Raw genomic sequence first — 134,397 nt, forward strand, 5'->3', positions numbered from 1 at the left:
GCTCTATAGCTAGCTCTATATCGCAACGTGGGGAAAGGTCCAAGCTCCAGCCTCAGGCTAAGGCCAAGGTTCCAGCTCCCATTTTGCGACTCCGCTTCTTAACCAAACTCTTCTCCTTATCAACCTCTCCCCAGACAATTTTCAGTCCAGTTCCAGTAATCAAGATCCGTTCGGCTCATAAACAGTGAGCCCGCTCCGGGACAAACTGTATTCAGCTGCGCGCTGGCCGTCATGGCACTTTCTGCTAATGCAAAAGATGCCCTTAATCTGGATTCGAGCAGCAAGAATGCCTCTGCCAAAAGCAATCCCGGGCGTAACACAAGCAAGCAACAAGTAAGACATCGTGCATCTGTCGCCTGTGCGTCATGTCGCGACAGAAGAATACGATGCGTGGTTCCCAAGAATCAGACCGAATGTACCGCTTGCGCAAAGTCAGGCTCGGAGTGCATCATTAAAAATGACGATGAGCGTAGACGGTATGACCTCATGTCTTTCAGCCCTATCGTGAGCCACGGCTAATGAATTTTCTCAGTCCTATATCTAAAGCATACATGTCCTCTTTATCAGACAGAATCTCAATGCTTGAAGGCTTGCTTTTGGAAAAGGGTGTGGTACCCCCTCCGGCGACTCATCCTCCCAAAACAAGGCATGATCAAGACGCCGTAGCCACTACGGCGGGCAATACTGACCCATCTCCGCAATCTGACTCAAAGTCCCCAGGGAGTGAGGACCACTCTCCACCGGACTATCAGAACGACGATTTCACGACACGTGAGAGTGAACTTGCGATGACAAATTCTCGTGATAACCAGCAAGCGTACTCTCGCTCGAACGAAGATTCGCCATTTCGGATTCTGGATCCCAAGCAAGAGGATATAATCCACCGACTTTTATCGACCAAGGGCAACCTCTCATTCGACCAAATCTCTGGAAGGCTGCGATTCTTTGGCCCCACAGCGAACAGCCATGTTTATGCTGAGTCAACAAGTCTATCATATGCCCGTGAACCGCCGGAACAAATCCGAAGAGCAGAGAGGATGATTCAATCTCTGAGCCCGGAGACACATGACTATCTCGTGGAGGGTTTCTTTCACTACTATAATTCTGTCATTCAAATCATTGATCGAGATGCTTTCGAAGCTGACCGAATCTCGAAGTCGTCAAAGTTTTACTCTCATTTTCTTCATATCACAGTCTTGGCCATGGGCTATCGTGTGGCCGATATGGACCGAGATGATATGCGCAGGATTACACTGAGCCCAAGAGAAAGTTCCCTTCATAGGGAAGCCAAGCACATGCTTGACATCGAGCTCGAGCGTCCTGGTGGTATCCCTAGTGTTCAGGCGTTATTGTTGCTTGGAGATCTTGAATGTGGTGTCGGTAGAGATAATACCGGCTGGATGTACTCTGGTGAGACTCGATCGATGTCTACATTTTTGAAATTTCTTCCAGCTAATTGTGTCTAGGAATGGCAAATCGCCTTGCTTTTGATATTGGCCTCCACTTAGATTGCACCAGCAGCATGTCCGAACAAGACACAAAAATTCGAAACATGGTCATGCAGGCATGTGTGATCTATGACAGATATTGGGGGTTGTTTCTGGGCAGGCCATTGGCAATCAAAAGCCAAGATGTTGACCTTTTGTCAAATCGGTTTTCCCAGCTTGCTTCTTTCGGACTCGATGCTCCCAAAATGGATTTGACAACTGAAATTTACGAGCAGCTCATTGAGTTGATGGAATTGGCCGGACGAATCGTTGAAATACGTGATCTGAGCAACTCCAGTAAAGTGACGGAACAGACCGGGGCATTTGCGACTAATGAAGCCGAGGAAAACAGATATCTACAGGTCATTAATCTCGACAGGCAACTTCAAAATTGGTATAGGCGATTGCCTGACCGCATGGCATGGAAGCCAAGTAATGTCAAGACAGCTCCTTACAGTTTCTTCCTCTTACATCAGCAATATCATGTCACTATGATTTTACTGCATCGACCATGGGCCAAATATGGCTCAATTTCTGGCGACAGTTCGAGCACGGGATCGCATCCAAGTCCCGAAAGCGACAGAAAGGCAAATTCAGAAAGCCCCAGGCACCATTTCACTGCTGAGGGCTCGTCCATGTCTACCGATGACCGTCAACGTGTGGTCCACGGGAGCCGCACATCGCTGGCCCGCAGTATATGTACTCAGCAGGCGATTCGTGTAGCCCGAATATTCTGGCAGCATCGTCAAAGATTCGACGGACGAAAGATTTTTATTACGGGAATGCAGCATGCTGGTACTGCATCAATAGCATTGATTGCTGCACTTGCCTACCAGCGCAACGAGCCAAATCGCCAGACATATATCGGCTATCTTGAAATTCTATCTGACGCTGTTGGCGACATGAGCGCTACATACCATCCAGCCAGCAGGATGGATGATTTGCTCAAGGCTGTTCTTGAGCAGATTCGTAGCAGCATGACTGACGTTTCACGGTCGCGCAGCGGCAGCGCAGGGCAGCAGGCCGTTAGTATTGGTGCCAGTAGTGCGAGGAGCGGCGTCTCTTATGATGGCAATACATCCGTTCCTGTTGTTCCTGTCAGGCGAGAAGCCGATACTGACTTCAATCAACCCCTCAAGAAAAGGCGTCCTTCTGTTCACCGACAAACCTCTGACTATGCCTCATCAAAACCGTCATATATCGGTATAACATCACAACCGGGACCACCTCTATCTCTGACGTATGGCCAACAAAGCCAATCACCGCTTGATCCCAACTTTCTTCCCATAAGTTTGCACAGCCAGCCGGAACAACTTGGCCTGACGATGGTGGGAGCTAACGCGGTCAATATGCATCCTGAACTTGCTACAGACCACATGGTCGACACACTCAATGCTACGAACCTCGGTAACCCATTACATGACAATTGGGGCCTGCCTAACATGCAGCCCTCTTTTCCGCAAGGTCAATTTCATGGTGCCATAGACTGGTCTGCCGGAACTGCTGGTCTCAGTGCCAGTTCGGTACTGAATCAGAGTGCCGCCATGTCGACTGGAATCATGTCAGGAGTGGCTGCTTTCAGCTCAGCGAAGGAGCCCCCAAAATTCGGGGGTGGTGAGGGTAGTATGCATGAGTCTTCATCCAGTAAGCTCCCTCATATCGGTACCAACTGGACAAGTACCAACGTCGGGCCCGTAGGTTCAGGCAGGATGCAGGAATATGGTCCAAATCTGGGCAAGGCAACACGTCTGAATGACGGGAACAACGATGAGCAGAGAAACTACTCTCTTGACTTTTTTAATTTTGGTTAGTTGCTATTGCTAAGTTACCGTCTCTTCTGCAAGGTGTTCAAGGACGCTCATGTCTGGTTTGGTCTGTCGTGTTATTTTGGATTTGCAAGTCGATTTTGATATTTTCATCTTTGTGGGATATGAACAAGTCTGTATCTACATGAAATTGTACATTAAAGCTAGGTGTCATGAGAACACTTTTGCATACGTCTAATGAAAACGGCTGGTCTGGGCTTTTACCAAATCAACGAATCATTTCAGCAATTCCTTCACTTGCTTCATTTATTCTGGCAGCCAAAGCACGATATCGAGATGTAAGGCAGACAATCTCATAAGGCTTCATAGGTAAAGGTAGCCACAGTACGTGCTGCTTTGGAATCGAAGAAGTCAAATCAAATCATCATCAGTGAGTTAAACATAACCAATCGTGACTTGGACGAAATAGTTGCTCAGAGTCTACACTGATATGTGTGCACGATTCAGATAATTCAAATCCGACTACCAGACTAGGAGCGTCTAGTTACTGGTAAATCCCCCGTCACAGATCATACTGGCACCTTGCATGTAACTATTCATGGGAGAAGCCAACAAGATTATAGCATCTGCTACCTCCTCCATAGTGGCAAGGCGCTTCAAAGGAGTTCTTGACAAGTCCACTGCGAGTGGTGAGTCTGGATCACGACTCATAATACTCGTAAGTAGAGGTGTCTCGACATAGCCGGGGCAGATGGCATTTATACGGATGCCTAAAGGCCCGTAAGAGTTTGCGTCAGCCTTGGTCAAGCCAATGATGCCTAATGGTCTATCAGTGCTTGAACGGACTGTGGCCAGCAGAGTTATTTACAACGTACCATGCTTGGCAGTTGTATACGCAGTATGGTCTTGGTTGTTTGGTGCCACAACAGCAAACATGCTTCCCACGTTGATGATCCTTCCACGGCCAACCCGAGGTCCCAGATCTCTACGAGAGGATTTAGCTCTTCACTCATTTCGATCCATCATACCTTGGTAGACGTACTCTTGATTTACCATGACACCCAGTTCTTCTTTCTGACATCGATACACACCCTGCAAATTCACATCGAGAATTCCGAGCCATTCATCGTCATCCAACTCATGCGTCTTTCGTCCACTCCCACTAATCCCGGCATTGTTCACAGCAATGTCAAGACGACCAAACTCGCCGATTGTCTTGGCAATGCCTTCCTTGACCTGCATGGAGTTACGGACATTGAGATGCACCGGTAGAACATGGACATGGGGAAACTGTTTCTTCAAAGATCTGGCGGATATATCTAGGGCGTCTTGATTGATGTCGGCCAATGCTAGCTGTGTGACTCCATGCTGGGCAAAGGCGATGGCCGTCTGTCGTCCAATACCTGATGACGATCATATCAACAATGGAGACTCTAACAAGACACTAAACGAGTAGTTTCGAGTCCGTCTCGGCCACAGCGCATAGTAAAATGCGGGGCAACAGTATGTAATGAACAAATAGCGGGACGTACCGGAGGCTGCGCCTGTGATGAAGGCGGACCCACGAAGCAAGATGGTCATTCTGACAGAGTTGATGAGGTGTTGAATACAAGTGTTGTGACTTGCAGAAGGCAGTGCCACCAAGGTATAGAGAGAAAGTGAAAGCAAGATGGCCTTATCGCACCACTTGACTTGATCTTTTAGCGCTGCTGCCACGATATCTCGGAAAAGGTGTCGGCCCATGGCACTTGTGATAACACTGTTCGTGGACCGGGGTATCCACAAAGACTCAACTGGGGTCGGTTGTTAGATTGAAGCTATCGAGCCAGGATGTGTCGCACCAAGGTTCCACTCACCACGACATGCTACGAGCCTCATGAACATTACATAACTAGGGGCCATGTAGTATCTCACAGCAGACATGTTTTTAGCAAGAGATACAAAGTCGGGAGACTAATACATGATGAATGTGGCGTAAGGGTGCCGGGGACGCCAACCCGTGCAGTCACTTCTTATGACTATCAGTACAACTGACACAATATGGGCAGCTACCGTCGTATCGCGTCGCCATGATCTTATGTATGTGTATTGTGATGATCTCTCTCGGTCTTCGTTTTGACATCAAGTAGTATTACATGGTACGAGAAAACGACGTGATGGTGGTCGTCGCATAAAGTCTGCAGAGTGTCAGCTGGGTCTACGCAGCTACACACGAGTCACGACATACCAGGGGGATGAAGGCGGTGGCCAATTGATCGTGAGAAGGACGAGGACACTAATCCAACCGCGAGGAGTTGCTAAAGCTGCGACATTAAATCCTGGCCTGGTTAAAAGATGAAATGCTATTTGGGGCAATATACAGGTTGAGATCGGAACCAATGCCAACGATAGAATGAGATCAAAAACATGGGAAAGGCGATCGAGACGTAAGTGAATTTCACGCATCGTGAGCCACGCGAAGTATCACCATAGGCACCAGTCACCATGAGCTTTTATAAAAAGAGTACATGTGAAGATAAGATCATGTAATTCATGAATGGGCTTTCGTGAACGACGTATCATCTAACCGGGGTATGCTAATGATAATGTACAAAGGAAAGACCCGCGCAGTAAAGGCTGGTCGCAGACAGATGAAATATGTTCTTAGGGCTTATTCTCGCCATTGAATCGGGCGATACCACTTCGGATACCCTTGTCGACTGACTTGGCCATCTTTTCGAGGGGAAGACGGTCCTCCACACGTTGGACCATTCTGGACACAGGAGGCTCGATGCGCTGGACGCCCTTCTCCATGGGAGGAATGAAGTAGCTGACGTTCCTCTCCCATCGTGGAGCCCACTTATTGGTCTGGTTGGATAAGCGCTCCTCAGCTCCAGGCATGACAAGATAGAGAGGTGTCAAAACGCCAACACCGGCTGCACCCATGCAGAAGATTTCTGAGGGCTTGGCAGCGGGGAGTTTGGGGACGCGGACAGGCATGTTGTGTATTTGTGGTGGAAGGAGTTTAGATGTCTAGCACTGAGTGTCAGGTAGAGCCTTTTGGTACTTCGGAGAGGTTTACTGACTGCTGGTTGATCCAATCGACGTGTTCGACGAGATTTTATTGTTTCGTAAGACGAGTGTGAAAGAGGTGTTGGATTTGTTGGGGGATGTGGGTGGAGGCGGTATCAATAAAGGTGAAGGGAATGGGTGTCTGTAGAATTGATTCGATTGGGATGAAAAAGACAGGAAATAGAAACAAGCAGGAAACGGCTACTGAGTGTATTATATACGTGCAACCATGACTGAATGACTGCTTGTACAAGATCGAGCGGGGTAAGAGCGCTTGGATGATCAACCTGCACGGTAGGGAGACTGCGACATCCAGACGAGTAGACATCACGGTGAAGGTCTGAGAACTGACGGGGTGATACTTGTCGCTGTAAGCATAAATCGCTATAAGTGGCGGTACATAGTAAGACAAATACTGTGCTGACCGACAAGGTTACACTTGAATGCGGATGGCTTGCAATCTCCCCCCAACCTCAAACTCTCCTGCAGGCCGATACAGATGATGATTCGTCACTGCTTAGGTCCATGCCCTCCATTACGTCGAGCCTCGACCCTCGTGACTCGGTAGCTCGCTGCTCACAGTTGGTCAAGGTGGTCCTGAAAACAGTCAAGTACCTCTCGCGAGGCGCATGGCAGGGCAGCTTAGGCAGAGAGATACGTGCGACAAGGGGGAAACTTCCATGTGAAGGTTGCCACGCCATTGAACGCCTCAGAGGTCATTGTCGTTAGACGCGGGGAAGAGCAGGGGGCGATCTAGGAGATTGAGGTCGGGGTGCCAGAGGGCCGCTTCGAGTCGAGATTCAGCCGTTCCAAGCGAGATGGTGGCTTGTTGTTCTGGTTGTCTTGGGTAGCAAAGATGTGCAGTGTCATCCTGGATTGAGAGAAATGGCAGCGAAAGCAATCCTCAAATTTGATCTGGAAGTTTCGGTTTCGATGAGTCTTCAAACATGATCAAATACAGTTCCTCGCTGTGAGGATTGCGCTTCTTGACCCAGCGTAATGATCACGTAGTAGTAGAATACCAGGAAATGTGACTACGTGATTTTGCAGGGAGGCAAATCAAATTCAAATCAAATCAAAGAAGCGGGAGCCGACACTGGGCGAGTGAAACTCCAGAACCCCGCCAGTAAACGCAAGCAGGAAGTGGCATGTTTTCTACGCAGTCAAATCAACAAATGTGACCCTGCTTCGTTTCGTGTGTTGCGTAAAATGCAAGTGTCAGCCCAGCCTTCAGAAAGAATTGATCGAGAGGGACAAGAATCTCATGTTCAATGCATCACAGCCGTGAGGCATATGTAATAGGCAGCTTTGTTTACCTCAATTTCAATCGTCTCAACAGCACCTGGGGTACCTCATGCACGAAAAACAACACTGTGCGGCACAGTTACTGAAAAAAGAGGGCAGATGCAGGACCCAGACAGGGAAACGGTCTGTTTGGCCGCCCGCTCCTTTCGCTGGTCTATGCAGGATGACTTGTCGGTGACATTCCTCGCAAGTATTTCTGTCATGGATTTCAAACTCTCTGTCCCCCCTACAACTTACAGCGATTCATTGCACTCACAAGTCGCGTGCCGTCCTTTAATCACTGGCGCTAGCATGCAGAGGGTCCTTGAGCACCCTGAAGCGTCTCCACTAAGTCCGCTAAAGCCCCGCTTCCCCAGATTCGCGGCACTCAGGAACGGTGCCCCAGCTCTCACCCCCGCTGCGAGAGACCCACTGCAGGACTTCCCTAAAATCAGTCCACATTGCTCGCGCAACCATTTGCCAGCTGAGGTTTGTATGACCCAGAGGGCTCAACTGCCAGTTGTTTGCCAGTAGATCATGGCAAGCCCGCGGACAACGAACAAAAGGGTCAAAAAGATAGGTTAAAAGGGAATCTTGTCAAGATTAGGATTCGAACCCAAGAATCTTTCGATACTGCAGTATTGCCCAGTTAACTGGGTAAGATAAAGTCTTGAATGCAGCGCCTTAGACCACTCGGCCATCTTGACTTATTTTAATACTCAAGTCATAGCAAATACTGTATATCATTAGTATCTATCTACATTACCTAGGAGAAAAAAATATATCACTTGTCAAGATTGGGATTCGAACCCAAGAATCTTTCGATACTGCAGTAGTTCCCAGTTGACTAGGTAAGATAAAGTCTTGAATGCAGCGCCTTAGACCACTCGGCCATCTTGACTTTCTCTATTGAGTAATTATCAAGACGTCTTTGGATATGTGATTATACTCCAAGCTCTTTTCGAAAAAAAATATTGGATCATTCCTAGCCACATTTAACTCTTCACCTTATCAAAGCCAATTATTTTTTACCATTGTCCATTCAATGACTGCACACTTTTCCTGTAACTGTAAGTCACAGGGGCTCTGTGCCTCGTTTGTGAGTGGTGCAATAACAAATCAAGTCCGCGTCAATGCCATTGACCATCATAGCTAGTTTCTCTCTCAGGAGAAGGCCAGTCAGCTTTTCTGGGGGATTTTAACAATGGCGCAAAATAATTTTCTGATGACGAGACTACTCCATGTTCTCTTTGGCGGATAACCCTGTTTATCAGCAGCTTCTTAGAGCCTAACTGTGCTTGGCAACAGATATTGAGTTATTGATGAACTAAGCACTGATATAACCTTTTTTATGTGAAGAGAACGACAGAGTTAAACCCGCAATGCGCGACTGTCTCAATCATCCAACGCTAGCAAGTGAAAATCAGCTACTAAAAAATCATCAACATGCAACGGTGCGCAAAATTGTCTCCGAGGCTCGACGCTGGCTCCGCTGTGTACTTCAGATATTGGCCGATGAAGGTCAGACACTTTCACCAAGTAATCGAGGAGCTTCGACTACACGGGTAGGGGAACAATGAACCAGATTGGAATTCTTTGGGGCTGCTGGCACCCTGATGAGAAGTGTGCTGGCCTCAATGGCTGAATTAGATACGGGTGTCTGGGATGCCTCTATCAGGTCTCTAGCGAATCTCTTCAGCTTTAGTCAACTCTTCAACTGGCCATAGCTGACTCCCAAGCACAAGCAAAGCTCAAGGGTATGAATATCTGAAACTATGGTCACTGGATTCACTGGCATAACTCTAGGAGCTGTTTGATAGTTGGCTGTAGCAATTCAACGTTTGTTGTGGTTAGTCTTGGACAGTATGTCCAAGCTTTGGCCTGTCAACCATCTCGGCGGCAAACTCTGCCTAAGTTGTATGTTTCTGAGACTCCTGAAGATTGAATTGCCAAGATTTATAGCGTTTTGAACGAAGCACGTATTCCTCGTTTGGCACAAATTCCAAACAGCATCTATAACGCCAATATAATTCCATGCCTTCATCCTAGTGGTTCTACGAGAAATCCAATCTTATCGAGTCAAGACCAGGTCTTTGATACCTTTGGGTTGCCACATAGGTCTACATGAACACTGCATTTTGTCTACTTTCTTGAGTCATGACATTTCATATACTTTACACCAGGCTTTGTATGTCAAATCACACATTCAAGCAGGGACAACTTTGAAGCAATCAGAATGCCTCGAAAGTCTAAAGGTGTAAAACAGGGAATTTCTGTCTTACCAAAGTTGAATACCTCGGAGATTGTGAATCGCAAGAGTGTAGCTTGGGGAGCCTGGCCATCCGCAACGGAAGAGGATGCACTCCCTTTACTCGCTATATATCTCAGGAGACAAAATAGCTGTGCTAGGTCAGCTCCTCTGGTGCAGTGCCCTCTCAGAACAGAGCATATAGGTGGTGTATCGAGTCTCTTGAAGTCTTCTGTTGAGGATGCAGGCTATACTCTGAAGTTGTGTCTCTTCTCGCGGGAAGATGGGGGTGAAACCTCCCCAGAAGCGTCTTAGAACTACTCGAGAACCGGGGAAGAACGACACCCGTTGGCTCCTGGAGAGCTTTATTGATTTTCACACCTGCCTGATGAAGGTGATTTCTGGACGGGTAATAAGGTGTTTTCAACAAGGGGAACAGAGGATGTTGCTCGCTTCATCGACTAAGTTGAGATGACCATCATTCAGCTCAGCTGGTTCTGTGGCCTTGCTGACCAACTCATCTAGCTCTCCCAAATTGTCTGAAAACTGCCAACACCCATACACTCGATGGTGGGTTGACTTACTAGTATTGAGAAGAAGAACCCCACGCAAGTGTTTATATTGGCTTTCTCCCACGCGGTACGACAATCCGGCATATCAACGCACCTTTGTCGGCGACGGCGAGAGCCGCTGACTATAAAAAAAACGTGCTATCATAACTCTTGGTTTCAAACAAGCAGGATTCTGAATGTTTGCTGAGAATGGTGCTGCCGTTGTTCGGGGGGGTGCTAGGATGGCATCGAATTGCTTGCAGAAGAGGGCCAAGCAGAAAGCTGGCCAGCAAATTTCAAAGACATGTTTCTTGACACACAAAAGTAATCTTCACAGTTTATGATTAGATCGTGACTATAGCAAATATTGCCAAACTGTGGACCGTCATAGGCCGTCCGCCCCAAGTTTAGTTTAAAGATTTGGAAACAAGTCGACAATTGCTTCCTCGCAACGAGGTGTCTGTGAATACATGATTTCGGCTTGTGATACAGGCTTGATGATGGTTGAAAAGGCGGTGTCGCGTCGACCACGGGAAGTAGACTTGTTATCAGACCAAGGCTCTCCGCACTTCAAGGGGATCGTGTCACATTCCTCTCCCTCTCCCAGCTCCTTCACCGCCGACGCAAGTTAACCAGTCATAGCGGCATCAGCGTCGCTTCCTGCATCCGCACCGCGCACCCACAGTACGTTGTTACACCTGGACTTCGTGGTTAGCATCGCGTTCTGGAGAACGTAGAATGGGTAAGAAAAATCATACCTGATCAACACTTGGCCTAGTGATCCAGTAGGCTTGTCCTCGATGTACTCTTCGGTGCCGGAGAGTTGAATGTTCATGTAGCTGTCGATGGATACCAGCGTTCCCTTGTACTCTACCTCACCCCATTTTAGACGAACAAGGACTGGGTTTCCGACAAGCTTCTCGAGCATGGGGCGAGGGTTTAGGTGGACGAAACTCATCTTGAATGGTTGCGATGAGTTTGAGGGCCGGATTTGAGGTTGATGAGTGAGCTTTCTGGTGGCTGCAAAAGGACAGGCGCGTCAAGCGTAATGGGTTTAGCACTACGTGCCTGAGGAGGAATTTGCTAGACTGTGTCGGCTTTTCTTCGGCTAACTACCCCCGGTACGATCGAATTCGCCCCATTTTGAACAGGTTACCTACTCCGTACAAGTACAACATCAGTGGTAGATGGATGAACTGTTGAATTCTTCAAAGCTTGTATTCTGCCACAAGCCATTCAGAACATCCGATTGTCACCGACCTCAAGCTTCTGCGGCTGACAGTATCCGTCCATTTATGTTACTTGATGAGCGATAAAACATCACTTGAGTAGGTCAAACTTGGCAGCAGTAAAGGAAACATGCTTGGTGAAGCCTTGGGATGCTACTATACTGCTACTGTTCTTAATATTGATGTTGCATAGGTATTGCCTTGCCCTGGAGACAAGGTAACTCAAGGCTTCAGTTCTAGAAGTTTCGGCGATGTCAAAACCAGGCAGGTTCAATGCCGAGCGTGGTGTTCAGGTGGTCGCATCAAGCTCCTGCTGGCAGCGATCGAGCCAAGTAGCCTTGACTTTGGGCTGTAGTAGATATCGGCGATTCGTCGTTGGGAGATGGGGCTGAAAAAGTATCGAGTACTTACACTCTCTTGATGCACGTGGGGTCGTTGACCCCACTGACCCAAGCCTCAAGGAGCTAGGCGTACCGGGAGAGACATTCACCGACCCCGATTGTCATACAACAACCGAACGACCCAACCTGGAGGCCCTTGACTGGACTGTTCGCCGTTTTCAATGTTTTCCTTACAACTATACAAATTTCCTTTCTCATCGCCAGCGGATGTCTGTTGACGCTTGCAGTGACGGCTAACACAGCTGAAGACTACTCGTGATTGATCATTGAAGACTCCATCCTCTGCCATTTACTGTTGACCCTGCTGCAGCAACCGCCATAAAGCTCTGCAGGAACTACGTCACCACTGTAAAACTCCTCTTGACAATTCACAATCATGGCCGAGTTCGCCAATTTCGATGGAACACCCAGTAGCTTGGGCAGCGAGACGAGCAAGCGAAAAGCTGCCATCCTCGACAGGCATCTCCCAGATGGCTACTCCGCCGAGCCCGACGTTGCCTTTGGTCCAGCCAACCCTTGCGCTTCGGGGTCTGCCAGCAATGACAACAACGACACTTCAGGAGATCCCGTCGAATCTTCTCTCCTTTTGCAAGGAGGCGACATGCATCGCGATATGTTCAAGATCAAGGCTCGAGCCAACTCCCTTCGCCGCGCTGCCACCTTCTCCCATCATACACCTCCTCCCCTTGCTGCCGAAGACGAATTGAGCCACTCCGAACAGCGGGAACCCGGCGGCTTTCGACGATATCACCTTCAACGACGTGCCCGGCAGAGACGCATGAGTGGCTATACGATTGTCGCCAAGAACTTTGTCGATTTCCTTGACCTATACGGAAGCTTTGCCGGCGAAGATCTCGAAGATGCCGACAGCGAAGACGAGTCTGCCATTGATGATCGAGAAGACGGCGATGTGGAACAGCCACCTGAGCTTCGACCCCTCCTTGGTAGAAGACGAAGCTCTAAGCGAATGCGCAAGACGGGCGATGCTACAACTACAAAGACTTTTTTCACCCTCATCAAGGCTTTCATCGGAACTGGAATCATGTTCCTGCCCAAGGCGTTCCGCAATGGTGGCATCCTATTCTCGTCAATCACCCTCATTGTATTGTCCCTTGTCAACTGCGGATGTTTCCGTCTTCTTCTTGACTGCCGACAGATTTACGGAGGCGGTTATGGAGAACTGGGCGAAGCCATTGTTGGGCCTCGATTCAGAAGTCTGGTTCTCGCTTCGATTGCTATCTCTCAGCTTGGATTCGTATGTGCTGGCCTCATCTTCACAGCTGAGAACCTCTATGCTTTTCTAGACGCTGTGACCGCCAACCACCGCGAGTTCATGTTCAGTGTACCCAGTCTGATTGCTTTGCAGTTGGTCGCCCTTGTCCCTCTTGCGCTGATCCGAAAAATCTCAAAACTTGGACCCGCTGCCCTTCTCGCTGATGTCTTTATCTTGATTGGAATCGTGTACATATGGTACTACGATATTGCGGCACTCTCTCAGCGTGGCATGGACTCGACTGTGAAGCTGTTCAACCCAAGAGATTTCACTTTGACCATTGGCTCGGGTATCTTCACTTTTGAAGGCATTGGACTTATCCTGCCCATCCAGTCCAGCATGAAGAGACCCGAGCACTTCCCTAATCTCCTTTACTTGGTCATGTTTATCATCACGATCATCTTCACCTCTGTGGGAGCACTCTGCTATGCTACCTTTGGCGAGGATACTAAGATTCAAGTCATTTCCAACTTTCCTCAGGATTCTCCGCTTGTCAACGCAGTCCAGTTCCTGTATTCAATTGCCGTTCTCGCCGGAGATCCTGTCCAGCTTTTCCCCGCTGCCCGTATTATCGAAACCTCGGTTTTTGGTGAGCGTGCAACTGGCAAGAAGAGTGCTGCAATCAAGTGGAAGAAGAATGCTCTCAGAACCCTTCTTGTTGGCGTATGCATCGGGGTCAGTATAGTTGGTGCCAGTGACTTGGATAAGTTTGTGGCATTGATTGGCAGCTTTGCCTGTGTTCCCTTGGTCTACATCTACCCAGCTTACTTGCACTACAAGGGAGCTGCTCAGACAACCAGGGCCAAGGTCGTTGACGTTGTTGTCATGGTTGTTGGCTTCATTGCCATGGTCTACACCACGTTGGTCACTGTTTACCAGTGGATCGACAGTGCTTAGAAGGCAACAATGCCATCTGCGGTGGAAACGAAACAAGGCATAAGACTGGTGCAAGGTAACTTCAAAAGGCTATGGGTTTGGAGGTCATACGTGTGGTTAGAGCCTATCTCATTCATATGTTGCTTCCTTGATCATTTTGTTAACGGCTGACGAAGGCCTCATTGGAGGTCGTCACAGAGGACACGGGGACTGAGGCGACTCAAAAAAAGGCATACTGCCATGCTTGGAGGTTTGGAAAAAGGCGTTCATGCGTCCTCTTGATTTTGCGATTTAACTCAGATTGTTGGCAGCTCTCATGATAATTCACATGCCAGTCGCTCCTTTGCTTCGTTGACGATCCATATATATGTACTGCTTTAAAAGCTTACTCTGCCCGGGCCTCGAATTTCATCCGCTCCTGGTAATATGAATTGCATCAAATCGCAGATTGGTCCTTATTACCTAGTCAGCTATCAGGGTGTGCATTGGTAGGTAGAATATTGGCTCTGTCAGAACAGGCGGTCGTCCATGAATGGGAACCTGATGCAAGAATTAGGGAAGGCCAATCTCAGTAGCAAATTGGACTTCTTCGGGAATACATCCAGGGGTGGATCAACTGGCTTTAGAGAGCTCTAGATACTGCGCTTGGGAGTCATATTCAGTATTGCAAGATTCTGTGGCTCACGTGTACGACAAATCTAGGCCAAGTAACATTTATGCATGACCGCTACTTTAAACTTAAGATGCCATAAGCTTGTAAACTTTCTGTCTGACTTATAAGCTTGGTATACGTGGCCGAAGTCGATGTACAAATGCGTATAGTTAGTTGCATTATAAAGATTCCGGATTACCATATTAGGCAATCATCAAGGTACTTAGTTATGGCGTCTGGCGTCCCGAGCATTATCCACAAGGTCTTATACGCAATGCACGACATTCCTTTCGGTAATTATAAGAGCAAGTCTTGATTGATAGAACCATCACGCGGGGGCATTCTATCCCACTTGCTGATATGCCCCTTCAAATTCCAACTTTGTGGCACGTAAATTTTGTTCCTCGCAAGAACCATTTACACTCCGACAACTAATATTATCTACCCTAGTTGATTCCAGTATATTTAATAAATACCAATTGAGCGTGTGGGGGATCGGAATCTCGATGAGATTTGTACCTCTTTGTCGGCATAATAATGATTTGTTGGTTGTGTATATATCCACATCGTAGAGTATAGATGACGGAACAGCTAAATTATTCGTCACAAAGCAAGGAACCTTGTGTAGATCTATTTAGAGTAAGGCAAATCGTAGTAGTGATGGCTGCCTCGGTGCAATCCAAACCGAGAGAATGTGGCCAAGAGGGCCTCTTTCTATGGGATGCCTCTTTCAACGACACCTCGTGACGCGGTGTCGCACCGGTGTCCATATAGAGGTCGGCCGTGAACAGCACATACCCAGGCAACTTGGAGGGTATAGTGCCTGAGATTGACTCTCATTCATTCAATAGTCAAGGCTGATGCATCATGCATCAACAGTCCGTATCATGATTCTCAAGGGAATGCCAGCAAAAGATCTTCGCAGTCTTAGCAAACGAATGCACCACCTTCACCACAGTCAACATTCCACGAAGTGCCGGAGTAAGAGCTACTGCAGGAGAACTAATTAGGTTCAAAAGCTGAGATGCAGCTGGAGAGTTGTTGATAGAGAAGCTCAAAAGCTGGGGGCGGGGTGCAGATCTGGAGGTGACTCCGCCCGACTCCCCATGCAACGCAGCCGTCACCCAAAATGCTGTGACTTGTATCCTCAGCAATGGTCTCTCTTTTGGCTTCTTCTGTCTGGAGCCATAGGACAACCAATTCTCTGAGGGAGGCATTCATGTTAGAGTACATGCTGATCACAATTGCACCTAAACCTTCACATACAACTGGAGACCAAGTGTAAGCCACGGAGTGTAGAGGTCAAATGGCTGACGGCGAACCTTGCTTAGCCAGGCAGGACCTGATTTAACCATGAAAGGAAACCCGGGCATCTCCATGATGATCAATAACGTCCTAGTGCCTCCGGGGATAGCAAAGCTTGGCCTGTCGTCGACTTCATTCTGCAAAACGGAGGCACATTCTCTTCACACACACCCCCGACAATGTCATTGCTGATGGTGTTCACTGGGGCATAAAGACTCCTCGTGACTTATTCTTCGTAGCGCAGTAGAGGTGACGAAGAACAGCCACTGACACCCCTAGAAATATCCGTACTGAGCATGCCCTTATTTCTATCGCATGTAATATTAGACTGCCATTGACTTTCGTATAAAAGCATCCCGAAACCCCATTTAACTCAGTCTATCCTAGAACATCTGTAAGCATCTGTGGTATTGCCAGCCTCATAAGCTTCCACAATGAACAAGTTCTCTCCCGTTCTTCGAACTCTGGCTCGCCAGCCTCTTCACGGACAAGCTTTTTCTCGCCAAACAACGAGATATGTCCAAGTAGCTATTCGTGCCTTTCACCGCACTCCTTCTCAACATTACACGGTGCAGAGTCAACCTCACTTACTACCAGAGTTCAGCCTCAAAGACAAAGTCATTGTCGTGTCGGGAGGCGCAAGAGGTTTAGGTCTTGTTCAGATTGAAGCTCTTCTCGAAGCCGGAGCCACTGGTGAGAGGCCTTGAGAGTCTCTCAATTGCTAAATTCTAAACATGATAGTCCACGCCGTTGACAGACTGCCCTCGCCAGTTGTGGACCCAAAGTCCAACTTCTCACAAGTCTCAGACCGAGGGCGTGAACTTGGTCACTCGCTTCATTACCATCAAGTCGATGTAAGAGATGCCCCAAGCCTCAATCGCATATTCGAGGATATCGCCAATGGCGCAGGTCGTCTGGATGGACTCATCGCTGCTGCGGGTATCAACCACGAAACACCAGCAATCGACTACTCGATGGAAGAAACCGAACGAATGATGAGCATCAACTTCACTGGGGCTTTCATGACTGCCCAAGCAGCTGCTCGTCAGATGATTCGCCTTAAACAGCCTGGTAGTATTGTCATGATTGCCAGTATGAGCGCAACCATCGCCAACAAGGGCATGCTCGCGCCGTAAGCACGATTTCCGATTCTGATATCAACTGCTAAACCTTGACTAGCGTTTATAACCCTTCCAAAGCTGCAGTCGTACAGCTTGCCCGTAATCTTGCAATGGAATGGGGAGAACACGGTATCCGTGTCAACACCCTCTCTCCTGGCTACATTCTGACCCAGATGCTTCAAAACCTCTTCCACGATTATCCTGATCGTCGCGAGAGTTGGCCCAAAGAGAACATGCTCGGCCGTCTAAGCACTCCGGAAGAGTATCGCGGCGCTGCTGTCTTTCTTTTGAGTGACGCGAGTAGCTTCATGACGGGTGCTGACCTTCGCATGGATGGTGGACATGCTGCGTGGTAGAGCCATGTTATATAAGGTAGGTTCTGGGTTAAAGCAAAACAGTCGCAGCAACCTGGGCCATGGGAATATGTTCTGGGTATCGTTTATTGCCACGCAAATATCATATTGTACAATCATAATACACTTGCAACATCCTTCCTTGCGGATATCGTGATGAATTTCCATCTATTCCCTCGTACCTTGCCCTCAGTTCGGACTTGTCACATACGAAAAGGTCTTCTCCTGTCCAAGTTTGCCCAGCAGTCCCGGTTGTATCCTTAATCTTGACTCAATGTCCTTCTCGGGTATGCCTCGATCTCGAAATTTCATAGCATCCACTAACGTCCTCATATCGAGGAATCGTCGGCCCTTGCGTCCCATATTTGCAAAATCTTCTTCCGCTTCGTCTTGTAGTCGATCTCGAGCTGAGAGCGCTACGAGGGTTGGGTTGCTTCGACTTGGCACAAAACTAGGTCCTGGAGGGGCTGAAGGTCCGAGAGGGTTCGCGGCTGTAGACGAAGGTGAATATGTAGGGTTCGAGTCAGCGATTCCCATCTGGTGTAGACGGCGTGAGAAGTCGCCGGTTGGGAAGTCGGGGTCCAGAGCGTCAGCGCGAACAGCTACAGATATGAGTTAGATGCTGCAGTAGGTAGAAATAGTAAGTTCCTAACTCACCGTCGTCTTTGGTGCTGTTTCCCAAGGTTTTTGACTTTGGTTTTGGTGGATCTGCCTTTTGTTGACGTGCTACTGCTTGCGGGACAGCAGCTCCAGGAGCTCGGACAGGATACTTTCGCGCTGCGCCTTTGGCGACTTTCGAAGACGAAGAACCCATTTTGTCTAACAGTGATACATAGACGCAAAAATGGGGACGAGAAGAGCTGATAATACACGAAGGCGGCGTGTTGGCGTGGAAGTATAGAGCAGAAGTGGCGTCCAAACCAACGCTTAGAGTGGGCATCACTTTTCGATGATGTTATCGAGGTCGGTGCGCAATTCTTCCGTAATCATCAATCATAGCCACTTGATTCGGCAACTACCACTTATTCATTGACAATTAGCATTATTATTACCTAGTCATGATAGAAACATATTCCTGCTTCCAATTCGAAGAATAGCTACTTAAAATCATGACCAGGGAGAGTTTTATCAAAACAATCGAGTAAGTCCAACTCCCAAGATCAACTAACAACAAAGGTCCGGCCATGCATCAACATATAAACCAAGACCCTCCCGGTCAAAACAATCCAAGCACAGTTCTTTACTCCTACTCCATATGAGCTTCCTCTTGTGAATACAGGGACTGAAGGGACTCGATCAGAACCCAAGCTTGAATGTCGCTATTCCCAGGGATGTGCACGAACATTCTCTCAGGGCACTTCACTCCATCCATGCACCCTGGTAAAGATATCGTGTTGTTCACCACCAAAAGGGATCTTTGCTAGTAGTCTTGAGTCCAGGATGGATTGGATTGGTCTCCTGCTGAGCTTGCTTCGGATACCCTCCAATTTCTTGATCATCAGAAGATCCAGGTAAGAATTGGGGCTCGTTGAATGTCCATTCAGGGGCTATGACCTTGCCCCTCTCATCTGCCATCCAAATCAGGGCTCCATTGGAGAGCGCAACTGGCTTGCCTGTCATTCTGGACCCATCTTGAGCCTTTATAGACGCATTTGTCATGAGATGACGCCAGTATCTTTCGCCATTTGGAGCGGTGCAGGCACGTGCAAACTTGACAAGATTCCCGGTTGCCTTATGGACATCACACAAGCAGTGGCCAATCTGGTATGGGCCCGAAACTCCGTTGAAGGCCAGATGGCGAGCCGTTGCCATCTGATAGAGGAAGTATTTCTCTCCATCTAACATCTCTGAAGGTGATAGCGGCTTGGGGCAGGTAGAAATCAAAGCTGAGTCAAAGTCGGGAATAGGTCTGCTGAGATTGGGTGCGCGAGCAACTTCATAGTAAGGGGCCGGGTCGCTTGGGCTACTGGGCGTCGGGGTGGCTCCTCTAGCAACGAGATCGATTGGGTTCTTCTCCTGAAGGTTCTTAGATCGCTTGAGTTGTATGGCAGGCTGCTTGAGCAGGCGGGGCGTCTTGGAGACTCCCGAGCCAGCTCGCGGTCCAAGAGGGTTTCTCTTTGTTTGTTTCAAGGCTCTATACTGAGAGGTTTTGTTGTTTTGGCGAGTCTCTGTGGGATTCTGCTCCACCACTGCTTCGCTATGTTGATTTCTCCAAGGGGTATCTTTGAAGACGTCATAAACCTGTTCCAGATTGAACATCGGGACATGAGGTCCGCTAGTAGGTCGGATAGGATTCGCAAGTGTTGTGAGATCGTATTTCGGACCGTCCTCACCTCGCTGAAGAGCGGCGGGTGAGCTCCCTCGCGCCATATGCGTCTTGGTATGACGGGGAGCCACAGTGATGCAGTCTTGGATAGTGCCTTGTGAGGACGGGCTGTATACTCCTACTATCGGTACATGTTAGCGTTGAACTCCTGTTCGAGGCAGCGCCGTAGCCGTGTAGGTAAACGAACCCTAAGAAGCATCATTGTCTCCGATGTTGGCCAAATTCTGAGTTGCATCGATCAGGTTTCCGCTCGCCTTCTAGAGGTATGGTAAGTGTCTCTCTTCGCAAAAGCCATTGCCACTGCACAATGCATACAATATTCGATCCAGTTGATATAATATCATGAGTGGATTGGGCATCGTGTGATTTAGATGCGAGGCGGTTTGCCATGTCTTTCGAGGTGTTGCTAGGAGGCGATTGTAGGCCGTTGCGCACCACCTGAGGCTCTCCAGATGCGGAGACAGAATTCATTTTAAGTTCGTCTACCTTGCGTGAGGCTTCTTTAGGGATATGGTGGCTGGTAGGTAATAGGTGAAGAAAATTAAGGTTGCTGTTGATGTTATTGACACGATACCCGTAACCCGAACAAGAGGATGAAAGGTGAACAAGCGAACAGGAGCATGGGGAGAGGCGACAAGATCAATGTGTCCGCAGTGGGGGAGTATTGATGTTTACCAACCTTGTTCTGCTATTCCGTTATTAGACGATGTGCGGAGTGACAAATGCCACTGGCAGAGATTCTGAGCTCGCAGTGGCAGCTGTATTAGCTGCCACTGCGAGGCATGCATGCAAGGCACGCAGTGGCCTCTATCTATGCCTAGCAACCCCACGACCTAACTTGACCTAAAATTTGCCTTTGTCTTTGTTTTGGCGCGGCTTGTTCTTTCGGGTGGTGGTGTGATGTAGAAGCTCAGATTGATTGAGATGAGGGTGTGGGATAGATTCACCAAAGCCATGGCCATAACAAGAAGTTCTGCTCCTGTAGGTAGTACTTTCCTAAGTACAATAATATTCGTTAAGAGATCGAAGACACTTTCTGCGTTAGAGTAGCACTTATTTTATCAGTGATAATAGCAGTCTGGCCCTTTTAATTCATGAACTTGCAAAGCTATTAGAATCATCTAATGCTCTTGGTGTTTCTGGGTCGTTGGTCAGGCTTTGCTCCATGTCTCCCAATCGCATCCGACTGAACAGTACCGACTTTTATCTGTTATTTTCTAGAAGTAGAGAATTTATGAGTAATTGCGCGGCTTCCGGATAGAAGAGCTCATAATCCTTGAGGTACTTGGTCCGAAATAGAAAAGAGCATGACCAGCTACTCAAGTCCCTTCGCGATAAAGCAAATCCACATCGAGTCTCTCTCGCCACTCCATTTTCATCAAGAAAAGACTACGGAAGTTTCTCAGTTATCGCATTACCAACATTCACGAGCAACGTCCCCATAGGATGGTACAAGCGAGTGTTTTAGGCAATGTGAACATAGAGAAACGAGGAAGTAACTCTCAATTTATTCTATGAACACTGTTCCAAGACACATATGAACACCTGAGGCGCAAATAAAGCTATCCAAACCTTCTCAATTCTAAAAGCTCCTGTGGCTCAGCTCGTCATGGGTATCTTTGTGCTTCTGAAACTTCAACCTAGGATTCGATACATGGTGTGCCCAATCACTGGAGTATAGACGACACAAAACTCATTTATGTTACCATTATTAGATTGGGCACCCAGCTAAAGCTTTCTTCGATATCAAAACAAAGTGAGACTTCACGCTGCCAATTGTGGCCATCGCCAGTCGGATTTTCCGTTTCCGGATACTCCGCTTCGTCAACATCTGCTCGCTCTGAATCCTTTACATCTCCCTGTATTGGTCACTGAGGTCTGAACCTGCCTTGTGCGACTCTGAGCAGTAAATATTTGATCAAAAGCAATGGATATCTCCCCCGATGAAGCTTCAAGAGCGGCTGACGCTGCGAACATCATCTCGGAATTTGTTGCTCACGAGCAAGTCTGCACTCTGTCAGATCTGCAACGGGCCCTCTTCGGCTTTTCGGCGACCAAGAAGAAGCTGAATGTCAATACAAGTCCAAGCTCTGTGGCGGTAGTTGTCTTGTGCGGCTCTGCAATTTTATCCATTGTAGATACTGTCGTATCATCAGTGACGAGATTGGTAGAGACAACGGGTAGGTTTTAATGGCGGGGACAGAGAAGATGAACATTGTCGATCAAGCAAACGACTAATTCTGCCCTATCAGGTGAACCGATTGTTTTGGTCATCACCGGTGGCATCGGGCATTCAACCCAACTGCTATATGATGCTATAGCTCGACATCCCAAGTACAATAGCATTACTGGCCAAGTTCAGAGACAACCAGAGGCTCGGGTCCTCCAGACCATTGTCGAGCAATTCTTCCACCTCGAGGTTGAAAAGGACTGCCTCACAACCGTCAGCAAGCACCCAACACAAAAACTGACTATTTTGATTGAGGATGCCTCAACAAATTGTGCACTAAATGCTGTGTACACAAGAGAGGTGTTAGACCAGCATGGATACACATCACCATGTTCTATTGTCGTCGCTCAAGACCCAACCATGTGTCGGCGTACGGTTGCTGCGTTCGAGCAAGTCTACTCTGATAAGATGGATGATACTCCTGTGTTTGCCGGCTGGCCAACCTTCGTGCCCAGGGTGGCGGCTCATAACTCTAGAGCTCAGAACCAAGCGGGCGGCCTCACTTCTTACTTGCGGTATGACATTGCTGAGTTTGACAAGAACCAAAATGATGGTCTTTGGAGTATGGAACGACTGATGTCTCTACTTGTTGGCGAAATTCCACGAATGAGAGACAATGAGAATGGATACGGGCCACGAGGCAAAGGCTCCATCGTCCATGTTGATATTCCTCAAGACGTCGAGGATGCATGGATTATACTCGGAGACACACTTGGCCAGAAGATGCGGTAGCGAAGAGCAGGCATAGGTCGAGTGAGGTTGATCAAATACATATATACCAGGAAAATGCCTTGGCTGGTTTCGCATGCCCAGGCTTGAACCAAGACCGTTATGTCATGCTATAATGTGCCTTAAGATGCCTGTTTCAACCGAAACAACTCTCAACGTCAATTTCAAACGAGAAAGAATACTATTCGAATTTCATCATTGCCTTGCTTCTGTTCCTCGAAGGGGAGGGTTTGTCTTTACACCACTTAGTAGTACATATTTGGAGCCTCGAAGATAGATATGGTGACGGGTATATACATAGAGCATCACTAACACGATTCACAACGACAGGGCCGCAAAGGTGGTATATACGAGAGGTTTTCAATATCATCAATCGGTTTAATGTATTTGTTACTCTGTCTACAGTACAGCACAGGAGCAACATTACACAGACATTCATAGTTAAGAGCGACTAAGGCATCAGGTTTCTTCGAGACGCTGATTGTAATTCGTCTCCTAGTCTACAAAGTGTAGTGATATGATATCTTCGTCAGTGAGATCACCGTAGTTGTTGTGAGAGAGGCCGGCCAGATGTCAGTAAGGGTGAGAGGCATTCTGAGGCACGCTGGCTCGACATCTACAGTCTTTCGAGTGCGCTGATTAGTAATTGCCTTTATAGCTCAGTGGTAGAGCGTTGCACTTGTAATGCAAAGGTCCATAGTTCAATCCTGTGTGGAGGCAATCCTTTTGATCCTTTTGCCAGAATTATAAACTCCCCCTGCATGCGGCGTCTTGTAATCCAATTCTGAACTTCCTTTACCAAGACGCCTTTATAGCTCAGTGGTAGAGCGTTGCACTTGTAATGCAAAGGTCCATAGTTCAATCCTGTGTGGAGGCAATCTTTTTGCCTCCTTCGTCTTTTCGATGCCTTGTATCTTGATTTACATGTTATTGAACATTAGTTTGCTAAATGAGATTTCAGTCTTGAAACAAGTAGCACGGTAAGAGACTTATATATAGGTAGTAAGAGCTGCCAAGACATAGCTTAGCGGCATTAGAGATAAAGGCAACGGCCATTCTGCTCATCTCAGTTGAGACAGATGTCATGGCACTGCAAGACCGGATTCAAGGTTTGGGAGTATTAACGTGGGTATCATTAAGGGTTTAGTTGAGGGTGCGCAAGCAAGTACCTCGAATGAAGATAAAGACTATGATAACTTGATCGACTCCAGGCCGATCATGTCCTCCTTTTCTTGTTTGGAGGACCGCCTTTTGTCTTCTTTCCTTTACTCTGCTTAGCTGCAGATGCAGGTGCCTCTTCCTCTCGTTCTTCATCCTCTGCTTCAGAGCCACCGATAGATATCACATCATCGTCGGCGCTATCACCATCACTATCTTCACCGTCCACAGTAGCACCAAACGAAGGCTTTCTTGATCGTGCTTCCTCAGTATCACTACCGAAACCTTCAAACTCTGATTCTTGGTCGGAACCATCAGGGCTCTCCTGCTCGGCCTTCTCCGCGGCTTCAGCCTCTCGTTGAAGCTGGGCTTCGGCAGAAGCATCTTCATCTTCAACAGTCTCTTCCTGCTTTCGCTTTCGAGGCATCTCTCCAAGTCTACCTTCACGGTTTCCAACTTTGCTGTCCGCTTCACCCTCAGTTTTGGGCGCAGGTGTGAACCATGGAATCTTGCCTCGCATGAAATCGTTGAGAATCATCTTCGCTACACCATCCAAGTCAGGCTCACCTCCACGGAGAAGTCGTCCAGCCTTGCGGGCCAGAAGCTCAAGAAACTCTGTAGAGTTTGTCCATCCCTTGAGCTCGTATGTCTTCTCCATGTGGTGCTGCTTGACCCGGTTCAGCAGAGGCTGGATATACTGTTCAGGGTGCTCAACCTTCTCCACACGCACGACACCTCGAAGGACCAAGTCGGTGGGTGAATCAGTGCTTGACGGAGGAACAATTCCAGGACAGTCTATTAGGTAAATCCGCTTCATCAGGCTGACATATTGCCAGACCTTAGTCTCTCCTGGGATAGGAGCGACAGTGCAGACCTTCTTCGAGAGGAGAGTGTTGATGATGGAAGACTTTCCAGTGTTGGGTCCACCAATCAGTCCAACAGAGATTTGTTTTCGATCAGAATGGAGGGAGGAGAATTGTCGAAGTAACTGAATGAGAGAACCCTTTCCGAAAGAGTTCGTAATGCTAGCGTGGAAAGCAAGAGTAGGGTACTCTTTAGAGAGACTTCGAACCCATCCAGCCTACATCGAATTAGTATTCGAACAAAGTTATAACGATAAAGGACATGATTAAAGGCGGCAAGATGTTTGTGTCATCACTAAGAAGTATGCAATCGATGCCCCGTAAATGGTTAATGGCATAGGCAGACTTCAACTCAATCGGACACTTGGCCTGACTCATGATGGTAACCAAAACGGCACACATCAGCCGAACAACAAGACGTTGACGACAGTCGAGACTGGCGGTTATTCTCCCAATGTTATAACAGACAGGTCCCATGGTACATAAAGGGACAAATCCTGACAAAGAACATTGGGGTATTGAGAGAGGGAGATGAAAATATGGAGAAGGAAAGACTTACTGCTACACTGGTAGGGACCAGGTCACACTTGTTCAGAACAAAGATCAAGTGCTTGTGAGGGGCTTCTTCCTTGAGATACTTCTCAACGCTGAGACATCTTGTTCCAACAGGGTCTCGAGCATCGAGAACGTGGATGACAACATCTGAAGAATCGATGACCTTGTAAAGCTCGTTCCAGATTCGTTTGCTCTGACCCTTGTCGAAAACAGGCTCAATCGACATAGTAAGAGGTTTATCAGTGTCTCCGAGAGTCTCCGGATCACCAGATGTTCCGCTGAGAAGCTTCTGTTGTTCCAGCCTCTCACGATAGGTATCCATGCTCTTCTCGGTGTCACCAGCAAGGTCATCCAGGCTGCTAACACCGAGCTTAACTCGCTTGCGTTGCGCCTTGGGACCGAACACCTCAGCGAAGGGAGAGGTCTCGACGGTCATCTTGGCCTTGTGCTGCTTGATACCGTTCTCGGTGTCCTTCCCATCTCTGATAAGGCTCATGGGCAGCTTGTTTGACTTGAGAAGAACTTGGTAGGGGTCGCGGGCCTTCTCATCCATAGCCTCACGAAAGGCATTGAGGGTATCTTGGGAGACAACTCGGGTGTTGGTAAACCACTTGCGGTTCGGCTCGATGCGGGCATTAGGAACGTCGCGCGACTGAAAGGAGGCAGCTTTGACAATCTTTCCCTCAGCGTTTCTCTGCGCCTTGCCCTCCTTGTACATGTTAAGGTGCTTGACCTTCTTCGCATCGCGATAGAAGTTCTCTCCCTTAGTTCTAACATTGTTGAGACCATCACCACCTTTACCCTGGCGCTCACGCCGGGTGGCCTCCTTCTTTCCAGTACCCATGGCGAAAAAATTGGCGGAAGTTGGTCGAGGATACTGGCGACGAAGAAAGACAAAGAGAGAGGAAGAGGATGAACAATCCAGAAATTTATTCCTCCAGAACTTTTTTTTTCTTAGTAGGATAAGAGCCCCACTAACTTCCTGCGGTGGTTGGTGGCGGGGCGTAAAATGCCAGGGGTCTCACACGCGGAACCAAATAATCCGCAAATTTGATCCGACGTCGATTTTCTCAGGCTGGCATTGATCCTGCAGAAGCCGATTTGACGACGGGGGTACGGCGTCAATTACGATCTAACTCGAGTTTCTCAGTACTCAACCTGGCCGAGGCTCTTCTTGGAATGTCTTTTAGCCTCACAGCTTCATGCCCGAGGGCGACTGCTCGTCAGTTCCTCGTGGCCTCAAGAGCCTTTTCCACTTCGGCTCATGCTCTCGAACAAGTTCCTCCCGAGTCTCCCTCATATATCCGCTTGCCTACACCACCCCAGTCCGAAGAGAAGAAGCTCCCCCGGGTCAGAGGCCACCTCCCCGTACCTCGAGAGATCTTCCCTCGTATGGAGGGTGACCGCAAGATTCGAGCCGATTATATCAAGCAAACCGTTCCTAAGCCGGCCCACAAACAAAAACCCAAGAACGAGACGCAAGAATGGAAGCAAACAATGGCCAACTCCCGTCGGCAGAACCTGGAAACTGGTTTGAAGGAACTTTGGGTACGAAGGAACCGTCGTGACGCTGCTCAGAACGAGCGCGTGAGCCACAAGTTTCTTGAGAACCACCGGGCTGTTAACGCCCCAGAGCGAGAGGACGATCGCCTTACCCGTAGCACAGTGCTGAAGGCAGTTTTGGACACCAAGACATACCCTGACCCTGGACGCTTCGCTCGTGCCACAGAAAGCCGCGTCAAAGTCAAGGCTATTGAGGAAGCTAAGCGCGAGGCTCGCCGCGATGCGTTGATGGAGCTCTACATCAATGCCTCCAACTTCATTGTCAACGAGAATGAGCTCAAGGAAGAGATCGAGACCATATTTGCGGAAGACTTCTTCCACAAGCAAGGCTTCGACATCGGCCGATATGGCTCAGCCCAGAACACATGGGACGTTTGGGGCAAGCCAACATCGATTGGCAACATGTTGGAAACCACAACAGGAGTATCAACCAAGATTATGGACTTTTACGAAACCGAGTACGACCGCTCCGTCAAGCGACAGAAGAGAATTGCCGAGGAGTTCACTGGTGGAAAGATGGAATAGATCATGCCTTTTGGCTTGTAAAAATAACCTGTACTCATGTATTACTGTAACTATGACAAATATCACGTCTTCGAGCGGCGTACCGCGGACTCATGTGTGCGTCCAAAATGTCCTTCAAAATGCGATTCTACATATATTGTGAGACTTAATACAATAACCCATAAAAGAACGAGAACGAGCCCCCATCCAACCAAACGCCCAGTATGACTCGCGTATGCCTGACACATCCTATGTATATTATCACCGCAAGCAATGACACTTGCATCGTTCCTTTAACTCTGAGGCCTCATACAATGGCCAATCCCTCTATGCTGATTTATCGTCTTTCGACGAGCAAGAAATGCATAGCAGCATAAGACAATATGATAAAGACGGCAGCAAAAATACCCAAATTCCTGATGTCAGGCCACATGGCATTATTGTTGAATCCAAAGGAGCTAAGGATGGCTGCACCAGGCACAGTGATGTCCAGTCCGTACTTGCTGTCCACGAGGGTAAGCTGAAGAACCTCATTGACAATAAGCGACTCGAAGCCGTAGTGGAAGATCGACAGGGTCTGGAGCCAAAGAGCACCCTTAGGAGTGGCATCGTGATTCAGGAGGAAGCCAGCGAAAAGAAGACTAAAAAGCATGACCAAGCTGCCGATCAAGTTCGCGACTCCGCCATCCTTGCAAACAATTCCAATAAAGAGACAGACGGCCGCAGCAGCCATGTTGAAGAGTACCAGCACCAATATAAAGTTGAAGAAGTGCGTTGAGTCTGCCACCAAGCCGGTCATAGGATAGATTATGGAACCCATGAGGATGGGAGGAACGATTCGAAGAGGGATTATGTCGAACAGCACCTTGGCCGCAAAATAAGTGGCTGGTGCATAGTAACCGTTGGCACGTTCGCGAACAAAAAGAAGTCGTTCGGTGGCGAATACGTTCAGACTTGTGAGTGTGCTGAAACCGAACAAAGCGAGCAGGAAGAAGAAGAGACCAAGTCGGTTCTGGAAGCCAGGGATGTCGTCCGTAAGACCATAGAAGAGATATCCTGAAAAGACAGCGAGCACGATGGCGATAGCGAAATGGGTAAGCATCAACATCGGGTTTCGATACAAGTTCTTCCAAGTCCTTTGAGACAGAATGATGAACTGACGTAAGTAGCCAACTCGGGCATAGCCCTTTCCAACAGCACTGACATGAACATTGGGTCCCTCAACGGTGTAACCATTTGCGTTGGAGCCATTGGCATCTTGTGCGATTTGGATGGCACGCTGGATCTCATCATGTGTTGATGAAGCGATTTCCGAGTGGATAAATGCACGTGTCATAATGTCGAGGTCCGTGCCAGTGGCTGCTGCTGGAGGCAAGTCATGAGGGTCGTCAAGGATGGTTGCGGGGGTAGAGTCGACAGGGTTTTGATGAAGGCGATAGGCCCCATTGTCCTCACCTCCAGCATCTGAGGAGGCTGCCGTGTCAACCGTCTTTCTGCGTGTGAAGAGCTCGCGATCCTGGCGGATCTTGACCGAGTCTCTACGCCGATTCTGAGGTCGGCTCGAGCTGGCGTCATCGTCTCCCGAAGTAGTGCCTGATATGCTTGCCACAGATTTGATAGCACGGGTGCTGCTTGGCCCAACACTGTTATTGTCAAGGCCCACAGTACCGTTATCAATGGATTGAGTACTGCCAGCATGCATGGTAAGGTCAACAAGATAATCAGCAATATTGAAACCAGGGGGGCATTCGTAGCCGATTTCGTCGAAATAGCTTTGACATTGGTTGAAAGGGCCCGAGTAAACGGTACGTCCTTGTGCTAGCAGCACGAGTCTGTCAAAGAGGGCCACAATGTTGGATCGAGGTTGATGAATTGTGAAAATGACGGTTCGTTTGTATGTTTTCGCCAGAGTGACGAGACACTCAACCACATTGTACGCATTGTACGCATCAAGACCACTGGTCGGTTCATCGAGGAACAGAATCGAAGGGCTGGTGACCAGTTCGCAAGCAATTCCTACACGTCGCTTCTCACCGCCCGAGATGCCACGCCCCTTGCCCTCCTCAGAACCAATCAGGGAATCACGAATGTGATGAATGCCGAGTTCCTTTTCGACCTCAACCACACGTTGTTCTTTGGCAGCACGACCCATGTCGCGAGGAAGTCGAAGTAGAGCACTGTTGAGAATGGTCTCATGAACGGTAAGGGTAGGGAGCATGGTGTCCTCCTGATCAACAAATCCAACAACATTCTTGTAATCATTATCGTTGACCTTCTCGCCGTTGACGTAAAAGTTACCATGAACTTGCCCACGCTTGTTCTTTCGTGCGAGAATATCGAGGAATGTTGTCTTTCCTGCTCCAGACGCACCCATAATGGCGGTGACCTCTCCAGGCTTGCAGATACCACGGATTCCGGTAAGGATCTGTTTACCATTTAAAGTGTACGCAACATCGTCAAAGTAGAGGGATGCGGGTTTGTGGTCGGTCATCAGTTTCGTGCTCTCGTCATCTGAGTCCTCCAAACGGATGGCTCCGTAGCTTAACTTACGCCTCGACAGATACCATGTCAAGATAATTACAGCAACCAAGAAAAGAGAGCAGCCCGCAATCACGCCGGCAATAAGAGGTGTGTTGATCTTCTTGACAGGACGCTTATATCCTGGGACCTCTGTCTCGTAGAGACATTCGCCAGCGTGGCAGCTAAGAAGAATGCTAGAGTCACCGATTAGGGCTAGAATCAGGGCATCCATCTCGGGTTCTCTGAAAGCACAGTCGTGAGTACCGCCATGCTTCTGGGTGCATTCGAATCGTCCTGGGCCTTGGATAGATTGGTCAAGGAAGTCTGTGAGATCAATAGATCCATCTTTTCCGCAAAGCATACGATCGGGAATACAGCTGCAGCTGATCTTATTGCATTTGTAGGAAGTTGTGTTCTTCTCTTCCTCCCAATCAGCGCTCGAATCGCATTCGGAGAGATGGCAGTAGAAAGATTCGATAGCATCTACCCAAACTTCGCATCAAGGTTAGCAGCGTGTGCGAATGAGGAAGGTCTGAACAAACATTGGAAATCACAAGTCTGGTCCTCTTGTTTACACGTGAACGTGACTTCCGGGCGCTGCTTGCCGAGTAAAGACGTGATCTTCTCGTTGGTGACATCGCAGATCTGATAGTTGTGGTTCACAACCTCGCCATTCTGGTAACAGACACCGCCTTCGCCGGTTTCCATGAGCGCGTTGCAGGCTTTATTGTCAGTACAGACATTGCAATTGATGCCAGTCCAGCCCTCGTCGCAATCGCATGATGCGCCAGATCGCATTGGGCGATCTTTTCCCTTGGGAAGTGAGCCACACACTAATGGAGAAAGTCAGTCAAGGTTTATCTGATGATAACGGGGGGGAGGTCGCACGTGGCTCGAGGCAGTCATCACCGCCAAATCCCTCAGGACAGGCGCATTTTCCGTTGAACTCATTACAGCCAGCATATTGAGCACACGTGTGTGCAGGAAGGAGACAATTGAAACTATAGATATATCAGTATGGGAAATCCAACTTCGTGGGGATTCGGAATCGCATTGACGCACCAAGGAGGACAGCCATCTGGGCGATCACCCATGAGAGCTAGTTGTGCCCGTAGTTGATCAGCCTGCGAGTAAGTTGAGTTCTGGGAAGCCATGACCAGACCAGGCCAGAGGGCCAGAGAGCCCAATAGGAGGCTCCTCAGAGAAGAAGGAGCCATAACTGCAGCGATGGGAACACGATGCAGTCTGGTGATAGAACAATGTTGATGTTGGAGGTTGGTTTGTTGAACAACCCGATGCTTATGAGCGCGACCGGGATAAGCTGTTTCACCGAAGAGTGGCGCCCCGCGTTCCATTTAGGCAGGTACTGGAGACGTGCAGCTGGCCGTAGGGTAAATTGTGAGTGGCTGCCATAGCCGCTAAATATGGGTCTCATGACTCGATAGAGCTATCAGGTCATCGAAAACAGCGTGCGAAGGGCATGACAACTACCTTATGTTACTTCACGTCTTGAGCCGGAATCGGCCAATGGAATAATCGTCTTGCCCACGTATCAAATCTCCCTGATGACTAGCCTTCTATGCACCTAGGGAACAAAAATAGGTACAGTTGTCATGAGGGCATTTCATGCGCTGACACGCATTTGCGTTTCAGGGATAGATCTGACGTCACTAACTTGAGCTGATAATAAGTCTAACTGTCTTGTTGATCTTCAATTGTCATGACTGTACATTAGTAGATATCCATGATTCACCATCTACCAAACCAGAGCCGAAAACGCGAACGTGCTATCTACTTCTTACTATTATTCGAAGGTATTATCCTATTAAAAGTTCCAGTTGATGATGCTTAGCACGTCTTGTGATTTCTACTCCCCCAATGAAACTCGCTACCCTATGCTTCTTGTTTTTCATACGCTATTTTTATTCTAACTCGTTCTGTTTTATAGACTAGATACCGTGGCAGAACCATTAACATTCCTATCCCGTATCATAGATCACGGTTATTATGCATATAGTATTGCAATACTACGCCAGGTTGCAAAACTGCTCTTCCACCTTAGACGGTATTGATGACATGTCATGAACATTCATGCCGACACTGTTACATCGATGCGGCCATGTAACATGCAGTTGTTCAATTGAGCTAACTATAAATAAATATTAACCAATAGTTGAGTTGAAACATGAAATGTCATAGCGAATATCGAACTGTCTCATGACGCCTTACAACCACAACCTATGATAATGGCCGCCTGGAAACGCTATCCACGGATACTTTCGCCATGTAAACCTTCTGCCTAACTTAGATCGAGAGACTTGAAGATACTGCACTAGGATCATACGGTGGCCTACAATGATACTTTACCTGGAGTCCAAATGTGAATGATACCGTGATATGGTGGAAGCTACTTTGAGGTTTTATTAGCGGTACTATCCCCAGATTTTACCCCTGTCGTTCTCGATCAAGCTTTGCGGGGAAGCTCTCAAGCAGCTTATCATCATGACCAGCAACCACTGCCACCACCTCATAGTCACACAATAGACTCGACGAGGTATTCATGGACCCCTACGACAGTGATTCAAGGCCCATTGCCCTGCCATAGTAGTGAATCCATAGTTAATTGCCCAACTTGTCAGGGGAAAAGGAGTTTATGACGTTGAAAGGCGCTTCAAGACAGAAGGGCGCGTGAATGTGGGGCTTTGTCAGGTCCACCAACCTTGAGTTCAGCGTTGAATCAGTTCAAATGAGGTAGGTACCTTACTATTTAAAAGGCCGATACCGCCATCGATAATCATTACAAGAATCAGAATCTCCAGTCATAGAAATCTGACCACATCTAAGGCCAACATGGTTCGAATTGCACCTTTCGCTGTTGAACAATGGATGGACGAGTATGAGACAACTCCTGGGGTCCTGAACGTTGCTGAGACGTGTGCTGCGTCTGTATCGATTGACGACTTGGTCGGCATGTGCAAAGACCCCAAAGCACAAGGTCCTATCGATACAAGCCTCAAACTTACATACGGCCCTATCCCCGGTTCCAACGCATTAAGAGAGAGAATAGCTGCCCAATGCAGCACCGAAGACACAAAACTTGTTGCAGAAGATATCGTTGTTACACAAGGCGCGATCGGTGCCAACTTCCTGGCCCTGTATAGCCTCCTTGGGCCAAATGATCACGTAGTTTGCGTTTATCCGACATACCAGCAGCTATATGAGGTTCCGCGAAGCATCGGAGCTGAAGTCTCATTATGGAAGCTGAAGGAAGAAGAGAGCTTCGTTCCCAACGTGGATGAGCTGATCAACCTCATCCGAAAGAACACAAAGGTGAACATTTTCAAGCGGCACAACGAAATGGTTACTTACTGTGGTGCTAGATGATCATCATAAACAATCCGAACAATCCTACCGGTGCACCTATCCATAACAGTGAACTGGGGCGCATTGCTCAAATAGCAAAGGAGAAAGATATCATCCTGTTCTCCGACGAAGTCTATCGCCCACTCTTCCATGGCGGGGCCTCTGGTCAAATCGACATACCGAAGTCTGCTACGACCTTGGGTTATAAAAGAACGATCACGACGGGATCCATGTCCAAAGGATATGCTCTGGCTGGGATTCGGGTGGGCTGGATTGCAAGCAAGGACAAGTCCATCATCTCAGCCATCATGGCCGCGCGAGACTACACCACAATCAGCGTTTCCCAGATCGATGACCAGGTCGCGAGATACGCCTTATCGCCAGCAGTTCTCCCTTCTTTAGTTGATCGCAACTTGACCCTGGCGAGAAACAATGCGAAACTGGTCACAGAGTTTATCGGACGCTATCAGGCCGTATGTTCCTGGGTAGAGCCCACGGCCGGGACGACAGCATTTGTTCGTTTCATCAAGAATGGCCAACCCATAAATGATGTTGACTTCTGCTTGGACTTGCTAAGCAAGAACAACGTCCTGTTCGTGGCAGGTTCGAAATGCTTTGGGAATGACGAGGACTTTAAGGGATATATAAGAATGGGGTATGTTTGTGAGACACATGTACTAGTCGAGGGTTTGAAGCGATTGGGTGCGTACATCGACGCAAACTTACTATAACTAGTTACAGACCTAGGTTGGCGGCCCAGAGGTAACACAATTGCTTCCACTGAATCTCGCATTTGGTTTATATCGAGCTGCGTCAGATAAAGTGAACCCGAGTTGCACGGATCAGCGGCATTCACAGCTCAACTCGGCCAAGGCGTCGTCGTCAGCTGGTAGGTAGTGTTCAACGGGTTGTGCAAATACTCGCACGGCAACACGGAAAGTGGGAGAATGCAAGTGTTGATTGCTACACGACAGGAGACAAGGGTCAAATCCAACGATTTTGGCTGACAGATCGACCATTTTGTTTTTCAGAATGTTAATTGATCTGCCAGGTACAGTCTCCAAACCTGCACTCTAATTCGATAGCGATGATGATCACTTCTTGGCAGCTCTTCTTGGCCTGTGAGCATGTACAAATCTCGTATTATCCAGAGATACCAAGAGTTTCGAGTTTCGATGTGTAGTAAATTTCAAGTCGGTAATTACAACACGCCGTGATAGCCGTACCTTTCTACAAGTAGCAAGGTGTAAAGTCAAAATGATCGGTGACTTTGACAAGTGAAATAGTTAGGGCAGTAGAAATTTCGACGCTGGCGGGTGTTCTTAGCTTCCGATCGTACTTGTTGAACTTGAACTGACAAAATAATTAATTAGCACCGGGCTTCGTAAGCCTCAAACAACTAAATGACTAGTACCCGCCCACCTAGCGCATCATCCCACGGATCCTTGGATTTGCAGCTGAGGGGTGACAGAAAGCGCGAGACAGAAACGGCCACTACCACAAGCCCATTGCGTCTTATGTTTTGTTTCTGCCCATCACCCCAGTCCAGAGAGACGCTGACGACTCGCCCTTTTTAGCGCAAGGGTCAACGAGACATCTTGGCGCTACAGCGTGCACGCACTCAAGTCAAGAGGCAAGTTCCCGAGTTGGTAATAGTTTTGCTAGTGATCCAAGTGGGAAAGTCCCGAGTCTGGTCTGGTGTGCTCGTCGTTTGTTACCAAGCTTGCGTGGCCCCCCCGTGCCGTTTCTTCCACTTCATCCATCATCTCCTGTCAATCGACAATCTTTCGCTCACTGTAAACCCTGATTCGTTACTTCGTTTTCCTTTCCACCCTTGTTCTTTTTATATTCTCCAGAATTCCCCTCTTTCATCAGTTGCATTTACATACATACATACATACAGTTGCAGCTGTCCTAGGCTCCACCACATCTGTCCTATCTTTGGGTGTTTTACCTTGTGTTTCTTTAGCTGGCGTTTCTCGCGACATCCTGTTGTGTTCAATGTCCTAGTACAACCAACCTAACTTATTAGTTGGCTGTAAAGCGCTCCTTTGCACTACTTCCTTCGCCCTTGAAACAAATTGATACCTATCAATTTAACCCAACTCAACTTACATCTCATATCCTTACTCTCTCTCTCCCTCTCCCCCTACTTATTCCTACACAAAAGGCACTTGCCATTTTACAGTATTCTTACATCTCAGTTGGTTGGCCCCGCGCCTATTCACCTTATGGAGGAGGGTGGCGTTACTCCGTTCGACGCCATTCCTGAACTCGTCTCTTCCTGGCTCTTGCCTGCCTCTCTCTCGTGGCTGCAATGAAGTCGTCCCTTGTGGGTGCTTCGCTGGTTTCGACATTGGGCCTCGTGCAAGCCCATACCATCCAGTGGAACATCGAGGGTCGTCATCCTCAACCACATTTGGCCCGTCGCGCCAAAACGACATATGAAGAGGCCATAAGTAATGACAGATCTGAAGGAGGCTACTTTACAGAGGTCACGATCGGCAGTCCGCCTCAGAACATTACCCTTCAGCTCGATACTGGGAGTAGCGATGTATGGGTTCCCTGGAACTGCGCAGATATCTGCGAGAACGACAAGAATGGAAAAAATGGTTGCCCTCTTGGAAGCTGTAAGGTGGCACCCCGACAAGTGTTAGGCTTCTTACTGACAATTTAACAGTTGACCCTGATAAGTCCAAGACATTCAAACATGTCGCGCCTGGAATGTTTGGCATCACCTTTGTAGATGACAGTTATGTCAAGGGCGATTATTTTGAAGATCACTTTGAGTTGGACGGCGCTGTCATCAACAATCTGACCATGGGACTGGCTATCAAGACTAACATTTCATATGGCTTGATTGGCGTCGGTTACGCCAAGAACGAGGCATCGGGCAGCACCACGGATGTCATTTATCCCAACCTCCCTGTTGCGATGTACCAAGCAGGCTATATCAACACCATCGCCTACAGTGTGTGGCTCAACGACCTAGACGCCAAGGCCGGCAGTATTCTATTCGGAGGGGTTGACACAGCAAAGTACGTGGGCGATATGCACCGAATCGACATTCAAAAGTTAGATGGCCATTACTACCACTTCGTTGTGGCCTTGACTTCACTGGTCGCCACTAGCTCCAGCGGCAGCGATGTCCTTACCTCGGATAGTTTCCCCATTCAGGCCGTTCTCGATTCCGGAACCACGTTGAGCTACCTTCCCCAAGATCTGGCCCATGAGATCTGGGAAGAAGTTGGTGCTGTGTGGTCGCCATACTATGGAGTAGCTGTTCTACCATGTGCTTACGGCAGGAATCAAGGGAATTTCACGTTTGGATTTGCAGGCCCTGAAGGTCCTAGCATCAGTGTAGGGATGGACGAGCTCGTTCTTACCATGACCAGCGATGCGGCCAATATGCCATCCTTTGAATCCGGCGCGTACAAGGGCGAGAACATATGTACCTTCGGTATACAAAACGACACCAACGATCTGTATTTGCTTGGTAACACCTTTCTTCGATCCGCCTATGTCGTCTATGACCTGGTAAATAACGAAGTTGGAATTGCTGCCACTGATTTCAATTCGACGAAAAGCAAACGAGTCCCATTTAAGAGCTATGGGGCTACCATTCCATCCGCAACGGCAGTAAGTAATCAGCACAGAGCAACCGAGAAACCAACAGTCCCAGGTCATAACTTTACTGCTGCTGAAGGATTTCAAGAATCGGACTCAGATGGAAATGATGACGAGGACAACGCGGGATCATTGCTTGCCCCTGGGACAACACCTTTGGCGCTGGTCGTTACCACTATGAGCTTCATGCTTGCAGGTGGAGGGATTTTCTCGAGCATTTTTTCATGATGTCGTCTTCAGGAGTTTTGGCTGCATTGCATAAGTCATCTGCTTCAGAGGCTAACAGGTTCATTCATGACACTGGCGTTGAACAAGGGTTGCATTGACATGGGCTGATTTTGGCGTTTAACGGCCGGACGGAGCCGTCGGTAATGAGGATACAAAAAGGGCGCAATGGGTGATGAGACTACACAAGTGATACCAATAAAAGAATGGCATAAAGAGCCTAAAAGGATACTTATACATGAAAATGTTAATGATGATGCATACATATGTCTAGAAAAATCCCGAGGTCTCACCAGACTGGCGGCAGTTTTGTACGTAGGCAGCTCTCAGATGGGACCTATATTGAATTCTCAACAACTCAAAACATATCCTTAAGTAGCGTTCAAGTAATTTCATCTCAGAACGTTCGGACGTTGTCTTGTTCCATTCCTGTCGAGGCATCGAGGCGTTCGGTTGAGGCGCCCACACTCAGGTTACAGTGCCATTAATAGCGGGAATTAAGCGCTGAGCGAATCAGAACTGCGTCCACATGTGGCGCTGCACCTCCATCCTGCTAATCCCGACACCAAAGAAAAAAGTTTCCAATGGAGCGTCGATCATTGGCAACCCTCTCCTCAACTTCTTTACTGAAGTCCAAGATTACAAGATGAGGGCAACATGGGCTGCCAGATGGCTCAATTGCCGTCTGCTCCTCGGCACCCAGCAGCCAAGCTGTGGTAGCCATTCTTTTACTATATCAGCTGCCGCTCCCGCGTGGGAGAGTCGACGAGCCTTCAGTCAGACCAAGCGTAGCTGCAGTGCGGCGCAAGAAGCGTGAGTTCTCGATTGCCCCCCCTTTTGCTTGCTGAACACAATGCTAATACCATAGACAGTCTCAAGAAAGCTCAGGAAGATGCTGCTAGTTTGACACCCGAGTATGTCGCCGCCAACATGTCCACTGAGGAGGCCAAGCGCCTGTCTCGTGTGCGCAACATCGGTATCGCTGTATGATCAACGACTGTCACCATTTCACCCCCTTCTGCTAACAAGACCGAAACAGGCCCATATCGACAGTGGAAAGACAACAGTCAGTGAACGAGTCCTGTTCTACACCGGCCGAATCAATTCGATCCACGAAGTTCGAGGAAAGGATTCCGTCGGCGCCAAGATGGACTCCATGGAACTCGAAAGGGAAAAAGGCATCACCATTCAGTCTGCGGCTACTTTCGCCGACTGGAAAAAATTGGAAAACGGCAAAGAGGAAACCTACCACTTCAACCTGATTGATACACCTGGTCATATTGATTTCACAATCGAAGTCGAGCGAGCCCTGAGAGTCCTTGACGGTGCTGTCATGATTCTGTGCGCTGTTTCTGGCGTCCAGTCTCAGACCATCACCGTTGACCGTCAAATGAAACGTTACAATGTCCCCCGAATCTCTTTCGTCAACAAGATGGATCGCATGGGTGCCAACCCCTGGAAGGCAGTCGAGCAGATCAACACGAAGCTCAAGATTCCTGCCGCCGCTATTCAGATTCCTATTGGTGCCGAAGACGAGTTCTTGGGCGTTGTCGATCTCATCAACATGCAGGCTATGTACTTCGAGGGTCCCCGTGGTACCAAGGTTCGCGTTACCGATCAGATTCCCGGACCTCTCCAGGAATTCGCCAAGGAGAAGCGCCAGGCTCTGATCGAGAAGCTTGCTGATGTCGACGACGAAATTGCCGAACTGTACCTTGAGGAGCAGGAACCTACCAACCTTCAGATCAAGGCCGCTATCCGACGTGCTACTATCGCCCGAACTTTCACTCCTGTCATGATGGGTTCTGCTCTTGCCGACAAGGGTGTTCAGCCTATGCTCGACGCTGTTTGCGATTACCTGCCCAACCCTTCTGAAATCGAGAACACTGGTCTGGACAAGTCCCAGGGCGAGAAGACTGTTAAGCTGGTTCCCTATGACTCTCTTCCCTTTGTCGGTCTCGCCTTCAAGCTCGAGGAGAACAACTATGGTCAACTCACCTACATCCGCGTCTACCAGGGCAAGCTGAGCAAGGGTACATACCTGTTCAACTCTCGAACTGACAAGAAGGTCCGAATTCCCCGTATCGTCCGTATGCACTCCAACGAAATGGAGGATGTCTCCGAGGTTGGCGCCGGTGAAATTTGCGCCGTTTTTGGCGTCGACTGTGCCTCCGGTGACACCTTCACTGACGGAGGTCTTCCATACACCATGTCTTCTATGTTCGTTCCTGATGCTGTCATGTCTCTTTCCATCAAGCCCAAGCGAACCGGTGATGCCGACAACTTCAGTAAGGCCATGAACCGATTCCAGCGTGAGGATCCCACTTTCCGTGTCCACGTTGACGCTGAGAGTGAGGAGACTATCATTTCTGGTATGGGTGAACTGCACCTTGAGGTCTATGTGGAACGTCTCCGACGCGAGTACAAGACTGAGTGTGTCACTGGCCAGCCCCGTGTCGCCTACCGAGAAACAATCGCACGACGAGCCGACTATGACTACCTTCTGAAGCGACAGAGTGGTGGTCCTGGTGACTTCGCCCGTGTTGCTGGATGGATTGAGCCCAACGACAAGCCTGATGAGAACCATTATGAGAGCCAGGTCGTTGGTGGTCACATTCCCGACAAGTTCCTCTCTGCCTGTGCCAAGGGTTTCGATGTTGTCTGTGAGAAGGGTCCTCTCCTGGGCCACAAGGTCATCGGCGCCAAGATGGTTGTTAACGATGGTGCTACTCACGTTACCGATTCTTCCGATTATGCTTTCAACTTGGCCACCCAGATGGCTTTCAAGAAGGCTTTCTCCGATGCTGGTGGTCAGGTTCTCGAGCCCCTCATGAAGACCACTATCACTGCCCCCAACGAGTTCCAGGGTAACATTCTTATGCTTATGAACAAGCGTAATGCCACAATCCACGATACCGATATTGGTAGTGAGGATTTCACACTCATCTGTGACTGCAGTCTGAACGCCATGTTTGGCTTCAGCTCTCAGCTTCGTGCTGCCACTCAGGGCAAGGGCGAGTTCAGCATGGAGTTTAGCCACTACGCCCCTGCTCCTCCTCATCTTCAGTATGTATCTCTGCAACATTGCGAAAGAGTAAGCACTAACGACTTTATAGAAAGGAACTGGTCGCCAAGTATCAGGCTGAGCTTGAGGCTAAGCGAACCAAATAAGCTAGTAACTGGAGCTGATGATGTATCATGTCCCAGTACATCAGTGATATGATGGTCTAAGCGTAGGCAATGTTGTCTATGCTATTGTATAACACACACGAATGGGTGCACAACCTTGTAATATAACGTCATACGAAACGACTCCTTGGTACAGGCTTGGAAGTCAACGATACACAAATGAACTGTAGAAGCCGGATAGGGGCACCTCTTTTGACGGAGGTATTTAGAAAAGATGGATAGAAAATGGCATACCATATACAATCCTCTCCATGTATTTAAAACAAACGAGTCTTGAACGAGTCTTGGCATGTATTTCCAAGCTGTATCCAAAGACTACCTGCATCGTTACATGTTCATACATCATGGAATATCTGATATAGCTATCGAATTTTGATGTTTTATATATTTTACATGCGTCGGAGAATGTCAGCGACAACCTCTTCGGTAGTGGCCTTACCACCCAAGTCGGGGCTCAGGAGCTTGCCCTCCTCAAGGTTACCATCAACAGCAGCATAGATCTTAGCAGCAGCCTCCTCCTCGTTGAGGAACTCAAGCATCAGGGCAGTGGATCGGAGAGTAGCAATGGGGTTGGCGATGTTCTGGCCCTGAATATCGGGGGCACTGCCGTGGCAAGGCTCACCAATGGCGAAGTTTGCACCAACGTTGGCACTGGGGACGAGACCCAAGCTACCGACAAGAGCAGCAGCGCCGTCGGAGAGAATATCACCGTACAGGTTAGGAGCGACAATGGCGTCGTAGTCCTCGGGCTGACGGAAGAGCTTGTAAACCATAGAGTCGACAATCTGCTCCTCAACGGCAACAGATGAGAACTTGGGATCGGCAAGGGCCTTCTTGCAGGTAGCACGGAAGAGACCGTCGGTCTGGGACAGGACGTTGGACTTGTGGGTGATGGTGACAAGGGGAGACTTGTGAATGCTAGATGCACCAGCATCACGGATCTTCTGACGACGCAGAGCAATGTCACCAGCCATGGTAGCAATGCGGAACGAAGCCTTCTCGGAAATGCGCTTAATAGCCTCGGCCACCTTACCCTCGGGGGTCTCATGGGTCTGCTCCTGCTTGACGTACAGATCCTCAGTATTCTCGCGGACAATAACCATGTCGATAGGCTTAGCAGCGGTCAGGACAGTCTTGACGGGACGGACGTTGGCGTAGAGGTCGAGCTTCTTTCGCAAAGCGACAATGGGCGATGAGTAACCCTTGACAGCCTGTGTAGGCGAGCTCACAGCTCCAAAAAGCGCACCATCACACTCGTTTCTTAGAACCTCGACAGTCTTGTCGGGGAGCGCAGCGCCGGTCTGCTCAAAGGTCTCGAAGCCAGCCTTGAGGTCGACGAAGTCGAACTTGAGGCCGAGAGATGCGGGAAGAGCTTCGAGAATGCGGCGGCCAGCGGGGATGACCTCCTTGCCGATACCATCACCGGGAATGAGGCCTGAAATTCATCATATTAGCTAGATATTGGACCGAGTTGGCGGTGGCGTGCTGTACCGATTCTGAGGGTGCGGAAAGACATGATGGGCACAATTGGAGTTGAGAAGAAGTTCAAGTTCTTTTGTCCGAGAATCGGAACGGGTAAGAAATGTGGTATGGATTTCTGGTATCGGGTAAAAAGTGGCCAGGCCGATGGCGCCAAGCATACAAAGTTTATGTTAACTGCACTTTTGAATTGGAATTCACAAGATATAAATGCTATTCATCTTATAAGACGTTTTTCATACTATGTTTCTTGATAACATCTCTATTAAGTATTGATCTGTCTGAGAAACCTCTGTGTATATTTAATCTTGCCTGAAAACATTTATTGTTGGCCGATACTCGGCTCAAAACTGATGTCAATCAAAAATCACGCCAACAACGAGATTGGTCTACTTCGAGTTCCCATATGCGACGTGAGCGCATAATCAGTGGTCCAACAAAAGAGTCCTTGGATGTTAATGGTCCAACGCATAGGTAATTATGGTTTACCTGGAACAAAAGCTTCGATCGGAGGATGTGGGGAGGGAATAATGAGACACAGCAGACCCCACACAAGCTCATGCGTTTCCAATATCACCTTTAAAGGTTCAAAGCGTCGGGTCCATTGAAAAGATTAAGTTGTACGGGAACATCCATGGATGTTATTGGATGAGCCTGGAGGACAGTCGCAGGGGAGCCGAAGGAATAACTTCAGAGCCGAGACAACATGGGAGAAGCGGAGGGCATGGGATGGGACGAAATGAATTAAGATAAAATAAAATAAGAATAGTTAAGGGGTAATTATATGAATTAATGAACGAATGATGTGGTACGTATTCGCAGTCAGACTGCTAACATTAGTCTGCGGCCAGTCCGTCCCATGTCGAGGTTGATTTTGTGTTTCATTTCGACTGATTTGAGCCATTCGTCATTGTACGTATTCGACTTCAATTCTACACCTCTTTAATGGAGCATTCGCCGGTGTTTGACTGTCAATGCTGCATAGCAATCCTCCATCGAACGTGGCAGTCCAGGAATAGCTACCTACCTTGCTACTAATCATATTAATGGCTCCTTGTTGTCTCATGTTCTCAGGTGCCTTTGAGGGGCCGAGTACCTGTCGAGGACACTTGTTGGCATGATAGTTGATGAGATTTTACAGTCGCTGTTCCGGCAATCACGGTGAACTCTCATCATGATGGTAATTTACTTTGTCCCTGGCTAAGCCTGATGTGAACGAGATCCATCCAGTGCCTCATTTCGACTGGATCCTTGTCTGAGCACCGCCCATACCTGGCTCCATCCAATCCAGTCTATTGCCTTGTTAGTCAATGTCACCGAGCAACTGACTTGCTGCCAGAGTAACTTGAGATTCTAGACATGAAAATTCGTGAGGCAGCGCTTCTTTGATGACTCAAGATAACGTCTAGTTGCTGTGCGAGGGCTGGTTGGCGTTTCATGTGGAATGATTTGGCTGGTTACCGAGCTTCAGGACTTGTCTCTACACCATCTCGATACTGTAGTACATGACTGATGTTGAAGAGTTACCTTGTGGTCTGTCCAGCTCTTGTACCATCCTGTGATCTTCGCCCCTATTATTCTGCAACTGCCCAACGTACCAGAAGCCATTCTCTACGGGTTGCCAGTCCCTCCACCATCCGCCTCCACCTACCGAAGCAATTTAGCCCCATGAGATACATCCACAGGAAAGTATTCATCCAGCGCTGAAACGCCTCCTGGAATACCTCACTAGGCCAGCTACAGCAGGTACCCCTTGTTTGACGGCTCGCCCCTCAATCCACTAACGACCTGTGCCTGACCTGAGGAGCCCCGTCGTATCTGTCTGATGTACCTCAAGGAGCAAGGTACCCTGCCTCCTGTGCGACTGGACGCCGCTCATAACCAGCCAGACATCACCTCGTCCCATCTTGTCCTTATCCTAATCCCCATCCATTCACAACACGCGCTCAACTCTAGAACTCGCTGAACCTGTACATAACGAACACCCCGAAAAGACCTCGAGGTCGCCAGACCGAACTTGCATATTATCCAGGTCGCCTCGTCTCTGAGAGCCCTCAGCAACAATGAGTCAGGTCAAGAACCTCCGCGCCATGTTCGAGAACAAGGGCGACACGAGCCCGCCCGACAGAGGCCGATCATCTGGCGCTTCTACTCCCGTCCAAGGTACGAACGATACTCTCGCGACATGATCTCAAGAATGAGCGCGTATTTCCTGGCTGGTGGGATACACTTTGAGAGCTGTTGCGAGATGCAACTTTTAAGTTAGGAAAGCCGCTGAAAAGCTTGCTCCAATTGTACCTGCCCTGGATTCGCGCCCACACTAGCTCTCAGCGTCATTCTTTCATACCTACCGTGTCCTTCCCGCCCATCCTCCTCTCCCTTCAACCCCTTGCTGATCAAAACCTGTTTTCTTCTCCACAGGCTCAGGCACAGGCAATAGCGGAACTGAATCACCTGTCCGGCCACTGTCAAAGGTCAGAACAAGCTTTGTTGCCATTGAGAAAGACGGAAGGATAGGTCTTAGGAGAGACCCCAGCCACGAATCCAGTGTATCACGTCGTCGATTAAGCATGGACACCGATGCAGAATCCGTTTCCACTATCCCGGACAAGCCATCCGCTTCGCTTGAAGATGCGCCACGCGCAAGCAAGCCCTTCTTCCAAGAAGCAATCCCAGAGTCGCCGCGTCACCAAACTGATCCCCCGAAGACACCCACAGAGCTGATGGGAGCTGTCAGCGACGAGCCAAGCGTCAACCCCGACAAGAAGGTAGACGTGGAGGAACCGTCACCTTCATTGCTACCAGCAGAGCCCGCCACGGCAGAGCCTGTTGCAGCTTCGCCGAAGAGAGAAAACAAGCCCCCAGCAGCTCCTGCAAGTGCCAATGGCAAAACCAAGGCCGAAAACACGAAAGAAGCAAAATTGCCAAAGGAGACAGCTCCCGCAGCAACTGTAAAGGCCAGCGCCCCCAAGAAAACAACCACCACTCGACCCAGCACTATCTCCACGAAAGCTCCGAACACCAAGCCTCCAGCAAAGTCTCCTTCTGCAACGAGGCCAACAGCAAGCTCCACACACAAGCCTGAGCCCAAACCAGCTCCTAATGCTGCTCCAGCACCAAAGAAGGAGACAAAACCAGCACCAAGGACCACGCCGACAGCTACACGACCTTCAGCGACAAACACAACGAAGAAGCCTCAGCCATTGAAGCCTACCCCCAGCGAGGCTCCCTTTGTGAAACCAAAGCCCAAGTCTCCCACAAAGCCTGTGCACCTACCCGCTTCTCTCATGGCCCCAACTGCATCCTCCGGTGCCAAGACAGGTCGTCAGGTTCAACCTTCGGCCAGCTCACAGAATCTCAGCGTCCCTGCTCGTCCAGCCAGCCGGGTGAGTGCCACAGGAGCTGGCGTCAGTACTGGTAAAACCGTCAAGCGTCAACCTTCGAACGTCGGCCGCTCACGGCCAAGCCTTGGTCCTCCTCCCAAGAAGACCTCCGATCCTGCTCACCCCAAGAAAGAAGCACCAGTGGATGAGAGCTTTTTGGCCCGCATGATGCGGCCAACACAAGCTTCCGCTCAAAAGACTTCCGAGAAGGTGCCTACGACACCGCCTAAGAAGACAGCAAAGCGACCAACATCTTCAGGAGCCGATGCCACCCGCCGTGAGAGCAGTATGAAAACTCCGGGAAGTGCCAAGAAACCTGCCAGGAAGGCAGCTGAATCCAAGTCGGTGACTGGTTCAGTCGTCTCAGACGAGACCAAGGTTGAGTCCGTGGCTGAAGAGAAAGCACCCGAGCCAACTAAGACAGTAAGTCCGGAGGTGCCAGAGATCCAGACCGAGGTACCCCAGACGAATAATGCTCCTGAGGATTTGGAAAAGCCTGAACCAGGGCCCGTTATGAAGGACGCTCATGTTGAAGTTGAGGAGCCCGTTCCCGAGGAACCCCAGGCCGAGTTGACTCCCGAGGAATCGAGCAGCAAGGAGCAGGAGAAGAAGGAAGACGTCCGCTCTATCACTCCTGAGACGCCGAAGGAGGTGAAACCTGTTGATGTACTCGAAACCTCCGCTACTGAGGAGCCCATTGCATCTCCCAGGGAGACTCCTGCTGATGAGTCCGAGGAGCCCAGGGAGCAGGAGCCCACGACTGAATTTAAGAAGCCACTTGAGGGTGACGATATCGTTCCCCTAGTGGACGAGGGCTTTACCCAACCCCCCGTTGTCGTCGAGGAGACAAACAAGGCATCGACCACTGATCCCATACCAGAGACCACCAAAGAGGTGATTCCCTTGTTGGAGAAGGACGTTGAGTCTACCGAGACGGAGACTGCAGAGAATAAGGACAACAAGATTGACATCATAAAGAAGAATGATACCAAGGAAGACGAGACGACCGCTGAGGATGTTGAAGAGAAGGATACCACTGGGGAAAAGGTTGACGAGGAGAAGAAGGAAGACCAGGAGAGCGTTACCAAGGCTGAATAAACTTGGGATAGATTGTGAGAGATACAAGACTGCTGATTTGTTAGCCATGGAGGAAGGGATGTACTTTTTGAGCCGCTGTATAGATACCTGTTTTAAGCGAAGGCGAATGGTGATTTTATCGCATACTTATTGTAAAACGAGCATCTGAAAACAAGATTGCAAGATAACAAAAAAAATATGTAATGCGCAAGGCAGTTTCTCATTCTGAGATTGATTTTTGATACACAAACCGTCCTTATGGGACTTAATCTAGTTGTACAATACAAGCTTCCCTATTTATCGTATCATGAAAGCACGCAGTCTCTTCCCACCACCCAAGCAATCTCCCCTCCAGATATCCATACTTATGAAACCCGGCATACTAGCAGACCACCCTGTTTTCGCGCGAGTGCCTCCCTCACTTCCAGCATACCCTTCGACGTCGACACAAACATGCACTCGCCAAGATTTAACCCCGGCACGACACCACCATCCACCTTCGTAGGGAACCCTCTCGCCAATCTAGCCAGCTCCGCAATATTGGCCGTCATAAGACGCTTCGGCGTGCTAATAGCGTTGGCCTTTCCGAGGACGGGTTTACCGTCCCAGTACTTAAGACCGAGCCACAGGCGCATCGTGGCTACGTTGGCGTTCGTCACTTGCACTGGAGGCTCAGATACCATCTGCTCGAGCGTTGGGGGATGAGGACCAGAGCGATAGATTGCCGAGAAGAAGCCTGATCGGTGAAGAGCGAGGGCGAGTTGAAGGTTGTATTTGCAATTCTTGACGGATGTTATACCCAGGCGGGCTTTAGAGGCGTTTTGGAGATGCGAACACATGTTCGCGATGTTGGTGACTGAGGGCATGATGGGCGGTCTAGAGAGTGAACGGTATCGATTTGAGCGAGGCTGAATTTCGTCGTCCCGTTGAAAACGTCCCGTTGGAATCGTCTTTTGGTTCTACGTTGAGGCTCTGTTAACATTTGTTTCCCCTGCAGTTCCTGTCACGGCATTTGGATGTGGAATTGTCGCACTCACCTCTAGGAGAAAGCTATACTGGGTCTTCGAATTCAAAAGACCTTTTGAACGAGATAAAATCTCCCACCCTCAATTGTCGAAGATTCAGAGCGAGGAAATGCCGGCCAATATCTCGATATCAACGAGACTCTCCGTAGAGTGTTGTAGATTCGGGCCAAAAATTCAGAAGTTCGAAGAATGACTAAGCCAAATACTGGTTAAGCGCATATCACTGTATTGGTGCATAGGAACACACTGGCGATGAAGGGGTGCTTTGTCCTTTTATGGTAACATAAATAAAGATAGTAATGTGGTATAAGTGTCAATTCAATTTTGATGGATCGCGGATAATTTGAATTTACTTTTGAATGAGGGTGGCGGCGCTGCAAATCGCCAACGCTCGATCAACTCGTAGACTGACTGATCTGAACCTATAGAACAACCATACATTTGACGCTCATGCGACTAATTCACTGGATTCATAGATACCTAGTAGAGAAGGTCTTTCTCAGAACCAAAGGTGGACGTTCATGCGTTTCTTCTGAGTTTGGTCCGCCTTATGTTGGTTTTAGTTCTATATTACAATTTGACCTTTAATTACAGCCAACTTTTCTAGCAACTGAGCAGCGATACATGACTCTTAACAAATAAGCGAACATTTCCACTAACACATCGTCCCGACACGACGGTGGAGTTACCTTACGAGGGAAGCTGTCGAACAGCATTCATCATAGCAGAAAATGACCGTCGGTACCTGTATGCAAATACGGCGGCTGAAATCAACAAAGGGCTGGCGACCAGAGTCAAGAAACTTCGCACCAATATCCTACCTTGGGCATCACTCTTGTTAATGACGTCCAGATAGCCCTCGTTGCTAAAGCTGACTCGGGAATATTTCGTCTGCCAGCCAAGGCGAGGGAAGTACACGCTCATCATTTCTTCGAGATACTTTCTCAACCTGTAACGCTTTGACAAGACTGAGGATCGCATCTCGACATAATTTTGCAGGGCGAGATCGTTGATTGCATGGGCGTCGGCTGGTCGAACCGCGGAGTACTCCGCCAAAGCCAGTGATCGCTGGAAAGCTGGCTCGGATTTAGATGACTCGCTGGCAGGATCATTGGACTCGTCGATATGAGCGTGTTTATCAAGTATTGAAAAGAGAATCCGGACATCCTCCATGCCCGCGTTCATGCCTTGGCCATAGAATGGCACCATGGCGTGTGCGGCATCGCCAACAATAACACAGGAAGAGCCGTAATGGTACGGCTTGCACTTGAGGCTGATAAGTGGGAGGTGAGGATTTGTGTTGAAAGATTCAATCAACTCATCGCCTGGTATCAAGTCCGTAACGCCTGGGAAATGGCTGTCGAAGAATGCCGGAACGCTGGTAGGGTTATTCTCAAGATCTGAGAAATCCTTGCTAGGCATAAAGAGTGTGCATGTGAATGAGCCGTCCTAAGCAAAAGAGTCAATAAATTGTGGAGAACTATTAGGAACGAATAAGAAAGAACATACATCGCTGGGAATAGCAATGAACATGAAATCCTTGCCGGGCCAAATATGCAAGTGATTAGGCGATATTCGGAACTTGGCCATTGGATCGGCTGTTTCATCAGTCTTGACAGGCTTGAGCTGGAACTCGCACCACAGAGTATCAATGTACTCCTGCTGATAGTTCATCCGGGTGAACTTCATAAGATGGTAGCGAACAGCAGAATGGGCACCGTCAGCTCCAATCATAAGATCGAAGGAAATGCCGATTTCCTTGGGGCGAGACTCTTGGGATGACTTTGCATTGGCCACTTCGAACCAAGCTTTGCATTCGCGATAGTCGGCGCCTGTGAGCTTATGGTTGAAGAATAACTTGACATTAGGCATACTATCCAGGATATCGAGCAAACGCTTGTTCAAGCCTGCGCGATCAATGGCGTGAATTGCCTATTTGGAGTCGTCAGTTTCACATGCCACACGGGAGTTGAGGCAATTATGCATACTCGTCCCTTGACATCGTAGTCTTGCGACTGCTCAAAGAGTGCTCCAGTTGGGCCTCGACCATGAATCATACGGCCTCTCATTGGAATTGTTGTCGACATGACATGGTCAAGGAGGCCCGGTTGACCAGCATGGCGCATAGCATTGATTCCACGCTCTGATATTGCAAGATTGATAGATTTCGTAAAGTTGAGTGGGATAGTGCTGGGATCCCGGAGGTCTAGACCAGTCAGCGAATGCGCCTCTCGAACGTTTGAAGAGAATTTCCGTAAAAGACTCATGATAAAACTCATATACAACTCTTCACAAGTCGCGAGAGCTTCAAACGAGTCTCCTCGGGGCTCCGGAACTTATTCGAGTCTTTCGCGATGCGCCAATGGGAAACATGTTAGAAAAAGGTCACTTACCCGGTCGCAACTCATAAACTTCAACTTCATGGCCTCTCTGAGCAGCATACAAAGCTGCCAGAGAACCAACAGGGCCAGCACCTACAACAACGATCTTCTGGGGCTTCACCATCTTGCTCGCGAAGTTTGTCAAGGACGAACGGAGACAAAATATGTCAAGAGATGGCGAGATATTAAGGTCGCCATACTAATAGACTGAGGACCGATTCAAGCCCCCATAGGACCGGCTGTTGCTGTTGCATCAAAGCGATAGCGGCCGGCCGGAAGCGGGGGCCCACTTTATCCACTATAGAAGAGCGAGAACAAACACTCACGAGACCACTAACAGCTAACGTAACCCCGGCATTCGGTGTTGTAGTAAGTATGTAATGCTGCTGAATGTAGAAAAAAAAGTCTAGTTCTAAACTGCCTAGGTTTGGACTATGATCCAATGAAGAGGCCGCTAGCTGTGACCAAGTGAGTGTGTTTTGACTGCTCCGAAGGGTCGTTGTCATTGAGGTAGAGCGAAGCCGGTGCAAATACTAGACTACCTTACCTAGTATTGCCAACTTGTTATCCTCGATGGCCCATTGCTCACTTCAAAGCGCCTTCTTGGTTCTCTTTCTGCTCTTGTGCAGATCGAATAGTATGTATTTATCCGGCTTCAAGTCTTCCAGATCTCATAACTGTCTGCTTAGAAATGACATGCTTGACTTAAACCTGACACTGATATCAGGAAATTATTCTCGACTCAAATGAGCAGAAACTCAAATTCTTGGTGAGACGTAAGTTGCAGAAAATCTCATAGAGACCAATTTGAGTTCCTTGCTCATTCACATGCCCACCTAGTCTTCACTGAAGCACTAACAAGCTCGCATGGACCACCACCCACTGATCACGTCTCCGTCGTGCCATAAACCCCCACTTACCCAAAACGGCACCGTTTACCAGAGAGCGTTAACGGCTGCTGTTAGTGAGGCGTATGCATAAAATTGCACAAAACATGTTCGACAGCCCCACAGACTCAGGCTCTGTTAGAGGAGCTCCAGACCGTCGCCAAGCGTAACTGGCCATTGTTAGCGACTACCCTTATCGATGCTTATCAACCTGCATCAAATGGGGCCGAGTCGATCTTTTGCTCTCGTCTGAAAGTTGCACCACGAGACACGACTCTACGACTACACCGTTTGGCGCTTTGTGATCGCATTTTGATTGCTCGACAAACTCTCAATCCAGGTTGCGGTTCCTTGATTTATACATTCTTTTTTTCACACGATACAATCTGTGTACTCGAGCACATACATTGATACCGACACAATGACTGCTGATTCCCCCGCCAAGAAGGAGTGTATGGGCGCCGACTGCCAGAACGAAGCTGGATCCCTCCAATGCCCAACTTGTCTGAAGCTGGGAGTCAAGGACAGCTACTTCTGCTCCCAGGAGTGCTTTAAGAGAAACTGGGTATGTGAATTCCACCACGTTGTGACAGCGACACAACCTAACTCCAGCGCAGGGCATCCACAAGACAATGCACAAGTCGCAAAGTAATATCCTCCACCACCTGAAAGCTCCGAAAGCAATCTCACCAGATCCAGCTACCGGCTATTATAACCCTTTCCCCAACTTTCCGTACTCTGGAACCTTGCGACCCGTCTATCCTCTGTCGCCGCACCGAACTCTTCCTCAGTCGATTCCTCACCCCGTGTGGTGGCAAGACGGCAACCCCAGATACAGCCGATCCCTTACCAACCGTAACAAGATCGAAATTCTCGACAAGAAGGGCCAGGATGCTATGCGAAAGAGTTGCAAGCTTGCGCGAGAGGTCCTCGACATCGCGGCCGCTGCCGCTAAGCCTGGCGTGACGACCGACTACATCGATGAGATCGTTCACAAGGCTTGTATCGAGCGAAACGTACGTATCGAGATTTGCTCACCAATTTTCGAAGCGCTGGAGTCTATCCGTGATGGCTAACTCGACCTAGTCCTACCCCTCTCCTCTGAACTACAACAACTTCCCCAAGTCTTGCTGCACGTCCATTAACGAAGTCATCTGCCACGGTATTCCTGACCAGCGTGTCCTGCTTGACGGTGATATTCTCAACATCGATGTTTCCCTGTACCATGAAGGATACCACGCCGATTTGAACGAGACATATTACATTGGAGACAAGGCCAAGGCCGACCCCGATACTGTTCGTGTGGTTGAGACGGCGCGACAATGCTTGGATGAGTCTATCAAGGCCGTTAAGCCCGGCACTCTGATCCGAGAATTTGGTAACATTATCGAGAAGCATGCCAAGAAGCACAACTGCAGCGTCATCCGAACCTACTGTGGCCACGGAGTCGGCAAGCTTTTCCATTGTCCTCCCAACGTCCCTCACTACGCCAAGAACAAGACTGTTGGAGAGTGCAAGCCCGGAATGACCTTTACCATTGAGCCCATGATTGCTCTGGGCAAGTACAGAGATATTACTTGGCCTGACAACTGGACTAGCACCACCATCGATGGCAAGCTGACAGCTCAGTTTGGTAAGTCTCGTTTAGAAGTGTGGTAGTGTCATATGCTAATATGAATCGCAGAGCATACTCTTCTAGTTACAGAAGATGGTGTCGAGATTTTGACCGCGAGACAGCCAGATTCTCCTGGCGGCGCCCTACCGATGCCTGGCACCGAGAACGGAGAAACACAGGCATAAATAGAGTTTTATGAGTGTTGTTATATGAAGAAATCATATGTTTTGGCGATATCATGTTCTGGAGTTGGTGGGGATGAGGGGGTGTTGGCTGATTGACGGTGCATTATAACGGCGAGCAGTGAGGCATGAACCCAAAGTTGATATATTGACACAATATTTCTGCTCAAGTGTTGAGTGATTGATAGAGTCTTCTCCTAGGGTTACTACAAAAGCATGTGAACCATGATGGTTTTTTTTTTTTTTTTTTGGATATCGACGTTGATCAGTCTTGCTTGGCTAGCTTGGTCAAGTCAGGCCATACGCCGTTACATCATTGTCGATGTCCGTGGTGCATCTCCCCGGATGCAGGCTTATCTATCTATCTGTGGAGTGACGCAAATGGCTCTCGCTGTCAAAGTTGGAGAGTAATAAACCCTGCCTCTCAAAGGCTCAGTGAGACTGTGAACCCTCCCAGCCACATGCAGGCGTCACTCGGCCACGCCATCCGCCGTGGAAGGCGTTTTCAGGACAGGGGATCAAGGCAGAGGCCGCTCGGATTATGGGGGGTTTCCAGCACAATGTCCCTGCTGTCAGCTTCGAGGGTGTTGCCCTGAGCTGTCGCCGCTTCCATCATCGCGGCTAGTTTTTATCTGACCAGCCCAGGAACCCAACTTAACCTAACCTCTCCAGGTCCACCTCCACCATATCTCCACCAGAACTCACCACCGCTACCCTCCCACTAAGTTACCACTTCCACACCATCCATTGCCCGCCACCAAGATTTCTCCTCTTCCACTCTGTTATTCCCCTCACACTCCGCGACTAAGAAATCTTCGCAGCAAGGCGACTTTGGCATATTCAGCTACCCAGAGCTTTTCGCGAACCGTACCACTCCGAAGCTTATCATCCCTCGCCTTGCACCGCGATCTGCAGCCTGTGACAGAGCTTGTCAAACAGCTGTCCTCGACCGACATCGTCATCCCAACTCGATCACCAATCCTCAACGTCACATTTACACTTTAGCCCAACATGATGTCTGGAGAAGCTTGGCTGTTTTTGTTGTCGGTGCTTATCAACGCCGTCAACCTCTTTTTACAGGTTTTCTTCACTATTATGTACAGTGATTTGGAATGGTATGGTTCCCATGGTCCTTTCAAGCGCTGCTATCTAGGGTGTCAAACTTTGCGCCTCAGATGCGCGTATTCAAAGCAATTGTTGAGATGAAAACTAATCTCATATGATAACAGTGATTATATTAACCCCATTGACCTCTGCAACCGACTCAATACCTATATCATCCCCGAGGCTGCTGTGCACGGTTTCTTGACCTTCCTCTTCCTCATCAACGGTTACTGGATCCCTCTCATTCTCAACTTGCCTCTCCTTGGCTGGAACGTCAAGAAGTATGTCGAATACACCCCGAGTTTTGCGACAACAGACTGACCGTGGCTAGGATTGTTGACAACACTCATCTCCTCGATGCGACTGAGATCTTCCGCAAGCTCAATGTTCACAAGAAGGTTTGTGGTCTAGCTTGACTCGTAGCAAAGCGCAGCACTGACACCGCAACAGGAATCTTTCTTCAAGCTTGGCTTTCACCTGCTCATGTTCTTCTTCTACCTCTACAGCATGATTGTTGCTCTTATCCGAGACGAGTCCTCCTAAAATGCTACCCCTCTCGAATGAGCCGCGGTCCGATATCACCGATGTTAGGCAATGTTTGGCTACGTCTGATAGGACAGATTGCAATATCTGAACAAGCTGGTCGAGTTCAGCTGACATCCAGGGCCGAATCGACTGGTCACGCGACGACAAGAACAAGAGAACGATATGAATCTGCTGCGGCAGTACACACAACGAGTGGAAGACAGTATAGATGATGATGATAGCTTTTTTTTTAAGAGGCGGGCTTGGCGTATATATCCTGGTATCATGCCAGCTGGCGCTCTGGTTGATTACTTCATGAAGGCGGTGGGTAGCATGTTCTGTTGGAGACTGAGGCATTGATCGCACTTGGTGGTGGTCTGGTCCCGTCATCCTTCAGCGTTTGAGCCCGGTGTGATAATTGATTAATGACCGAATAAAACGGCCAGTTCTGATGCTTTGGATGAAATGTATAGTTTCTTTATGTACAGTATATGACTTACAACTCATGACAAATATTTCTCGTGTCCCGTTGAGGTACTCGGGCTCAAACAGCCAAACCCTACCTTTGGGAAGAAACCTCAGTGCCTTTATCCTAACGACAAAAGCGAACTTAGGTAAATTCAGCATAGGTATGATAGGCCCTAGGTAAGACTAGGCACCTGCTTTTAGGGACCTCAGAAGCTCTCTCCAATTTCTTGCTCCCCGTTTACCTGCGAAGTCAACATGGGATTGCGATCAAAGTCACGTGACTGTTTCTGTTTCGCGATCTGCTCTGTCGCGCTTGGTAGAGCTTGACTGACTATCTATACTTTGCGACGTTCAAACTCTATCAATCGTCTACGCTCATTCCCTTCATCATCCTCTTCCTTATGTCTTGTTGAGATGCCCTAAGCTTTAACTATCAATCAGTCAATCAGTCTTGCACAAGTCCGTCGAGATTTTGAGCGTTCCCACCAATAAGTTAAATAGCGAGGCCATCATCTCAGAAGTTGGAATCAGATAAGGTTTATCTGTTTCATGACTCGAATGCCGCCTTAACCAAGCAGTGCAAATACCGTTAACTCCTTTTTTTCTTCATCATCGGCAGCTTGGACAACATTTTCCCTCCAACTCACCACCCAAAGGCACATTTCCATCATAATGGCGGATTTTGGCGAATATCCGCCAAATATGGCGCCGCAAGATGCGCTCATAGTTCGAGAACAAGCTGAACCTGATCATGCTGTTGTGCCTTATTCGGCTGAAGATCTATCGCGCCCCAAGGCTGGACCATTAAACCCGTTCAAGGACGAGAACAACATTTTGAAGCGCAAGAGCGTCCCAACTGGACACGCAGAGGAGACTTTTCTAAGCGAGCACACATTCCGGAGCAAGCATCGTGCTATCGAGCGACGAGGTGGCCCTGAACGAGAGTACCAAACGAATGCAGAGCAAAAAGCAGAGGCTGCCAGGATACGAGCCGGACGAGAGAGCAAGGGCAGCGCAACGATTGCGGAGGGACCTGGGTCTTATGTTGGACCTTGGGCACGATACAAAAAGGCAGAATACGAGGTTGTTGCGGACGACGAAGTATTGGCGAGCGATGAGGAATATGAGATTGTCGAAGAGGAGGAAGAAGTAGTCGAGAGTGGAACAATTGTCAAGGCACCAACCAAGGCTTTGGAACGACGGAAGGAGGCCGAGGAGATGGGCGACGAGACGACGACGTTCCACGGATCCGCCGAGTACGATTACCAGGGAAGGACTTATATGCACGTTCCTCAAGACTTGGACATCGACCTTCGGAAAGAAGTGGGAAGCATCACCAACTTTATTCCCAAGAATCAGATTCACTCTTGGAAGAATCATTCCAAGGCGATTACTGCGCTGCGCTTCTTCCCTTCTTCTGGGCATTTGCTCCTATCAGCTAGCGCCGACACTACCGTTAAGATCTTCGATGTGTACCACGACAAAGAGCTCCTGCGAACATACTCTGGACATTCAAAGGCCATTTCAGATATTTGCTTCAACACATCGGGCACTCAGTTTCTCTCTTCTTCTTACGATCGCATGATCAAGCTCTGGGATACTGAGAAGGGTGTTTGCGTGAGCAAGTTCACGACTGGCAAGACTCCCCATGTCATCAAATTCAACCCCGATCCTGAGCATGCGAATGAGTTTTTGGCTGGTATGTCGGATAAGAAGATTGTCCAATTCGATATTCGAACACCGAACGAGGTTGTCCAGGAGTATGATCATCACTTAGCTGCCATCAACACCATCACATTCGTTGATGATAACCGACGCTTTATGACAACGTCTGACGACAAGTCTCTCCGAGCGTGGGACTACAACATTCCCGTCCCCATCAAATACATCGCTGAACCAGATATGTACCCTATGACCCGCGCAGCTCCCCACCCTAGCGGCAAATACGTCGCATATCAGAGTTCCGATAACCAGATTCTCGTCTACGGTGCAAACGACAAGTTCCGGCAGAACCGAAAGAAGAGCTACCGGGGCCACAACAACGCCGGTCTTGGCATCGATCTCGACTGCAGTCCTGATGGACAATTCCTTGCCTCAGGTGACTCTGGTGGCTATGTATGTTTCTGGGACTGGAAGACGTGTAAGATGTATCACAAGTTCAAGGCTGGAAACCAGGCTATCACTACTGTCAAGTGGCATCCCCAAGAGACCAGCAAGGTGGTTACGGCGGGTCTGGACGGTGAGATTAAGTATTGGGATTAGAGGATGTATCATATGATGGATGGATGGACTGCATGGCATGGCGTTCGGGATTAGAAGAAAACACATACCATTTACTGCAATGGGCACGCGATAATTCTTCTTTGACAAGCTCGGGGAAGAAAAGTTAGGGCCTCTATCCTAAGTGACGAGGAGACTCAGGTGGGTTTGGGATATCTTAGTATGCATTTAGAGCACTTAATCTTGACACGGTCCGGAGTTTTGCTTCCCTGGGGATCAGGCCCCCCTTTTATTCTTATGTGCCCGCGTGGCATTTTGATATTGATCCATCAAACGCCCCTTCTCCTTCACCAGGTTTCCATTCTCATCATAGTACTCCCACCCCTCGTCGTCCCAAACAGTGTCCTTCTCGTTGTCAGAATGCGAATAGCCATGCTTCTCAGCTTGCCAGTCTCCGTATTCCTCTTCATCGTCCGAGATCTCGCCCACCTCCTCAATCACAAATCTTGTACCCGTAGCAGGGCCAAAGCCATAAGGAAACCACTTCAGAGCTGCCGCTTTTCTAGCTTCCTTCTCACGTTGGATATCTCCAGGCGCCGTGCTTTTCGCTTCGGGGCGCTTCTTCGTCTTTGTCAGGTTGTTGAATTCCTCAGGGTCGGTCTGTACGTCTTTGAGGGCCTGCTTGGCTGCCTCTGAGCCGAGATCGAGGTGGATGACGTAGCAGGGAATCATGGCTCGTTCATCATGGACGATGTATTCAAACCCCCCATCGAAGTGCGAGTCATAACCTTCAATCAAGGGACCATGGCGTCCGTCACTCCCGGTATATGTTCGACCCATGATAGTAGCGCAGACAAATAACCTCATGCTAGGCAGCATGCCGACTGGGGTCATCTCTTTCTGCCCACGAGCATAAGATATGGCATAGAAGGCCTCTTGGGATGAGTAAATTCCTCGATCAAATGCTATGCCCGATCTAGGAGAGGCGACGACTTGCTCTTCCACTAATTTTCCAGGCATCTTGAAACCATGGCGGACAATCGATCCTACTGACTGAAGGGGAGTACCGTGGAAAGTCACACGAGGAGAAATCATATCCTGAATGATAGTATCGTGGCTAATTTGGGCTCGGACTTTGCCGGCCAGCTTCGAGTGAGGCGGAATTCTGTCTCGTAAACTCGTCCTGCACGATTTCAGGTCTGTTTCCAGTGACGCCTGATAGCCCCAGAACCGTCTGACGAGATCGTGGCGAAGGACAGATTCCATGTGAATGACTCTCCATACTTTTGGGATACCAGCTGTCAATTCTTTGGGTGTTTTATGGAGGATTGAGTAGGCTGTGTCTTGGATGGTTGATACATCGAGACCGAAGGGGTTGTTGATAACCTCATTCCAATCTGATACTTCGTCTGCTGCATATCCTTTTTCGTACTTCTCTGGTTTGGAAGACTGTTGTGCCAATTCAAATCCGTGGACTGCTTCCAGCATCTGAAGAATGGCGATTTGCAGATCAAACTCCCTGACGTGGCAAGAGTCATCTCCCAGGGCTGTTCTCATTATGGAGCGGACTTCTTCACGAAGAGGATCTATTGATTTTCTCGAAAATGACCTATATGTATCAATAATCTGGCATGAAATCATGGTCTGATGGTTCGCTGAGAGAACAATCTGCATGGCTAGTTCGGGGAAACTGAAGTAAAAGACATTATGGCCAGAATTATTCTGATGATTCGACCAGTCCGTCACACTTCCAGGAGTATTTCCTTCAATGATCGTGTATGGGCCCATGATTTGGGATTGTTGTTGTCTTCTCCCAGCTGTTCGTCAATGAACGTGCAGATAGTTGGTGGTGTTTAAGGATTGATAGTATTGGGAAGATGGAGGCATTGAGATAGCGAGAAAATGTGCTTCGTGTCTCGAAAAGAATATGTAGCTTAGTTGGAGGGAGTCTTTCTTTATTTACATAGAATAATGTAAATGCTGTATTTCACGAATCGTCACTACGCCTCATCGGTGATTGACTCATACGGTGTCTTTGTTGAGGCTCAGCTTGACTTAGTGTAGGCAGACATCCCGGTGACTCCCACGAGGAACAGACAGCGCGACAATTGAACTTGCGATGTTCTCATAACCTTTCAAATCCCCTTCGATAAGACTTTCAAGTTTGTCTCGAGAGGCAAAAAAAACATGGAGAAATGACCAAAACTACCTGTCTTGGAGCATATGGACTTACTGTCTTTAATTAACATAAGAACCTCACAAATGACACTGGCCTAAAGTCCAAGGTGCTTCTTTTTATCATTTGTATTAATTCGACGCCCATAACTAGAGTGGTTGCTCTTCTTCGCCCAAAGCCGCTCCCATCTCTAATCTCCCAAGGACCAAAGAATGACCCTATATCCAGGTCAATGCAAATCCAACATCAAACATAGGCCAGAAGCGTCAATCTTGTCTCAAATGCTGGAACCAAAGCCATCTTAGCAGTACCGAAGCCAAGCAAAGCAACGTGCCACTCGACATGTATGTTCCCTTTCGGATCACCACATTCCTCTCTCATCCTCTTCTGTCCATCCAGAGCATCCTCCACAGCGACATCTGAACCCATAGCGATAGAATAAATCGGCGGGAGTTAGCCCGCAACCATACGAGATGGTCAACTCCTCGCCTTCTCTGATACTAGTTGCCTTGACTTCCATCTCAAGTACCTCGCCAGCCTTGTTGTAGTAGTATTTGACGGTCTGTCTCGGATGACATTTGTGATTGAAGCGGGACGCAATAGGGAAGAGGCCTGCTTCATCCCAAACACCTGTTGAGAAGCTAAAAGCACCATCAGACCTATCTTCTTCGTTCTGCAACTCTCAACTTACCAGTTTGTAGTCCAGACAGCCTTGATGCTCTGGAATTTACAATAGCTATTAGCATGAAGGCTCAGCGCAATGTCCTGCGATGCCTGGTCCAGCTTGTCGAATTCCTTGTACAGCGTGTTGTTATCGGCAGTGAATAGTGGTCTTTCGACGAGAATTTTGTCTCCGGCCTCGAGGTCTTTGACTGCAAAGGCGCCCCATCCCGCGATGAGAGATCGCCTGATGATAAAAAACTCATTTCGAAAGAGAACATCCGTAGTTGCAGATGGTGTCAGGGGTAAGCCAGCAGGTTCCATGGCAGTAAGTTGGGGACTTTTGATTGGTTCTAGGGGCTTCGCAGGAGGAAAGCGATAGACGTACTCAAACGGCTCGTCTCGATGAGCTGTGACATAGCGGATCAAACTAAAAGGCAATGTCAACAGAAACGACTTCCTCGACGATTCCTCAGTGTCTTACTCGTCTGTTGTTTCTTCATTCTCATCATCCGACCCGAAGTCAAATTCTGAACTCGATGAAAAATCTGGTTCGGAACCCGAAGTATCCCCATACTCAGTGGCGATGTCATCAAAAAGGTCTTGCTCATGGTTCTGAGCTGTTTCATCACTGTGTGGTAGATGGGCATCATCTGCAATAGAGTCCGAGAGAACGTCCTTCTCTGGATGAGCTTCAGTGATCTAGCAGAGCGTGTTAATCCTGGGAGTAGTGTAGTTTGGAAGTGTTTGCACCTCTGTCTCTTTGCCATCGCATGGTCGAGTTCCATCGCTAGCCCGATCCAGCTCCAGCTTTGCAAGAAGACCAAGAGTCGGAATATCTTCAATACTTGATGATGTTAGGGTTGGACCGAGGACAGGCTCATCTGGTGGCTGAGAGATATTGTCACCCATGATGGATAGGCACAACGAATGAAGACAAAGAAAAGGTGATGGCTGATATGTGAGGGAAGGCTCCTGGATAGAATAAAATAGAAGGTTAAAGGAAGAGAATCAAAATAGCTGGAGGGAATGTTTGATTGCCTATATAGGTATTGTTGAGGAGTGTTTGTGAATCACGGCGGACTCCTCGAGCATTGATGTGGGCAACAATGATGCAAAGAGTGATTGAATTGTCAAAATCAAGCTAATTGCATAGATGTGACAGACAAATGACAGACAATAGTGAATGCAAAGTAGCCTGAAAGAATGCAAGATCAGAAATACTACCTATATAAAGCCTCGAAAGTCTTTCCCGACATATTCTACCACTCTGCAAGTAACAACAAAACACCCAATAAAGTCCAGCGAACCCCTAACCCCAACCATTCTCACCGATGAAACATTGTTCATTTCACTGCAACCATGTGGCTACGAAAAACAATATTTTCTAAGCATACAGAGCAAAGGAGAAGAAACTGGGCTTCCATTGCACGATTACCACAGCGAAACGCGTGAGGTCAGGTGATGGCACACGGCTCACATCTCCGGCGTGGCCGGCTTTGGGCACCCATATTCTAGACGTGAGGCGAGACTAGAAGATGCTGGTTATGGATACTGCTTTGATAGATTCTGGATCGCCCAAGTTGTGAGTATGCATTGCACTGGCTCATCTGGCGAACAAATGCGGCATACCACGTTGCTTCTAGAAGGATGTAAACATTTCTAGCTTTTCATCTCTGGAATTTCAGTCCAATGATTACGTTGTTTATGTTTTCACGCCCTAGGAAGTAATCGGGTTCAAAGAAGAAACATCATTCTAATTAGTCGCTAGTAACATATCAAACTCCCCGATGCCAACATGAATATCGATAGTTTTATATACCCCGGATGTACTCTTGCCCCAGTTTCTCGTAAAGTGTCCCTTGGATTCGACCCATGCATGACTCGATCTGACTGACCTCAGCTCCATATATGCTACCTTAAAACTATGGCCTTGTTCTATGTGGGAGCCTCTATGTGGGAGTCTCCATAATACAGGCAAGCCTTTCGTTTGCCAATGCCTGTCACCTAGATTCACTGATGCAATAGGACACAATGCTGGGGTCGCGCAGACGAATAGTCGCAGCCACACCACCTTCTTTTGGGCCGCAGTGGACAAGTTGAAGAGCAGTCTGGACACTGCAGGCAGTTGGGTTTCTGCCACACACGTCGGCATCGGCAGACCCAGAGGTCCAGACCTGTTCTTGTCACGATGCAGTCAGATGGTGCATGAAGTCCAGCCTTTACTCCACATCCGATGCAGAAGCGGCGGAGGGGCACAAGCCGGTCTTGAGGCCCCGCCTCCTGCTCCGGTACCAATCGGCCTTGTGGGTCAAAGTACGCCGTGTTGGCTTGTAACACATCAAAGTGTTGCGGGCTCCGTACACGGAAGCACCAGTAGCACTCCAAGTTTCCGGGTCTTTGGTCTTTCTTTTTCTCGCTGGCCCAATGTTGTGGAAAGTCCTTTGCTGCTCTCATTACCAACTCAAACTTGTCTCGTAGTGTTGCCATGCGTTGGGGGTCTACTGTGCGATGAAAGTGTCGGTTCACCATGGACAGGAAGATGAGAGACTGATAGTCCAGGTCCGAAAAAATGAGCCTCTGAACCTCGTTGGGGAGCTGTTCTAGTAGCGATAGTTTGTTTGTTTGGAGAACTTTTGGTAGCCAGGTTGGACAACTCGACGCAAACTTCGTCTGGTGGGAATATGAAGGGCGATTGAGCTCAGGTTCAAATGCTCGGCCAACGGGGCCAGCATGTTGTCGTGGGATCAAGAGCATCGTCAATTAAGAAAAAGTCAGTAGAAGTGTGTGTGATCTCGATAACGTTCTGTGGGAGAGATGCGCTTCTATAAAAGACTACCTTAGCCAAGGAGGGGACAGACAGGGAAGTGTATGACATCCAACAATCTCCATACCAACCTACCTCATGCACGCCTCTGATGGCAAGCAAACAAATAGTTGCGGCACCCAAGATTTCACGTCGGATATGGGTCGAGGTGCAAGGGTGTTTGTGGTTCGTTCTCTACCCGACATCCTTCAACATTATAGCTGTTGGTTGTGCATTGGGGCTGAGACAGGCAGCTCGTTAAGGTAGTTGAAAGGTATCTTCTCTGCGCCTGATATTTACCCAACACTACTTCATTTGTGTTTGACACTCACGGTGGGCCATTGGCCATCAGATCGACGCTGGTTTTTGGTACATCTGATATGGTCCAGCTATGTCCTGGCCTATGGTGTCATTCTGCCTTCATGTTTGGTTGATATTCATATCCTAATGAAGCCATTTGCTTCTCAGTGTTTCGTTTCAATGGCCAGTAACCGACTGCATCATGCACGCAACCCAACATATACAAGCCTGTTTCCAAGCCAGCCTTTGGCTCAACAGATGGTGTAGTGTGTGTCCTTTCCATAAACCCTCATGGAAAGGTGAAATCCTATATCTGCGCCCTAGAGATCGGGCTGACCCTGGTCTAGTTTGCGTATATGGAGACTAGACGAGAAGAGGCGGCTGGCGAAGCGAAGCTGTTAGACGAATGATGGCCGGCCCGGGTGAACCCAACACGACAAGAGACAACGGCAAGCAGTTGGGCGGCCGGCCGCGTCCTCATTTCTGCTTCCAGCATCGACTATTATCCACATAGTTGCAGCGGAACCAGTCCCCCGACCGACGCCTCTTATCATGTGAATGGAAGGCTCATGTGGGTATGTCGCACTATCACTGTGATATCCAAACTGTCGGGTCAAGCTAGGCCTGGTTCATCTGCGGGTGAGTCCAACACACCAAGAAAACCACCTCTCCTCATGCAAGTCGCAATTTTGGGAAACTCGCTCGCATCCTTCCACTCGCTTCGAGTCATTTTCAACCGTTATGATTGAGCCAGGATCTGGAATTCGTTACCTGCGCTCCGCACGCACATCTTCTACCTGAAGGAATACTCTTTGTTGCATACTGGGATCAGGCATCGAGCGTGTTTGCTTGACAGATCACTTTATGCCAGCAATGTCAGAATTTGGTCTGAGCTGCACTTCGAGACTTGATCAAGACTGCTGGAAGATATGGTCTTGGCATGCGACGAGTCGTACTCTTACTGGTAACATCGCACCAGCCCAACAAGGCGTCTCGTTCCCTCCGGTGGTTTTAGCGACGAGATAGGCACGTTGGCTGGCATTTCTTCTGGGGGTTTCCGCATGGCACAGGCGCCTGAGAAGTTTGTTGCCTCTCCTCGCTTCGTCCTGTGCCTCACTCCTCGGATGCGATTCCAAGACGTGGACAAATTATCGACCCCCTGGTTGGCAAGGATCTGAGGGGTTTAATTCGAACAAAAGGCTTTCCAGAGACATTCCCGGCAGAGAAGGAGCCTACCTTACGCCTCGTCCAGAGTCGGCCACTTGAAAGCAAACAAACGATGTAAAAGACTGAAGGTATCATAGGCAGGTCAAATGGTTTGGAATCCAAGCATCGGGGCATCTGTTGGGTGCATGTACCAAAGCACTGGGGTGACGCGACGGACCTGTCATGCCCCCAAACCCCCAAAAACATGCTCGATGTGGTAAAAGCATAGCATGTCTATTATTATCCCGTTCGATAGTCGGCAAAGCTCCCACGATGAGACCTCATGATAATGGATATTCCCACGTAAAGGCTCCTTCACCATGTGAGAGATTGAGAGGTTGCGACAGCATATCTTAGTTCGTTCGGGTCCTTTGTCACGATAAAGCAAGAGCTGAAAGCGTAGAAATCAAAGAGTACGATGCGGTGCTGTCTGTAATCCTTGTCAGGTAGGGCCAGGTAAATATTTGCTGGTAGCAAAGTGTTTCCTGGATTGTTGATTGAGAAATTGGCGCTGATCATTAAATGTTTCATTCACTTTAGTGTCCTTGGAATATGGAGTCTAGGGGAGGAAAGAAAACTCAGGACCTTGACCATAAGTAATAAAAATATTTAGGTAAATCTACCCTAAATTTAGGGGACTCTTTACTAAGTTTATTGGTGTTTTCTTGCCCCCCGAGGGGAGTACATTTGTACACCAAGATACGATCTGCGGGGGACAGAAATTGGGTGACATTCCATCACGAAAACAGGTCTGAGCATTGTGTGAATTGTCTCAGTCTCCGCCCTGATGAACTGGGTGCTATCGAGTTGATGGCTGCATGACGAGGGTTTGCGGCAGGCAAATATGACTGCATCGAGGCCCTCATGGCCCGGCTGATGGCTGATGGCACCTCTTTGTGGCAACCAAGCATCCCCCCAGGGTACAAAGAAATCCTCTGGCTGTGTGCTGGCAAGATTGGCCCAAACACCTCCAACACAGCCCCAATGCCAACTTGAAATGCGATCCAGTAACTCCGCAAATGTTGCTGTAGATCCTGACCAGAGGGAGGGCCTGTTTCAGATAGCAGTGCGACCAGGGGTCCGCGCTTAAACGTCATAATAATCATTCGAGCCCCAGTCGGTCATCTTTGCACCCTGAATTTCTGTCTTTTGGTGATGCCTTCTATATTTTCTTTGTGTGCTCACGACGTTCTTTAACCCACATATGCTCCATTATGGCTCTGTTTGAATCCGCCAACTGCGATCGAAATGCGACCGCTCCAACAGCCAGCGATGCTGGCGTCGCAGGCGCTGGTGTAAGCTCCAAACCTATCATGCCGGAAGACAACATGACCAGGTGCTGACATACGACAGATCCTACTATCGTTCATGATCACGGCGCTGCTCGCCATCATATTATCAAGTAGCGTCATTTTTGCCGAAATGCGAGGGAGAGACTCGGTCATACGGCGGAAGCTGCTCAACGGTTATAGCGACTCTCAAATTATGCAGGGAATTGGTATCCAGAGTGTTGGACTGGCCAAGATGAACAGCCTGGTGCCGTATCACTTCTTCCTCATATGGATGCTGTCACTCCTTTCCATGGCGACCCATAACACGACACTTTTGGCTCTTAAACAAGATTACCGCCGCGATTGGGTGATTCGATGGTTGCGACAGTTTCTAATGTTCGTCAATCTGGCGTTGTCATGCGTGTCTGGGGTCTTTGTTCTCGAGGGTGTTTCAAAGGGTCTCGACGACAAAACTCTCCCCATATCCTGCGTGTGGGAAGTCGAGGGCAAAGGCGCTGCCTCAAACGCTGGTCTTTCTTACGTCGGCACAATCGTCGTTATTGCTGGTAACTGCATCATCTTTGGCCTGGCGACCTGGTATCTTCACAGCAAGCAGCAAAAATTCTATAAGATCATCCAGGTTGTCGGGTTGGTGTTGATGGCAGCTATTGCAGTTGGAGCAGCGATTCGAATTATCCTGCTTTCCCAAGCATTTGGCCACCCGTCGATCGAGCTCAAAGACAATGGCGAGACTGTATGGAGCTTCGGCCAGCTTCTCTCCATGCTGCTCCTTATCCTTCCCTTGGTCAACGTCATTGAGATCTACCGAGGAGAGATCCAAGTCCCAGGTCCAATCCGAGACGACCGAGCCAAAGTATACGATGGTGAACTCCAGGATAACCCACAAGGGTCGCGGACAAATCTCTTTCAAAAGTAAGGGACGAAGTCAGGAATCATATCTTGAGTTGAGAGAGAGACCACGAATCTGGTCTTATGATTGGAAATGAAGGCAGGGATTGTGATGAAAAATAGGCTTTACTGCACGAAAGATACCCTCTTTTCTTTCTATCCTTAACAAGTATTTAGAGATTTGAATCATCCTCTCGGATTGCAAGGAGTAACTTAGGTAGTTTGCGCTGTGCGCAGCTTTCTATCTACTAGCTAGGTAGGTAACTTAGGCATCTACCAAGCCTCCTATAGAAAATGAGATTGACCTATTACGCTTGCCTGTGACTCTCTTCGATTGCTTGCCTTGGACTGGACATCCAACCGCTTGGCAACATCTTGTGTATAGCGGTGATATTCATGAAATAGTTGTGATCCAGGTATTGTAATATCACCCACAAAGGAAAGTCTCTGAGACGGAAGCAATATTAATCGTCATTTGCCATTAGCGTCGCCGTTTCAACGTGCTCCTTAATTGGTTCTCTGGAGGCATGTATGATGTCACTAAGTTCTTTATACAAAATGATCATAAGAATATTTTATTTGTATTTGTTATTGATTCTAATCATTTGCGTTCCATTATCGTTCAACTCGTCTATTGGACTACGCACTTGGCTGGCAGTCCACAAGGTCCCTCCTTGACCTCCTTAAGCTCTTGAGGTCCCTTGTTCTCCTGTTTGGGAGCAGTGGTACCCTTTTCAGCCTCGGCAGGCTTGTTGGTGTTCGATGCCACCCCAGGCGCAGCCTTGGCTTGGCTGCTGCCATGCAGTCAACCGGTGAACTTGGCAACGGTCTGGTAGAAGTTCTCTCCCTGGATCTGAGCAAGCTCGAGCTCCTTGGCAGAGGGCTGGCGAGAACCGTCACCACCAGCGAAGGTACCGGCGCCCCAGGCACTGCCACCGCGAACCTCGGAGAGATCAGTCAGGACACCGAAAGCCTTGGCGTAACCGAAGGGGACATAGATGATGCCGTGGTGAGTGAGGGTGGAGATAGCGTTCTGAGCAGTAGTCTCCTGACCACCACCCTGGGAGGCGGTAGAGACGAAGATACCAGCCATCTTGCCCCAGAAACCGCCGGAAGCCCACTGCTTGCCAGTCTTGTCCCAGAAAGCCTTCCACTGGGCGGGGAAGTTTCCGTAACGGGTGGGGATACCGAGGAGGAAGGCATCGTAGCCCTCAAGGACGGAGGGGTCGTCGAGGGTAGGGACATCGGTGGGCTTGGGAGGAGCGTGCATCTTGGCGAGGACATCCTCGGGGAGGGTCTCGGGGACCTGGAAGAGGTCGGCAGAGCCGCCAGCCTTCTCAATACCGGCCTTCTCAGCCTCGGCCAGCTGCTTGATGTGGCCGTACATGGAGTACTGCGAGATATGTTAGTGTTCTGTGGTGATACAGTCACGAGTGGAATGTTGTGTGAGCGTAGACAAGCCATTGAGCAGTGTAATCTTGATTTACACTAACTGTCACGTATGGAAGTCTCAAGCATCTCACATGAGTAACAATAGTCTGTTTATCATGAAGAGATGATGGTGGCGGGGCTGGGAATGACAAGATATGGAGGGGTGAAACATACGTAGACGATGGCGATCTTGGGAGCCATTGTGAATGACTTGTGGGGGGGTATCAAGTAAAGAATTAAGAAAATACAACGTAGAGAGATGCGATGAGTTGGTACTGAGTGATGATAAGGCAGAAAGAAACGAAATAGCAGAAGAGGGGAGGGTTCGTCTTATAGCTTGAGGGAGAGCTTGTTGGAAGCTTCTACATCTGGGAACCGGGATATTATCCACAAAAAGGTACGTATCATGCACCTAAGGAGAAATGAGCCGGGCGCTCATGATATCATTGGTGCAACTCTGCCAATTCCGGAATCTACTTGTACGAATGCGTGGGTGTGGGATTGGAGATTGAACCGGTAACTAACACCTTGAGAACAGCTCCGAAGAAAAAAGTGGAGGTGAAGCTCGGGATGTCCCTGAATCATGACATCTGTGACATGCAAGACAATTGCTTCCGACCCAATCTTTTCTTATTGAATCTGGAAGATAATTAACACGAGTGAATCTCTCTCAACTGCTAATTCCTACCATGATGATACCTTTGATACTCAATTCCTCCAAGCCCGTATCATGTCTCGTCATAGTTGTTCTTCAAAACACAATCAACTTCATCTTCAACAATACCCCACCTCGATCGATAAAAGCCCCATAATTAACCCCCCTCTAAAAAAGCTCCTTGCTGAGTCAAGGCTGATGTGTGCTTAGCAGAAGACGCTTAGTTTCTATTACACGAGCCTGACAAAACATACTCAATGCGGGGACGTCTCTGTCCGACTGCGCGCGGTTATTGCAAATCTTATGATTTCTACCTTGCCTCTCTATCTTATCCAACCATTTGATAAGCCAGTATGTTTCATTCTGCAATTTTTGTACAGGACTTCAGGCTTCGAGCTCCGGCACTTGCTGGATCCGGTTTCCTGTTTCGATGCTTGTATATCCGTTACCCACATACCATCTCACCTCATCTTTCTTCTTGATTCTACATCATCATCTCCTTCTTCTGTCTTCTTTCTCACCGACATCCTCAATCTCTTGCTGATGCACGATTAGCATGTCTTCAGTGGATCTCAACAACTTTCGTCTTGATTATTCTTAGCCCCTTGCAGCTGAAGCTCCGCTGAACCACTTGCCCTTTTACCAACCGCCCTCGAGCATCCACTCTCGCCTTATCAATGGGACGACTTTGCATATAAGTCTCATGCCCAGACCCTCACTCAGTCACCAACAGTCTCAGGCTTGACTTGAGGCTTACGATCAACTTACAAAGGCTCGTGCCAACGTACTATCAAATGGCATTATCACATGATAGCCTAACCAGACTTGCATGCTGTGTAAGTGTGCTTGGCTCCAAAGTCTGACATTTTCTGTACATCAGCTATCTCACATCGAAACTCAATATCTGCCAATATCAACGCCACACTGTAAGCGGTACTCAATAGTATCAATATGAATGCCGCCTCTGAGGCCCAACCCCGTCCTAAGTATAAAGCCAAAGTACCTTTCAAGAGGTTCAAACCAATCCAAACTCCATGCTTTCGTTAGATGATTTGATACATCGAGAGTTCAAAACTCTAAACCAATCCCATGTGAGAAGTTGATATAAAAAAACAAAATAAAAACAGCTAAAAGAAAGACTTCATATATCATCGGTGTGGTGATCGTTGTTCGTCGTCTCGTGGATGTGCGCTTGATGGTTCAATCACGATCTCAGGGAGTTGTGGTATTCTTAAGCTGGGCAATTGAGGCGCGCTACCAAGGCTCTGACCGCTTGGTGGGCTGTTGCTTTGTCCATCTGAAGCTGGGTCCATCTGATGCCAATCTGACCCAAGATCCTGCTCCGTAGTTCGCTGTGTTCTCTGCGATGAGGAGCGTTCAGGGCCGGGATACTCAGGCGGAGGACCGTGATTTGAGGATCGGTCATCAGTAAGCGGTATATCCTCGTACTCAGGAGGGGGCATCGCCTCTTCACCAAGATCTGCTTCTACCAACTCAGGACTCGAGCCAGCTCTGCCATCTGCACTGCCTGATCGAATAGAAGCTCCTTGCGAACGTGTGGGAGCCAGACTTGCAAAGTCGTCGTCATGGCTAGCAGCAGAGCTATAGCTGCGCCCCCGGTGATGTCCCGATTGCATGCTCGCAGCATCTGAGAGCAGGCCAACACGCTCACTCTCGCTACTGTTTGCTCTAATTCTCGTTCCGTCATGTCGTGCAACACCGACGTCCGCATATGATACACTTGACACAGATCTCTGCCTGTTTTCCTTGATCTGGTCCACAGTCGTTCGTAGTTCGGTAATAGTGTTGTCCTCGTTCGCAGCACGAGTCTCAGCTCTGATCGCCTCAAGCTCGCGATAGTCGCTTCTGAGCCGTGCCTCGCGGCGTCGCTCTCTACGCTCCTCACGCTCAGCGAGAGCTTGTCGTCGAGCCAGTCTGATCTGGTAGAGAGTCTCCATTTCTTCATTTCGCGCTTCTTCCTCTGCCTCTGCAGTTGGCAGGTCGATGATCACGTCCACGCCATCTCGCTCGCCTTCTCGTCCCAGGACCCTTTCATTATGGCTTGCGCTCTGTCGATACGCCGGTAATGTAAGCACAGAGCGGACGGAAGTATTTCGGTCGACGGTTGCACCAGCGTTGGCACCGTTATTGGTACTGTTGCGATTTTGTCGGTTATTGGCTGAAGTAGAAGTGGGATCGAGCTGATGTGATTGCCTTCCACTCTCCCCACCATCTTCACCAGCTGTCTGTTCGTAATTGCCCTGCCCCGATCGACCTCTTATTCGTTCAAGAAAGCCTCCCTTCTTTTTACTTTCTGTCGGCTTCTTCTTTTGTCGCGCCTTCGTTATGCAAACAGCCAAAGTAATGGCCACCGCTACGCCGGCAATACTACCGATGACCTGCACGTTGAGACATAAATGTTAGCGCCAAGGCAGATCTCGGCGATTCTTCCACTCCATTTGAACTTACAATAAAGACAACTGTGTTATTGGTTCCCCCACCTCCATTGCTAGATGACGTTTCTCGAGGTTGAAGTGCGCTCACGGTGGCATCCCAGCCACGCGGTATTGGAACGTTCAGATGCATTTCAAACCGAACTGCACCATTCAGCAGAAGAAGGAGTTAATTGTACTGGCAATGAGATTGAATTGCCAGCGACAATTCGTCGGAGAGGGCGGATAGAAGAGGACCACACAGAGGCGCGCCCGATTGGATGATCGATGCTTGCCGATACGAAGTGGGAGTACAGAGTTTCGTATAAGATTAACGATTGCGGCAAAAGGCGTTGTTCCTGGGTAAGAAGGTTTGATTGACAGGAGACTGATTAAGAGGAGCAGAATCACAGCAGAAGAAGATGAAGAATATTGCCTCCAACTTCCAGGCAAAGCAAAGCACAGCACAGCTAAGCACAGCACAGCCGCAGTTGTCGGGCGCTCGCGAGGCGCGAGGTTGGTTGGTTGGCTATCCCGTCCAGTCGGCTTGGCTTGGCTGAGCTGGACTGGATGTGAAAATTGACCTGGGCCTGGACTTCTAGCAGGGGTGTTTCGGGACCTTTTACCCTTTATACTCGCTCTGTGTTTCACTGATGGAAGCACAAAATGGGAGGAAGTAATATGATTACGAGTGTAACAAGAAGAGTAAAAACGAGAAATTGGAGTTAGCATTGACCAGAGTAAGCGAAGGAGCAGTGTCGTCTTGGTTTGCTCTGCTCTGTTCTGCTGTCAGATCAAGAATTGGCTAACGTAACTTGCATCGCCTATCATCTGCTCCTTGACGATCTTGACTTGTCAGTGGCCGTTAGGGTGGTGACATCAGTACATAAGCGGCTACGTAACTTGGTACAGGGCCAAGGTGTGGCCTCTGCTTACCTTGCCCTTGAGAGTTTAAGTGTGTCTTGAAGGCTGAGAGCATTGGACGCTGAAGAGCATATCGACTGTTGTATTGAATCGCCTGTCAAAGATGATCAGATGGAATGGCAAGGCGTTGTGGCTGGTGTACAACGGGCCCGAACTCTTATCTTGCCGCCATATATCTCAAACTTGTACTCCTCGACCGCAGTGTTGCACCCGATCCTTGAACGACAACCTCATCCCCAAGGAATAAGCATCAACGGGCCCCAGTTCATTACGCAATCACTACAGATCTGCGGGACAGTTCCCTTGTTTTGCCGCTCAATTTCTTTGATGACTCCTCATTGTAATTGTAATGAGAGTTTAATCGGTTTCCAAACACCCTTTCGCATCTCAGAGCTCTCTTGTTACCTTCCATGCCATCGAGGCTCGCTCTCAAGAGCAACCTCATCAAAGAGCTTCTCCAGCCGCTAAAGATCATCAAAATACGCTACTGAAATGCCCTGTGCCTTAAATCTGACCTTCCAGGGATGTGGCGTGGCTGAGGTGGCCCCTGCTAAGCTCAGCCTCCCGCATCCAAATATTTCTTCTGATGCAATAATCATTCCCTTTGTCTAATCTTCGTCCATGAGGTCGGATTAACGATCCATTGATGAGCTGTCGGTAGTCTGGTTATTATCATCTGCCTTCTTAAAAGCTCTGGCTACAACGTGTTCTTCTAAGACTATTATGGAATGTTCACTCTAGTGGCTTTGCAAGGGTTGTCATATGTCTTCTCTTAAGCAATGCACATTGTCGGGGTTTCCCGTGAGAACCACCAGCCTTTCTTCACGCCACTACTTCTTCTTTAGTCGTCTTACATTCAGCCATACAGTGAGACCTTTTTCGCGTTTCCCCCTTATCCAACAAGCGGGATCTCGAAACACAAGCCTTTGAGATCTTCTCCGGGCTGTTGGCATTAGAGTCGGTTCAGAGACAGCTATACAGTATCCGCGGGGCCCTCTCGATAAGAAGTCGAGACCTAACTAGTAGTATCGTTTTGCAAAATCTCATTTTTTACCTCTGAAGAGATTATCGAGCTTTCAACTTTAATTAGCAGTATTTAAATAGCGCGACCTCTATAAGAGGGCTGTTATCGGTCATTCAGGCAGTACAAGACAGCAGCTACTTAAAGGTAAAGGCTTGATCATCTTGATGATGAGATTAAAATGAATGGTGATGCTATATAAAATTAGCATGTGAGAATAAAACAACCTTGAACTCCCGCTCCAACCAAGTTTGCATAAGTCACATGTTATTTATCCAAACTTCTTCTCAAACTTCTTTAGCATACCCGTTACGCCACGCTCTAATCGTCCTGCATTTTCCTCGAGTTTGCCTCGTGGCTCCTTTGTCTTAGGCGCAAATGAGTAGATCTCGGAATTGGCCAATTCTGTCTGCGTTGGACGGTAGACTTGCTGATGGACTGAATATTCTGCACCTGGCTGAGTTGGCGCCTGTTGCTCTTGGTGTGTATAGTTGTACTGCGTGAAGCCTCCGGGAGGTGGTGGAGGAAGTCCCGGGTTGGAAGCTGGTGGTGTTGGTTGCGAGTGGAGTTGAGCCTGGGCTGGAGGTTGAGTTTGTGGAGGAGGCGGGGGAGATACAAATCCAGGTGAACCTGGAAATGTTGCACCGTATGGACTTCCCAATGCTTGAGCAGGCATTGTAGCGGCTCTTTGTAATCCAGGATGCTGGCCGAACTGAGGAGGAGGAAGTCCGGGGCTTGTCACACCTCCCGGAGGGAATTGCGATGGCGGAGGCATACCCGGTGTGAAAGGCTGCTTGTGGTAGTCATACGCGACAGCGACAGCCAGCGGGTTGAGAGGATCCTCATCCGGAGGCGGCGTCTTTTCTCGGTGCTGAATCGTCTCCGGTGCTGCTGGAGCGGCCGGGTTATAGGCCATCGGAGCAAAGTTGGCCGGTGCCTCGGAGGGCGGGGCCGGAGGCGGAGCGGGGACGTTGGGAGGAGGCGCAAAGCTCGGAGCGTTGGCTGAGCCATATTGAGGATCTGAGATGGCAACGTTCTCCAACTGTTGAACCACAGAGCTCATAGGCGCAGGTTGAGGGGGCGGGCCAGGCTCATCTAGGACTTCCACATGTGAAGGCGGAGCAACTCTTCGTACGCCATTAACAAACTGGAGCGCATCTGCCTGGGTCCAGAAGTAGATGTCAAGTGAGTGAAGCTTATAGTGGTACTTGTTTTGATTCTGAGGATCAAAAGTTGGTAGGTGCCATTCGTTTTGGTCCGCGACAGCTTCAGGTCCGGTCAGAGTGACGCTGCATTGTTGCTTGTAGGAGTACCGGACGTGTGTCTGATCGAGGTCTACAGGTTGGCTTATCAGTATGGTCCACTCTCAGCTATGCGCGACCTCATCATGTCGAGTCTTACATCCTTCGAAAGCATCCTGATCCTCGGTGCCTGGCTGGTTGGCAATTTCGATGCGACAGCGGCGCTCGTTGGCATTCTCAAAAAGATAGACATACGAGCCCTTATCAAACCTGTGATGTCTGGGTTTCACAGTATCGGGGCCATAGAAGTAATGAATGTCTGCGAAGCTTCATTGACGGCCTGTCAGCAAATTGGGACATCTTCCCAGCGCATTTAGCCGTCGCAACTTACAGTGTCGCAACATTCTCTTCTCCTGGTCGCGCAGCCATATTAAAGGTTCCTCTCCTCTGGGAGCTCACCTAAAAGAAGACGATACAGACCTGTAGGGGAAATAATCAAGTGATTCGTGACAGAAAGAAAATGTGCGGCCTGTTCACCTTTTGTACCCTCCTCTTCAGAGTCCAACCCTCATTTCAGAGCTGGGCGGCATTTGACTCGTCGACTGATCAACTTCTGTGTTTCCAACGGACGACATAATGCATGTAAGTTGTCCATGTCGGCGCTTAAACGCCTGTTCTTGGGGAGGGGAAGCACATTCTTTGGCCAATTGAGTTCAGAGGACCCTTGGTGTCGTTAGAGCCGTCCCACTACCAAAATAGCGGCCCCCACTAACCAAGACAGCACTAAAAGCACCTAAAACCGAGTCGGAGGTCCCTGGAGAGTCACATGACCTCGTGTATTTTTCGAACGCGTCCAGGATGTTGAGGGGTTCCCCGGCACGTCATCCTTCTCCTCACATGCCCGAGACGCGACGACATCAGGCTGGCTTCACGATGCCTTCAATAGTCGCAGTATATGCTATGAAGACAACGCTATTGTCCCCTTGAGATGAGCTCAACTGATCAAGCGGAGGAGCAACCTCCATTACAGTCAACAGAGGAACCTCCAGGAGCTGAAAAGGAAACAAATCATGTCAGCAGAGACACCCCTGAGACTGCAGAGGACGATGCTTTCAAAACTCTCAAATATTCCCTTCTAGGACCATCGCTGCTAAAAGCAGGACAAGATACGGTTGATCAAACAAAAGTACACATCCTTGCCACTGGCACAGACCAATCATCACTAACACAACTTCCAAGGTTTCTGAAATCATCTACAACGCTTCCAAAGGATCCGAATTCTTCAATCGCGAAGAAGAACGAGACAAGGTCCTCACACAGAAGATCGAACAAATTATCGCGCGAAAGGCTCAACTCGAGAAGAGGGATCTGACTCGAGACTTGCGCAATGCAGACCGTCTGATTGCTGAACTTGAACTCACTCGCGACCTCACTCAGCATATCGTCCATGTGGACTGTGATGCATTCTACGCAGCTGTGGAGCAACTTGATCGCCCGGAAATAAAGGACCTCCCTTTCGCAGTTGGTGGCGGCGTTTTGACCACTTGCAATTATGTTGCGCGCAAGTTCGGCTGCCGGTCAGGCATGGCTGGCTTTGTGGCGAAAAAATTATGTCCAAGCTTGATCTTGCTAAAGCCAAACTTTCAGAAATACAATGCAAAAGCGCATGAGGTGAGAGAGGTGCTGGTCAACTACGACCCCCGGTTCGAGAGCGCTAGTATCGATGAGGCATACTTAAATATCACCGAATACTGCCACGAACACAAGATGGACCCAGCGGAAGCTGTTGAACAGATGCGACGAGAAGTCCATGAGAAGACAAATATCACTGTCTCTGCGGGCATTGCTGCTAACGCAAAACTCGCAAAGATCTGTTCAAATGTGAACAAACCCAATGGGCAATACGTCTTATCGAGCGATCGGCCAACAATCATGGCCTTCATGCGCGACCTACCTACCCGGAAAGTCAATGGTATAGGGAGAGTCCTCGAGAGAGAACTGCTAGAGATTGGCATCAAGACTTGTGGTGATCTCTACGAGCATCGACAATATCTCAACCCACTTTTTGGTGACAAAACCTCAGAGTTCCTGTTCACATGCTACTTAGGTCTTGGTCGAACCAAAATTCAGCCAGCAGAAGAGTATGAGCGCAAAAGCGTTGGCACTGAGAGTACATTCCGCGATATGTCGGATCCTACACAGCTGAGAGAAAAATTACGAGCAACGGCGGAGGAGTTGGAGCAGGACATGAAGCGCGCTGAATGTAAAGGCCGTACACTCTGTCTTAAAGTCAAACTTCACACATTCGAGGTCTTCACTCGGCAAGTCGTCCTACCAAGAGCTATATGCCTTGCAGACGACCTGTACAACTACTCTCTACCTATTCTCACCAAGTTGGAGCAAGAAATACCCGGCATGAAACTCCGATTGATGGGTCTGAGATGCACACATCTCGTCAGTACCAAAAGGCCTGATGCCATGGCCTTCTTCGGCTTTCGGCCCCGAAGGACAGACTCAGAGGACCGCCCGCAAGACGGAACCCTGAAAAGAAAAGCGAGTGATGGTGACAGAGAATGGGAACAGTGGCCAGGAGCTGATCTTCAACTTGACGACCCAGATGGCTTGCTTGAGGGCTCTTCTTGTAACCAGGATACTCCAGATCAATCACCAGGCCGAAGACACGGCAAGGAGATCGCCCCTAATCCTACAAAAGAGAACGCTGCAGAAGAGCGGTGGTGGGACTGTCCCATCTGCAGCAGACCGCAAGCGGCCGATGAGCGGCAGTTCAATGAACATATAGACCTCTGCCTGTCGAGGCAGACAATTCGTGAGGCTGTACAGGCAGATGGCCCGTCAATAAAACGTGACCCGACGCCTGAAATCAAGAAGCCACGGATGACAGAGAAGAAGAGAGGGAGGCCGAAGGTGCCTGATCCGAAGCAGAGACAGTTGTTCTTTGGATAATGAAATGATATGAGTTCGATGTGAATGATGCAAATAGGTCTATAGTATAATATTGTCTAAACATTCATCCAACGTTGTTTTATATTTCCGTTGGTAAACCCAAATCTATCGTGTTTCCAGATCCGTGAACGCCTTGCTCATATACATGCGATGTGCAACTTTACATGACTCTAGACTCTCGGCTGGCTATCCTATTCATTGTCTTCGTCCTTCTAATCTTCGAGTCTTCTTCCTCTTCGCGTACTAACTTCTCTCCTGGCAATCTAACAGCCTTGTCAAGCGCAACAGGGAGACCTCGATGTCGGCCTCTTAGGATCACCAAGCACAACACAAACTTGCTACCTCGGTGCATGCCTCCAGCCATGCTGTAGCTTTTTCCTGGTAAGCCCATGGACAAACCAACGCAACCATAAGCCGAAACGACCTCAAACAACACATTAAATACACTGTAGGCAAGAGGCTGTTGGAGGAAATGGTCGGTCTCGATGATCATGATAACGATGACCGGGAGGATAAGCCACCACATGTCGTGAGCAAGCTGTCCACGAATCTGCTGTCCAATGAAGGAGATACGAGAGTTGTCGTCTGGACCTTTGGGTGGAGGTCGCACGCCAACGCCATGGAAAGTCATAGATTTCTTAACCGTCTTTTGAGCTGCAGCGGTGACTCTTCGTCGCAGTGCAGGTTTTTCTGGTTCCTCTGAGATCGTGGGCAGAAGGTGGTTTCCATTTTCGTTTCCGTTTCCATTCTCTGCTTCCAAAACTTGAGGGTCATCCTCGTAAATTCCAAGGGATCGTTCCTCATAAACATTGGAGTGGCGCATTGTAATCGAGACAGGGTACACGGAAATGTACATCATAATCATGTAGAGCAATTGAACAGCGGGATAGAGACCTGAGATAGAAACGACCGCGAAACCAGCAGCACGAACAGCTTAAAATGTGTCAGTAAGGCAATCACATGATGGTAAAGTTTTTACTTACCAATTGCTTGGAACCAACCAGCAATGATACGGTCAGACACTGGCATAGCTTCTACAACATCATTTCCGATATTCAAAACTTCAAAAGCAACCCAGTCGATCGTGTTGATGGCAACAATGACGGTGAAGAGCCACCATGTAGCGCCTGACGGGAAGAGTGTCGTGTATACTCGACGGGGATACTTGAGGATGAACTCGATCGTCTCTTTCCATGGCCCCAGAGTTTTAGGGTCAGTGGTTAGTTGCAATACCCTGAGACTACACCAGAGAAAGAACCTCAATAGCAGTGGATAGCCCGTATTCCCCGCAAGGACAAGGATACCAACGACGATTAGAACGAAATACGCATCCTGAAATGCACCCATGCCTGCGTCATTGAGTGACATGCCGGCATTATTAAATGCCGAAGACGACAAGAAGATTCCGCACCACCAGGGGTTGATAGCATTGACGGTTGCCGCGGACGGCCGGTTGATGCTGATCCAGGCACCCAGTGCAATTCCACATACAGCCTGCCACATGAAGGCGTAAAGGGGAACAGTGACGGCCAAGATCTTCAGCGCGCGGTATTCACAGCCACCCAAAGCCTCACGTTCATCGGATGATAGATCGTAGAATTGGCCTCTCTTGCTTGTATTGTGGCTCCCGAGTATCTTCTTCCAGTGCAGAAGAAAGTCTTCTGATTCGTCGCTGTTGACTGAGTCTGAGGTTGAAGGTCGTCTGTTGGGTTCCTCGTTCTCGTTCCGTCGATAGATGGACACGCTGTCTCTGCCGGCGTTTCGGGGCGACAAGTTGTCTGCGAACTGGATATGGTCGCCAGAGTTTGGAGTCATGGGAGCATTCCGTACAGGAGCTGCCACCTGCGTCGTATTGCTATCGTTGTCGTCTGAGTCAGAAATGGCATCTGGAGGGGCAGTAACGGCGCGTCGCATGGGAGCAGTTGTCTTGAACAAGTCGTTTGGGTAAGGCTTCTCAGTTGCTGTCCTCTGAACTGTTCCAAGACCAGTCAGGGTGTTAGAGGTCTCGGTTGAAACAGGTGTTGTCCTCGCTTTAGCGAAAGGGATGAATCTCCCAAGTGGTTTGGCGCGTCTCAATGCAGCCCGCCGTTTCCTCGCTTCTCGTTCTGTCCTAACGATATCCTCAAACCGCTTCTCAAACGCCTGCTTTCGTGCCATGACCGTCCAGAATGAAACCCATAGAGCACTTCCAATGATGAAAAGAAGATATAGCAGAACCTGCTGCCATGTTGTGATTTCGGAAAGATTGACGGTATTGAGGCCTGTATCGCAAAAAGAAGACACAACCAGGAACAGACAGTCGACGTAGGGGATACTCTGGCTTGGCTCGCTGGATAGCCAGAAGATAAGCGAGAAGAAGAGGGATCCGAAGATGAAATAGGCGTAGTGAATGGTGATGAAATTGATGGGCGGTACCAGCCTCCCGGCCTGCGTAACGACTGCATCAAAGCGCGGATGCTCCTCGCGAAGATCTTTCCAGCGGGATGTGATAGAATCGAGCATCGTGATGGTTGCGCTGGGTTTGGGATGCCAAGATTTATGTACCCCAGCTGAAAGGGTCAGCTCCCAAGCAATAGCTGCGGAGCCTCAGAAAAGCTTGTTTCTTTAGTCCGGTGTCGTTATTTGAAGATATATGACATTTCGATCACTAGAGGAGACGATTCTGTGACGAAATCGCGGTAACGACGAATACACAAGTAAGTGAGTGAGTGAGTGAGTGTTGAGTGAAAGAGAGAGTCGAAAGAAAGAAATAGGTAGCTTTCGCTAGCAGATAAGGTTAAGACGGAAGACGGCAGATGCAAGGAAAGAAAGTAAACAGGATTGGTTAGACGGCGCGGGCGCGAGGAAGGAGAGACAATGCCGAAAAAGGGACAAAGAAACTGTTTGACTCGGGAGATGGTGATGATAGTGAAAGGTGCCAACTGGCAGTGCATCAATCGAAAATGTTACGCCCCTTGGAAGTTGGATCCATCCTGTGCAACGAAAGCGCCGGGTACCACCAAATTCAAAAGTTTAGCGGGCGCTAAAAGCTTACCGCGTCCCAATTGAAACGGTGAGCACAAGGTGACCGGGTACAAAGAGACGGTATTTACAAGGTTGAGGATCATAGAATGGTCAAGGCTACGGACAGAGAGGGAGCCAATGTTTGAATACCCATCAATCATCCTCAAGTCTGGCTAGAAACACTTGCGTCTAAGCCTCAATTACCTGATGAAGTACAATTGATGCTCCATTTAAGGTTTAGATTCGGGCTTGTCTCTGGCCATTCCCGCCCGTCATCTCCTTATTCATCCCGTCCCTCCCGACTCCCTCGCAGCGGAAACTCTCTAATTGCCTTAGTTCCCGGGGCATTAAAACGGGCTAACGGGTCCGTTCCGCCAGCGGATATCATTGGTTTTGTCGTAATGGAACGCTGTTACTTTGGGCTTCACATACATATACTTGGTCGTGATTCAATGCCAGCCAACTTCGGTCTTGCTTCGCTGTTCCCAGGTAAGCATGTGCTCGTGCTGTTAGCATCCATCTTTTTGGCTACAAAGGTATTTGCTTGTCACATAGCACTGTTCTCAATCATTCCTTCTTCTTGAGATTAGTCGTCACGTAATCATAATGTTTAATTTAACCTCCGCTCCCTATCCAGTTGTTCCCCTTTCATGGATTGACCCTTGCAGCTCGTGGCTGAGCCTACATCCTATATAACACCTTCTCGTGAGGAACAAACGCCAAATCGAATTACAATTGATATACGATCAATGTCTCATCTTGTCAGGCGACGTGCGTTAATGGGATATTAGAGCACTCATTAGCCAATTATACATTGACTATTCTAGTGTTGCTCATTGTTACGATTTGCCCAAAGATTAATGCGTTGTTACACAACGCATCACCATTGTTTCGAAATGGAAAGTCTATGTGGATAACGATTTGCCAGCGTCACGGCGGTGAGGTTCCAGACACATCACGTGGAATAAAGAGCATGACATCCTAGACATTTGAGGACCGAAGTCGGATCGATTTATTGAGGAAGCCTAGGGAGCTCGTGCCAGATCCTTGCTTCTAGTGTTTCATGATACTCTTCGTCATGAAACCTCGTGTTAGAGTTGTGCCTACCCTACACTATCGAACACAATCTGACAAGCCTCCAACATTGTACTGGTAAATCAAGGATGGTGGGCTCTTCACTGATTACACCAGGCTGATTGACCGGTAAGTATATCAAAGTAACGCAGGAGAATTTAAAATAGTGGCATTCATATCTGGTTCGTCGCTCACCCCGACGACATCGTAGTCCTAGCGGCTCCAGCCGTTACGATATCGCGCGCCTGACATCTAAGATGACATACAATCTTCAATAATCTACTCATGATCGAACATCATCAGGATAGAACAGAAAAAATGACGCAGTGGGCAGTTATTGACCTACACCGCTAGATACGAGATAGATTTATCAACACCCCACCTGCAAGTGATCAAAGTTTACATCCAAAATGAGCTCAAGGATTTTACAAGTGACTCAAAAGCAGGAAACCATGGCAATAAGACCAGAAGCAAGACCCGCCGCCTCTCAATAATAAACAAACCACCTTTAAAGCCTGCAGTTCATCGAGATATTCAATTCAGTAGTGAAAGATCAGACATGCTGAAGACATCACCAAGTGCATCCGCATGACTCGGGCGGCCATACCTGCATATATCCGCTCATCATCAACATCCTTTGATGTAACAGAAAGTTAGAGGACATCAATATATGCGGCCGCCAGAGGCGAAGCCAACGCAAGAACAAGACGAGGATATCGTACAATGACGTCGAGATTTACGAGACAAATCCTATTGCCCGAGACAGACAGTAGACCCTCCCACAGCGCGATTATGCACATGCAACCAACATGTCACAGAGGGCCAGCGTGGGGCTCAGTCCCGAGCGGATAGCACACGACGTTGACAGGATCCGGGTTTTGTTATCCAGCTTCTTATGGCTGCGTCTAAGACAGAATATGGTGTGGTATGGGTTGATACGTTATGCACCAAGTAGATCATTGAAGACATAGAATCTTTACAGCTCCTCGTGCTCAGGAGCGTCATCAGTGTCTGCAATGATGGTCTTGGCGGCACCAGCAGCATCGACGACAGCCTGAGCAACCTTACCAGCAACATTCTTGGTGGCAGATGCGGCAGACTCAACAGCCTCACTGATAGCTTCGGCGGCAGTCTCGGCACCCTCGACAACCTTTGTCTCGATCTTCTCGGGCTTGGGGACGCCTTGAATTCCAACGAGCTCTGTCTCGAAAACTGCAGGTTTGTAGTGTTAGGCGGTGAATATGAAGCGGGAGGGGCTGGTGGGAATAACGAACCCAGGGTAGAACCGGCAGGAATAGGGCCAATGGCTCGCTGGCCGTAGCCGTACTCAGGCGGAATAGTCAAAAGTCTAAGTCAAGGGTCAGTAAAGAATTGTCCTGGCTGTAGCTGTATGCTTTACGTACCGTTTCTCGCCAATACACATGTCAAGAAGACCCTCGTCCCATCTGCGGAACTGTTAGCCTCGAGTTTGTATACATCGCAGAAATGAAGCTTACCCCCTGATGACCTGACCAGAGCCAACGACGAAGTCAAGAGGAGTGCCACGGTCGTAGCCTTGTGTCCGAATTAGCATGTGCTTTTTGATGATCATTGATGTAAATGCAAGGCGGAGGAACCTACTGGCGTCGAATTGTTTCCCCGAATCCTTAAGGGTGCCACGGTAGTGCATTTGGACCCGGTCACCCTTCTGTGTCTTGCGGTCGCAGACGACAGGCAGAGTAACGTCAATCTTGAGGTCCTCGGCGACAACGCCAACGGCGGCAGAGGCGAGGGCGGAGAGGAGGAGGGCGGCCTTCATGGTGGCGGTCGGGACAGATGCGGGGCGGGGGATTGATGAGGTTAATGGAGGTCACAACGGTGTTGAGGTCAATGAGAAGCCTGGTTTCGTTAGAGATGTGACGTCGATGGGTGTGGTTGGCACGTCGTGTGAGGCAGTGTGAATGGATGCGAGCGAGGTTGTCGTTGGATGGATGAAGCTTCCGTCTGCTCTGGGGTTGTTGGCCTCTCTAACGTTAAGCTGCGACGTGTCCGTTTAGCGGCTAAAGGCTCTGGACTGCAGTGTGTGCTTCTGAAAAAAAGCGTCATAGGTACCTAGGTAGCTTGGAGGGTCAAGCTAAGGAGCCTGTCATTGGTCAATGGGGCCGGCCCGCCTGAATGACCCCATCCTTGATCTGTTTCTGGGTTGTCACATCTCGCATCTCCATTTGGAAACTGGGGAGGCTGCAATGCCAGATATGGATGAGCAGAATCGAAATAGCAGGGTCCATCCATGAGGATTTGCATCACGTTGACCCTTCAACTACGTATGGATATCAGCAGTAAATCTGACGGATTACAAATATGCATTTGCATCCTCTGTTTCTGTTTCGGTCTCACAGGGCGAAATCATCCATGTGACTCATGACGATAACACGACGCTTCACTGAATCAGTCGGGGCCTTGTACAGCCAAGCAAGGCGCAAAAAGAAACATCCCTTGGCAGTCCCTGATTGATCACACCAAGGCTGTTATCGAAACAGAGTATCGCGACGTCACTGGATGGTCATGTTTCTGATGCGACCACTAATCAGTGTCGGGCCCATCCGTCCATCCATCCGTGTTCAGGATATCAGGACTGGCAGGAATCGTCTGCTGCGGCGGCTAGGGCGCCGATGTACTTACGCGTGACTGCATCAAGGCGAGATGGTGTAGAGCTTCAGCATTCGACAAGTTTACTACTCGAGCAGGTGCATCAGTTCCTGCAGCAGAGATGCAACCCAGATGGGGGCACATCCCAGCCTGCAGGTGTCAGATCCACCAGCGCCGAGAAGCCCTGGGCCAAGCGCTTCGCACGCTAATGCGCTTCACGATGAATTTCGCCTCTTGTCATGATGCTGTTTATCGAGACAGGGAGGCATGATAGTCCCCTTTCAACCCCTTTCCGTTACGGTGGGGGGCATAGAGCTTCGATAGGCTCGGGTGCACAATTCAGAGACACGGTGACACTCATGTTTAAGTTTTGGGCAGCGATAGGTATGAGCTGGATTTGGAAGTGTCTGTTGTACAAGGGCGATGCCAGTCATGAGAGTCGAGGCCTGCATCAGAGAAATAAAAAAAAAAGGGGGGTTCAACAAAGACGAAGACACAGAGCGTGAGATTGGGAGGTGTCTCAGACAAAGAGTGGAATTGTGAGATTCAGGAAGCGAAGCCTCACTCCCTTTCTTCCCCAGTCATGACGACCACCATGGATATTTTTATCGGTTATGGTCACTAACTTAATATAGCTCCAGCCTCCACGATCCCAAGGTTGTGGTACGTGTTACTGGCGCTGGTGCCTGTGGTGCCTGGACCGGACTGGACTCTAACCTCTAGCATGACGGCCGCTGCGAGTGTTTCATGCATTCACTCAAAGGCCGTTGCATCGTGAAAATGCCCCCCGTCTAATCAAAGTCTAATAAGTCATGCCGGGGGTTGGTATGTATTTACCAAAGACCGAGTACATGCACAACAGACCAGAAGAAGCGACTCATGGCCCCCAATTACAGGCAACAACAGACAAAGTATTATCGTCTTGTCTCTTTTCATCCATTTTGATTCATTCTCTCCGAATTGTATCCCCTCAGACCCGGTCGGTCCCTCTCGCGGACACCGTGGGGCTTGGTCCTTTGCCCTGCCCTGCACCAAATGCTGCTCATTCGCCCTACGTCGCTACGGCTCCGCCCTATCCAGCGTCACCAACCTTCACTTGTTGACCTGAATTTCGCCACCGAGGGCCTGAGTGCTGTCACAAGGTTTCTGCTATGGGGGACGGATGTTCTGCAATTGCAATGAATCTATCTTACTGGGATGTTTTCTTTTAGACTCTGGTCCCTTGCCCTGAACAGCCAGTCGATGCCCAATGATTTGACTAAGCCCCATTATGCTGCACCCCGTATTGTCCAGTCCCATTTACACACCATCCATTACTAGCCCTCCCGTCCGTCGTGCTTTAGAGGCATGGCCCGCTTGCCGTGCCGGGCCCGGGAGTACGTGCTTGCTCGGGTCTTGGTCTTGTCTCTGACTCCTTTTGACTCACTCCCCTGAACTCGATGGAATTCCTTGGGTCCCCCCATATCGAAGGCTACCTAGCGTGCGAGATGCCTTGCGCTTTGCCAGGTAACCCTTGTCCTCCAGGCAGTGAGGTCTTGGGCTAAATCCACTTACAAATGACTGAGTACGTACTACCATTTCTCATCATAAAGCTTCAAATACATATAGACCCCTTCTTCCTCTGCTATTTCCCTTTTTCATTCCCACCAAACACTCACAATACAAAGCCTTGAAAGAACAGACAAGATTAACTTTTCAACCACCAGCCATTCGATCAACATTTACAACACAACTCTCACCAACAACAACTACCCCTTGCAACCAAACACAACCGCAACCATGAGCTCCCCTTACACTGTCCAGATCCACCAGAGCACCAAGGAGCCTTCCATCTCCAGCTCTTACAGCTACTCTTCTGGTTCGTACAGCTCTTCAACCAGCACAACGCCTCGATCTCTTTCTCCTGGCGATTACCGCGAGTACGGTGCTGGTAAGTTACCTACCACCGAGTCTCCGGGCTCTTTCATCCCATAGCCCCACTCTAATATTTGATACAGACAAGCACACTACACAAGTCGCCAGCTCTGGTCGAAACTTGGTCATCAACCACAACAAGGTTTCGTACGAGAAAGACTCGCCAGCACCAAAATATTCTGGCGCATATACGAGGATCTAAACAACACTTGGCCACAGCCAGTTCTTCGATTTCCTATGTTTCATCGATTTCGAACAGCGACATGTAACGGATATGGGATATACACAACATAGACAGGCGTTTTGACATTTGGAGACATGAGGCAAGATTGAGCGCAGCATGGCGATGTATTATGGATTAGAGAGCATGGGTTGCACAACGATAACCAAGATTGATAGACTCTGGGACGGGCTGGTTTGAGCCGAGACTGTTTTTCTTTTTCCTTTTTCCCCCTACTGATTGTATCATCTTTTGTACTTTTACGATTCGAGCGTCGGACACTTTGTGGTCCGCGCTGAATTTTTTAGAAGGGCCAAATCTCCCGTCTTGACCTCTAACAAGTCGAGATGGCTGGATGAGATATGAGACGGCCCGTCGGACTGGTCCGATTATAGCGACCCAATTTGAGACCATGGAACAAATTTTCCAACACACCTTTAAGCTGTTTCAGCTCCTTTTTAATTTCATCTGTGCTTTTTCCTTGATTTTTGGAAATTTCAAAAAAGGGTCCAAGACACCAAAAATTTACTGATGGTGTGACGGGTTGGGTTGGGTCTCTGCGAGTGGATGGGGCCCTTGGGTTCCCTCCCGCTCGGTACCTGCAGCCCAACCCGTGGCAGGGGTTTTAGAGCTTCTGATATGCAGTGTCTCCTCCACTTTGGAAGTGTTTTGAAAAGGTTCTCCACGTTGGAATTTATTATTAAAATGGCTTAGACTGTAAAAAGATGAGATGGAATTCCCACTTTCTGCGGATCAATGACTTTGTCTCTGCCCAAATGGTGTGTGGACAGCAGTCAGAGTTGTATCCTCACACCCCAAGCTTCGTGGTAATACACAGTCGTGTGAGGCTTTGGGCATTTCAGAATCTGGCAGTGTTCAATATACTATAGCAATTACCACGGCCCAAGCAAAGGCCTAATAGTGCCCATTCATTCCATATCGTTTGTATACACAACCATCCATTCACAGTCAGGTCATTTCGTTACCAAAAAAATATTTCCATTTCTGGCATCATGAGTACCGAGGCTCATGACCCCGTCGCATGACATCATGCTCAAGCGCCACCTTCACGCTTGGCATACTCGTCCTCGATGGCCTCTTCGTACTTTTTGGCTGCTTCGTCCTGGGCAACAGTACGTGGGTCGTCATGCAAGACGCCCTCCTTAATGAGGTCCTCTGGGTCTGGACGGTGTGAGATCTTGTCGTTAAGCTTATCCTCGAGCATGTGCTTCTCAAGCTGTGGAGACGTCAGCGACTGTGGCTCAATGGTTTTAGGGCAGACTCACCTCCTTCTGATGCGCCTGGAGGCCTGGCGCTGCCGTAGAGGCTGGAAGGATGTTCTCTGTTTGTCGCATGTCAGTATTGTACGCGCAAGGATGCAATGTGAGGGACTCCTGACTATCTACGAGCTCGGAGCGTTCGGGGCGGTGCTTGAGGTGAGCTTCTAGGGAGTTTCTTCGCTCTACAGGAGAGATAGGAGACTCGTCAACGAGCTTGGGCTGCTGTTCAGTGTCGGCCATGATGGTGTTGTATAAGCGTAAGCTTGGTAAACAGGGTAGTCAAGTTCAGAGTAATGTGTGGATAGGTAAGGTAGGTAAGTGGTAAGTAAGTACTGGTGTAGTGGTTGCGATAGAGTTTGGAGAAGAAAGAGGTAATCAGGTCTCAGAAGAAACGGATGCGGCGGTCTTAAGTTTATCTACTCCAACAATCTCAAGCTAAGGTCTCAGAATGGGCCGTTGATACGACAGCGCAAGGCCATGTTTATGCGCATTGGATGCTTCGTCGGGCGTGGTTGGCTTGGGTCGCTCACCTGTTTAGTGAGCATGCCACCTTTGGTTGTTGCTACCCCGCAACCAGGAAGCTCACTACTGTAAGCTGCGCGTCAGAGGACAGGGGATTGGACGATCAGTGGCTGGCTAAACTGAATTGAATCAGATTCTTAATTGTTCCTGGGCGGATGTTTTGTTCTTCCGTTGGTGATACCATCATGATGGATAAGAGATCGGTCTGGAGCTTGTTTGGCGGGGACTAAATGCAGGCCAAGACGCTTGAAGCTGGAGATGAACGGAGCATCTGGTGGATAAAAGCCACTCGAATTTACTATTGGCGATTGATTGCATAGACAAATGCTGTTTGTATGAGCCTACTGTTTCTGATAAACTCTCGTCCAACTTATGCTTTGACATCTTTTGTCTTAACTCCACAGCGAGCCTTGTTCTATCTCAAGGAATGAGACGTGGTGGTTAGACCAATTCGCTGCGGCTGAATCTGAGTAAAATCTAGTATGTTGAAGCATGTTTGTTTTCACAGAGGAGCGTCTGGTACTCGAGTTGACTGCTTAGGTAGGTATCTATCTGTACCTACTGGGCTCGAATTGCTACTGACGAAAACCGTCTGGTCAAGTCATCTTTGTCAAACCCACCCCAGCCATATTCCTCAGTACCCCTGCAAAATACCTTACACTCCAACAATTGATAACAAACTCCTTCGTCTCTCGCTTAAATAGTCGGGATATGAGTCGACTGCTCACTATTAGATTTTCAAGACTTGGATAGCAACCCAAGATGGATATCATTCCCTGATAATACCTATTATCCCACTGCACAATGACGACACATCGGGCATGAGCGAGTAAAAAGCAAGGCAATATTCGTTATCGCAGGGATGGCCGAGTCGGGATATCATTAGAATCATCCCTAGATCTCCGCAAAAGAACTCAATAAACAATTTCACCTCAAATTCTTGCGATCTATGCTGCCTAGAGCAGACTTTTATTTGCCGCGCGTTTTCATACAATTAAGGTAGGTAGGTAAGCCAGACGTTAACACTTGCTACCGCCACCTATTGCGTAAGGCTGCACAGTAATCTAGGGGGCTGTGCCGGGCGGAAAATTGTCGGCGTTTCGTCACCCGTCAGGCACCAGATCATCACTGAACACAACCTCCCAAGTCCAGTCGTCTCCAGCCACACCAAACCTACCTAAGCTTCCAGACTCTCTCCTTTGGAATTAAACTTCGCATTTTCTTCTCTGGCTTTTTCACACCAGAGGCCTTAAATTATTCAACACGGGATTAATTTTCTGATGCCCGTAGAGATACAAATCCAATACTAACTCTCTCTCTCTCGCTTCCCCCCTCCCCACTCTCTCCCCCATAAGTCGCACATCATGGTACGGTGCCAATCCTCAATATCGGTGTCTTTTTTGACTGACAACTTTTACTCAACTCTCAGGGAATATCAAGACGCCCTAAGAACAAGGGCGCCGGTGCAGCCGCGGACGGCGCAGGCGGAGGCGCGAAGCCTAAGAAGGCCACCTTTGAGACAACCAAGAAGAAGGAGATTGGTGTTTCCGATCTGACTCTGCTGAGCAAAGTCTCCAACGAAGCCATCAACGAGAATTTGAAGAAGCGATTCGAGGGCCGCGAAATTTATACCTACATTGGCCATGTGTTGGTCTCAGTCAACCCTTTCAGGGACCTGGGCATCTATACCGACCAGGTCCTCGAGAGCTACATGGGCAAGAACCGACTCGAGATGCCACCGCACGTCTTCGCTATCGCCGAGGCCTCATACTACAACATGAAGGCATACAGCGACAACCAGTGTGTCATTATTTCAGGAGAGTCAGGAGCCGGAAAGACCGAGGCGGCCAAGCGCATTATGCAGTACATTGCTAGTGTGTCTGGTGGAGAATCCGGAGACATCAAGCAGATCAAGGACATGGTGCTGGCAACCAACCCCCTACTAGAATCTTTCGGAAATGCAAAAACTCTTCGAAACAACAATTCCTCGCGTTTCGGCAAGTATCTACAGATCTACTTCAACGCCCAGGGCGAACCCGTGGGTGCCGACATCACAAACTACCTCCTGGAAAAGTCACGAGTGGTGGGCCAGATCACGAACGAGCGAAACTTCCATATCTTTTACCAATTCGCGAAGGGCGCCTCACAACAATACCGAGAAACATTCGGCGTTCAAAAACCCGAGACCTACGTCTATACCAGCCGATCAAAATGCTTGGACGTAGACGGCATCGATGATCTCGCCGAGTTTCAGGACACGCTTAATGCCATGAAGGTTATTGGCCTTACTCAGGCTGAGCAAGATGAAATTTTTCGAATGCTGGCGGCTATTCTATGGGTTGGAAATATCCAGTTTCAGGAGGACCAGGGCGGCTACGCAGAGGTTATCGATCGATCAGTGGTTGACTTTGCCGCCTACCTGTTAGAAGTTACCCCTGATCAGCTCATCAGCGGTATCACAATCCGAATCCTGACACCTCGAAATGGCGAAGTTATCGAATCGCCAGCCAACCCTGCCCAAGCACAGGCTACCCGAGATGCTCTGGCAATGGCCATCTACAGCAACCTCTTCGACTGGATCGTCGAGCGCATCAACAAGTCTCTCAAGGCGAGGCAACCGACAACCAATACAATCGGTATTCTGGATATCTACGGATTCGAGATTTTCGAGAAGAACACTTTCGAGCAGTTGTGCATCAACTACGTCAACGAGAAGTTGCAACAGATCTTCATTCAACTGACTCTCAAGGCCGAGCAGGAGGAATATGCCAGGGAACAAATTCAATGGACCCCCATCAAGTACTTCGATAACAAGATTGTGTGTGACCTTATCGAACAGATCCGGCCAGTTGGTATCTTCTCTGCTATGAAGGATGCCACCAAGACTGCACACGCTGACCCCGCTGCTTGCGATCGCACATTCATGCAGAGTATCAACGGCATGTCTCACGCCCATCTTACCCCTCGGCAAGGAAACTTCATCATCAAGCATTACGCTGGTGATGTCACCTATACTGTCGAAGGTATTACGGATAAGAACAAGGATCAGCTTCTCAAGGGGCTTTTGAATCTCTTCCAGCACAGTGGAAACCAATTTGTTCATACCCTGTTCCCTCGGCCCGTTGACCAAGATAACCGAAAGCAACCTCCTTCTGCAGGCGATCGCATCCGAGCTTCCGCCAATGCCCTGGTCGAGACGTTGATGAAGTGTCAGCCCTCATATATCCGTACCATCAAGCCCAACGAGAACAAGTCGCCAACAGAATATAACAGCCCCAATGTATTGCATCAGATCAAGTATCTTGGTCTTCAAGAAAACGTTCGAATTCGTCGTGCCGGTTTTGCTTACCGTCAAGATTTCGACAAGTTCGTTGACCGATTCTTCCTCTTGTCTCCTGCTACCTCATACGCTGGTGAATTCACTTGGGAGGGAACAACTGAGGCTGCCGTAAAGCAGATTCTCAAGGATACCAGCATTCCTAAGGAAGAGTGGCAAATGGGTGTCACCAAGGCCTTCATCAAAGCCCCCGAGACGCTCTTTGCCCTCGAGCATATGAGAGACAGATATTGGCACAACATGGCTACGCGAATCCAGCGCATGTGGAGGGCTTACCTTGCCTACCGAGCCGAGTCGGCCACCCGAATTCAGCGATTCTGGCGAAAGAAGCGAACCGGAGCAGAGTACCTTCAGCTTCGTGACCATGGCCACCAGGTTCTTGGAGGTCGCAAGGAGAGACGCCGTATGAGTTTGTTGGGTTCCCGACGATTCCTTGGCGACTACCTGGGTGTCAATGCAAGCACCGGCCCTGGAGCCCAGATTCGCAACGCTGCCAGTATTGGCACAAACGAAAAGGCGGTATTTTCATGCCGTGCTGAGATTCTGGAGGCCAAATTTGGTCGATCCAGTAAAGCAAGCCCTCGAATTATCGTCGTCACCACCAACAAGTTCTATATCATTGCTCAAATGCTTGTGAATGGCCACCCACAAATCTCGGTTGAGAAAGCAGTGCCTTTGGGAGCCATTAAGTTCATCGGTGCCTCATCAGCGCGCGATGATTGGTTCTCGCTTGGCATTGGCTCCCCTCAGGAACCTGACCCCCTGATGAATTGTATGTTCAAGACAGAAATGTTTACTCAGATGCAGCGAGTGATGCCCGGTGGATTCAACCTTAAGATCGCTGAGACAATCGAGTATGCCAAGAAGCCCGGCAAGATGCAGCAGGTTAAGGTCTTGAAGGATTCACAGCTTCCAGTTGATTACTACAAGAGTGGTGCTGTTCACACACAGCCCGGTGAGCCACCGAGCTCCATCTCTAGACCTACACCCAAGGGCAAGCCGGTACCTCCTCGCCCCATCACTCGAGGTAAGCTGATCAAGCCTGGTGGCCCTAACGGTCGACCTTCTCGCATTCAGGGCAACCGAACTGCCAAGCCTAGACCAGGGGCAGGTCGAGCCGTGCCTCAACCACCAGCTGCTGTCTCCAATATTGCCGCTGTTCCCGCTGCCGCCACCCAAAGCACTCCTCGTATCGCTCCTCGTCCTGGTGCGAACGCTGCTACTCCAGTTCCTGCTGCCCACAACGCTCTCCCAAGCCATACTCGCAATGCTAGTGGCGCTGGACGTGCACCCCCACCACCGCCTCCTCCTGCTGCTGCAGCACGTCCACCAAGCCCGCCCAAGGTGATGGCCAAGGTCTTGTATGACTTTGCTGGACAACGAGAAAACGAGCTCACTATCACTGCTAATGAGATCGTTGAGATTGTGCAGAAGGAATCCAATGGTAAGTTTGGCCCTTTGGCATCGGAAATCGGAGCATTACTAACATGTTTATCTAGGTTGGTGGTTAGCCAAGAACCCTCAAACGGCACAACAGGCTTGGGTCCCTGCAGCTTATGTCGAGGAACAAGCTCCACCTGCACCTCGAGCTCCTCCGGCTCCTCCGCGATCCAAGCCAACACCCCCTGCGCCCCCAGCCAAGCGTCCTGCTGCTAACCGTAAGCCTGCTGAGCTTCAGCAGCGTGACTCTGGCATGAGCCTTAATACGCCCAACGGAGGAGATAGCCGCAGCAGCACACCGACACCCAGCTTGGGTGGTAGCTTGGCAGATGCTCTGCTGGCTAGGAAGAATGCTATGCAAAAGGAAAAGGAGGATGACGACGACTGGTAGTCGACATAACGAGTTTATGCTTCACGAAGTTACTAAGGAGTCGAAAAAGAACTTTGACGAGACAATCTCGATGGGCTAGTTAGACTTTTGCACCTGCATTACCTGCCACAAATCGCAGCGCGCAAGAGAAGAGGAGGGATGATATATGACAGTGTGTGCTTTCTTCTGTTGTATACAAACGAACAAGACTGTGCTGGGCAACCGAGGTGTGTAGAAAGCCGCAAAGAAATCACGGCCGAGTTTGGCTTTGGTTTTCTTTTCTTGATGCTTTAGGCAAGCGTTTGTAGGAAGGGTCGTTCTGGGACGGACTGATGAACGAAGATATTCATATTCATTGCAAGAAGATTACAGATTTTTAGAAGGGGTTAAATACTTTGACTTTGAACTTTTATACTCTATTATACATGCCTGTCATCTAATCATCTGAAATATCTCGCTGGAGCACTTTTCGTCTTCTCATGAGCTCGGCTAGGGGCACATCTTCGTCTGCTGCTTCCGCTTCTGACTCTTCCTCATCAACACCATAATCCCGCAGTCTATCGCCATCCGAGTTCACCCATCCAAGATCTTGATCGAATTCACGGTCATACTCTTCATCGTCATACATATCATAGTCATCAACCTCTTCAAGTTCCGCCATGAGATGTCTCTTGCGTTTCTCATCGTCGGCCTTCCGCTTGAGAAACTCAGCCTTGAACTCGCTGGAGCTCATGCTCGCCTGGCGAAGCTCCTCAGCGTAGTCACGATTCGCAGCAGGCCAACCTCTTGCAGCTCGGCGGATCTTGTCGGGATCGGGAGGAGGCCAAAGTCCTTCGACGCGGTTGAAGCCATTCTCTTCCCATTCCCAGCCTGAGCCAGTGCCATCCTTAGCGATGGTGGGATTTCCTCCGAGGGGGAAGAACCACATGAGCATGTTGCGGGTGCCCATTGCTTGGGCCATATTGCCAAAGAAACCGATATCGTAGGGGAACTCAAGTCTTTCGAAGCGCACTTTCTCGCCATCGGGGCCTGTAATGTCCCACCAATCCTTAGGTCCCTTATCCATGAGAGCTTCATGGCGCTCTTGCTCCCATCCTTCTATCATAGTCTGGTTGAATATCCATGACCTAGCAGTGTTGATGAGCATGATACCCAAAGCGACAGTGGTAAAGAAGTTGACGATTGCAATCAGCGACAGTCCGACTAGTCCGGATAAGCTAGGCCCTAGGTATGCAGGGAGGTTTCGATGTTCCCAGATCTTAGAGAAGCGTTGCCAGAGGAAGTAGCCAAGCATCCAGAGTGATATGTTTGTATATACCAAGAAGCGTAGAAAGTGTGGAAAGGTAGTCATTGATACACAGTTTCTAGTCCAAGGACAATGGTGATCCATCTTGGGAACACATCTCGCACAGTGGCGACAATGATGCGCCCGAGGTGGTTTCGGCGCCGCACATTTGTTACACCATCGCTGCCCATCAGCGTCAATGACACGGTCCTTGAATATATATCGGCCCGGGTCGACGGTTACGGCTCGGTAGTACGTCAACCATAGTGTGAAGAGGAGGGTGTTGAAGATGATGGTTTCGCGGCGCGAGGGAGGACCTGGTTCGAGAGACGTCGAGTAGTGGAAGAGAAACTGGGAGAAATAGCCAAGAAATGTGATCAGAGCACATACAGAGGGCACGGCAAGACCCTTGATGAAGGGCACGTCATTGAGGCCGGCCATGATGAAGCTTGAGCTTGAGCTGTTACATCACATGCAGGTTTAAAGTCGTTATCAGATTAGGTAGTGGTAAGGTTAGGTAGCCATGATGCCCCTAAACTTTGGTGGACCGTTGGTGATTCAAACCGCTGTATTCAGAACGCTCAGCGAATAAAAGCCAGCTTAGGTAATTTTCAGGGGTGTTCGTCAGCAGTCCCCTGATAATCAGCCAGAACTGAGCAGGGGTGCTGTCTTGTGTTTTCTCCATCATGACGACGATATGAAACTGCGAGTGATGAAAATACTGACTTGGAGTTAATATCTATGCTTTGGTTGAGAGTCAAAAGCCAGACTGCGATGACATGAGTGGTTTGGAGGTGTTTTCAAGCTTAAATATTCCTTGTTTCAGTCTATCTTGGCCTTGAGGGCGCTGATAAAGCCATCATGGCCGGAGATACAGTGGTTCAACTGTTTGCCTTATGGTACACTTCTCCTCTCATTATCGAGTCCTAAAACTTATAATAGCTAATTCTGTTTATAGTGCTGCCTCTTCATTCTTTTACATATCTCAAACCCTTGAGCGCCATTCTCTAACAGGTTTGTCATAGCCCGGGCATTCCAGATATGCAACCAGACCTAACGTGAGATATTACTTAGAGAGTCCGAGACTATCATCATTTCTTGTATTTCTTCTTTCTGGAATATTATGCTATGGAGTCAGCTATATAACCAAGTGGTTTCCTGGCGCAGATGGACGCTTCACAACGCATCGTCGCCAGGGCTCTTTACTTGACGGCACACATGATGCTCGAAGGGGGCAGAACACACATCTTCCTGGAAGGCCAAGAAGACTTTCCCTCCCAATGCTTGTATTATGCATTGTATTGAGGCTGGAAATATTCCATCGTGTCAATTATCAGCAACAATGTGCAACTCCTGGCCTCGAGGTGAGACTATGCCCTGTATGACAGATGTATCGTAGCGAAGCTCACAATCGCCCAGTCTTTTCTACCACTACTCTTTTTCGCTTACGAAATCTTCACCTCGCGAAGGAAATGGGGCTTTCCACCACCAGAAGACCCTGATGATCCCTGGCGTTCATGCTTTGATGACTTGGTCGACTGGTTCAGTGGCCCAAGAGTTATGCTTAGTATGGCGGTGTTCAGTCTCGTGGTGTTTTCTACCGGCACATACTACGCTACAAGCCGCATAACACGCTCCACATACTACTGCTTTGAACTACTCGAGAGCAAACGATCAACCCTTGCTTTGCAGTGTATGGGACTTGTGCTTGATGCCATCATCGTGATTCTCCTTTGGCGCTTGCTCGCTTGGTCGCGCACCGCTAAGCTGCGTTTACGGACCTTGGGTACGGTCTTGACGCTATCTTCGATATCGATGAGCCTCGTGTGGATGGGGAGCAGGCTTTTCAGGGGGTCTTCTGTGCTTCACGCTGGGTTTGGCTTTCTTTACGGCTTTGATATCATCGTCGACAGTGTTGCCTTTGCAGCACTAACGATCTCAGCTACGTTCTGGGTCTGCGAGACATCGCCACTTACACCATCCGCTATCATCACTTTTCTGGTGGGAACAGCAAAGGCCTGTCATAACATCTTCAACTACGGTGACTACCTTCACCCTACACGCCTTGATGAGATCACCCCACTTTACTTCATTGCTTTTGGCATGATCATTTTCACATACACTCATGGTATTCAATCTGTCATCTTCATCAGAAGATTCGTTCTCATGGCTCTCCTCGTTGGCCTTGTTGTGGGCACTACTGTGTTCATTGCCAAGTCGGATCCGCAGACTTTCAAGCGTCATCCTGTCAATGACTTCATTTACAGAGCCAATATCAGGCAAGACCGCTGGATGCAGGAAGCGAGCACGAGTGGGAGTCTTCCCATTGCTCACAAGATCTATAAGGAACGACATGAAGGACGGGATCCTCCTCCGGCATTTGCAGATTGGTATGACCTGGCCAAAAATACCGTGGTCATTGATAAATTCGATCAGATCGACCAAGATTTGGCCCCCTTCCGAGCCATCCAACCCAACAAACTTCGACAACGAGCTTCCATATTGTCTCAGATTCCTGGCGTTCATACAATCGGTATCAAGGACGGTAATGCATCGAGGCTGCCTGAAGTCACTGGTCATGATGCCGAGGTGCTGGACGGCCTCGTCGTAACCATCAACAAGTTTGCCAAATTTCTCCCTGACATGCTCTTTCCAGTTAATCTGGGAATTACGCCACGGATTCTTCCATCATGGGAGATGGCGAATGGGCACAACAGAGCTGACCTGACCCCAATCGTCAATCTGATATCGAAAAGGGCAGCCAAAGAAGATGACGCAGATCAGATTAAGGAAGCCAGATCTGCAGAGACTCCTGTGGCCGCCCCTCTACCAGCGCTGCCAGATTATCCCCAAATCAAAGAGCCATCTTTAATAAGCCCAGCCAGCTATCGTCAGATGCAGGTTGAAGCATGTCCCCCTGGATCACGAACTCGGACCAACCCGCACTGGAACATTGGAGAGTTTTGCGCCGACTGCGTACGAAGGCACTCAAAGGCGCAACTGATGGTCAACTGGGAACGGTCACTTCAGTACTGCTTCCAGCCTGATCTCAAGTACCTCCATGGCATGTCTCTCTCAAGTCCTCATGCGGAACCAATCAGGGACCTCTTGCCATTGTTTGGGTTCTCCAAGTCGGAGCCGTTCAGTGACATCCTAATACCTCTTCCACAGGAAGATGACGACAGACTTGATATAGGCTGGAACTTCGACCGTCGCTACGACGCCATGTTTTGGCGTGGTCAAACTGATAATGGCGTTGTTTCAGACCAAGCCTTGCGCGGCAATCATAAATTTCGGCTCCTTCATATGCTGGGAAACCAAAATCCCGAGGATAAGGTCTCAATGGTTCTCCCAACAGCGAAAGACCCATCAGTATACCGACATGAAAAGGTACCAATTACGGAAGCGAATCTTGTCCTTCCATCGAGTGTGGGCATGAACAATTATACAGGTTGCAGAGGCCCCAATTGTGAGCTTCTTCATCAGACATATCCCATCGTCAACGAAGCTCAAGACCAGGAACCCCTCGAATACCGCTATATCCTCCTCTTGGATAAGGATTACGGCCCGCCACCCGACCTTCTCCGCGTGCTCCGCTCAAAGAGCGTGCCTTTTATCTCCACCATCTTTCGTACGTGGTATAGCGATCGCCTGATTCCCTGGCTACATTTCGTGCCAATCGATACGCGTTACCAGGGATTGCACACCACCCTGACATACTTTACTGGTACACAGAAGAAAGCATACCTCAATGGGCGCGACACTGACATGAAGGGGTTGGCCAAGGATGGGGCCTGGATTGCACAGCAGGGCGCCAAGTGGGCAAACCAAGCGTTAGGAGAAAAGGATAAAGAAGTCTACCTCTTCAGACTACTGCTTGAATGGGGGAGATTGGTCGATGACAAACGTGATGAGATTGGGACAAGTAAGAATGATAAGGGGGAGCTTGTAAGCTCCCCATGGACCAAGAATCAGAAATGGTGATTATAATGGGTTAACTAGTGGCAGGAATCTATATCCCATTTATTAAGATAATAACCTGTGTGCGCCTTCTTGTATATTCTTTTTTTCCAATGGTCATGAAGCATCGCTGCCGGAATAGCTGGTCGCATGTCATGTAGCATGATGCCAATACGAGTAGTATACCTTTTCGATCATTGAAATATCGTACGAAATCGAACCGTGAACGTGCTCGGGCTCATAAAGCGTACAACTCACTCAAATGCTTGATTCAAGAATACCGAAGATCACCTGAGCGGTATCTCAAAAGGATGCCGATCGACTTACATTATCACCATGCAGTCTCTATGAGCTCGAAAAGACCCAGGATTTCTGTCATTGTAGGTCTCGATTCGTGGAAGGCAGCAGCCATGATGCACATCGAAAAGTCTCCAGACTCCGTGTATACTCAAATACAGGCGACAGTTAGTTATGCCGCGGTCATTCCCACTACGGATGCCTAAGAGCGGTACCGGGACGGTCTTCTCGGCCTACGATGAACCGATAAGACGAAAGCCCTGTCCAATCCCGTATGGGTACGGGGCCCAGTCCGGCAAGTGCCTTTCGATATTCGGGAACCAGCACCGGAGACAAGTCCGGAGTCACTGCCTGACGTTCAACAGCTGTGTGGTATGTATGTACCAGCTCAACATGCGGTGATCTGGAAATATGCCAAGCGTCGTGCTAATGGTGTGAATAGAAGGTGAGAGCTCGTCAGATGCCATGGTCTTCAAATGTGTCAGCTTCGTATGTAAGTCTAACATTCTCGACCCAATTAATGCCAGTCGAAGTGGTGAAATAAAGAGCATTCGTACTGTTCCCGCCGGTTGAAGACGCCTTGTATCGGTGAATCTAATGTGCTTGGTGGAGATCGTAACACCGATTGGCCTATTGTGAAGGACTTAGAGTCACGTCGGGGTCGGTTGCTCATCCGTCAAAAAGGAACATGGTGCCGATGAATCAACGGTCCTTACTCCAGCTTGGACCAACAACGAGAACTGAAAAGTGGACCAGATCTGATGATGTCGAAAAGATCTCGGTGAAGACCCGGAGCAAGGTTCGACTGGGGTGAAAGAGAGTTTGATGTGTATCACAACACCCTCTTTGTTCCAAGAGGTGGCATACACCACATTACAGGAATACTGAGACATAAAATGATTCAAGCTATGAATATGGGATCATATATGGGCTTTCTATGCTCATAAATATGTGAGAGAATGACCAATATCCAACTGACAATGTGTGTGGCCATGTGAATAAAGGTCAATTACCGTACATTCACAACTGTTCTCAACATCCGCAGGAATATTGCAAGCACTTACGAGGTGAGCGGCTTTGCTTCGTAGCATTCGACTTAACCTCGGTGAATCTGTTAACCTGCCCCAGATGCTAGGCCCACAGGCTTCATCAAGAAGAAAAGAAGAAAAGACCGGGCCCTTGCTTTGGTTTGTGAGCACGGGGGCGGAGAATTGGCACAGGACTCGACCAGTAGGGACCCCTGATAGTGATATTGGGTCTACATAGGTCCTTTAGCTGCCGATGATTTCTCTTCACGAATTCTGGGGTGAGGTGAGCCGATCAAGCACCTGAAAGACAAAATTTCTTTCATGTCGAGGTTGGGCGGAATTCAGCCACCGCTGGTCCAATCTAATCGAGTCGATTTGATAATTGTAATGCCGTAATGGATTTCTGCACATATTTTATGCTTTCCACATTTAGTGCAAGGCAGCTCTGTCGTGCATGTCTCAAGGAACAGTATGCCGTACAAAGAACAGGGTGCGTGGTTAATACTTGAGGTGATAACTAACAATAATTGGATAACGGGATGACGGATGATGGACGGTTGGCCATGTGCCTGGGGCTCTGCAGCAAGAAACTGAGCGTTCACTAACAGCCGCCATCAAACAACGTGCCTGGTTGACAAATTGAGTTTGGGGTGCCTCTTCCCGAGTTTACAGCCGAATCACTTTGATGTAGCGTGGGTACGGGCCACACGTCCTTCTCACCGAACCGGAACGGGGGTCAACGGGCGGCGAATGACAACACTCCGTGCGGTGCTAGTGTGAGTGGTTTCTTTCTCCTTGGATGGCTTAAGAGCTGCTTCTGCAATATGGAGGCGCGCCTATGGAACCAGCAGTCCTAAAGTGTATGGGGACGATTTGTGAGAGCCAAGCTCTAACTCGCAGTAGTGCGAGTGGTAGGTGCGTGGAGCTGGTCCAGGTGTAAGTGATTAACCGCGGGTAAGTATCGAGCCTCAGCGGCATCGAGCACTTGGCCTGTTTCGATATAAGAAATATGGTCAAGGGGAAAGTCGATTCAATATTGCACGTCATATCAAGGCTCGCGAGGCCTTGTATCAGCACAGAAGCAAGGTCACAAACCTAGCGCCGTCTACCATCTCTGTCGAGCTTGACGTCAAGAAAAGCGTTGATATTGCGAGTGAGAGAGTTGGCAACGATGTTTCCAATGTACCTATAAAACGCCTTGAGTAATCAGTAACCGAATAAGAACCCAATATAAATAGGTTGCGACCAAGCAGGCACCAATTAATTGTTTTTGCTTTGGGACAAAATACAATGACAGCACAAAAGGGCAATTGATGTTCCTCTCAACTCCGTAGTACTCATGCAAGCATAGCATGTCTTAGCATAGGTTGCAGCTGCCGACGAGGCTGGCTGCAGACAACCCACACGCCGGTGACGGAACCCGGTCACCCCATGGAGGTGAAAACACAAAATGCAAACATGAGATATATTGTCTATGCCTGCAGTCACGATTTCAGACTCCAAAGATCCCACTGGGGCATAATCTTGAAACCGGGAATGAGAGGGGGAAAAGAGAATGTTGGACAGCTCTTCGCTTCCGTTGATGAAGAAGGCAACGGCGTGATGCATCCCAGCTTGTGACGCTGGGAGCCAGGGGAGCTGTATCGTCTGTGCTCGGTGTTGCACCTCCGGTCAAACAGATGTTTTGGACAACGGGTCCTTGCACGGATCTCTTCACAGGGTGCCATAGACATGCCATGCGACGAACAGGGTTTAGCCATCCATCAGTCCGTGGTACCGGTTACACGCAGACTGTCTGACCATAGACTTGAACTGGGAGATGGTTTTGCGAAGCATATGGATCTCTGAACTTGATCCAAGCGTAGCACATTTTGATCGAGTTCTTGCTTTGCTGGCTTAAGATTGGCTGATAGATGCCTCCACCAGTTCTGCCTCGCAGAAGATATGGGTGATTTGCTTCTTCGAGATGACCGGGGGGTTATGTTAATGGGCATATGGATCAGTGCATCGCAATCGTTCAGTCAGGTCAGAAGAGGCTTGATGCGGGCGGATTCATACGGACTAGAGTATTGAACATCGCAACCTTCTTCGTTCAGCTCAGTCAAAGGCCCAATATTCAGAGTGGTTGACTAGAGCCCTGTTGAGCCGATATCGCCTCGCCTGACAGACATGTTACTCGATCTTAACATGCCAGGTGCCTATAGCCGATGTGCGGTTGAAATCGACGTATTTGGGTACGGTTAAAGAACAGATGGATCACATTTGAGGGGGCTCAGTGGGGAGATGGACGAGATGTATGTGCTGCCTCCGAAAAAGAAAGCAATTCCGAGGAAAGTCCTTTGCTTATGTTATGTTTGGATTGGCAGGGACAGAAGCCCACGTCGTCACGTTACAAGCGTATGTTAATATGGGAAGGTACAGTACCCTTGCAGACAGGGCAGAGCAAGCAAGCAAGAGGTAGGAAGGAAGAAAGAAAACAAGGGTAGCATTTGCCGCCAGAGCCGCGTATCATCACATAACCAGGTAACGCTACTGTAGCTTAACCAGTCTAGTGGGATGCGGATTTGGTCAATTGGGTTCTATTGTCAAGATCCTTACTCCTGGAGTCTTGGGACGTTCGAGACTCGAGATTGATTGCTTATTAAATAAACCATTGTGATGCCAGACGGAAGGTGCTGCCATTTTTTATTTTCATACCGAGATTTACCGCTCACCTCGGCCGTGATTTACAGCCGGGTCTAGCCTAAATCGTCTCACCTTGTCTTGCTTCATGAACCTCATCCCGCGGTCGACTTATCTGTCATTGGTCTTTTGAGAAATGTTGATTTTTTTTCGTGTGATGATTGAGACATGCATCTTATCTCAGTCTCGCTCGTGAGAAATCCCCAACAAATGTATGTCTCTCAGCCGATGTTTCGATGGGTAGGTAGTTGCTTCGTTCGATTCGGTATTGATTGTCCATATTCGGCTTCTGACCTCGACTGATCTTGAACCCACCTTACTCCAGAAATCCAGTGACCATCAAAGTCAAGCCTACTCCGTTTTATATCGTTCCATTTTACCCAATCTCAGGCACCCCCAAATGCAAGCCAATGTACTCCCGGGCCGGTCCCTTACTCTCACCTCAGGTACCTAGTCCATGCATTTGCCATGAAAAGTTACCTCATTTTGATCTCCTGCTTCCCGGGGAAATCCACTTCCCCTCTGGCGGGCATTGTCACCAGCAGCGCTCCTCTCCGCCGTGCATGGTGAGTTAGTACCTAAATGCTCCCGCGCACGCCCCTACCCATCCCACTTTCGCTTGTGAGACCAGACAAGCTACTGTCTGATTGGTCGTTCCACAGCTGTAGCTTTCTCTCCCACGCCCTCCCCTCCGCTTTCTTCACCTCTTTGCACCCCACTCCATTCATCTCAGGTCAGTCTTCGCGAAGACGGAACACTCTCGGTCTCTTTCCATGGCATGAACTTGCGCTGTCTTTTTCTTGCTCTTGTTAGCTATTTCTCTTTAGCATCCCCTCGATCCCACCTTCTTGTTCAAGTGACCTGGGCTCGCTTCATTGCTTCACCTTTACGCTTCGCGCTCACCTGAACTACATCTTGAAATCCGTCTTAGTACATCATAGGCCGGCTTTTCGTATATACGACTCCCATCTCGCCTTCACATCGCCTTGATCCGACCAAACATTTCCTTCGATCCCACAAGCTAGCAGCCAGCCGAAACTGCGCGTCTTGCAACGAATCGAGGTATCGTCCACTGCCTATTTTGCAGCGCGCACCTAGCTAGACGTTGATACGTTTTCGTCTTGTTCAAGGTCCAATTGTGAAGCTCATCGTCGGCTTAATCATCGTTGGTCTGCTATTTCCGCTCCATATTTCTATACATTACTTGCGCCGGGCTTCACTGCACTCAGCTGCGGTCAATTGAATTGCCCAGTATTTCAGGATCTTCTATTCATCTGTCTCTGCGTCTCTCAGTTCGCCCCAGGGTGTTTAATATTCTGCCTTACCAACTCAAGATTTCCCCACACAGAGGCCATTCTAAGTTGCTGGTCACCATCTCGAGACCAGGTTGCTTTTGCAAATCTTCCTCTGCCAGTTTCTACAACTCGTTCAGTGCGCCTGCAAAGCTGCGGTTGTCTGTGCGCTGTTGACGCTTCTATTTGCTGAAGCTGGAATATCTGGTAGTGGGGTGAACACTTCTTTATTTACGGTACTATACACATATCTGCGCACCCATCGCTTGTGCAGACTGTGCCGTATGCTTGCGCCTGCACCTACACAATTGACACACCCACTGGCAATACAGTTACATATCTAAGCAACTGGCTTATTGGCAGGCTTTCCTGGTCTGCGAGCTGTTCTGTCCTACTTCAACCCTTCTTCTCCCTCGAGTTTGAGATAATGGGCGTTTGAATAGTTCTGACGCTCATTCAACATCTTTACCTATCAGCATGAATTCTGTCGCCCACAGCATGACCGAGGCTTCTCCAGCTCCTGCTGCTCCGCCCATGCAACACCAACACCAACAGCCGCAACCCCCACCGTCTCCATCTCCATCGCAGCCGACCTCTGTATCCGAAACCGCTCCGACGCCATCCCTACCTTCAATTTCGTCGCCCTCCGCTCAGTCTGCTTCGCTGCCTGCTGTTCTCGCCGCTGCAACAGCTGTCGCATCAGTCTCCGTCCACTCACTTGCTCAAAATCCGGATGAGCTTCCCCCGCTCCGCCAACCGTCGCCGACCTCGCCGGCGCATTATACGTTCGAACAACACCAACAGCAGCAGCAGCACCATCATCCTCACCACAACCTCCACCCAGTTACGCCGCCACTGAGGAAGGACACATGCTCCTCCATCTCAACTCAGGCCACTAGCGCTACCTTGGCCTCCACAGAGACCAATAACACATCGTACAGTGCCGACACCTCTCCTAACCTGCACCAGTCCATTTTCTCTATAAAGGATGGCACCGACGTCTCTAACAACCGCCGCACGAGCAGGAGACGGACCGGGCCCCTTTCTCAGCAGTCCAGAGAACGCGCTGCACTCATTCGAAAGCTGGGTGCGTGCATCGACTGTAGGAGGCGACGAGTCGCTGTAAGTCATACCCATTCTATATGCCACACAAACTCTTTTATGGACTTATTTGCCAACCCTTGCCTCCATTATTGTAGTGCCACCCCAGTCATCATAATATGACATGGGAAGACGTCGTAACCAAGTTTCATCGCTCGCATAGCCCGACTATTCAGGATATTGCACCTTCCCTCGCCGCTGCCGGCCGACCGCTGAGCCCCGCCCCCGCGATTGCCAATGTCCAGGCCTTGTTCCACGATTCTCAGGAGATGGATATCGATTCCAGTACTCCTGGCTCTAACCTGCCCGGGCGCCCTCCGTTAAGTGACGCTCGAATTCGTACTCCTTTGCCATCAGGCCCTCGCCTCGAGAAGTCCCTGTCCTTACCTGGCATCGAGAGCTTCAAGAACGATCTACAATCCAATGTGGGGCGTATGCTTTCCACTCCCAGTCGAGATCGATACAGTTCCGTGCAGGTTCTGTTCCTATTTTGGCAAGACGATGAAGAGGTCCCAATAATTCAGACCGCAGTCCGGGAGCTCGCTGAGGTTTTTGATAAGTATTATCGCTATAACTTCCAAGTTCAAGCTATCCCGTCGTCCTCTGACGGCTGCAAAAGCTCATGGAGGTGGCTATCAAGGGCGCTCAACGAGTTTGTTGAGGACCGCGATGAGCGTGATGTGTTGAAAATAGTCTATTACGCAGGACATACATACCTCGATGGCAACCGTGAGATGGTCCTGGCAAGGTATGCCATTTACAACCCTTTCTGCACCGATATTGACTAAGACTTGGCAGCTCGCGAAATCCAGAACAAGCCTCAACAATCCGGTGGGGTGGTATACAGCAAACTCTCGAAGAGGCTTGTGCCGATACGTTGATCATTATGGATGCTGCATACTACCCATCTTCCAGAATGGTTCGACAACAGGGCGTCCTGGAACTGCTTGCAGCTTCGGTATCAGAAGAGCATTATTACGATCTTGATCGCTGTGCATTCACTCGGGCCCTTGCTGAACAACTGCGAGTCCGGGCAGCACGCTTGAGTCCTCTTTCGGCTGCCGAGCTGCATGCGAATTTGTTCTCCCAGTACGCCAAAATGGTCCAAGACAAGTATCCAGAGAAAGAAGTATTAACCAGTTTTCCCTCACCGTTACACATGATGATGTCGGGCAACTCGAGGCTTCCGTCTATCTTTCTTTCTCCAGTGTACCAGAATAGCCCCACGCGAGGAAGTTTCTCTTCGTACGAGAACAGTCCCCAATTACACTTGTCTATTCGACTGGACGACGACAACGTCGACCTCGAGAGCTGGAATGAATGGCTGCGACTGATGCCGGAAGGTATCAGGGATGTCAAGGTCGAAGGGCCTTTCCGAGCTACGTTTAGATGAGTAACTTCGACCTCGACTCTATATTCGACTTTGTTTGATGACACAACCGGGAAACCGATCCCACCAGCACCTCTGCCAATTGAGGTAGACAACTCTTGGAATAGAGTATGTCTGTTGAGGTTCACCTGAAAACGGAAACGACCTTAACTCTGAAGCTGGGTATAATCGCCAAGATCGGACATGATGGCTTTTCAGAATTAGTCCCACCATGGCGCGCTCACATGAATCACTCCCCTCTCATGCCGGAAATGCATTGATTACACTCTAATTTGATTTGAAATGGAATAAATAATGACGAGTCCATGAAGGATAGCACATGGAGTCTTGGGCGGAGCAAAAAACAAATGGGACTCCGGTTCGATTCGTATAAACCGGGGTTCCTTGACGGTCAAGCCGAGGAATTACGGCTGGATATCTATGAGGAAGGATATTGATCGATATGGAAAGTAATTTGGCAAAAAGGCGAGAGAAAGGTGACTCAGACGACCAGAAGGAGTGAGCATGAGACATGTTTGTTTATATAGGCCCTCAGGCGGCAAGAAAACAGCGAACCTTAATGTGGGGTGCCAAAATAAACCCATCAAAAGCTATCCTAAGCTTAGACTATATTACCNNATTTAGGATCGAGGTTCTGTGTCTTCTTTCCTCCCCTAGATAGGCACCTGCATATGCAAAGGTAGCATTCTGCAGGTTATGTTTCATCAAGACCCGTTGAAGGTTTGTCTCAATTTTTGTTTCACTCAGTAATTCGGTCGGGTCAGGCATATCGTAACGGATGTCGACATAAAAGCTTTGACTATAACAGGCATGTGAAAGAGCAGCACCAGGGTTTAGCAATGCAAGTGATGATGACGAAATGTCCAGCATAGAGGAAACGATGCACGGATACAGTGAAATTGGCGCATGATGGCGAGGCCGGGACCCAGGAGGCAGGCCCGTGAGTCGTTGGGTGATAAAGCACGGAGTCTTTTGGCGGGACCAAAGCAAAAAAGTTTGTTGTTGATGGGGGGTTGGGTCTGGCTTGGTCTGGTCTTGTCCTTGTCTTGGGAGGGGGAGGGGAGAGGAGGGAGGAATTGGGAGTGAAATATTGGGCTCTGACTGAGTCTGGGTCGAGTAGAGGTAGTCTGATTGACAATTCAACTCTCGGCCTCGTTGTTCGAATGCCAACGTAACAATGCGACATTTCTTGAATCAAATGATAGGCGGTAAAGCATGCCACATCATGGATGACCACCCTACCTACTACGTTAGGACCTTGCCTTGCCTTGCCTTACCTAGGTACAAACGGGAACGGATATGGATATGGATGTACGTTGATTGAAAATCTGAACGATGGAGCTTGCAAGGGTGACATGTCGTTCATTGAGAACCCCACTAGAGGACAAAAAAGCTGCGTGGATATTGGATGATGGGCAGCAAATTCAGACCCGAAAGATCCCATGCTAAAGTGCGGTAAGGCCGTCAATTGACCCTCTGGCACCTTTTACTTACCCAAAGTATACGGAGGAGGAACAGGAAACAGTAAATCGAAGTGCAAATCACGGCACGGCCCAGCCATTTCATTTTATCACCGAGGTGACCGCCTGAGAAAATTATCACAGCCTGGTGATGAGTGTTGGTGGTTAGCTGTTTAGCGCATGGTATGGTGGCCTACCTAATCTGGAGCTGGACTGGAGCCCGGGGTGGACTGGCCTGCGCCTGGCCTGGCCTGGTCTGATACGATTTTTTTTGTCCCCCCCGATAACTTACGTCTCCATAATCCGCTGCCGCTACTGCAACACCACCTCAAGCTCATACTTCAACAACGGCATCTCCAACCTCCAACCGAGCCAACCTCTTTATCTCTTTTTTTACCTAAAAACTCTAAGAGATTCCCGATCATCTGGTGACCTTATTCTGTTTCCTTTCTTCCCCTCTTCTCCTCCTCTCTTGCCTTAACCGATCATCTTCCTGACCCCTCCTCTCCTCAAACTTTTTTCCAAACACCCCACATTCCCCATTACTGATTCGATATGGGCGGCGTTGTTTCTGCATTCTCCAGTAGTAGCGGTGAAGACTCCGTCGCAGCGCGACAAGCTCTCGAGAAGCAACTTGCCGACAGGGAAGAAACCATCGCCGTCCTCGAGGAAGACCTCTCAAAGAAGGAGAAGGAATGCACAACAGTATCCAAAGATGCTGAGGATTTGAGGGAAAAGATCAAGGAGCTTGAGGCTCAGTCCTCTCTTGCCCTTGATGAGACTCACGCCCGTATCGCCATCTTGCAGGAAGAGTTGAAGAAGGGCGGTGACTCTTCCTCCGAGCAGCTCCGATCTACCAAGGAGACTGCTGAGAAGAACGCCAAGGAGCTCGAGGATGCTAAGACCAGCCTGACTGCTACCGAAGAGAAGCTCAAGGGTCTGGAGCAGGAAAGACAATCCATTGCCGATGAGCTCGCCAGCCTCAAGGCAGAGCTTGCTGAGGCCAAGGAGGCCCGCGAGGCCCTCGAGGCTGCTCTCACCAAGGAGATTGCTACTCTCAAGACACAGATCTCCGAGGCCGAGGAGAAGCATCAGACTCTTACCAAGGCCCACAGCACACTCGAGGAAGAGCTTGCTGCCGCTTCCAGCGCCGCCGAGCAAGGCAAGCAGGCTCTGACCGGTTCCGAAGACAAGTTTTCCACTCTACAGTCCAGCCACGCCAAGCTCGAGACCGACCTGGCCGCCGCCGTCACTGCCCTCGACGAGCAGAAGAAGGCCTTGGCTGGTTCCGAGGAGAAGTACGCCGCTCTCCAAGAGACACTCGACAAGCTCCAGGAGCAGTCCGACTCCCAGATCGCTACTGCCAAGAAGGACCTCGCCGAGGCTCAAGAGAAGACAAATGCTCTCCAAGAAACACACAACAAGCACAAGGCCGACTCCGAGAACGAGTTGTCCGAACTCAAGAAGCAGCTCTCTGAACTTGGTGACCTCCAGATAAAGTACGCTGCTCTTGAGGAGACCAACAAGTCTCTTGAGAAGGAGCTTGCTGAGCTCAAGGAGAAGGTTGCTGACCTCGAGAAGACCAACGAGTCTCTCAAGAGTGACTCTTCTTCTGAGCTTGTCGCGGCTCAAAAGGATGCTGCTGAGTGGAGGGAAAAGCATGGTTCTCTTCAGTCTACCCAGGATGGTTTGTCCAAGGACCTTGAGACTGCTAAGAAGGATCTTGCTGCTGCCGAGGAGGCTCAGAAGAAGCTTACCGAGGACCACACCGCCGCCTTGACCAAGGCTCAGGGTGACTCATCTGCTGAACTGGAAAAGGTCAAGAAGGAAGCTGCCGACCTTGAAGCCAAGCTCAAGTCTACTACCGACGAGCATGACGCCCTCAAGAAGGAACGTGATGAGCAAGCCGAGAAGCTTAAGACCGTCACCAGCGACCACGAGACAATCCAGAAGAAGCAAGAGGAGACTGAGGCTAAGCTCGAGGCTGCCACTGAGGAGCGCGAGTCTGTCGAAAAGCAGCTCAATGAGAAAACATCAAAGCTTGCCGAGCTCGAGAAGGAAATTGAGGAGGCCAAGGCCCAGGCTGCCAAGGCCGAGGAAGACCTGAAGGCATCCCAAGCCGTAAGTACTCACTATGATTACATACCTATCAAGGCACTAACATTTGCATAGGAGAAGAAGGAGCTTGAGGCCAAGATCGCCGATCTTGAGTCCAGCGCCAAGAACTCCCAGGAGTCTGAGTCTGGTTTGAACGCCAAGCTCAAGGAGGCTGAGGACAAGGTCAAGAGCCTTGAGTCCGATGCCGCCAAGGCTAAGGAGTCTGAATCTTCATTGAAATCCAAGGCCGAAGAGGCCGAGGCTAAGGCCAAGGAGACTGAAGCATCGCTGAAGTCTAAGGCTGATGAGGCCGAGGCTAAGGTTGCTGCTCTCGAGGCTGACGCAAAGAAGGCCCAAGATTCCGAGTCTGCTCTCAAGAAGCAGCTCGAGGAAGCTCAGGCTGCTACAGAATCCGAGAAAAAGTCTTCCGCCGATAAGACCAAGTCCCTTGAGGACGAACTCAAGGAGCTTAAGGAGAAGTTTGCCAAGTCTGAGGAGGCTGCCAAGAAGGTCGAAACTCTCGAGAAGGAGAAGGCCGATGCCGTTGCCAAGACCGAGTCTCTGCAGAAGGAGGCAGATGAAAAGACCAAGACCCTGGAGGCCGAGAAGAAGGCCGCCGAGGAGAAGGCTGCTGCTCTGGAGAAGGAGAAGGCCGACGCCGAGGAGAAGACAAAGACAGCACAGTCAGCCTTCAGCAACGCCCTTGAGAAGGTCAAGACCATCCAGGGCGAGAAGAAGGAGGCTCTCGAGAAGGTCCAGACCCTCGAGGCCGAGGTCAAGGAGCTCAAGGAGAAGAGTGCCACAACCAATGGCGCATCTGAGGCTTGAGGGAGAGGAATTTCTTTGTCAAATGGGAAGGGATAATGCTGCTGATGAGACCAAAAAGTGTTTGTTATACGATCTGTGACGCCGGATGAACTGAAATGTCTGATTCATATCACGGGAAACGAAGGAGTGGACTTATGCGTCTTTGATGAACTCGATACCCAAATAAATAGTTTTTAGAAGAGCGTAATTTAGATGAGCGTCTATGCCACTCTTTTTCATGCCAACTCAGTTCTCCCCTTTCTTGCATGTGAGACATTGAAGGCTTTGTTCTTATGTTGGTGGAACCAGATGTTTTGCGGATTTCAAGGTGAAGAAATTACCTATACGAGGCAGCCAAGTACAGCAATCAAAAATTCCAAATTGTCTTGATCATTCAATGTAAATGCCACCAATTGGCTATTGTGTATTCATTCAATCTCAGCATCCATGCCTTGATATCAAGCTTAGAAGCTCTCAGCTGTGGCTGCATCATCCCAAGCCACACCCGCACATCTTCCCCATCTGATTGGCCCACTTGTTCTCTCCTCCAACACCAAAAACGTCACAACGTCAACCTCTATCTAACCTCACCTCTCACAACCTCCACCGCCCAAAATGCGCTTCACCTTCGAAACCAGCGCTCTTCTGGCGCTCCTCCCCCTCGCTCTCGCCGACTCTTTGACCCTCTATCTCCCCTCCAACCCGAACCCCTTCAGCATCCCCGCCAACACGCACGCCACCCTCTCCTCCGCAGGCGTCCACTTCTCCGCGCCGCTGTCCTCCGCCAACACTTTTGTCTTTCACAACGTCACGCCTGGCTCGTACCTTGCTGATGTTCACTGTCCGACTGACGCGTTTCATCCGTTGAGGATTGATGTTCAGCTTGCGGAGGATGGGGAGGAGGGAATTGTGAGGGCTTGGGAGACGTATCGGGGCAATGACTGGGGGAATAAGGGGGAGGTCGTGCAGGTGAAGGAGGGGAGTAAGGGACGAGGCTTTGAGCTGCGGGCTATTGGGGGAAAGAATTACTTTATGGAGAGGCCGCAGTGTGAGTCTCACCTTGCAATTCTCCGTGAACCAGTCAGCGCTAACGTGTAGCAGTCTCGGTCTTTGCTATCCTCAAGAACCCCATGATTCTTATGGCTCTCGTCAGTCTGGTTCTCATGGTGGGCATGCCGAAGCTCATGGACAGCAGTATGTAATCATTCACACTCGCGAGAAGACTTGTACTAACAAGATACAGTGGACCCTGAAATGCGCGCCGAGTTCGAGGCCCAGCGAAAGAGCAGCCCCCTGAGCGCCGCCATGACCGGTCAGTCATCTGGTGACAATCCTCTTACCAACTTTGACATGGCTGCGTATCTCGCTGGTTCCAAGCCCAAGGAGAGCACCCCAGCCAACAGCGGTGGTAACGGCAACACTAAGAACCAGGGCGTGAGACGGTAAATTTTGCGCAGTTTTTGGGCATATAATGACTACAAAAGTTGGATGGTTGGATACACAGCCCTGTGGGCATAAGCGGACGATGGAGAAGTAGATCCTGAGATACGGCATTGTATGCATTTACCAATGATCATTATTCTGTTGAATCTTCCCTCGTCACTTCATTGTAGAGGTATAACCTTAGTTACCTAACTACTAGTCACGGCGTAGTTACGCGCAGCCTATTGTCATCATATTCTCGTTCCATACCCAATGCCTATCCTGCCCAAAATATCACAAAGCAAAACCAATTTCGAGTTCAAGTAGGAAATATCACACTGAGACTCCTTCTTCTTCAGCAAATGTATGCAGAGCGTATGACGCCCTTTAGTCACCACCATCATCGCCGAAATCAGCACCATCCTCTGTAAGGAGAGTTAGCGAGCGTTTATATCTAAGGAGAATTGAAATGAAAACTTACCGAAACCATCCTGGTAGGCGTCTTGTTCGTCGTTATCAAAAGAGTTTGCGATCAGGGCACCACCAAGCAGACCAGCACCAGCACCGAGAGCAGCACCTCCCATCATGCCCATACCACCACCGCCAGGTTTACGGCCACCACCACCAAAGCCGCCGCCTTGAGGAGCGCCATAACCAGGAGCGCCACCATAGCCACCGTAACCTCCTGGTGCGCCATAACCACCGCCGTAGTGAGGCTGGGCACCGTAACCCATTGGAGGACCTTGTCCAGGATAGCCTTGGGGCTGTTGGCCGTAGTACTGTTGCTGAGGATAACCACCTCCGTATCCACCCTGCGCGCCGCCGTAACCACCGGCACCGCCTTGTTGGTGGCCTCCAGCCATCTGCTTTCCCTTGCCGAGCAACTTGCCTAAGAATCCACCACCGCTCTTAGCACCACGTTCTCTAGGGGGAAGTTCTGTGGGATAAGGACTGCCGCCTTGTTGTTGAGGGTACGGGCTGTTGCTCTGAGGGTATGGACTATTTGATGCTCCATATCCCGCAGGAACGTCTGGACCACCAGGACCACTTCGAGCGCGGGCGTCTTCCTCAGCCTGTAGCTTGGCAGCTAGCTTAGCGTCTTCATCTTCAGAAGGACCACCAGCTGACTGATCGCGATGGTCCTCGTAGGGGTTCTTCTTGGTATCTGTAGGGTTGGGCGCATTGCCTTGGTCGTAACCGGGCGGAGGGCCGGCGGGCGCGGCATCATCAGCTGGAAAGACGGGAACAGTGGGCTTTTCCCATTGCGATTGTTTTGTGTAAATGTTGACGTAAAACCTGTAGTGTGCATGTTAGCGACGCTGTGCGCGCGTGTAGACAAAGTGAAGCTCTTACCATTCTTTGTATTGGTCGTTCCATCGCACGGCCCATCCGGCAGGAACCTCGGGGGCCTTAGGGGGAGGCGGACCAGACGGGGGAGCAAAGTCGGCCATCGAAGTAGGATTTGAAAAAGTACACGATCGATAAAGATGTTGTTATAGAGTGCAGCAACGATGTTGTGCGAGAAATTTGTCGTAGGTTCACGTCTGAGGAATCAACAAGAGTCGATGATGTAGCAGGTGGGTATAAGTAGGTTGTGTAGTACAAGGAATGAGTAAGGTCAAGGCAAAGAGGGGAAGTTGAATATCGAGATCAAGACGTGAGAGCCAAGGATGAGGTAAGTTAAGGCTAAAAGCTAAGACTACGAGGGACTATTTAAGCACATTACCTACTTCCCTTGGCAATCTGGCACCTGCCACTTGTGACCTTGAATGTTTCGCGTCAACGCCACTTGGAGAAGCAACATGAGTTTGGATCTGGAGCTGGAGGGGCAATCACCGAAACCCCGGTTGCCCCTCCCCCAACATGCGAAGCACAGGTGACGCCATTGGTGCAAGAGCTAATATCATGTAGAGAAAGCACAGCCACCTTGTCCGCGGCTTCCTCGTCCGGTCTCCGACCAAGCCTTCTATTCATTAGCGAGCGACTGACTCTAGAAGCATCCAAGTTGAAGTGAAATATGTCCATTGGATGGGTAAGGTAGATGAGTGACATGCGCCAAGGTGGCCTAAAATCACAGCTGCAGTTACAATTACAGTGCGTTCTGCAGGTCACGTCTTGGAGTTGCTTGCGCATGCATTGATGATCCTGGAATAGCTTAGCTCTCTCTCGGATTTTAAACGGGGTATTCAATGGCATGTCACTCAAGCACATTGCTGCGCAAAGGTGACAACCTTAGTAGTCTAAGGTGGTATCCATAGGCTGCCTCACGGCGTTTTCCTCCAGATCCCAAAATAAGGTATTAATCGTATTGAACCCGCGGCTTCCTGAAAGCTTCCACCATATAGCTAGCATACGCCACGAATGACGCAGACAGTGGCGATCGCTTGCTGTGGCGGTGCACTATAGCTTCAAGTCGATCAATGTCCTGCATGAGAAGGGTTCCACTATCATTCTCCATGATCCGGACACGATCCAATATGCCAATTCTTTTTCCGAAAGGTGCCTTACAATCCCATTACTCGCCCGCCAAACCTTCTCTGTCATCCTCCTCCGGCGGCGGATTTCTGTTCGTCCAAGGCTCAAAGAACTTGGAAGTCCTGGATAAGCCCCCAATGGTCTCCCATATCAAGAGGAAAGCAAACAGAGCCATGATAACGAACATAAAACTCTCAGCATTGAGATGGTTATGTGACTCCGGGATAACGACAAGAATGATCGCAATTATCAACCTCATACTGATCCGTGTCGTCTGTCCCATGAAAAGAGTGCACTCCCCTTCGACCCGGTATAACATCCCGTAGATCCAGAGACAAAACATACCAACTCCAAGCCCCCCGCCAAGAAGCCAGCGCTGCCCGTCTTCAAAGTCTTCAATAGCAGTGCTCGCAGCGGCGATGTGGCCTCCGATGAGAAACGATGCTGATAGAGGTAGATGCAGGAGAAAGAAGCCAAAGGCTGTCCAAGCAGATCGTCGAATCGGATGTGTTGCTTGAATACTGCCATCGCCGCTGGAATATACCCAGTTCAGCACGAACGCAATAATCAGCGTGCAGACAGCCTTGGCGTATCCTGAAGTCAAACCAATGCCCGTCTTGTTGCCAACAATGATGCTGTATACAAACTCGCCGAGGATGATGATAAAGAAAGCGCCCATTCGGTCAATCTCGTGCGCAATGTCAACAGCAGTGCTATAAGTCAGATGTAGCTTAGCCTTGATCCAGGGACTCAGAGTAAGCGCCCATGTCGCCTCTTGATAGAAGATGCCCACGGCGACAATGGCGGCTTTTGCGCGAATGCTTATGTCTTCAAGGAAAAGCGGAATGGTAATGAGAAGACCGACAAACATGAAGCCAGCCATGATCCGGGCCTGTGTGCGGTGCTGATACGCTGCAAACGAGGTAACAAGGAATACATTGAGGGTGGTGAAGCGGGCTACGAGGTACGCTCCAACGGTAGTCCGCATTGCAGTAATATCCTCATCTGCATCGTTGGCGTTGTTCGCATACAGCACTAGAAGCGCCATGACCCAAAGAATAACGAGTCGCTGCAGTAAATCATCGGTATAATACGAGTTCATGATCTCACGGAGATCAGCCCAGATATGCCATGCCGGCGCAAAGATGAGTATGTACTTTGCTAGATGAGCACCATCAGGATGTTCAGCAAGCTCATCGCTGAAGTTGGCGACAATCGCGACATCTACAGAATGTAAGTCAGAGCCAGGATGATCGCACGGAGATACCTACATAAAAGATCCAGGAACAGTTCGAAGCGACCAGCCTGGCGCTCCTCCTCTTTCTCCTTGACAAGCTGTCCCTTATAGAACCATTGCAGCGCCCTCGGCTTTTTGACCAGGAAGCAATCTGCTCTGGAGTGTTCTTGGAGCTCGTTACAGTTCATCTTGCTTCAACTGAGATTGAGAGATGTGTGGGAGACAAGAATGAGGAGGCGGCTCTATATGTGTGATTGCTAAGATGGATAGAGATTTTAACCTTTGTTTCAGCCGCGCCTAGTTGATGAGGGAGAGCTGACTGGACTATTACCAAGCCATGCTCATGCAGCTATTTTATGGTGGTTGGTTGAAGCTGAAAGCTTGAGTGCTACACCACCCAAGCGCATCATTATTCATACTGGAAAGAGTCGTATTCAGACTAAGAAATAGACTTAGAAATATGCTTGATTGCTCGTCTTTTGAGGCTTTGTAATCATTGCTTATTCTCACAATTTGTACCTCAGCTCAAGTGGCTGAAGCTATTCTAGACTGTCTTATGCCACTAACACCCAAGGGTCGGCCGCCTGGTGACGATCCCCCGCTCTCTCATATTCCACCAACCACTGACTCTTCGACCTATCCTGCGATGACATTCGGATCATATTCTCCGTCAAGACCCTGCATTCTCTATACGAGCTGAATCTGCATCTAGTGAAATACGGTAATCTCAAATTGCGATAGTACATTCGCATATCATCCATCGATATTATCCAAGCATGTTGGTTCAAGCTAAGAGGTAACAACACTCTTCGCCATCTTATTAATACGATCCATGAGCTCCCTTCAAAGACCTATCGTCATCTTTTCCTACAAAAACTAGCTCCGCGAAACCACTCCCCGTTTCTTGGTCTTCATACCAGCTTATCATCACACACATCCTACCTTCTCGAAACTCAGCCATGAATATATCCAGAAACCCGTCACCATGCTGTTGCACATCAATAGAGAAGTACTATGTAACTTAAAGCTGTCAGGTTGTAAAATCCGTTTGTAGTAATGGCAGACAGAAAGAATCTGTTGTGCGAACATTGAGATCAACCACGTGAAAACTATCTACATCCTCAAGGAAAACTGCTTCTACAGGAGCAATATACCCATGCGGCTGGGGCCACTCTGATATTTGGTTCTTGAGAGTTCAAATAAGAGTCGCAAATCTTTCTATTGATTGTAGTTGATTGTACTTCTAACCCAAGTCACGCTTTAGAGATAAGGTGCCAGTATGTCTCGAGTGGAACGACGTTTATGTCTCTCCAAATCATTATTAACGACTTTACACGTGAGTGAGTCAATTCATGTCGCATTAATAGGGAACGAGTCAGGTCCCTCAAAAAAGATAGGCTGTGGCCATTGATAGTATGGAAGTGCTGTCCATGTTTTGATGGCCAGTATCCGGTCATGGTCTCTCTTCTTTGGGTCTTTATTCACATAGGATAAAATCACCAACGCTGTGCCACATATGAAGGCGTCACATTGGTTTAAGAGTGATATATACTAGATGGCGGTTGCTGAATCCTCTTTCTCTGTACTTGACTCCTTACAGCTTGTAAAGGGGTCATCCCGTATCCTGATTCTGCGATCCACATCAGACTCATGGGGCCAAGGTACCGGTTTACAATATGAATAAACTCATGATGGACGTGAAATTTCTTATTATTTTCTGGACTCGTTGCAGTTTCGAGAGAGATGCAACAGTGTATAAGTCACATGTTTATACTAGCACTCATCAATATAGTACGCTGACGTTGATATGGTCGTGTCTATCACGGCTGGTCAAGTTTCATAGCTGACCAGAGTACGAAAGTGCTTTTTAAATATAAGTTGCGAAGCTGAGGTCTTACAGCTCACTCCATTCAATTCTTTCACTCTCGGTGCGTTGTACCTTCACCTTGTGCAGCTGGGCATCTTAGAATGATGGATGCTGGAAGCTACTGGCATCTTTAGACATGTCCAATTGGCTGGCACACGTGCATTTTTATCGGTTCATAAGAGTTCAAAATTCTGGCCTCGTTTTTCTTTCCATCCTGATCCTTATACCGAAAGCATCCTACGTGTATCCCACACTCGCCTTGCCATACTCGTAATTCAGATAGTTATGTTTGCCTTTATACTTTAGTGGGAAAAGACACAACCCTATTTCTTTGAATATTCTGATGAACTCTAGTAAAGACAACATGTCGTTGATAGGTCTAGTTTGCTGCGTCATCTTGACACCACCAGGGCTCCTGCACCTTGGCACATGCAGGGTAGCTTGATTACCATGTCCCTGTTCGAAGGAATGGCTCTCACTTGTTCCCAGCGACTGGAGACAGCTCGATACGTTTCAGTGCCTCAGGCTGACGACTGAAATGATAGGATCGTGACGGGGTGGTCACGGGACTGTAGATCTCATAGTTGTGAACGTGAGTCACAACATCAGCCTCCAATATGGCAGGCCGTGACAATTCTCATCTGTTGCCTACATTCTTCATTTAGTATTCAGAAAAGAATGGAATATTATTGCAAAAAGGTAAACGATACCCTACTTCAGTTCATTCTGGAGTTAAGCTAACTCATCTTCCAGTCATGGCAGAGTGGTCATTTCATCGGGAGAGTCAAGAGCCACGATGAGCTCATCGAAAACGCTCGCAAACTCATACAAGACTTTCAAAATGCCCGTTCAGAGATTGGCGACGACTTTCCATCTCTCGTCGAAACCGCCATTGAACTCGAAGAACTCGATAAGTCGGTCGCTCTCATCCAACAAGAGGAGTCGCTTCGCACCGCAGCAGTGATTAGAGAGATAAAGGGCACTATCAGGAGTGTCCACTATCAAAGTTGGGAAGCAGTCCGAGTAGTCGGGAAGAAAAGGAAGGCTGTAGAGAAGAATGGGCCGGACGCCATGGTTCCAAAGAGATATATCCATTCATTCAGACCCATGCCCAAGTGGGTTATTAGGACTAGAGATAACCTTGATAATGCTATCTTGTGCGCGCAGGTTGGAATCATCGGCGACGAAAAGGATGGATTTTCAATTCGGCCTGACAAAGTGTTTGAGATTGATGGAAAGGTCAAGGATGTTCTTGGTATCCATATGGTTCTTGCTTTGAGACTACAGGATGAGCCTACTTGCATCGATCGCCGGAGCTTCTCTCCTGATGACGAATCCAAGAGTGAGGGGACTCGTCAGCATGTTACCGCGATCGAAGGGATAGACAAGGAAACACACGATGCAGAGGAGAGTCCCGTTTATGAAAACATCACCCTCGACCAGGCGCGTGTCATGGCTGGTGAAGATGGGGTGCAAGGTTGGACCGAAGCAGCGAGGTTACAACCTCAAAGAATGAAACGCTAAGTATAGGCCACGAGAAGGGATACGGCGTCGTCATAAGTTACATACAAGCAAGGAGACATTTCTAGCAGTATGGATATTCCTTTGTCATTATTCAGCAAGTTCACAAGCCAATGGTATCGCACAATTTCATGATAAACACTATCGCTTTCTCACTCTTCAATCTCCTGGTGGGTATTTCAACATATCAATCCTAATCACAGTCCCTTCCAAACACTCAGTCCTGCATCTCTCTAAGGGGCAAGAGGAGCTTCAGCCTCCTTGTCACCTACAGGAATATCCTTCTTCTGACCGTTGGTGGTGGCATCAGCAGCAGCCTTGAAAGACTGTTCAAAGTCGGCGATGATATCGTCAATGTGCTCGATGCCAACCGAAATTCGGATCAAATCCTGTTTTTGTTAGTAAGTTAAACTCAAATCAAGTGCCAAGGAATGCATACCTCAGTGACACCGGAGCTGCGCTTCTCATCATCAGAGAGCTGCTCATGGGTGGTGCTCCAGGGGTGAATAGCAAGTGTCTTAGCATCACCAACATTCGCCAAGTTAGAAATAAGCTTGAAGCCATCAACAACCTCACTTCCGGCACCACCACCTTTGACACCAAAGCTCAGAACACCACCAAAGCCTCTCTTGAGGTACTTCTTAGCCGTCTCGTGGTACGGGTGGCTCTCGAGACCAGGGTATGAGACCCAGCTGACATAGGGGCTCTTCTCAAGATATTGAGCAAGGGCGAGAGCGTTCTGGGCGTGACGCTCAGCGCGGAGACTGAGAGTCTCGAGACCGAGGAGTAGTTGTTGAGCAGCAAAGGGGTTGAGAGTTGAACCGAGATCACGGAGGACTTCGACTCGGGCGCGGATGATGAAAGTGATGTTGCCAAAGGTCTCGTAGAACTTGAGACCGTGGTATCCCTCGGAGGGCTCGTGGAATTGAGGGAATCGAGCAGCGTTCTTGCCCCAATCAAACTTTCCAGAGTCAACGACGACACCGCCGATTGTAGTTCCATGTCCTCCAATCCACTTTGTGGCAGAGTGAACGACGATATCAGCACCATGGTCGATAGGGCGGATGAAGTAGCCACCAGCACCAAAAGTGTTGTCGACCTAAAATCACCATTAGCCCAGCGGACACCAGATTACAGAATTGTTGACTTACAATAACAGGAACACCCTTCTCATGAGCAGCCTTGGAAATGGCCTCCAGATCAGGAATGTTATACTTGGGGTTTCCAATACTCTCAACATAGACAGCCTTTGTCTTATCATCAATAGCAGCCGCAATGTCCTCAGGCTTGTCACCATCGACAAACTTGGTCTTGATGCCCAGACGAGGGAAGAAGACCTTGAATTGGTTGTAAGTGCCGCCGTAGAGGTTAGAAGTGGAGACGATGTTGTCGCCAGCTTGAGCGAGGGTGCTGATGGCGAGGAACTGAGCAGCCTGGCCTGATGAGGCTGCGAGGGCTGCGACACCGCCTTCGAGAGCTGCTATTCTCTTCTCGAAGACATCGACAGTTGGCTTGTAGTGTAAGTGGGGAGTTAAGCCGGGTGGGGAGTTGAGAACTCACGTTCATGATACGGCTGTAAATGTTGCCAAATTCCTTGAGGCCAAAGAGCCTAGCTCCATGAGCAGAGTCATCGAAGACATAGCTCTAAATACGGTATTAGTGAGTAATCCATGACGAGAGCGTCATGAGGCTTGGGAGAACATACGGTTGTAGCGTAGATGGGAACAGCTCGCGATTTGGTGGTAGGATCAACCTCAGCTCTGAAGGAAACGAGTCAGTTGAGTTCTTCTAAACAATTCTATGCCCTCAACTACAACTGTATAGTAGTCGAAAAGCCCAGCACCAAAGCCGAGGCTAACAATGAATAAAACGTACCCCGCGTGAAGCTGCAGTGTCTCAAAGTTCTTGCTAAGTTGATCAGCCATGATGAATCAGGTTTCCCGTATCAAAGGATCTAATCTATATGAACAACAGGAGAATAAAGAGTAAACAAAAGCAGCGATTCACAGATCAACCCATTCCCCCTTTATACTCGCTCACAACTCATCCAACATGCACTTTCGAGTGCTCTTATTCTTGTGTATCCAAGCCTCTTTGGGCATGGCTCACTAGGACCCCGCGTAGCACGCCATCGAGCTCCCCACGCTTTTGCTTGAGCTGTCTTTACTGTTTGAGAAAGCTAATGGCTTGATCGTCGTTTGACAGCTGCAAAAGTATGAATTGTGCAATAACCGAGAACCGCCGAGAACCGTTAATGATTTGGCTTCTCGGCAGGAGATGAAATAATTACGTATTTTGTATAATTTGCTAGGCTTGTCATGATGGTGATATGCGGGGTTGACGAATGCCACAGTGTAATACTAGGACAGGAACTCGATTGGTTTCCAGGAAATAGATAAGCTTCTTACATTTGCAGCAGAGAGAATGTCACGTAAACTGATACAAGTGTATAGCCCAATCAGCTGAACGTGGTATTGCACCTCCCACGCAAGATATAACATCAGATGATATCGTCCTCCGCTCCTCATGTCCCCCACCATGACCCAAGGCCCAGGTCTAATGGTGCAATTACCACGCACTGCATTCCCATTCTCTTCTTCGACCGTAGCACAAGCGAAAAACTGACCGAGAAACATATCTCTTCAAGCCACCGACCGGCCCGTTCACCCGGTACTGACTAGTATAAACGCCGACTACCTTACCTCAGCTTATTATATAAGTATGATGTTTCTCGTACGACTTCACATCTTCCTCTTTCGACCCGAGTCTCGGGGTCTTCGGCTCACATCACATGTCGTGACTTTCACATACACCGGAGCGACCGAACGAAATAGCTCAATGGCCTTGGTTGAATGAATTAGAAGCCAGTCCAACTCAACAGCTTCTTTGACTTTCATTTCAAATGCGCCATCAGCCTCTGCTACAGAGGGCTGCGAAACTATAACGCAGAAAACGCCGAGTTTCCCATTCCAGCCCAGAAATTCAGGTTGGGTATGATGTCTCCTATGCCGATATACTCCTTTGACAGTATAGCCAGGCTATTCAACATAGCACTGCTATTTTGTCTTTCATAAAATGCCCAAACGCCCTCATTAATACCCATCTATCCTTTCCAATAGAGATTCAATTCCATCATTCGAGGACCAAGTCCCGGATTTTTGTTATGTGGTGTTCATGTGCCGTCTGCTCAATCTCCTATGCCTGTCCCATTTCTCGACCCTCGTCATCCTTCTTGGGTTCTTGGAAAGCCTTCTTAAATAAATCCTTGGCTGTGAAAGCAGTTGTTGTGATCCACGCCGTGAACTGACCCGCAGCAACAACGGCATCGGCACGAGCGCAAGAGCAAACAGTCCCCTCACACATGATAAGCGACCCGATGAACACAGCAATGGCGATGAATCCGGCAAAGTACAGAGCGGCGTTGACAGATTCGACGACAACAGCGGCATATTGGTGGTAGATGCGCGGTACGAATAGAGGAGTGAGTGAGAGATAGGCGACCGAAATAATCGAGAAAATGGAAGAGACCATGAGATAAGTAAACGGCGAGGGCGCTGAGTTTCGGCTTCGTTGGTTATAATCGTTGACAACTGAGACTATTAGTTACTTCCCTGACGGAAGCCCATCATGGATATCGTCAACGTACCATACGCGCTCAGACCGATACTAGAAATAGATAAAGCTAGCTGCAGGGCTCGCAGCGACAGAAAAGCGATCCGACTCATGGTGGCAATGTTTATTTGTTCCAAGAAACAGCGCAGACAGAAAGAGAGAGGTAGAGAGAGTAAAAGTTGAAGATTACAAGTTCAACTCATGTGATAGATGATAACGACTCAAGTATGTTCAAATCCAACGATAATATAAGATAAGAGAAAGAAAAAAGACAGGAATCGTCGTGAGAATAGGCCCGATGGGCGAAAACGTGGGAATCGATAGATATAAAACCAAAGACCTGCTGACGAGACATTCTCTCGGGACCATGTGGGGGCGTGGACGATCCAAGGGAGATGGCCCGAGAGAGAGACCGTGGGACCCGTCAAGGGGCCACTAATAAGAAAACAGAACGAATTCAAAAAAGAATGTGAGCCTTTTCTTTTTTTAGGACATCGTCGAAACTCTAGGTTAAAGGCATTGACGATTACACGTCCAATCTCGTCGAGTCAAGGTGGTTCTCTGCATCAGGTCGTGTTTTGACGAAAGGGGCCTGAGACACGGACAGGGTCGAGGTCGATATGAAACAGTCCCTCTTTTTCTTCTTCGTTGTATCTTATGCCGAGTAACGTAGCGTTTTGATGGTGGTAAGGGGCCGCCACCGTCCACCGCATAAAAGGGATATTTCTCTTATCAAACACTTCCATGTAGATAAAACAACTGTAATTTCCAAAAGGGAAGCCCCGCGAGTGTCGTTGTTTGAGACGGGGTAGACGGGTTTGTTGTAGATCTCGGTAGATCTTGGATTTATGCATACCTAAGCAGCAAATGCTTGAGACATTGAAAAGGAGGCTTAAGAACTTGGTAACGTTTACCAGATGAGATATCTTTATTGCAGCAATACTGTTGCTTCATGTCCTAATGTGGCTATTCAACTTGAATTGACCTGAAAAGATCGCTTGATCCATCGTTATCGGGTGTGTTTCGTCGAGACGACAAGCGCCGAATACAACGTCCGCGATGGGGAGCATTGATGAATGGCATGCTTTTGGCGCCAAATACGATGTTTCTGACGAATCTGTGATGGTGATCGGCACGGGTTATGCCAACTCATCCTATCGTGAGTGCCATCAAGAAGTGCACGTGTTGACGCGAGCCGCTTTGACACTGAATGAAAAGTTGGTGTTAGGTAAGGTGATCCATAATTGATGGTGATGACGTCGTTTCGAGGATTGAATGTCACTGTGTCAGTTGGCTGAACCTGTTAGCAGTGAGGCAGCTTTTGTTTCGAGGTTGTTTTTAAGCATAGAAATAGACTCGGTCACAGATGATGGGAGAAGAAAGAGATTCTTAGCGAGCTGAAGTTTGGAAAGTTCGAAACTCATGACTGCTCAGGCTGGTCCAATCAGGAAGAGAGAACTATGAGGCACGTTGGAAAGAGCCAGATGTCAAACACTTCGCTTACAATTGCAGGCACTTTAGTCTCTTTGCGGTAAAATGTAGGAAGAGTTGAGGAGTGTCGGGCGAAACACCAAGAACTGAATACGGTTGCAAGATACAAAGCAATCCTCAAGGATATATAACATCCAATAGAAAATTGCTTATGGTAGGGATCACGAGGAACGACAGATCAGCAGGCCGCAACACCAAGAGCCAGTTCAGTCCAATATTCAGCCACATTTTTGTCATCGATGGATATTCACATGTAACCGAAAAACATTCAAGAAAAAGTTAAAGGGCCCGAAGGTACCGGTCTGTGAAAACTGACCAACTGCAGCTGACGACAGTGATCTCCAGGTCTTCGGGAGAGCTAGCGTCCGTTGGGCGCCCGAGCCTTCCATTATATTGTATCGGAGGGTACAACAAGGTGCTTACGACGAGAACCAGTGATGGATTCTGATGTGTTACGCATGTATACCTGTTTGGTGATGCCCACTTGTGCTGCTTCTCGTTCTTGGCTGTGTATCTTGGCTGCTGATGCGTCTCCAAGCCATAGACACAAGTGCTGACGAGCTGAAAGTGTTGCTCTGAAATATTGGATTGAATGATCATTCAATTCAGATGAGGCAGAGAGGGTATTATGAGTCTGTCCCCCGCATTCTCTCCAATAAACCCCATACACAGCACCAACTGTGGATGCTATAATCACATCCTCGGTTCACTTGACTCAAAAAGGGCCACGTCCCGCGCCTCAAGGATTCAAGAGACATTGTATCAATGGATGTATCGCGGGGGGGGATGAATGAATCAGGGGAATTTATCAACTCCCCCAGGTCTTCTCCAAGTGCCGCTATCCCATATTCTGCTAGCTACAGGCCTGTGCTACTCCACGAAATCTGGGGCTGCCGAGGCACATGGGCGTAATGGCGTACCAGACTGCGCAACGCGCCTCGGTCTACGCTCTTCCACTTTTGCGCTTAACTTGATGGCGTTCGCCAGGCTCGGAAACTTGTCCAGAAGGTCTTGGAACTGAATTTCTTCAAAAACCCCAATCCTACTAATCTCGTTCATCTTTTCCCACCTCTTCCCTCCCTTTTTTCTTTTGATTTCGTTCTCTGTGATTAAGCCTTACCAGTGAATTATCTGCAAGGGATCAGTCAACTGGCTCCTTGTGCTTGTGTTCCTCTGAATACCTGCATTCAACCAACCAACCCATTGTCTTCTTCCCACTCACTCTCTCGCTTGGGTAACAGAACAGCTCCAAGCATACTTCTCTCCCCGCAGCAATCGACTCGCTCCGTGTCTTTGTGTCCTTGTCTCGCCTCGCCTCGCCTCGCCAGAACTGTAACCCCTCCAACAACTTGACTCCTCGCCTCCGATCTTCACCATGGCTCTCCAGACACAAAAAGACTACGACGCCCTATACAAGAGGCTCACCACAGTTCCTCCCCCCGGAAAACCCTACGGTATTCCCGTCCCCGGCACAGAACGACCTAACCGCACCGCCGCCTACAGACACTGGGCAGTCGGCGATGGTCCTCTCGTCACAGCGCTAGAGCCTGGTATCAATTCGACACACGACGTCCTTGAGAGGAGTGCGCGCAAGTGGCCCAACTCGAGATGTCTCGGAACCCGCCATTGGAACCAGGCGACTCAGCAGTGGGAGGACAAGTACGACTGGATCAACTACGGTGATTTCGACGTCCGAAGGAAGAATTTCGGTGCCGGTCTCGTTGAGATTCACAAGGCCATCAACTATTCTCCTGAAAAGTACGGCGTCGGTTTGTGGTCGCAGAACAGGGCTGAGTGGCAGATCGCCGGTAAGGTTGCCCCTCTTGTGCCGTGAACCTGCATAAGAGACATTGAGCATGTGGTTGTAGTTGCTGACACACTCCCTCCTAGACTTCGGTATTGCTTCTCAATCACTTTACTCGGTATCTCTCTACGAAACTCTTGGTCCCGACACAACAGAATACATCATCAACCATGCCGAGGTCGCCTGTGTCGTCTGCTCCCTCCCCCACATCCCTGTTCTTCTTAAGATGTCTCCCAGGCTACCCGGTCTGAAGCTCATCGTTTCTCTCGATCCGCTCGAGCAGGGTGAATTGGCTTCTCACACCAAGGCCTCCGTTCTCAATGAGATTGCTTCTCAACATGGCATCCAGATCTACTCCATGACTCAGGTTGAGGAGATTGGTGCTAAGTCTGGACGCGCCCCTCGTGCTCCCAGCCGCAATGACATCTGCACCATCAACTACACCTCCGGTACAACTGGCAACCCCAAGGGAGTTCTCATCACCCACGGAAACGCTGTTTCTGCCATCGCAGGTGGTCGAACAAATGGCAATGTGAGCAGCAAGGACGTCCACTTGTCCTATCTACCTCTAGCCCACATCTACGGACGACTCATCGATCAGATCGCCGTCGCTGAGGGCGCTGCCATTGGTTTCTTCCGAGGTGACATTCTGGGCTTGGTTGATGATATGAAGATCCTCAAGCCCACTGGTTTCATCTCAGTTCCTCGTCTCTTCAACCGCTTCAACTCTGCCATTCGCACTGCTACTATTGAAGCCGATGGTGTCCGAGGCGCTCTCTCACGACGTGTCATTGACACCAAGAAGGCCAACATGCGACTCCCTCCCGGAAAGGCCTCCAACACCCATTTCTTGTACGACCGAATCTGGACCCCCAAGGTCAAGGCCGCCGTGGGCATGGACAGAGTCCACAGCATGGTCAGCGGTAGCGCCCAGCTTGATCCTGATGTCCAAGAGTTTCTGCGCGCCGCTTTCGCAAACCACTTCGCTCAGGGCTTTGGCATGACCGAGACGTATGCCGTCGGATCTATCCAGGCACGCGGTGACTTTACTACCGGCAACATCGGCGGCCCCATGTGCTGTGTGGAACTCTGCCTCGAGTCGGTTCCCGAGTTTGATTACACCGTGGATGACAAGCCTAACCCTCGTGGTGAGCTTCTCCTCCGCGGTCCCGTCATCTTCCGCGAGTACTACAAGAACGCCGAAGAGACCGAGAAGACCCTCGACGCCGATGGTTGGTTCCACAGTGGTGACATCTGCGAGGTTGACAAGATGGGCCGCTTCAAGATCATCGATCGCAAGAAGAATGTTCTCAAGCTTGCTCAGGGTGAGTACATCTCTCCTGAGCGTATTGAGAACGTCTACATGGGCAGCACCAACCTAATCAACGCCGCCTATGTTCACGGTGACGGTACTCAGTCCTCATTGGTCGCCATCTTTGGTATCGACGTTGAGAACTTTGCTCCTTTCGCCAGCAAGATTCTGCAGGAGACCATCGCACCCAACCAGGTCGCCGATCTCCGCGTCGCTGCTAACGACCCCAAGGTGAAAGCCAAGTTCCTCAAGGTCCTCGACGGCATTGGCAAGAAGCACAAGTTCAACAGCTTCGAGAAGGTTCGCAATGCCCACCTTGAAATTGATCCTTTTACAATCGATAACGGTCTATTTACCCCTACGTAAGTTTGCCCTCTAAAGTTTTTTCTCGTTTGGAGTATATGTGCTGACACCGTTACTAGGCTTAAGCTTAAGCGCCCCCAGGCCGCCAAGGCCTACAGGGAGCATATTGACCGTATGTATGAGGAGCTTGCTGCTCAGGAGCCTGTTGGAAAGAACAAGCTGTAAAATATGTTGTGATTATCAGCTCAAATGTGTTTTTTTCTTCTTGGCGTTAGAGCTGTATTCCAGATTTTCTATATATGTTGAAGATATTGAGCGGCTTGAACTTGTAAATGAATACAGTATACTATCAAGGCATACCTACTTATTGATTAATGCTCTCTCTTACTTCTTAAAGATGTTTTCCTAGCTAGCAATTGACCTTTTTAAGTGTGTTATATTTAAATGTTCTTAATCTTCTTAAGAATATGACTTTATTTTATTCTTATTGATATTAAATAAGAATTCATCCTTATTACTTTAATATTCCTTAAGTTTTTAAGTCTTATAAAGTCTTTAAAAGTTCTAATTTCTTAAATAATATAATTAAGCTAGTTTATATATTATTAAACTTATAACTTAGCATTTAGTAATTATTTTAACTTAGCTATTAAGAGTAGCCCGGATTAATAGTTTCTCCTTCTTTAGGCTTACTAGACACTCTTTTAATGCTTGTAACCCACCTTATCACCGCATCAACGCTAAATGGGGCTATGAAGTAAGTTATTCACGTCCTTTACGCGTTGAACGTCATATTTCTGGCCCTTTTTCCTTCTTATTCCAATCCTTTACGCGTTTCCTGATGGGTTTAGGGCTAACAACAACAATTACAAGGCCACTCGTCAAGCATGGCGGCATGCCGCATGCTCCTATACCCATACTAAATAGCCTCCCAGTCCCCTGCGATGAACCACCTCCAAAAAGGAGACGCGTTAGTACGGGTCTACAGAGAAAGCGAGGTGTCAAGGAGTGTCTCTTAAGCCAGGTTACGCCGCTTGTAGAGAGGGCAGTTGGACATCTTTCGAGGGATGTTTACCATGTTAACGCCCTGGCTATCAAGGTAACAAAGAAGGATATATATCAGAAGGCTCTGTGGCTAACTAGGGGTCTAGACGGTGACAGAACTCAGTATCAACAAGTTCTTTAGAAGAAGATGGGACGAGACGGGTGGCTACTTGAGTCAACAGGACCTAGACGTGCTTGCGATCCAGGCGCATGATGTTGTTAGGGGTCTGGCGGGGGGTTCTGTGGGTGTGACGAAGTCGCGGCTGGGGCTTGTTGCTAACATTTGCAAGGAGTTTCGTATATCACCTCTATCCTCAGAAACACCAGAGCCTCAGCGTTTACCACCGCCGAGGCCAGCGCCAAAACCTTCGCCGCAAGGCCAAACACCTCCGACGATTGTGAACACGGCAGCAACGAATAAGTCCGAAGACTCTCCCATATTCTACGACGCGCTCACGTCGCAACCAGAGCTTCCCCAAAATGTCGAAAGGAAGCCTTATCAACCTCGAGGGCGACGGGAACCGAAGCCCAGTAATCGGTATTACCAGGTTTCCGAACGACCCTATCTTTCGGCAGCGCATCGCCAAGCTATTGAGGAGGGAACAAAGAAGCCTGTGGCTGTGAGCAATGAACTTATCGCACAGCCCATTGTCTATCATGTGGACTTCAGCCCTGAGGAGATCGCCGAGATTATAGGCCAAATACCACAAAATGAGCACAAGCACATACCGGCAACCCGCGAATCTATGATGGAGCAGATCCGACTACGAGATCGCCCTCTGATACCAATCCCTGGACGAACCACACGAGACATGAGCGCTTTTGCTTCGGACTTATGGGCAGGAAAGGTCGCAGAGACACCACGAGTCCTTTCATTCACTGCTGAGCATGTTACGGAGGAGACAAAAAAACGACAAGGACAAATGAGAAGGACTAGCAGACTTTCGTCTCTACTGATGGCTCGAGAAATGGAAGGCAACCAGGGCTTCCAACGAACCCGGGAATATTTGAACTTCCAAGCCGAATTTAAAAGATTGCGCGAGGACGATCTCCAGGTCGTAGCTGAGTTCACCAATTGCGCTGGTGATATCACCACAGGTGTATGGGTCTCTCGACAGGGCTTTCTATGTGGCACTACTACACACTCCGATACGCATAACCAACAGTACAACAGGCCTGGAAACTTGCTTCTTTGTTCAACTGGAAAAGGGACATTGCGGTCCTTCCCCGATCACCGAATACCTCGCCCACGGGTCGAAAAAGGGGAGAATTCTACAGAGGCCATGCGCCAGAGCCAGGACCCTTGGCTGTACTCATCGGTTGTGTCATGCGACTACAGCGTTGAAGATGACTTGGCTTATACGTCGAGTTTTGATAAGACGGTCAAAGTATGGAAGGTTGACCCGAAAGGAGAACACATGGAGGCCATTGCAACATGGCAACACACAGGTAATGTCAACTTTGTGGCTGCTGCAAAGGATGGATCTGGTCGTGTGGCTACGGCTGCAGATTCACCAACCGATGCCGTTCGTATCTACACCATTACAAAAGGAAATGAGTCGAACAGTGCTTACCAGACGTTCTCGTGCTCACGGACTGATGCTGATGGCTCAGACAAGTGGGCATACTTCCCAGCAACCATGCAGTGGGGACGAGCTAAGGGCTGTCAGCATTTGCTTCTCGTTGGGTATTCTCCTCGCAGCTTGACGGGTGACGATCTGGATATTCCCGAGGACAAGAGGAGTTCAGGAGAGATTATCCTCTGGGATGCAGAACAGGGTGTCAGAATCCCTGTGATGACAGCTTCAACGGCTAACGTCTTCGAAGTCGCCTGGCATCCAACGTTACTCCTTTTTCTTGTAGGGGTAACACCCACAGGGATGAACAACGTTCCCCGCAATGTTAGGACACAAGTCCACGTCTTTCATCGTGATAAGGATCGCTTGAACGGCATTGGCTTTTGTCAGCATCAGGCTCTCGACTGCTATGCGTCTGACATCAACGAGCTCACGATTGTGCCCAACTCGCCCGGACACGGCTACGTGACCGCGGCTTGTACAGACGGAAAGGTGTACGTATGGGACACAGCACAGGGCGACAAGCCCATCCATACGCTGCGACATGGGAAACCTATCGAAGAGTATTACGGCGACCGCGAGAAAGAGGACACGGGCGTGAAGTTCACGGCTTGGAACACGAGTCTTGATCGATTCTACACTGGGTCGAGCGACGGTGTCGTGAAGGTCTGGAATGTCCGTAAGCTGAAGAACCCCTTTGTCCGTGATATTCTCACAGCCCCTGGACCGATCGCTTGGGGCGGGTTTTCTCCGGACAATGCCAAGCTTGCCATTGGCGATGCCACGGGCCGTTGCTTCATCTTATCAACCGATGAGCGGGATATCCCAGAGTCGCATATGATGACACTTCCGGGCACCACTCGGCGCCGGCGCCGGCCTATACCCCTAATTCCACACCCGGAACCAGCTCCACCCACCCCGGCGAGAGAGGACGATGAGATGCTCACTGATGATGAGCTTTCAGACGCTGGTATCGCTGATTACTCAAGACGAACGTATTTAGACAGCCAATGTCTAAAGCTTACATCAAATCCCGTTATAGGGGTTGTACAAGGCCCCCACTACCAATCCACCAACCTCTACCGCCGAGAAGCTCACTATGATGAAGACCCCTCAGCACCTCTCCTGGCTCATTTCGAGCGACGACAAAAGGATAGCGAGGCCGCTAGTCTCGGCACAAGACGCCGTTCGGTGCGTCGGCTTAGAGCCCCTTCACCACCAGATGAGCGTCTTCATAGCATCCATGCTCAAAATGCGAGCAAGGACTTGGACGTGAATTATTTAAAAGATAGTGAAGTGAAAGAACTTGTCAAATCCGCTACGTTGCTAAGTATTGAGGAGGATTGGGGTTTTACATACGAAGATACCATGAGCTTTGATGAGGAAGCTTAACGGAAGTGCAAGCGATTGAACAGCATCTTGGGGTCCTATATGTAGTACTTAGTCGTCATTGAGACCAAGAACACATTATACATTGAGCATTCTTAGTGTTTTCATATGTCCACCTTCAGCCCCATACAAGTGAGACGAGGAAGTATATGTGGCACTTCAGGCTGTTTTGATCCCAGCTGGCAGTTATTATGCTACTTCCTATAGTTAAGGTTCAAGAACTGAGATCGGCGAGATGTATTCTCAACTGACCAACCCCACTACTCAACGCTCAGACCCGAAACAACCCGAGCTCATAGGTTCAAGCTCAACAATATCATGGCAGCTTCATGATAGCAAGAAATCATAACAATTGTGAAGAGCCTACTTAAACAAGGGTATTCTTACTGAGATTATATGAGTGACCTGCAGTCTTTTAAACCGTAGACTCAGAATAAAGGTCAACACGAGTGATAATTAAACATTGCGCAATTGTTCTCTCTATTCAAGTCAAACCCACAGGGTCCATGACTTGGCACAGCTTACTATCATAGAAAGATAATCTTCAAGGCGAGAGCACCTCCTTTGTCACGGCCTTTTCACAGGCTTGTGTCATTACATCAGAGATATTCGAATCCAAACATTAGACAATCCATACATCAAGCTCACCATGAGCGATATTTTCAAACCAGATTCCTAAACGCCTTCTAATGCTTAGCGGTGACCGACTCGCCGGTCAGCTTCTCAACATAAGTCTTCGCCCTGTAGGTCGTGCGGTTAGTATCGGTTGAATCTTAGTAAAGTGGGTGAAACTTACATATCGCCAAAAGCAACCATGCAGACAGTCTGCCAAATACCAAGAGAAATACGGGGAGCGATACCACGGTAAAGACCCCTGATGCCGTTGGTCTCGTAAATGTACCTGAAGGTGTTGCCGACCGTCATCTTCTTGGGGCGGTTGGGATCCTCCTTCTTGCTCTGCATCTCGACGCGGATGACCTCAATGGGCTGGTTCCACGCGCTGAGACCACCACCAAGAGCACTGGCGATGACCTTCTCGCCAGCGGACAGCTTCTCGCCCTCCTTCTTGCCAGTGAAAGATTTGATCCAGCCCTCAGCGAGACGGCTGAGACCGAATCGGCTACCCCAATTAGTCATCTGTCGGATAGCGACAGCGTTGACACCCTTGTTGATGCCACGGATACCCTCCTTGCGGTAGATCTCAGCAAAGGTCTGGAGGGTAGACTGAGGCTTGACACCGGTGGCAGCCATCTTGTGCTTGGTGATTTCGACCGTCTTCATGCAGGTGCAGAAACCCATGGTGGCGTAAGCCTGGGCAACACCACCAGTGACACCACCAAGAATACCACCGCCAAACTCAGAGGCACCAGCGACACGGGCATAGTACTCGGCCTCGGAGGCGACGAAGAGAAGGACGGCGCCCTTGCTGGAAGCTTCGATCCAGGCCCAGGGAATAAGACCTTGGTAGACTGCAACATGTGAGTCAGTAAATAGTCATAAATGTAGCGAGTTCGTGGTTATCAAACTTACAGCCTAGGGGACCACCACGGGCCCAGACGCGTCCCAAAGCCGCAGCCATGCTGTCACCTCGGTTGGCAGCCATGGTGGTCTTGACGACCTCAAGAGGCTGTCCGAGGGTGGTCACTTCGAAGAGGTTGAGACCAGCGCCGAGAAGCAAGTTGGAGAACTTGATGGGCTTCTTCTCCAGCTGCTTGTCCCCAATGGGAGCTGGAAGATCGGTACGGATAGTAGCAGCCATGACTTTGGGAGTGTCGTAGAATAAGGGCCCTGACCAAGGGATTAGGGTGCTTCGTCGCTGGGGAAATTTGGGGGATCGTTGAAGTATTGAGAGATGTTGGTGAAAGAGGAAGAAAAGAAATGTATAAGAATTCGGGAAAGAAAGGGAAAAGGGAGAGCTAGAGGCGTGTGCTGTGCTGGGACTGGTTTACGTGGGGGGGAAGGAGCAGTACCCGGGAGAGCTAGGGATTGAGGGACTGTCGGTACGTACCGGTGTTGAAGCACACCTAAATGCTGAGTCAGATCCAATGAAAACAGTTGAATGGATGGCTGCAAAAGCGCTGAGCTGAGGCTAAGCAGAATAAGCTTGGGGGCCCCGGAGAAGTAGCCGATTTATCGGAGGGGAAATACCAACAATAGATGGAGTTTTCCTGCGGTTGCGGAGGTCAATCGCCGAGGTTGAAGCTGTAACTGGAGATTGGCATGCGCGAGAAGACCCGAGCTTAGAGAGAAGCTCAGTTAATCAGTCATGTTTTGCATGTGTTTCGGTGTATGTTTCTCGTCTATTTTGGGTGAAGCCACTGTACTTACTCATGTTGGCACATTTATAAGGCTGACGACGCTATTCAACAAGCTGAGAGCCACAACACTATTCTTAGAAAACAACAAGAGAAAAGGAAGAAATGGCAATCAAATATCATCTATAGTAACTTTTCGTAATGCTGACCTTTCTCCGAATAATCAATTGACCCTCTTCGGAGACTTCACTTCCTTGTACGACTTGATTCCAGCTCCGAAAGTCTCGGATCGCCGAGATCAAGTCACCGAGATCACATCAGCTCCCGTGGATTGGATTGGATCTCTCATGTGAAATCGGAATCCGGGGGTGGATGGCCTGGGGTTCAATGGCCGACAGAGAGATCCCGCGGGAGCAGATTTGCTTGTGATAATGATTTTCTAGATTCTTCTCTGTATTCATCTTCTTCATTCATAAGACTGACCAAGCCCACCCACTCCTGAAGCTCTCCATACTTTCACTCACCAAAAAGGATCCAGATTGCTTTACAACTGCTGAGCACAGTTATCATAAGCTCTCAAGTCTAGACCCCAACAACTCACAGCTAACCCAGTTCACTATCACTCGCAACTGCAAGCAATTCACTACACCTTGAAACATACATCTCAAACAGTCAATCCAGCAGCTTCGCAGCTCTCTTACTTCCACATCGGGCAATAACCTCAGCCATCCCCCGAAGATCACAGCTCTCACCTCTATTTTCGTCCCCCTGTGGCGCCGAATTAGAGGGCCAGGAGCTCTCAAAGCCCCTCCTCCACCCAACCGATTGAAGGGATGTCTAGACTGTTGAGAGCTCGGGTCCCTGAAATTGATGGATCCCACATGGGATTTTGTCGGTGTAATCTCTCACCGAGACTACGTGACGTACACATTATTCACTTGTCACATTTACGATGCAGGGGTTTTTTTGCAGATAGGAGAGAGAGTTCAACAATTCTCGAGTCTCCTTGAAAGCTTGAACGGGAATCATGGGCATTCCACTGGTGAGTTGTCCCGGCTTGCAAGGCTGGCTAATGTAAGGAACTTTTCATGGGGTCAACATTCTCGTCTC

General features: G+C 49.1%; 47 protein-coding genes across 47 annotated transcripts; 22 read left to right on the plus strand and 25 right to left on the minus strand.

Moving 5' to 3' along the window:
- Positions 1-578: 578 nt before the first annotated feature.
- FTJAE_8450 (transcription factor nirA) lies at positions 579-3,298 on the plus strand (the record flags this gene model as incomplete). Its single annotated transcript, XM_037355268.1, has 2 exons — positions 579-1,410; positions 1,467-3,298. 2 exons carry the CDS (start codon positions 579-581, stop codon positions 3,296-3,298), a joined length of 2,664 nt encoding a protein of 887 aa, XP_037204429.1.
- Positions 3,299-3,793: 495 nt separating this feature from the next.
- Positions 3,794-4,996, minus strand: FTJAE_8451 (dehydrogenase; the record flags this gene model as incomplete). The annotated part of the gene is made up of 4 exons (XM_037355269.1): positions 3,794-4,071; positions 4,129-4,238; positions 4,296-4,656; positions 4,786-4,996. The coding sequence occupies 4 exons, from the start codon at positions 4,994-4,996 to the stop codon at positions 3,794-3,796; spliced, it is 960 nt and encodes a 319-aa protein (XP_037204430.1).
- A 900-nt stretch (positions 4,997-5,896) lies between these two features.
- Positions 5,897-6,232, minus strand: FTJAE_8452 (4-coumarate:coenzyme A ligase; the record flags this gene model as incomplete). The annotated part of the gene is made up of 1 exon (XM_037355270.1): positions 5,897-6,232. One exon carries the CDS (start codon positions 6,230-6,232, stop codon positions 5,897-5,899), a length of 336 nt encoding a protein of 111 aa, XP_037204431.1.
- A 4,783-nt stretch (positions 6,233-11,015) lies between these two features.
- Positions 11,016-11,345, minus strand: FTJAE_8453 (small nuclear ribonucleoprotein; the record flags this gene model as incomplete). Its single annotated transcript, XM_037355271.1, has 2 exons — positions 11,016-11,085; positions 11,146-11,345. 2 exons carry the CDS (start codon positions 11,343-11,345, stop codon positions 11,016-11,018), a joined length of 270 nt encoding a protein of 89 aa, XP_037204432.1.
- Positions 11,346-12,393: 1,048 nt separating this feature from the next.
- Positions 12,394-14,187, plus strand: FTJAE_8454 (amino acid transporter; the record flags this gene model as incomplete). Its single annotated transcript, XM_037355272.1, has 1 exon — positions 12,394-14,187. The coding sequence occupies one exon, from the start codon at positions 12,394-12,396 to the stop codon at positions 14,185-14,187; it is 1,794 nt and encodes a 597-aa protein (XP_037204433.1).
- A 2,370-nt stretch (positions 14,188-16,557) lies between these two features.
- FTJAE_8455 (D-arabinitol 2-dehydrogenase) lies at positions 16,558-17,600 on the plus strand (the record flags this gene model as incomplete). Its single annotated transcript, XM_037355273.1, has 3 exons — positions 16,558-16,816; positions 16,865-17,255; positions 17,303-17,600. The coding sequence occupies 3 exons, from the start codon at positions 16,558-16,560 to the stop codon at positions 17,598-17,600; spliced, it is 948 nt and encodes a 315-aa protein (XP_037204434.1).
- Positions 17,601-17,786: 186 nt separating this feature from the next.
- On the minus strand, positions 17,787-18,411 carry FTJAE_8456 (uncharacterized protein; the record flags this gene model as incomplete). Its single annotated transcript, XM_037355274.1, has 2 exons — positions 17,787-18,199; positions 18,255-18,411. 2 exons carry the CDS (start codon positions 18,409-18,411, stop codon positions 17,787-17,789), a joined length of 570 nt encoding a protein of 189 aa, XP_037204435.1.
- A 584-nt stretch (positions 18,412-18,995) lies between these two features.
- On the minus strand, positions 18,996-19,967 carry FTJAE_8457 (uncharacterized protein; the record flags this gene model as incomplete). The annotated part of the gene is made up of 1 exon (XM_037355275.1): positions 18,996-19,967. The coding sequence occupies one exon, from the start codon at positions 19,965-19,967 to the stop codon at positions 18,996-18,998; it is 972 nt and encodes a 323-aa protein (XP_037204436.1).
- Positions 19,968-21,850: 1,883 nt separating this feature from the next.
- FTJAE_8458 (DUF218 domain protein) lies at positions 21,851-22,885 on the plus strand (the record flags this gene model as incomplete). The annotated part of the gene is made up of 2 exons (XM_037355276.1): positions 21,851-22,004; positions 22,245-22,885. The coding sequence occupies 2 exons, from the start codon at positions 21,851-21,853 to the stop codon at positions 22,883-22,885; spliced, it is 795 nt and encodes a 264-aa protein (XP_037204437.1).
- A 1,213-nt stretch (positions 22,886-24,098) lies between these two features.
- FTJAE_8459 (nucleolar GTP-binding 2) lies at positions 24,099-26,302 on the minus strand (the record flags this gene model as incomplete). The annotated part of the gene is made up of 2 exons (XM_037355277.1): positions 24,099-25,121; positions 25,463-26,302. The coding sequence occupies 2 exons, from the start codon at positions 26,300-26,302 to the stop codon at positions 24,099-24,101; spliced, it is 1,863 nt and encodes a 620-aa protein (XP_037204438.1).
- A 335-nt stretch (positions 26,303-26,637) lies between these two features.
- On the plus strand, positions 26,638-27,546 carry FTJAE_8460 (uncharacterized protein; the record flags this gene model as incomplete). Its single annotated transcript, XM_037355279.1, has 1 exon — positions 26,638-27,546. The coding sequence occupies one exon, from the start codon at positions 26,638-26,640 to the stop codon at positions 27,544-27,546; it is 909 nt and encodes a 302-aa protein (XP_037204439.1).
- A 316-nt stretch (positions 27,547-27,862) lies between these two features.
- Positions 27,863-31,262, minus strand: FTJAE_8461 (ATP-binding protein cassette subfamily G (WHITE) member 2; the record flags this gene model as incomplete). Its single annotated transcript, XM_037355280.1, has 4 exons — positions 27,863-30,528; positions 30,588-30,878; positions 30,934-31,046; positions 31,108-31,262. The coding sequence occupies 4 exons, from the start codon at positions 31,260-31,262 to the stop codon at positions 27,863-27,865; spliced, it is 3,225 nt and encodes a 1,074-aa protein (XP_037204440.1).
- Positions 31,263-32,895: 1,633 nt separating this feature from the next.
- FTJAE_8462 (aspartate aminotransferase) lies at positions 32,896-34,174 on the plus strand (the record flags this gene model as incomplete). Its single annotated transcript, XM_037355281.1, has 3 exons — positions 32,896-33,375; positions 33,426-34,063; positions 34,150-34,174. 3 exons carry the CDS (start codon positions 32,896-32,898, stop codon positions 34,172-34,174), a joined length of 1,143 nt encoding a protein of 380 aa, XP_037204441.1.
- A 1,551-nt stretch (positions 34,175-35,725) lies between these two features.
- On the plus strand, positions 35,726-37,263 carry FTJAE_8463 (uncharacterized protein; the record flags this gene model as incomplete). Its single annotated transcript, XM_037355282.1, has 2 exons — positions 35,726-36,038; positions 36,089-37,263. The coding sequence occupies 2 exons, from the start codon at positions 35,726-35,728 to the stop codon at positions 37,261-37,263; spliced, it is 1,488 nt and encodes a 495-aa protein (XP_037204442.1).
- Positions 37,264-37,789: 526 nt separating this feature from the next.
- On the plus strand, positions 37,790-40,431 carry FTJAE_8464 (elongation factor G mitochondrial; the record flags this gene model as incomplete). The annotated part of the gene is made up of 4 exons (XM_037355283.1): positions 37,790-38,073; positions 38,133-38,244; positions 38,300-40,326; positions 40,377-40,431. 4 exons carry the CDS (start codon positions 37,790-37,792, stop codon positions 40,429-40,431), a joined length of 2,478 nt encoding a protein of 825 aa, XP_037204443.1.
- A 407-nt stretch (positions 40,432-40,838) lies between these two features.
- On the minus strand, positions 40,839-41,965 carry FTJAE_8465 (homoisocitrate dehydrogenase; the record flags this gene model as incomplete). Its single annotated transcript, XM_037355284.1, has 2 exons — positions 40,839-41,884; positions 41,941-41,965. The coding sequence occupies 2 exons, from the start codon at positions 41,963-41,965 to the stop codon at positions 40,839-40,841; spliced, it is 1,071 nt and encodes a 356-aa protein (XP_037204444.1).
- A 2,026-nt stretch (positions 41,966-43,991) lies between these two features.
- On the plus strand, positions 43,992-46,409 carry FTJAE_8466 (uncharacterized protein; the record flags this gene model as incomplete). Its single annotated transcript, XM_037355285.1, has 2 exons — positions 43,992-44,091; positions 44,350-46,409. The coding sequence occupies 2 exons, from the start codon at positions 43,992-43,994 to the stop codon at positions 46,407-46,409; spliced, it is 2,160 nt and encodes a 719-aa protein (XP_037204445.1).
- Positions 46,410-46,753: 344 nt separating this feature from the next.
- Positions 46,754-47,254, minus strand: FTJAE_8467 (30S ribosomal S8 protein; the record flags this gene model as incomplete). The annotated part of the gene is made up of 1 exon (XM_037355286.1): positions 46,754-47,254. The coding sequence occupies one exon, from the start codon at positions 47,252-47,254 to the stop codon at positions 46,754-46,756; it is 501 nt and encodes a 166-aa protein (XP_037204446.1).
- An 849-nt stretch (positions 47,255-48,103) lies between these two features.
- Positions 48,104-49,918, minus strand: FTJAE_8468 (kynurenine 3-monooxygenase; the record flags this gene model as incomplete). Its single annotated transcript, XM_037355287.1, has 4 exons — positions 48,104-48,862; positions 48,923-49,345; positions 49,402-49,619; positions 49,807-49,918. The coding sequence occupies 4 exons, from the start codon at positions 49,916-49,918 to the stop codon at positions 48,104-48,106; spliced, it is 1,512 nt and encodes a 503-aa protein (XP_037204447.1).
- A 1,184-nt stretch (positions 49,919-51,102) lies between these two features.
- Positions 51,103-52,481, plus strand: FTJAE_8469 (methionyl aminopeptidase; the record flags this gene model as incomplete). The annotated part of the gene is made up of 4 exons (XM_037355288.1): positions 51,103-51,246; positions 51,299-51,697; positions 51,768-52,314; positions 52,366-52,481. The coding sequence occupies 4 exons, from the start codon at positions 51,103-51,105 to the stop codon at positions 52,479-52,481; spliced, it is 1,206 nt and encodes a 401-aa protein (XP_037204448.1).
- Positions 52,482-53,489: 1,008 nt separating this feature from the next.
- FTJAE_8470 (ER-derived vesicles ERV14) lies at positions 53,490-54,125 on the plus strand (the record flags this gene model as incomplete). Its single annotated transcript, XM_037355290.1, has 4 exons — positions 53,490-53,593; positions 53,708-53,863; positions 53,914-53,980; positions 54,033-54,125. The coding sequence occupies 4 exons, from the start codon at positions 53,490-53,492 to the stop codon at positions 54,123-54,125; spliced, it is 420 nt and encodes a 139-aa protein (XP_037204449.1).
- A 1,152-nt stretch (positions 54,126-55,277) lies between these two features.
- On the plus strand, positions 55,278-56,837 carry FTJAE_8471 (CDC40-cell division control; the record flags this gene model as incomplete). The annotated part of the gene is made up of 1 exon (XM_037355291.1): positions 55,278-56,837. The coding sequence occupies one exon, from the start codon at positions 55,278-55,280 to the stop codon at positions 56,835-56,837; it is 1,560 nt and encodes a 519-aa protein (XP_037204450.1).
- A 234-nt stretch (positions 56,838-57,071) lies between these two features.
- Positions 57,072-58,583, minus strand: FTJAE_8472 (uncharacterized protein; the record flags this gene model as incomplete). The annotated part of the gene is made up of 1 exon (XM_037355292.1): positions 57,072-58,583. One exon carries the CDS (start codon positions 58,581-58,583, stop codon positions 57,072-57,074), a length of 1,512 nt encoding a protein of 503 aa, XP_037204451.1.
- A 749-nt stretch (positions 58,584-59,332) lies between these two features.
- Positions 59,333-60,543, minus strand: FTJAE_8473 (set 5; the record flags this gene model as incomplete). The annotated part of the gene is made up of 4 exons (XM_037355293.1): positions 59,333-59,612; positions 59,663-60,061; positions 60,116-60,333; positions 60,385-60,543. The coding sequence occupies 4 exons, from the start codon at positions 60,541-60,543 to the stop codon at positions 59,333-59,335; spliced, it is 1,056 nt and encodes a 351-aa protein (XP_037204452.1).
- A 1,091-nt stretch (positions 60,544-61,634) lies between these two features.
- Positions 61,635-62,388, minus strand: FTJAE_8474 (f-box domain protein; the record flags this gene model as incomplete). Its single annotated transcript, XM_037355294.1, has 2 exons — positions 61,635-61,808; positions 61,858-62,388. 2 exons carry the CDS (start codon positions 62,386-62,388, stop codon positions 61,635-61,637), a joined length of 705 nt encoding a protein of 234 aa, XP_037204453.1.
- Positions 62,389-65,157: 2,769 nt separating this feature from the next.
- Positions 65,158-66,151, plus strand: FTJAE_8475 (uncharacterized protein; the record flags this gene model as incomplete). Its single annotated transcript, XM_037355295.1, has 2 exons — positions 65,158-65,238; positions 65,297-66,151. 2 exons carry the CDS (start codon positions 65,158-65,160, stop codon positions 66,149-66,151), a joined length of 936 nt encoding a protein of 311 aa, XP_037204454.1.
- Positions 66,152-66,928: 777 nt separating this feature from the next.
- Positions 66,929-67,755, minus strand: FTJAE_8476 (minor allergen alt a 7; the record flags this gene model as incomplete). Its single annotated transcript, XM_037355296.1, has 2 exons — positions 66,929-67,516; positions 67,729-67,755. 2 exons carry the CDS (start codon positions 67,753-67,755, stop codon positions 66,929-66,931), a joined length of 615 nt encoding a protein of 204 aa, XP_037204455.1.
- A 1,602-nt stretch (positions 67,756-69,357) lies between these two features.
- FTJAE_8477 (uncharacterized protein) lies at positions 69,358-70,795 on the minus strand (the record flags this gene model as incomplete). Its single annotated transcript, XM_037355297.1, has 2 exons — positions 69,358-70,608; positions 70,679-70,795. 2 exons carry the CDS (start codon positions 70,793-70,795, stop codon positions 69,358-69,360), a joined length of 1,368 nt encoding a protein of 455 aa, XP_037204456.1.
- Positions 70,796-72,857: 2,062 nt separating this feature from the next.
- Positions 72,858-74,256, minus strand: FTJAE_8478 (uncharacterized protein; the record flags this gene model as incomplete). Its single annotated transcript, XM_037355298.1, has 3 exons — positions 72,858-73,921; positions 73,988-74,106; positions 74,219-74,256. The coding sequence occupies 3 exons, from the start codon at positions 74,254-74,256 to the stop codon at positions 72,858-72,860; spliced, it is 1,221 nt and encodes a 406-aa protein (XP_037204457.1).
- Positions 74,257-74,815: 559 nt separating this feature from the next.
- FTJAE_8479 (DNA polymerase kappa subunit) lies at positions 74,816-76,791 on the plus strand (the record flags this gene model as incomplete). Its single annotated transcript, XM_037355299.1, has 2 exons — positions 74,816-75,013; positions 75,067-76,791. 2 exons carry the CDS (start codon positions 74,816-74,818, stop codon positions 76,789-76,791), a joined length of 1,923 nt encoding a protein of 640 aa, XP_037204458.1.
- A 160-nt stretch (positions 76,792-76,951) lies between these two features.
- Positions 76,952-79,293, minus strand: FTJAE_8480 (TRK1-potassium transporter I; the record flags this gene model as incomplete). Its single annotated transcript, XM_037355301.1, has 2 exons — positions 76,952-77,724; positions 77,775-79,293. 2 exons carry the CDS (start codon positions 79,291-79,293, stop codon positions 76,952-76,954), a joined length of 2,292 nt encoding a protein of 763 aa, XP_037204459.1.
- Positions 79,294-81,844: 2,551 nt separating this feature from the next.
- On the minus strand, positions 81,845-82,666 carry FTJAE_8481 (fkbp-type peptidyl-prolyl cis-trans isomerase; the record flags this gene model as incomplete). The annotated part of the gene is made up of 5 exons (XM_037355302.1): positions 81,845-82,080; positions 82,143-82,216; positions 82,272-82,313; positions 82,365-82,422; positions 82,489-82,666. 5 exons carry the CDS (start codon positions 82,664-82,666, stop codon positions 81,845-81,847), a joined length of 588 nt encoding a protein of 195 aa, XP_037204460.1.
- Positions 82,667-85,275: 2,609 nt separating this feature from the next.
- Positions 85,276-85,612, plus strand: FTJAE_8482 (uncharacterized protein; the record flags this gene model as incomplete). The annotated part of the gene is made up of 2 exons (XM_037355303.1): positions 85,276-85,426; positions 85,494-85,612. The coding sequence occupies 2 exons, from the start codon at positions 85,276-85,278 to the stop codon at positions 85,610-85,612; spliced, it is 270 nt and encodes an 89-aa protein (XP_037204461.1).
- A 1,072-nt stretch (positions 85,613-86,684) lies between these two features.
- Positions 86,685-87,150, minus strand: FTJAE_8483 (uncharacterized protein; the record flags this gene model as incomplete). Its single annotated transcript, XM_037355304.1, has 2 exons — positions 86,685-86,867; positions 86,917-87,150. 2 exons carry the CDS (start codon positions 87,148-87,150, stop codon positions 86,685-86,687), a joined length of 417 nt encoding a protein of 138 aa, XP_037204462.1.
- A 1,646-nt stretch (positions 87,151-88,796) lies between these two features.
- On the plus strand, positions 88,797-92,600 carry FTJAE_8484 (myosin-1; the record flags this gene model as incomplete). Its single annotated transcript, XM_037355305.1, has 3 exons — positions 88,797-88,799; positions 88,862-92,213; positions 92,269-92,600. The coding sequence occupies 3 exons, from the start codon at positions 88,797-88,799 to the stop codon at positions 92,598-92,600; spliced, it is 3,687 nt and encodes a 1,228-aa protein (XP_037204463.1).
- Positions 92,601-93,015: 415 nt separating this feature from the next.
- FTJAE_8485 (palmitoyltransferase PFA4) lies at positions 93,016-94,305 on the minus strand (the record flags this gene model as incomplete). The annotated part of the gene is made up of 1 exon (XM_037355306.1): positions 93,016-94,305. The coding sequence occupies one exon, from the start codon at positions 94,303-94,305 to the stop codon at positions 93,016-93,018; it is 1,290 nt and encodes a 429-aa protein (XP_037204464.1).
- Positions 94,306-95,031: 726 nt separating this feature from the next.
- Positions 95,032-97,848, plus strand: FTJAE_8486 (capsular associated protein; the record flags this gene model as incomplete). The annotated part of the gene is made up of 2 exons (XM_037355307.1): positions 95,032-95,162; positions 95,253-97,848. The coding sequence occupies 2 exons, from the start codon at positions 95,032-95,034 to the stop codon at positions 97,846-97,848; spliced, it is 2,727 nt and encodes a 908-aa protein (XP_037204465.1).
- A 5,752-nt stretch (positions 97,849-103,600) lies between these two features.
- Positions 103,601-105,617, plus strand: FTJAE_8487 (uncharacterized protein; the record flags this gene model as incomplete). Its single annotated transcript, XM_037355308.1, has 3 exons — positions 103,601-104,245; positions 104,323-104,972; positions 105,023-105,617. 3 exons carry the CDS (start codon positions 103,601-103,603, stop codon positions 105,615-105,617), a joined length of 1,890 nt encoding a protein of 629 aa, XP_037204466.1.
- Positions 105,618-107,629: 2,012 nt separating this feature from the next.
- FTJAE_8488 (USO1-intracellular transport) lies at positions 107,630-109,999 on the plus strand (the record flags this gene model as incomplete). The annotated part of the gene is made up of 2 exons (XM_037355309.1): positions 107,630-109,195; positions 109,247-109,999. The coding sequence occupies 2 exons, from the start codon at positions 107,630-107,632 to the stop codon at positions 109,997-109,999; spliced, it is 2,319 nt and encodes a 772-aa protein (XP_037204467.1).
- Positions 110,000-110,593: 594 nt separating this feature from the next.
- On the plus strand, positions 110,594-111,424 carry FTJAE_8489 (er membrane complex subunit; the record flags this gene model as incomplete). The annotated part of the gene is made up of 3 exons (XM_037355310.1): positions 110,594-111,026; positions 111,080-111,172; positions 111,222-111,424. 3 exons carry the CDS (start codon positions 110,594-110,596, stop codon positions 111,422-111,424), a joined length of 729 nt encoding a protein of 242 aa, XP_037204468.1.
- Positions 111,425-111,787: 363 nt separating this feature from the next.
- On the minus strand, positions 111,788-112,851 carry FTJAE_8490 (rna-binding fus tls; the record flags this gene model as incomplete). Its single annotated transcript, XM_037355312.1, has 3 exons — positions 111,788-111,825; positions 111,882-112,696; positions 112,754-112,851. 3 exons carry the CDS (start codon positions 112,849-112,851, stop codon positions 111,788-111,790), a joined length of 951 nt encoding a protein of 316 aa, XP_037204469.1.
- A 1,064-nt stretch (positions 112,852-113,915) lies between these two features.
- On the minus strand, positions 113,916-115,300 carry FTJAE_8491 (low temperature requirement A; the record flags this gene model as incomplete). Its single annotated transcript, XM_037355313.1, has 2 exons — positions 113,916-115,099; positions 115,147-115,300. The coding sequence occupies 2 exons, from the start codon at positions 115,298-115,300 to the stop codon at positions 113,916-113,918; spliced, it is 1,338 nt and encodes a 445-aa protein (XP_037204470.1).
- Positions 115,301-117,657: 2,357 nt separating this feature from the next.
- FTJAE_8492 (uncharacterized protein) lies at positions 117,658-118,503 on the plus strand (the record flags this gene model as incomplete). The annotated part of the gene is made up of 2 exons (XM_037355314.1): positions 117,658-117,678; positions 117,733-118,503. 2 exons carry the CDS (start codon positions 117,658-117,660, stop codon positions 118,501-118,503), a joined length of 792 nt encoding a protein of 263 aa, XP_037204471.1.
- A 230-nt stretch (positions 118,504-118,733) lies between these two features.
- Positions 118,734-120,425, minus strand: FTJAE_8493 (o-acetylhomoserine (thiol)-lyase; the record flags this gene model as incomplete). Its single annotated transcript, XM_037355315.1, has 6 exons — positions 118,734-118,889; positions 118,940-119,599; positions 119,652-120,011; positions 120,061-120,144; positions 120,206-120,260; positions 120,376-120,425. 6 exons carry the CDS (start codon positions 120,423-120,425, stop codon positions 118,734-118,736), a joined length of 1,365 nt encoding a protein of 454 aa, XP_037204472.1.
- A 1,270-nt stretch (positions 120,426-121,695) lies between these two features.
- FTJAE_8494 (MARVEL-like domain protein) lies at positions 121,696-122,225 on the minus strand (the record flags this gene model as incomplete). Its single annotated transcript, XM_037355316.1, has 2 exons — positions 121,696-122,090; positions 122,147-122,225. 2 exons carry the CDS (start codon positions 122,223-122,225, stop codon positions 121,696-121,698), a joined length of 474 nt encoding a protein of 157 aa, XP_037204473.1.
- Positions 122,226-124,978: 2,753 nt separating this feature from the next.
- FTJAE_8495 (long-chain acyl synthetase) lies at positions 124,979-131,035 on the plus strand (the record flags this gene model as incomplete). Its single annotated transcript, XM_037355317.1, has 5 exons — positions 124,979-125,411; positions 125,494-127,081; positions 127,142-127,243; positions 127,896-128,121; positions 128,174-131,035. 5 exons carry the CDS (start codon positions 124,979-124,981, stop codon positions 131,033-131,035), a joined length of 5,211 nt encoding a protein of 1,736 aa, XP_037204474.1.
- Positions 131,036-131,718: 683 nt separating this feature from the next.
- On the minus strand, positions 131,719-132,791 carry FTJAE_8496 (mitochondrial DNA replication YHM2; the record flags this gene model as incomplete). Its single annotated transcript, XM_037355318.1, has 3 exons — positions 131,719-131,773; positions 131,829-132,501; positions 132,563-132,791. 3 exons carry the CDS (start codon positions 132,789-132,791, stop codon positions 131,719-131,721), a joined length of 957 nt encoding a protein of 318 aa, XP_037204475.1.
- Between the last annotated feature and the right edge of the window lie 1,606 nt (positions 132,792-134,397).

Source organism: Fusarium tjaetaba (assembly GCF_013396195.1).
Source record: "Fusarium tjaetaba strain NRRL 66243 chromosome Unknown NRRL66243_c0000183, whole genome shotgun sequence".
Lineage (NCBI taxonomy): Eukaryota > Fungi > Ascomycota > Sordariomycetes > Hypocreales > Nectriaceae > Fusarium > Fusarium tjaetaba.